At 32.3% G+C, this 128,122-nt stretch overlaps 1 protein-coding gene across 6 annotated transcripts; it reads left to right on the forward strand.

Annotated features, from left to right (window-relative positions):
- The first annotated feature begins 12,777 nt into the window (after nt 1-12,777).
- LOC139487640 (protein Wnt-7b-like) lies at nt 12,778-94,039 on the forward strand. 6 transcript variants are annotated; one of them, XM_071272577.1, is made up of 5 exons: nt 61,469-61,812; nt 62,926-62,955; nt 64,896-65,149; nt 74,071-74,342; nt 92,718-94,039. In XM_071272577.1, exons 1-5 carry the CDS (start codon nt 61,739-61,741, stop codon nt 93,198-93,200), a joined length of 1,113 nt encoding a protein of 370 aa, XP_071128678.1. In that variant the 5' UTR covers nt 61,469-61,738; the 3' UTR covers nt 93,201-94,039. The 6 variants fall into 6 exon arrangements, with proteins under 6 accessions (XP_071128711.1, XP_071128697.1, XP_071128704.1 ...); XM_071272588.1 differs by having other exon boundaries at nt 61,478-61,812; nt 64,896-65,125; XM_071272610.1 differs by lacking the exons at nt 61,469-61,812; nt 62,926-62,955 and adding an exon at nt 12,778-13,018 and having other exon boundaries at nt 64,896-65,125.
- The last annotated feature ends 34,083 nt before the right edge of the window (nt 94,040-128,122 follow it).

Raw genomic sequence — 128,122 nt, forward strand, 5'->3', positions numbered from 1 at the left:
TTGACTACCAAAAAGTAAAGAACGCAGACGATTCTAGAAGAAATACCTAACAATTAAAAGTGTTTTAAACATGAAACCAAGATATTCTACTTAAAAGAGAAAAGGGAACATTACTTCGTTGAATTATTGCCTTGCTATTAATCCGGTACATGTATAAATGTTTCTATGAAAACCTCTAGTTTCACCATCGCTGTGACAGAGGGTTACTTTGTTGTTATTGTTTTTCTGTTATACCATTGTATCCACAAAGGTTTTACGGAATAAACTTGTACTTGATACCCTCGGGGACTAACAGTCAACCAGCAGAGGCATCGACCCAGTGGTAGTAACAACATTAACGGTGCCAATTTTCCTGCAACAGATGCGCATTTCGACAATACATGTCTCTTCAGTGATGCTCGTGGCCAATTCGTGGTAATCTGACACAATTCAACTTTCAAAATACGTGCAATGTATTGAAAATACAACAGGTTTAAACATTAGAATATATTTTCTTAGTGAACCAATACAGTTCTTCCCATAAATAGAATAGGTTTATAAATTAAACTATAGTTTGAACTATGCACAAAAAATGTATATATATTGCCTTGCTTTTTCTGGCTGTAGTGATTTCAAAAAACACCCTAATGTCCTTTTTGGTCAAACGTTGTACTCACCCGACAGTGAGAATACTGTTCACTAAGTTTTGATTTTAAAAGTAAATTAGTACAAAACAGGAACTCGTTTTAACCCAAATTAGTATCGATTGTTTGAAAAAAGAAAACAACATACTGAAAATATCAATGAAATTACAACCGTTTCATTTCCTTTAATATTCTCGAAGTACAAGTACATAGAAGTTCATTTGCCAACTGGAATTTTCATATTTTCTTAGCTCATTGCATCCCATTATTTTGAAGAAAAAAATATACTTTTTTCATATCGATCCATATTCACGTGAACGAAAGTTACATGAACATGTTTACTTAGAAACACAATAGTTTATATTCATTGTTTTTGTTACATGTATCTAGTTAAAAGACTAGTAATAGAATTATTATACTTCCTTTTAACATGAAATGGGGGATGATAACGTATTTAAAAGTTTTGAAATACCTTACATTGTATATTAACTTTCAAAGTGTAATTTTAATTTGTTTGCTGTCACTAGTGTTTAGGCTGCTGATATAATATCATTAACCAAGGGTAGCTGAAATATCATCCTCCAAGGGTATCTTCAGCTTAGTAGTCAGAGCTTCGGTATTGGCACTATTTACCTGACTAATTATAACTTTTTTTCTTTTTTTTTCGCTGTCTAATTTAAGGATTTTGGCGTTCTTTGTACTGAAACAATTGTTATATACATTGTTCTAAATCCAAAAATCAAGTTTTAAAATTGATATTTTAATTGACCAGTGGTTTTATAACTTCATATTGAACGATATGGTCATCCTTATTGTGCAACACAATTTTGAAACACACAACAATTGCTTTTACATAAAAAAAAAAAAAAAAAAAAAAAAAAAATTATCTTTGTGCTTAAGGAGGTAGACCTAGATTAAGGGAAATAACTCTTAAAATCCTCAGTACGTTTGTGTCAACCATTTTCAAAAATATATTCTAAGCTTCTAGGTTACATAGATTATTTTCAATCTGTTTCAAGTAAATGCTTCAAATACATTGATGAACTTGACTTTTACAAACGCTTAACTAATTTAAAGAGTTATCTCCCTGAATCAATGAAATACTGAATTTTGAACTCGTGGTTTTAGCCTCGGTTATACCTTACCGGATAGCACGAACGGACGCCTAACGGATGAAAATAAAAGTTGTCCGTTGACAAAATTGTTATCCGTTGGGAGTCCGTTGATGTACTGACCGAATAAAACGGACGTGTAACGGATGCATAACGGACACACACCGGATATGCAACGTACGAGAAACGGACACGTACCGGACAGAACGGATGTCGAACGTACGTCCAACGGACGAGTACCGCATAAAACGAATACCTAACGGAAGCGTACCGGATAAAACGGATGAACAAGATATACGAAAAAATCAAAAGCGACAATAATAATACATGTAAATCGCATAAATATTCAAAATGTTTCTGTGTAACCGGTTTTGGTTTGTTCTTCAAAATTCCGCCAAAGGGCAGTGTCTGGCCTGAATAAGAACTGCTTGATTGTGAAGACGTGCCTATACTCTAAGATCGATTATGAATAATAAGAATTCATGAACCTTAAGAAATCTGACATACCAATAATTGGCATCTCTGACGCGAAATTTTCAATTGGCATTTATCCGTTTCAGATCCGTTCATAATCCGTTATACGTCCGGTAGAAGTCCGTTTCTCATCCGTTCAACATCCGTTTTATCCGTTAAACGTCCGATGGAAGTCCGTTGGAGAATTTATCTTCCAGACCTCAAACGGATGTATAACGGACACGTAACGGATAAAAAACGGAAACGAAACGGACGACTTCCGTACAAAACGGACGCCTAACGGACGTTCAACGGACATTTTATGCGTTGGACGTCCGTTCAAAGTTTTGAACATGCTCAAAATTTTCCAACGGACAGAACGGACGTCGACAGATAAAACGTACGCTTAACGGACATGCAACGGATATGGACGGACGTCTTACGGATAAGAACGGACGTCTAACGGACATGAACGGATTGAAAAAAAGTTATCCGTTAGGCGTCCGTTCGAGCTATCCGGTAAGGTGTGACCGAGGCTAGAAACAGATGTGTACTATATTATATAATGAAACTGAGTAATGATTGATTGATTGATTAATTGTCTTTATTGTTTTAAAAAAAAAGATTGACATATGCATGTAGTTAATACATACACCTGGATACTAACATCACGTATATGATAAACACAATACGACAACAAAGCCATTGGTAAACATACTGATTATAATGTCCAATACTTATATATCTTTTTAAATACAGAAAAGAGAGAACTAAACATTTACAGCCTTGTCTGTTTAGTAACCAACATTGAAAATAATCTACATATAAAGCACTTTTGAAGTGGTTGCATAAACTCAACATAAAACGATATCAATGGTTTCCATACATCAGAGTTCTGTTGTTTTATATAACCATTGTCTCCACGTGCATATCATATTACAGTGTAACCTGGTGTAATCCGACACACTGGTGAGGAACCAGAAAAATATGTACGATTAAGAAGCAGGGTGTCAGAATACTCAGGTTTTTACTTTCAGGATAAGCATATTTTGGGACCGTGAAAATGTGTCGGTTAATGCAGGATGTTGAAATACTCAGGTGTCGGGTTAAGCAGGTTACATTGTTGTTCTGCGGAATATATGGCAACGCCAATAAGTATAACAATCACAATGTAGAATCAAGTGTTTTTCGATATCATCATATAATGACTACATAGAGCAATTTGTCAATTATTAATGACAACGGATCCTAAACGAATTAGAAGTACAATGTACTACTGTGTAGCTGAAAGTATGACAAGAATGTACTTAAAAGAACAGTTTCGTTCTGATAGACGTTGAACATACAGTAACTAGTATTTATTTTCTTCAAATTTTGGATCAAACCCGTGTTTCTGCAATATATATATACATGTACATCCTCGATATAACTTTCAAGGAATAAAATCATATCATATTTTGGAAATTTTTGTATAAGATCATGATAACGTATTAATGATTTTACAAAGTATTAAGAGTATTTATCCAAATTGTAAAATAAACAGTTTTTTTATGTTGCTTATGAGTACATGTAACCAGGGTTTCCGCTGGCGAAAAAATAATAAATGTGGCGATAAAAAATCGTCATTTGCGAAAGAATTTGGCGAAAGGAATATTTATAACAATTTATTTCCTCCATCTTGTTTATTTACTTTTTTTCTCGAGTTTCTCGGACTTTACCCAATCAGACAATACTCGGAATTCACCTTGACCTCATTAAGATTTGGACAGAAAAATCAATAATCAGCTGATTGCATTTTATAGCTATCGACAACAAAGGACTAATTAATAAAGGTGATGATTGTATTGTTTGAAAAAATGGTATGGTTAAATGGCTTCCGCTAAATGTCACATACATAATTTATTTACCACTTTGCGACGCACGTGTTTGAAGCTAACTTTTGACGTCTCCTCTCCTTTTAAAGATAGTTTAGAAAAGAAAGCTGTTGTTGTGACGAAAAATGTTCAAAAGCAAGAAAAATCTCCGATTTAAAACTTTAATTATCCTTTGACTTTAATATAGGTAATTGCTTAGGAGTCTACTGTAAAGTCGTTTGAGTGACACGTGTTTCAAGCATAAAATTACGTCTCTCAACTTTTTCATTTACGATGGTCTAGACAATCCCTCGAATGAGAGTAACCCTTCAATGTAATGACTACACATGAAATGAGGGATCAATTGCATGTGATAAAAGCTTTTGTTTTGTTGTAAAAACCACTTCTTCTGCTAGTACAAAAGGGCACATCAGTATTTTTCTTTTAAAGAAACTTTCCCAACGAACTATACTGGTATTATATGATCAAAACATGTTCATGAATTTTGTTATATTCCAGAACTTATATCTTCTTTAGTATTAAAAGTATAGTGGCCCCTTCATTTAGAAAAGTTGTTTAAAATACAATGAATATTTTTCCCTTTTAAGTTAAAAAAAAATCTGTTGTTTTAAAGTAAATCATGTTTAGTGTTTATTCATTAAAATGCAGACTCTAAAATAAGTTTGAGAGAATAACCATAGACACAATGGCGCGAAATCATCTTATTTAAGGGAAGAAAAGGGGGGGTTAGAAAAAAGGGTAAATTTTAAACGAAAAATAGATTCATGTTACTTGGCGAAAAAAATAATCAAGTGGCGAAAAATATATTGTTTTGGCGAGAGAGGTGGCGAAAAAAATAATTGACCCAGGGGAAACCCTGCATGTAACATTTACATACATAATTTTATAAGATATAAAACCATCTTAAATTTGTCAATGAGACCATCTACCGTCCAAATTAAAGACCTTCCGTATACTTAAACAACAGCCAATTGGTGATCTTTCATTAGAAAACAGGATTAAACGCGCGAAGTATCTCAAAGATTGCACAAGTTTACATTTCAACCTTTGAATTTAAATATTTCCAATAGTCCCATGCAAAAAACTGAACAAGGAAGGATAACTCTTTTCATTTACTTGACGGTATTTGTGATATATGACATGCCATATTAAATCACATTACATTATACGGCGAATGTTCATTTCACTTTAATTTCTTGCAATATACATGTATGTAAGTTATTATTCAACAGTTTAGTCGAGTTGCAGTATAAGTAAAGGTATCATTCATCAAGAGGGTAGCATCACCTCATAAAATCACGTGATCAGTATGGGTATTTTTTCATATTTCTGTTGGGACTAAACAGTCGAAACTTTCCTGGTAAAGAATTATATTCAAGTTTTCACTGTTGTGCATATACATAAAAATAACTTGTGTTATCTACTTAATTAGGTTGTGTTATCTGCAAAAGGGACATATGAAATGTGAAAATGTTCAATGATCAATCCACACTTAACTGGTACTGAATAAAATCGGTAATAAAAAGTGGGGGGGAAAATAAAGCTAAGCAGACATTATTCGACGTTCACGATACATTTATAATTCTCTTATTTTTTCATTCGGCTCTAATTTTCAAAAGGTCTACGATATTCGATCAAAAGCTTTTTCATTATCTAAAAATAACTCAAATACCGATGAATTGTGACTGTTCTTTTTTCTTTTAAATAAATCAATGCCATCAAAGTAGAAATGGCGGGAATGGAACCATGTTCTTTGAAAAATATGAACTTAGGAGGATGAGGCATAACTGTTTTCATTGTTAAAAAAAAGCATGAATAAAACACAAAATAATACAGTTTTAAAAAAACGAAGTTAATGTTACTGCACGATATTTGTTCACAAAGATTTATCCTTATTATTGGCTTTATGTAAAGTAATAATAACTCGAAATAATGACGAAAACATACCCGTTACAGTAAATATTCGGTATTTAGAATCATATCAATGTGTTAAGGAAAGATAAGAATAATCCGGACCTGGTGCTTTACCACATTTTAGACTACGTAATTGTTCCCTAACTTCATCGATCGTATCTTTCGTTTAAGATATGGTATCCCAGAGTTATCATTAGTATCAAAATGTTATGTTTGATGTTTTATTTTCTAATGAAATTTATATCAAAAAGGTTATCCAAGTCCAAGCAATCGGAAAAGATAAATCTTGAAAGTAGTCACTCGTCATCTCGCCTACATTTACATCTGTTTGAACTAAATGAACTAAAATTTGCAGTTTATATGAAAACTTGAGTTTTGATTTTTAAATATGTTAGCTCGAACATCAGCGATGAGACCTTAATTGCCGACCTGTGCAGCTGGAACAGAAAACATATACCGTTAGTGTTATAAAACAAGAAAATTGGTGGCCAGTGGCCGAAAGATCTAAGTATCAACAGCCTGTCAAACTGAGACGTTTAAATCCCTCTCCATCAAAGTGCGTTCGACTACAATCTTAGTTGACTGCCAATATCAGTCCGACGGTCGGTAGTTCTTTCCGGGTACTGCTGCTACCTCTACAGGGATAAACTGTCTATCACAATATTCTCAAGTGTACTGAACGTGGAATTACACTTAAAATCAATCAACCAATCACAAGTCATACATAGTGTCAATGACAATTGAGTATTGAATTTCATTTGTCAGGAAAAACGTGTTAGTATTAGATACTTTTCTTTCTTTTTTTAATCAAGTGTAAATTCGATTTATCTCCCTTTGTATTATGCACCAATAGCTTACCGATGTTTAAATCTCGGATGAAGATAACTGTTGGAATCGCATGAATTTCATACGTGTGACTAAAGACTATGTTAATACACTTACATAGTTAGTACCACAGACCTTTTTTTCAAGATAAATGCAACAGCAGAAGAAGAAGAAGAAGAAGAAGAAGATTTCTGTCTCACACACAGAAACTTTCTCTTTCTCCTCTCTCTAAAACACACCCACACACACTATGTATGTCCTCTCTCACACACCCTCTCCTCCCCTTCACACGCACATACTATCTCCGCTCGCACACTCTGTCCTCTCACCTCTCACACACCTACCTCTCGCCCCTTCATTTCACACACTCTCCTCTCATACACCTCTCTATTTCACACACTCTCGAAAAAAACACTCTTCTCTCCTCTCTTTTTCACATTCTCTCTCATACAGCTCCCTATTTCACACACTCTCCTCTCACACACCTCTCTCCCTTTCAAACACTCTCCTCTCACACACCTCTCTCCTCACTACACACTCTCCTCTCACACACCTCCCTCTCAAACACTCTCCTCTCACACACCTCTCTCCCTCTCAAACACTCTCCTCTCACACACCTCTCTCCTCCTCTCACACACCTCTCTTCTCACTACACACTCTCCTTTCAAGCGCAACGGTCCACTTGTTCATCCTTAACTGTTTTGAACCTTACCCAACTTCACCATCGTACCCTTAACCCTCTTAACCCTTCGCGTACCTACCTATAAATATCCCTTCCTATGCTTACCCCTTACTATGCTTACCTCTAACTAAACTTATCCCCAACTAACCTTACCCATAACTATAACTACCCGTACTACCAAAAAACATCCCGTCATTTCCCCAACCTACACGGCACTTAACCCTTACTCCTATACATGACCCCAACTACTTTTCCAGTGAAAGCTCTGTATACGACTGTTTCCCATCCACATGAGAAATATCAATATGACAGTGTTTCAAAATGGCTATGACCATATAGAGTTCTACTCCTTCAGGGCTGTGGATACCACAGTCCATCGGGGAGAACGCCAAGGTCTACCATTGTCTGGGAAAGGTTGGTACTCGCCCCTTCAGTTAACCTTCATTAGGTAAGAGTACAACACTATGAAAGAAAATATATGCTATTTATTGCAATGAAAATGTCATACTTCACCGGTCTTTTAACATTTTACAATTTGCAATATATACCTGTACGAAGAACCACCTTTTTTTGTTTTCGTTTGCATATCACTTTTTTTTTAATATTCTTGCCCTTTTAATGTTCAGTTAGCTTTAAAATTTCTTACATTTTGTATGCGCAAAAAATATTAAATGAGATGAAATAAAGGGTGCTAACTGTGACAATCCTTAAGTCGTTGTTAAAATATATAACGTAACAAATAAACGGCTAATTAACAGATTGCACAATGTATGTCAAAATCAGTTCACTTGTAATCATAGTAATCACCGAACTGTAGAAATATCAAAGATTCAGATTTAGATCTAATAGTTTATTAAAGTCTCACCACATACAACATTATTAAAACAAGATACAATTATATAATTAAATATACAGTAAACATATTTAAAACAATTAAATATATGTATGTGCCATTCTTAAAAGAATTATGAGAGACTATTAAAATACATATGTATACTAGTTAATGTATATTATATATATATTTTAATTTAAAAATAGTTAATGATATAAAATACTGTTTCTCCTTGTTAAAAAGTTATTGCAGGTTTTGGCAACAAATAATGTACTTGTCCCGTACCTTTTTGTTCAATTCATAAAAGAAAAAGATACGACATTTTTTAGCATGCACATTCAGATTTGTTTCCGCTTTTTGTTTCGTAATTTTTTATTTTTTAGAAAAATTAAATATCTTCTAAATAATTTAAACCCCCGACCTACCTTAACCGTTTTGCATCATCTGGGGATGTGAACATAAATTGTTGTATTTCTGCACACCAAACCAACTTTAATACTAATGTATAGCAACTGTTATTTTGAAAGATTTGGAAAACTATCAGCATGCACATGCTCTCCTGGATTTCAGTAAGAAATCCATTAGATACGCTGGACTTTCTAATAATAGCTGTGTCTCGCCGTTCATTTTTTGCACTGGTAATTTGTTTGATTTTGGCTTCAGTCTGTACGTTTGCTGCGATTACATGATATTTCTTCGCTTAGAATTAACATATGGGTATGCGCCTTTTATATACATCATTAATTGATTTTCGGTTATGACATGGTTCTATTCTCTGGAAATTATATTTGAAAATACAACATAGCAACAATTTATGGTGTCTTGTACTGAAAAAAATCAACATAACTTTAATGGCATATTAGAAAGAACTCGTTTACTGTTTGAAAATCCCAACATACATGTAAACATATAGCTGAATTTATTAACAATTGTTTATGTTATCGATGTACACAACATATTTTGTTTGAATTTCAATATTGAATATAAACTTGAACATTGTTCTTTTCTCTCCAAACAGCCCCGATGATTTCGTGGTAGTGCGCTCGCCTCTAATGCGAGAGTTTGTAGTGGACTCCCTGCTTGTGTCAAAGAAATCTTTTAAGAATTTATATCACTATTGTCTGCTTTTCCTCCAAAGCACGCAGCATCTTTATATAAAAGCAAAGACTGGTTAGCTCAGTCAAAATTATATGTCTAAGCAGGGTAGCATAACTTTTTTGTAAGCTAGTCGTAACTTTAATGTCAGACTCGGCCTATCGATCATGTACAAAGCATGGTATTTCATGCCTTATAAACATGACATATGACCGTCCTGATTAACTGTTTGCTAAATGTCTAATGGCAAATTTATGCATATTTAAGACTAACACAAATAACAATAAATTATCAAAGTAAGTCCTGCCAAGAAGATACTAGACCGGGATTAAAGAAAGGATAATATTTGGACTGTATCAAAAAAGGTCATGATGAAAAGAAACAGAAACAATTCTAGCAACAGGTCACCTTTGGTACAATCAAAGAGTCGTTCCAATGTTTCCTCAATAGGAAATCGGCGTACTCCTCTACATAAATGTATACGAGGCATCATAATTTACATTCCTATTCCCTTTCCGACGAATGGGCATTATCTTTTATACATCATGCAAAGTAAAACGGACAAATGAAATTTCGCATGGACATTACAGCTAGTGTGAGAAGTCTAACTTTCATATCCAAGGCATCCATTAAAGAGAGTTATCGTCCAATTACCACCCGGCGATAAGCGGCATCAAATCAATTGATTCTTTCATAAATAAATCTAAAAACAGCTGCACGCAAAGGAATTTATGATGATTTTTATATATTTATGGGGTTCCTTTTTTGAATCATCTCATTCGGGAAGTATGTTTGCGTTTTATTTTCTTATAACTACAGCTTGTATATATTTGATTTTTGGGCATCTACTGCCATATATGAAAAGTCTTCAGTATCTTGGAGAAATTCATGAGTGTTTAGCAACATGAAGTCCATATGACAGTTATGTTAAGAGAAATTGTCTTGCATAATTGATTTTTCATTGACGTATGTAATTTGGGCAAGACTCTTTTCTGAAGTTGGCGCATACCTAGTGTCATCAGCAACTGGTTCTATCTTCCATGTTTTTCATGTGTTTTAATACTTACAGCTCGGTCAGAATCCTTATACCTGTGGAGTTGTAGACAAAAACAGATTGACGATATTTACATTTCAAACCATTGATTGACAACTCGTGTTAATTTAAATTGAAATCTAAAATAAATACGCGAAAGATTAAATATCATGTCAAACAAATGTAAAATACCCAAGAAACAGTTGGGTTTGAAAATATGTTCTGAAGTCGTTAAAATATCTTAATATTACACCTTGTTACACGTTAATATCTTTATAAATTGCACTCCACAGTACGTAACTGTTACAAGGGCACTGTCAATCAATTAACAAAAATGTATGTGATTTCTATTTTCTCTTTGTCTCTATAAATTTATGTAATGGACAAAAGTTTTTGAAAGTGATACAGTTATTATTTATCCTGGAATTTGCTTTGACATAAAGTTGAGAAAGGAAATTGGGAATGTGTCAAAGCGACAACAACCCGGCCATAGAGCAGACAACAGTCGAAGGCCACCAAATTGCAATGGGTCTTTAATGTAACGAGAAACTCCAGCACCTGTAGGAGTCCTTAAAAAATATGTATACTAGTACAGTATTAATGGACGTCTTACTTAACTCCGAATTATACACAAGAAACTAAAATTAAAAATCATACAAGACTAAAAAAAGACCAGAGGCTCCTGACTTGGGACAGGCGCAAAATTGCGGCTTTTTTATCTGTACCGTAATGAGACGTCACTGATATTGTAAAAGGGGGCGAAAGATAACAGAGGAACAGTTAAACTCAAGATTGAAAATAAACTGACAACGCCATGGCTAAAAATAAAAAGGCAAACAGAGAAATATTAGTACAGATGACACAACATAGAAAACTAAAGACTAAGCAAGACGAACACAACCAAAAACTGGAGGTAATCTCAGATGCTCTGGAAGGGTTAGTCGTGAAGCTATAAGCACTCAAAAAATTATGAAAGATTGAACTTACAAGTTCACAATATTCACTGAATTTAAATAATCAAATAAACATCTTTCTGAACCATAATACAAAGATTAAAAATAAACGCCAGACGCGCGTTTCGTCTACAAAAGAAGTTCGAATCAATAATTTTGAAAAGGAAAAATAAAGTATGAAGTTGAAGAACATCGAGGACCACAATTTCGCTCTTTATACTGATAGTTATAATTTACTTCCCTTTCTTCGCACTTAGCAGAAAGATAAAATTATTATCACCAATGTATTCCTTTTATCGATTTAAATGTTGTGACATGACAATAAATAATAATATAGTTGTTCAGATACTTGACATTCATTTGCTGGAAGGGCGAAAGAAAATGAAAAAAGGTCGCCCTGTTTGTTAAATTTTTACCTAATCAGATTAACGTAATTTATTTTTATTGTATTCAAAAGAGTAAGAATTCTACTAAAATTTATTAAATAGTTGCGCACAAAAGAGAAAAAACAAAAAGATAAATGATTTAATTTGGGAATGTCCGGAAATACTTTCCATGATGAAATAAAAATATAAATAATGAAAAGGGTAGACTACATGTATGATTATGTGTAAGAGTGCATGTATGATTATATTGGTTGCTAAAAACCACTTCGTCAATTTTCCAAAAAATGTTTTATCATTTATAGAATCCCACTTGTTGAGCAGTACTGCTTACCCTTCTGGTGAACCTGAGATCAACAGGAGTTTTGATAGTGTTACTAAATCTTTAGATTTCTATGTAATTTTCTATGAAGTAGCTAGATCTTGTTCGTCTTTCTGGGGTGATATATATCCTTCGGTATACCAGTAATTGAAGGAGAAAAAAAAATAATGCTTGGCTTCGGGTGATTAAAAGTGATAACTTGACTTTGGTCAAGTGAATCGATGAAATTTAGTTAAAGGGTTGTCATAAGAATGCTAGTATAATAAAATTTATACAAAATTTGGAAATTAGCAACAACAAAAATATGTATGAAAAAAAAATGATTTTAACTCAAATATCTACAAAAAGATGGAATAAAGAGCAGTGTTTATTTTTGTACGTATATCTTATACCTATATTTGATTATTGAATGAACTATTCGTACATTATATCATCGAAAGCAATGATTATTGAAGTAAACCGCGTTGCAAGATTTATCTGAATACCAATACACCCATATCATTCCCAATACTGTCCTAGGCTTGAATATAGACAGCGGGACTTAACTATACTTAACACAAACTAAACACTATAAATCACCCTATTATTAATCAAGTTCTTCATACTATTTATATTGTTCTTAAGTTATATCAAAATGAAACGTTCTGACGTGTAATCAGCTGACAAGAGATGAGGTACTTAACCAATAAAATTTGATGGAGGTGGTAGTCCCCAAAGAGCACTTTCTCTAACGATTAATATATGGATTACTATAATCACAGATTCCTTATGAAGGGCGTAAGATTTTTAAAGTTAATTATATTCTTCTGGAATGGACACGATAATTCTGTCAGCTAAAGAATGCGGACTTCTATTTTAGTAATCATCTATTTATGGATTTCGAGCAATTTTGGACGAAGACGAATTCATCACCGACCGTAAGTACCTACTTTTAATATATAATTTACTACTACTTCTGTGTTATCTTTTCAAACTTTACCGATAAGTATTTTTAGCTTAAGGTCGTTACACAATCAGATAAGAGCTCTTATTAAATACTTAATTTTGTCCCCCAAAAAAGAAGTGATTTAATACGGAAGCCGTAAGGGGACACACAAAACATTAGAAAATATTTTTTTTTAATTCGAGATCACGATAAAACATTGCCGTTTTATCGATAAAAAATATATCGTTATCTCGATAAAACGAAATTGTTATATCGAGATCTCGATAAAAAATATATCGTTATCTCGATAAAACGAAACTGTTATATCGATATCTCGGATTATTAAATCGTTATCTCGGTTTAATATATCGAGATCTCGATATAAGATATATCGTAATCTCGAGAAAACGAAACTGTTATATCGAGATCTCGGATTATTATATCGTTATCTCGAGAAAACGAAACTTTAATATATCGTTATCTCGAGAAAACGAAACTGTTATATCGAGATCTCGATAAAAAATATATCGTTATCTCGATAAAACGAAACTGTTATATCGAGATCTCGGATTATTAAATCGTTATCTCGGTTTAATATATCGAGATCTCGATAAAAAATATATCGTTATCTCGAGAAAACGAAACTGTTATATCGAGATCTTGGATTATTATATCGTTATCTCGATAAAACGAAACTTTAATATATCGTTATCTCGAGAAAACGAAACTGTTATATCGAGATCTCGGATTATTATATCGTTATCTCGAGAAAATGAAACTTTAATATATCGTTATCTCGAGAAAACGAAACTGTTATGTCGAGATCTCGGATTATTATATCGTTATCTCGAGAAAACGAAACTTTAATATATCGTTATCTCGAGAAAACGAAACTGTTATATCGAGATCTCGGATTATTATATCGTTATCTCGAGAAGACGAAACTTTAATATATCGTTATCTCGAGAAAACGAAACTGTTATATCGAGATCTCGGATTATTATATCGTTATCTCGAGAAAATGAAACTTTAATATATCGTTATCTCGAGAAAACGAAACTGTTATATCGAGATCTCGGATTATTATATCGTTATCTCGAGAAGACGAAACTTTAATATATCGTTATCTCGAGAAAACGAAACTGTTATATCGAGATCTCGGATTATTATATCGTTATCTCGAGAAAATGAAACTTTAATATATCGTTATCTCGAGAAAACGAAACTGTTATATTGAGATCTCGGATTATTATATCGTTATCTCGGATTATTTAATCGAGATCTCGGATTGTTAGTTATCACGTGTTAACTGATTACAAAATGGCGGATCAAGAGGTGGCAGGCAACCCGGCGGAAGGAGTAAGTATGATAAGTTGACACGTGACATGAAGCAATTAAATAATCCGAGATAACGATATAACAATCCGAGATCTCGATTTAACATTTTCGTTTTCTCGAGATTACGATATAATAATCCGAGATCTCGATATAACAGTTTCGTTTTCTCGAGATAACGATATATTAAAGTTTCGTCTTCTCGAGATAACGATATAATAATCCGAGATCTCGATATAACAGTTTCGTTTTCTCGAGATAACGATATATTAAAGTTTCGTTTTCTCGAGATAACGATATATTTTTTATCGAGATCTCGATATAACAATTTCGTTTTATCGAGATAACGATATATTTTTTTTATCGAGATCTCGATATAACAATTTCGTTTTATCGAGATAACGATATATTTTTTATCGAGATCTCGATATATTAAACCGAGATAACGATTTAATAATCCGAGATCTCGATATAACAGTTTCGTTTTATCGAGATAACGATATATTTTTTATCGAGATCTCGATATAACAATTTCGTTTTATCGAGATAACGATATATTTTTTATCGAGATCTCGGTAAAACGGTAATGTTTTATCGTGATCTCGAATTAAAAAAAATATTTTCTAATGTTTTGTGTGTCCCCTTACGGCTTCCGTAATTTAAGACTTCAACCAAAAGTGGAAAATGTTTAAAAAGAAAAAAAAAAAAATTTCTAATTATTACATTTTATAAAAAATAAAAAATAAAAAATGCTGACAATTTAAAATTTGAACGCAAGTTCAATATATAAAACTTGTTACCGTTTTGATCTGTATATAGTATTGATGGTAGGTCTTTGATAGTCCTGTCTAGACAACGGACGATTTATTGCTTAACATATGGTGTACAGTTTTTCCAATGTTGAAGAACACTTTTGTCCTTTCTATCGTATTGTTGTGATGCTAACTCGTTAGCTAAAGTCCTGTATGTCCTTTTATTCTTATCTATATTGACATCTAGCCAAGTAAGATAATATCAAAACAAAATTTGTGCAACAATGTACATGCACGATTTACTATTCGAATTCAAAGACGAATCAGTAGGAGGAAACTCGAAAGCAACAGCTGTTTTGAAAACAAATCAGGAAAGACGCTTACAACAGGAAAAAAAGTCGAAGGCTCTATTTTTTTCACGACGTTTCCAAAGAGAGACACCACGTCCGGAATGACTACAAGCGGTTTACATTAATGTTCATAAGACACACCTGTAGGTGTTCAATCGGATTTGTTTTGCAGTCTTGATAATAACTATAATTGCCTCATAAAATAACATCATATTATACTCGTGGTGAGTTTTCTGTGCCATCTTATATGTTTATGGAAAATAGAATATCGCGTTTGGTGATAATAAGGTGTTTAGTAGCTATTCAAATATTGAAAATTAGATATCGTTCAACAATATTAGACAGAAGCATGGCCAATTTCTGCTGAATTTGTTTAAGATAGGACTATACTTATAATATGAACCACCTATAGAACCGTTATTACCACACTCAGCTTCCTTTGTCTAGGTTGAGCTTTTAACAACACACTGTGTCATCATCTTGCCAAATCATATAATGGATTGAGATCACTGAATACTTTTTTTTTAATTGTTACGGATATTTTTGAAGTATCTATCAAAAAAAAATATGGACAGATCAAATCAAAACAAATATTCCTTAGGCATTAAAGCTTTTCGTTTCCTATTAAATACCTCAAATTAAAAGAGAGGCAGAAGATACAACAAATATTGAAGTTGTTTAATATTGTTTAATAATTTTCGTACAAATGTATGTTCTCATTGACTTTTCTCGACTTTGCATCTCTCTACTTTTATGTTTGTTCTTAGAATACTATTAAATTCCTGGGAACTGTTCTGTTTACTTGCGTACTATACAATCATCAGTGTGCATCTCCGATGTCGTCATTTCCGCTAGGAACAGGAAGTCATTTATTGCAACACTAGTCAAGTTTCAAAATACGCTACGCTATTCATTTGTTTTCCAATCATATAAGTACATTATTAATGAATTTCAAAAGTACAACAGATAAAACAGTATTTCGTGCCTGTTACTGATGCAAAAGGGAATTGGATTGAATTATCTTAATACACGTTGACTTGTTTGTGAGTTGCTATGTTCAGTCAGTGTTTATTTTGATGCAAATAAGTGCCAAATTTCCGAATAATTATATAACAAATTATAAATCACAAGGAAGCATGTAATATTGGCCACGTGGTACACAAAATGTGTCTATAACCCTAGGTAGCCAATTTTAATGGCCTTCAAAATGCATTTCTCGTATATAAACTTGGTGTTACGTTAAAACAAAGTTCAGCACTCTTATTAACTTATTGAGAATTAAAACAAATATAAAAATTCTCATGCTGAGTAAAAAAATATTACTCAAAAGAGTTTCTGGCGCCGGGGCCTGATCCACAAGATCGAACGCCATCTTGATTTCCTTACTTAAAGATCGAATGTCACGACTGCTATTGACATTTTAGCATATTTTAGAATAACAGCAAAGTCCAGTATCGGTTGTTGAGTGATATGAGGAAACTAAATTAATTGGTGGCTTTAATTTTGACGATGCTTTTTAAAGCCATCGTAAATATTGTTTTCAAAGTGAATAAACGTCGGTAGAGTTATTTGAAACAGTTACCATAAAAACAGTTTTCAAACTGATTGTAAGTGTGTTTTTTTTACTATTATTATTTTGGTTTAGTTAACAATTATGTTGCTGTGTAAATTAATTTTATGGTATTTCTTCGCTCGGCATCATTACAATAAGCCAAATAGACATATGGAGTGGAGGCAATGGTCTTCAAACATATACAATCTGAATAACATATGACCGAAAGATATGTTGCTTTATTTTGTATTCATTTGGTAGGTTTTATATCAGCAAATGACCATTTTTTTTCGCTATTTTTTTTGTATTCCATATGCAGTGAAATAATGATCATGTGTAAACTCCTGTATAATCTCATACATGACTTCAGTAGCCAACAGTTACTTACATTAGTTACATGTTTGTCACTTTTTTTAGCTCGTTAGTTTCACAGGTTAAAACAAAGTCATGCTCGTCTATAGACACCGTAAAATAAATATATGACTTTTAGAGTTACTTTATTTACATAGTTTAAACAGAATTACATAGTTCAAATGTGTCGACTCCAATAAATGTCAATGTTGATGATATTGTATGTTTTGCTAATCATTAACAATGTTAAGTTTGTTCTTTTTTCTGTTAACGACTATTAGTAACATCATTTCATATTCGGTAATACGTAAAATGAAAATAGTAATGAGGTAGTGCGTTCTAGCTACTGATATAATTATTCTTAACGTAACCAATTTGAGTAAGATCTTTGAATATTGTCTTTATCGGTCTTGAAATTGATTTATATTTTTTATGAAGTAAACCATGACTATATAAGTAGGCATGTATGAACACTTATGGTCCCACATCCTGCCGATACTTATATTTTACCATTTGCTTTCTCTCGTGCTCTTTTTGAAGTTTTTACTAGCACGTTAAAAATTCGCCTCTCGATTTAGTCCAAAGCAGATTTGATATTCTTATTACATTTACATGTTCTGTAATATGAATTTAATTTGCCCCTGGACATTAAACAGCTATCCATCATCATCATTAAAGAACTCAACACACAGTAGGTCTAGTTAAACGCTGAATCTCTTATAAGCTCTGTGCACAATTGAAAGCGTACATTACCTCTGCTCTTCTCACGGTAGGTCTAGTGTCTAGTTCTTTGAACAAAAGCGAAGTGCAAAATTCCAAACAACAGATCAATGAATTATAATTAATGCTTCCATTAATGAATTAATTTGAACATTAAACGATTACGTAAATCCCAGCAACTGTATTCCAGGTAGGATTCGGTGAAAGGTTAAGACACTCAATCAGACAATTTATAGCAGAAATAAATGATCATTGTTACATGTTATTTGAGTTATAAACTACAAACTAAATGATAGAATTAACAAACAGTACAATCTGTTTCCAATTATGTTTATATTAATTTGCCCTTGGAAATAAATGGAATGGTTTCAGTGGGAAAATAAGTTGAACTTTGTTAAATCTAAATGATGTAATAATGACATCCGAATGGAAAGATATTAGAATGTTTGTTCCGAAGATCGATAAGTCTGGAAGCCTTGGAAGCAGTTTTCTTTGATTATAAACTATGATGAATCACAGTGATTCATTCATTTTATGGGTTTTAATTCAATTGAGTGTTTGTTTGGTATATTATGTAAACTGACATTGCTATTATATATCAATTCATAATTGTATTTTATTTGTTTCTTCTTCTTGATGAACAATGGCTTTGATTTCGTTAAGTGATGAATCAGACTTTGGTCAATTCTTTCATTTATACTTTCGATGTAACGAAATTTGGTAATTAATTATATTGTAGAGTTCAACTTCCGTAATGTTCTTTTTTATTTATTTATTTAATACTCTTTTAATAATTTATACATCATGTATGTCTGTCTTATTTGTTTCCCTTATTTATATTATATAAATTTGTCTTTTATTTTTCTCATATGAATTGTTTCAGACGTTAAATGTCTGGACCTTTTATAGCTGTTTCGGTTTTATCTTTGTAATTTGAACTTAACTCTGGTTGATAGTTGTCTTGTTGGCATTCTTACCGTGTGGGTGTTTGTCAATTGCACAGCAACTCGTAGAGCAATATAATCAGATGACATCTACTTGAACTTTACTCTGGTGGATAGTTGTCTTGCTGGAAATCATACCGCGTTGGTGTACGTCAATGGCACAGCAACTCATATAGCATTATAATCAGAAGACATCTACAGAGATAGCTGGCTAAAACATATATATGCTCTAAATCATCTAAAGTCTAAAAGGGCAGCACGTAAATTCGAAAGACACTATCATAGATCTGTCATTGACATCAAATCCCCCCTCCCCCCCCCCAAAAAAAAAAAGAATCAAAGAAAAATATTTTTAGATATGTTATAAAAGACAATCACTTTCGATGTTATTGACTTGAGACTGGCATTTGAAACGTATTCTAATGTTTATTAATGAAATTAACCCTTTTTTACTGTCGTGCGTCGAAAGCTCTTTTTTAGGTAAACATAAGCTCAAACCGAACATTTGAAAGCCAGTGATGTATAAATACCAATACACGTAAGGAGCTACATATGACAAAAGATGCCTAAAATTAATAGACAAATTCTGCTAAGATCAACTGTACATGAGAGATTTGGAACCTTATAGTTATTTGATAAAGTCCTATTTAGAAGGAATAAGGATGGATACAAGTACGAGGTCAACGTAATTCAAAGGCAACACTTTTCATCAAGCGACATTTCAATGCTGCTACAATGCAATTTTTTTTAAAAACACATCATTTGTTTATTAAGTTAGCACACTTGAATAGTAGAACTTTTCGTTCGAACCGATTTGATCCATCACTGTTGAAAGATAAACATAATCAGCTTTCTGTTCTATATTATATTTTTTTTCTTTCATGCATTTTTGGTTAAATAATGCATGTGCAGTACGTCATGGCTATTGAAACTGTCATATAACGTCTTTTAACTGACAGAGGTGTCAAATTATAACAATGTAAAACACATTTCGAGACTCTAAATATTCCATGCGGAATCTCCTGTAGTTTTTCAAGTACATTTAACAAGAATGATAAACAACCCCCCACTTCGGTCCGTCCGTTGTTTGTTTACCCGGGATGTTTCTGCGAACGCACCAACGTTGCAATAAATAATAGTTATAAATGGGCAGCGTTAAACCTCCTAAGTAGTCCCTCTCTCCACACAATGATATGTAAACATGATTGTATACTTGAGGCCTGTTTAATGTGATTGATCTTTATACATAGGATTATGATGTGTTGTCATTACAAAGACTTTGATTTAATTTAAAGACTTTTGACAACTGATAAAACAACACCCGATCTATGTTAAATGTATCATCTGTATTTAAGTGATTTCTGAAGAGATCTTATAGGATATCTATTAAAGACACTTGTCTCAATCCTTTGATCATTATATTTTGATTTAAAATTCTCAAAATTGTAAAAGGGGTTATTTTATTAGTAGGTATGATAGGACATTTGAATGAGAGTATGTATATAGATACAGAAACCTGTCATGCACTCTGGGTACATATATTAAACGATAATTATGATGATCATTTTACGTCTGTAAATGTATTCATAAAAGTTGTGATAACTATATGGTACACTTTTCTTAACAAAATCGTCGTTAAAAAATGTATGAAATTAAAAATCTGTTTCAGTTTTGGTTTTTTTCAAATCTTAATTATGTCTCTGTGCTAAAGTTAGTATTTATTGTACAATTTGTTGAAAATTTCCTTTAAAAGTTTTTTAATTTTTCTTCAGTTTTTTTTTTATCTGAGATAAAGGTCTGTCAATATTTTATTCTAGGCTATGCACACTACCGTGTCTTGCAACGGTATCAAAGTGTTTGATAGCACAGTTTTGTCTCTTAAGATTAAAAGCTAGATTCCAGTAATATGCGAAATTTTTATATGGTTCAATGTTGTTAATTATATATTTTTTTAATCTATTTTACAGTCTTTAAGAGTAGCGGCATTTAGTTGTTGAAGAATGCGTTTTCCTCTGTATATTTTGTCATTGGGCATAAAAATATTGTCATTCGAACGTGTCCCGCCTAGCACTCAAGCCATGTTAAAGACGGGCACACATGTAGCTGTGAGGTGGTGTATAAAGACATGTAGCTATAGGAAGCACGTCAAATTAGATTATATTCGGAATTTTAAACCTTTGTCTAACACTGGGTATGAATAAAATTAAAATATTTAAGTAGATCCCTGTCTAAACCGAATACACGTTAATTAGTACTTAATGAAATATGGGGCCTGTACTCAGCGGCTCTCGTTATATATGTCTTGCAAAATGGTTTTCACAGTTTCATTCTTTCACATTTCGTCATGCCTTTTATTGTTTTCTTTACCATATGTACAAAAGTGGTGTTTGTCATTGTTGAAGTACTAGTCGAACGGTGACTTATGGTTGTTTACCCCTCGTAAGTTGGTAACATTTTGTAATTGGTCTCGTGTGGATACATTTGTAGTTGTTTCATCGGCAATCAGAAAACATCGCCTAATCCCAATAATCAAATCATTTGTATATTTCGTATTTATGTCTTTATACCCTTGTAGTTATATATGTATATTATTAGTTACATAGTGTCCTAGTGACCTAATACGGTATATATATGGGGTCAGTAAATCGTTAGTATTGAGAAACTAGCTACTTCCATTGATCCTACCATAGATGTAATACCAAAAACAGATGCCAACAATAACAACTTGTTAGGTTTAACTGCGTTTTATGAATTTATTTCCATCTTAATCATCAATTTCTTCGTCTGTTGAAACCTTTAAGACTTTTTTCCTCAGTACCGTTTTGTTTTTATAAAGGGAGGTAACATCACTACTGCAAACCGTGTATGAATTAAGCCCCGCCTCCCTTTTACCTAATATGGAATATAAAGGGACGTAACACCACTACTAACCGTGTATGATATAAGCCCCGCCTCCCTACTAACCTAATATCAAATATACACGGTCGCCACGAGGTCGCTATTAACCAATCATATTATAGAAATGTATAGCAGGTCAGATAAATAACGATATCTTTAGTAAAAATATGTTTACACTGAACTCGAGGAGACATTATAATAGAAAACAAATAGTTAAATAATCTATTTGAGCAAGCTAATTTCTATAAAAAAAAATACTAATATAATTGAGAATTGAAAAGGAGAATGTGTTAAAGAGACAACAACTCGACCAAAGAGCTGAAAACAGCCAAAGGCCATCAATGGGTCTACATCACAGCGAGAAAATTTCGCTTCAGCTAGTTCATAAACAAAAATGTGTACTAGTTTAGTTTTATATTCAAATTGCGAAGGGGTTCTATTAGCAAACGAAAGCACATGTTATCAAGGTAATATGTTTTAGGCCTCACTTCATGTATTACAAATACTGATTAAATCCCCAAGTCATTATAAGCTATTTATAAAATACATGACATTGGTAAAATCTCTTTGTTCTTACTGTGCTATAATGTGAATATTGCACAGCAAAGGTGTGCATTAACTACCTCAGATATACTGCACAGTTCAAATCTATTTTTACCTTTAGGGGCGGTTCCTGGATTTTGAACGGGGCGTTATTCTATCATGAAAATTAAAATAAGATATAACCGAGTGCATGTAGCGAGACTAAAACAATATTGACGATTTTATGCTAAAACACGATACTTTGTCCAATCCAAGGGTGAACGACCTATTCGCCCCAAACACCGAATCCGCCATCTGCTTTAAAATAACGACAAAGTTGAATTTTGTACGAACATCGTAGTTTCAAAATAGGAAAAAAGAGAGGTTTCTCATTCCTTTTTTTTTTTTTTTTTTTATCTAAGCTGGGACATAACATATTTCATCATATTTTGTGTACAATGTAAATCTTAAATCAGTGTTTTAAAGTAAGAAAGAAAGTTAAAACAATTTTTGGTAATTTCTGCCAAAAAAGAAATGTATCTAAAAATATCCGAATAACATGAATCTGATTTTGATTAGTTTTAAACTCAATGGAATTTATAACGACTTTTTAAATATCTATTCCTATATCTTTTATAGAGAATTTAATGAGGATCATGTTTAAGTTTGTTTCAAAACAGGGTTTGGTGGGGGGGGGGGGGGGGGGGTAGCTGGAGATCAACCAGACTTCATTTAGATGGACGTGTCTTAAAAATTAATACAGTAGATAAAATGAAACTTGTTGGGTTGGGGGAGTAAAAGATTGGAAAGAGAAACGTATTTTCTGTTTATTAAACATTTTCAATTTAGGTAATATAACATCTTCCTCGGTTCATCTTTCTCTAAGCATATCATTGAGGGAAAGAAATTCAAAAGCAATCAATCCAAACTCAATAACCCTTTCAGTTATGATATTTTTTTTTCATACACCGATTTGAAAGTACACAATTTGTCAAAGCCTTAATCGTCACTAATTAAATAAAAAATGGGAATGAATTTAACAGAAACGATAAAAGAAAACTACCATTAAACCGCAATTTTAGAATAAGTCTAGACATAAAAAAAGTTATTAATTTAAAACTTACCAAAGTCGTAATTCCCCGGGCCCTTTCTTAACCCTACAAGAATCTTTCCTCGGTTCCCTGGATTGCGGAATATCGTCCACATTTCTTAAAACGTTCACGTAAATTGATGGCGTCATGTGTTAAAACAGTTATCAGCCAATCAAATCGGTATATAGGATTTAATCTGCACGCTCGTGTGACCCTTTAACCCGAACTCCTACGTCGTTCGGGTTAATTAGGGTCACACGAGCGTGCAGATTAAATCCTATATACCGACTTGCTTGACGGTCAATAACTATAACATATAAAAATCATCAAACATGTAATTGAGGCTGTCATTCAGCCTGTACAAAATATCAAATGCAGTCAACGTTAGCAGTTAAAATGTATACAATAAGTACTGTACTGAAGATTTGGAAGGGGTTGCTGCATCATTTTTACAACTACACATGTCGATTTATCAACAACAATTAAAATCAAATCATGTTAAATCAATACTGAAACATGTTGCACATGGTTGAATCACATGGTTGATGTCATTAGAATCTGGGATCCCATTATCGATGACGTATTATGACAATGGTAAATCGAAAAACTAGTTTGAAGCAATGCAAAATAAGGGCTTCAGAAACATGATTTTATAAAATGATAATATTGTGTTTATTTGAAGGAAAATCATTGAAGGAAGCTTATTATTTTACTTTCACCGGTATTAACATGATTTTCATCCATATCTACATAATTATTTGACCATTGAATAACATGCGCTCAATCTATAAACTCAGCACAACAACACATACAAAGACAAAATACATTAGTGCCGACTATGCTTTTTAATGATGTGTCTTTAATGCTGACTTAGATATCGATTCCGTGTACCCCTTTCGGGTCCACCATCAAATCATAAGAAGTTGAACCTTCTGACAATAATCTGCAAAGACAACGAGAAGGATTGTTAGCGACACCAGTATCTCATTTCATCAGCGGAAAAATTACATAGCAATAATAAAAATGACGTGAGCATTAGAATTTGCGTGAAATGTACATTCGGTAGTCTTCAATTACTGTAAGAATATTATAAGCGAGAGAGAGAAAGATTTATCACTTAGCAGTAAACTGTGTTATTACATTTATTGGTTTTATATAAACTATGGTTGACATTACTGCACAGGATGGGTATAGATAAATTGCATTTACGGTTAAAATTCAACCTCGCGACAATAGAAACGAAGTTATTTGACATAAATATAAGAATAAATTATATAAATGCAAAATAACATACACATAAGAGTCACTAAAAGCAGTAGGTCATTGATAACATGGACAGACATACAGTTCTGGCACTAGTATGTGAAAAGTTATAACGTATAATTTATTTGAAAGGTTATTTTATATTAAAGACACGATAACTTTGTTAGCCCAAGATATATAGGCGTAACAGTATTTCATTTAAAGGATAATGTTGAATTAGGGCCTTCTTTGGCTGCTTAAATGAAATTTTTTGAATTCTTTTAAAATTTGAATTTTCTTACTATATATGAAATATAAAAGAAGAAGATGTGGTATGATTGCCAATGAGACAACTATCCACGCGATACCAAAATGACACAGACATTAACAACTATAGGTCACCGAACGGCCTTCAACAATGAGCAAATCCCATACCGTATAGTCAGCTATAAAAGGTCACGATAAGACAATGTAAAACAATTCAAACGAGAAAACTAACGGCCTTATTTGTATAAAAAAAAATGAACGAAAAACAAATATGTAACACGTAAACAAACGAAAACCACTGAATTACAGGCTCCTGACTTGGGACAGGCACATTCTTAAATACTGTGGCGGGGTTAAACATGTTAGCGAGAGCCCAACCCCCCCCCCCCTCCCCCCCTAACATGGGACAGTGGTATAACAGTACAACATAAGAACGAACTATAAAAATCAGTTGAAAAAGGCTTTAACTCATCAGATGGACAAAAATATAAGTGGACGTGACCGGGTATCTGCTTTATCAATATGAATGGTCTGGATTTTATTGATGCTGTTGCAAAATTACATGGTTGACTCTAAAGCTAAAAATTGAGCAAGACGACGAGTGTGACTAGTGAAACAGAAACAGCATATCCTTATCAGACAGTTGCATTTGTCCAATGTTTTTTGTGGGTTTGTGTTCATGGCTCAATTTTGTTTTTCTTTCTGCGTAGTGTTATCTGGTCATTTGCATGGTCCTCAATCTGTTTTTCTTCAAGTTGAGGTGTGTGGTAATGTATTTGCCCAGTTGAAATCCTTTCCCTCTTTTGTAAATCATTTAAGAACTTCAATTTTGTACAGGCGCAAGGCGACTTGATCGTTTAAATCTCTTTTCAAAATAGTCATCATTTATATCTTGCAATGAAAAAAATATATTACATATACAAAGTATATGAAATAAAAGGATACGTGGGATACACTTCAACTAGACCGCATCAGAACGGAACGACAAAAAAAATAGAGGTCAAATAACAAATAACTTAGAGGTCAATTGATATTTGCACCGCTTATAACATCAATTGAATAAAAATACTAAATGCATGCCTACTACAATTATTTTGAAATAAATTATCAAATTTACAAAACCTAGACCACCAAAGTATATGTCATTTAAAAAAAGTGCAAAGAGGACCATTTATATACATCAGAATTGACTTTCACACGATTGTACAAGGGTGCAACATAAAAAATATTAGTATTGGTGATTAACAAGTCCAAAGTATATCTTTAGTTCAAATTCATAGATTATTCAAGTTCTTTTTATTGATGATGACACTTAATGGGTAATGGGGTTGTTGATACACAATTCTTACAATTGTCAATATCATGTTCAATTATTCTATATCTACGAGGGTTTTGCAATTCAAATGAAAATTTATGGATACCATAAAATTTACCAATTATGTCCGTCATGCTGAATCAAATATAAAATCTTGACAATTTTAAGCCAATAAAGATTATACAAATACGCATGCATAAAAATTAAAAGTAGTGTAAATTATCTAAGTGCCAAACAAAAATTGATGTTCCGAATAGAGTTGATGTTCCGAATAAAATGTATTAACGTCATAAATAGGTGGAACTCAAGTGAAACTATAAATATTTTAAACCTAATATTTATCAGTTTTTGCATTTAAAATATTAGAAAGGTAATTATCAAAGTAGTAAAACGTTCATACTTTTAATTTATGATGAGAAAATGACTATATTAACACAGGTGTGTACATTTTCTCCAAGGTAGCTTTATGGTATTTTGCAAGTTACTTGTAATAATAATTTAGACTTTTTCACTAGAGTAGAGGAAATGTCGTTTATAAAGTATTCCGCAAAAATGCATAAAATTTGTGAAAAAACAAACAAACTTAATAGGTTGTCCCTCATTAAACTTTCAAAATCTTCACTCTGAAATTCCTTGGCTAATGAATGCAAACTCGACAACTAACTTTGAGCTTTGTGCGTTCCCTCTGAAGGTAAATCAAGAAATTTATAAAGTATTGTTTTCATTTGTTAAAGCACTGGGTCGATACCGATGCGGGTGGAACTATCAGTCCTCGATGGTATCATCAGCTTAGTATCAATACTTCGTAACTGACTCAATTTTAAACAAACGTTTCTTAAATGTTCCATTTATTAGTTACGAAATTTTAATTCTCCTCAAGCAAAGTTTTCCAAAGATGGATTTGCAAATTGGGTATGTCCTTTATGGTAATATATCTCTTTTACTGGTTCTTGTACATCAGTAGCTTTCAAATATTTAGCTATTAGATGATCAGAAGATATGTACAGAAAGGCGCTTCGTACGCATGAAATTTACACATTTGTTTTAATTTAAGCCTTAGAATGTTAACTGTCTTTCTGATAGCAAAAAGAAAGACAGTCTTCATGATATAAAAAAAGGCATAGCAAACAGTAACAATACGAGAGCCGTGGTGTGGTGATTTAGGCATCGGACTACTGCCAAATAGGCTCCTGGTTTGATCCCCGTTCCGGGAGGAAAATTTCAGGGACTGAATTTTAGGCTCTCCAATGACACCATTTGCGAGTATTGTCTTAAGAAACGATGATATTTCGTCGGAAGGGGGCGATAAATTACTGACCCGTGTTAAGAGAGAGCCATATCTCTTGCACGTAAAAGATACCTTTGTTGATTTCGATAAAAGGGTGGGCTAATACCGCTACAAGGCTGCACTAGCTGGCATACGCAAAATTGAAAGGGATTAATATAAGTTTCAATAACTTATTCCCAATCCACTAAAAAATAAACATGTTTAAACTAAACAGTAATAAAAACAATAGATTAAAAACTTGTTTCTTTTCCCTTTCAGAAGTATAACCGCAACTCTTTGACCTTGCAATTGTCCTGGTTTTTTAGTGTGACTGTTAATTAAAACACAAATTTACCATTCTATGCAAATCTTTTGCAAAAAATTCAACTCACGCAACAACAAATGCATATCTTTTGAGCAAAAAGTAAAGAAATATTATCGAAAACTATCAAATATCTTTCTCTTAGGTTCTGACTTTTTCAATTGTTCTTATGCCAGCAATGCGGTTTTGTTTACATAATGTGTCTAGTTTTCCATCATCTCTCAAACATCTTAGGTCTATAATTATGAGTTCGATTGTGGTAAACATTCTATTAAATACGTTTCTCAAATCGTTTCATAATATATACTGAATAGTCACAAACTAGAAATTCGAACTAAGGGCTATGGGAACAGTGCCCATTCTTGATAATAATTATTAATACACATTTACTACCCGAAAAAAGAATTTGAATATTGAGTTTGGTGAATTCATAAGGATTGCTTTTCGTATTACATAGAAAATGTTGTGAAAATCAGTTATATACATGTATGTGTACTCTGACTACGCCAAATGCTTAAATACTTTGAAAGTCAAAGCAAAGGTCATAATTTGTTTATCTTTAATTAATATGCTATGTTAATGCTTGTGTTTTGCTTGAAGTTTCTGTTTAAATAATGCTCATTTTTAACAGTGTTCCTCTAGTCTTTAGATTAAGAAAATCCAAACTTTACACATTTTTATCAATGTCTTTTGGCTTTTGAATGTTTCCTAATATTCCCTGTAGATTTTCGTCGAGTTTTTACACCAAAAGAATCAAACTTAACACACATTTTTATTCGTGTCTTTGGGCTTTTGACTGTTATGTTTTGTTTTGATTTTGTGTTTTCTGGATACTAATCTGCTCTTTTTGTGAACTGTCATATTAATGGTCTGTTTTTAATCCTGTCAATTTAAATAAATAAACATTAGTATATACTGGAAAGGTATACAGTTTAATTTACAAAAAACTTGACAGTGTTGTAAAAGTTAAGTCATTTTGTTTGCACAAAATACATCGTCTGACGTAAAATGGATTTAAGTCATTTATATGATCAAATTACTTTGCACTAAACGTACGATCTGACGTAACAATAGTTTGCAATTTATTTCAATACATCTTTTTATACAACTCTTAAATTGATTTTTGTATTGTTTAAGCTATAACATAATTATAAGGTACTTTTTACGTCAAATATTATGAAAGATTGACATTTTTGCAAATTATAGTTCCTGTTTAGTATATTGTTTTCAGACATATTAAACCACGTTCTTTGAAACAATCATGCTAAAGGCACGTGTTATGCGATCATAAATCAAAATTAAACGATTTGAGTTTTCTCCACTTCTACATAGGGACAGTTGTATATTCGAGGTTATCAGTAGCTCAGAAGCACCAGATTTCCAAGTTTGAAGGAGCCTAGGTGGCCAAGTTGTGTTGGAGTTAAATATACAGTTATCACTAGGTTGTCAACACTGAGTTTGGGGTATCAGTCGCCCAGAATCAAGCGCTTTCAAAGTTGGAAGGGGGTCTAGGTGGCAAAGTTGTTTTATAGTTTAATATACAGTTATCACTAGAACTTAGGTTGTCAACACAGAGTGTGTGAGGTCGTGGCAGATGCGTCTGACTCCTACATTTATTGATAGGAATGCCAATCGTCCTTCTGAAAGCTTGTGCCCGGCTTCCTCCACCAGTGAAAACTGACAAATATAGCCAAGCATTCTTAAAGTAATGTTAAAACCCTAAAATCAATGAATTGAAATTGAATGACTTTATGTTGGAATTTTCAAGTTATCAATAATGAAGTATGTTCTGGAATACAACACAGTTTGAATCTCCCTCAGACTATTTTGACCTTATAATTAGGTAATGGTTGTATTTTAAGGTCAATTTAGTTTTCATATACTCAAACGTTGTATATTTTGTATTTCCAAACATTAATTTGGTCTCGAGCGAACCTTCGAAAAACATGCCATGCCGACGGAAATTTGTTTTATTGGTTCTTCAGGTGAATCTCTATTCACCGTTACTGTGATATTCAAATGTATATTTATTTTAAGGTACTTTAAATGGATAATATCATTCAAGGTGACGATAGAAACAAACTTAAACATAAATTTTGAATCTCAAGAACGTCTACAAGGATATAATATAACTTGTATGTGACACGTTACAAACCTGTTATGTAAGACTATTTATTACTCTTTACTTAGCTTGATTGACTGATTATCTCGTTGTTTGGTGCATGTCCATTGGCAAATAGTCCTTTAATATTCAGGATTAAGACATATTTAAACATGGTATTTATGAGGCGAGTTGTGGAATTTAAATAAAATGAAAAGCGAACCATGGAATTGTAATGCTACGATAAAACAAGGTGCGTTGTAAAAAGAAGAAATTTAGACTTGTTAATTTGTAACAATGACCACATACATTGTACATACACATTTTCAAACTTTTTTAATTTGCTAAGAGCATGGCCCTCTCTTAAGACGATAATAAAAATTACCATCCCAAATGACCACACATGCACATTTATGATTTTTACCACTTTCAATCAAACGAATTGAGTTCTCCTTGAAAGATAATACGCATAATTACTTTCCTACAATAATCAACGAAAACTTGAAGTATGCCAATTTAATTTTTAAAAGTTTAAAAAATAGTGATAAGTGATCTTTTTGTAAAGATCAAATTCGTAGTTGTTACTTACAAATTCATTTCAAGTCAGACTGTAAACGTTGCGGAAACGAATGTGTGGCATATGTGTATGAATCGTTACAAATGGGCTTGCCATTGATGGCTGGTTGTCCTCTGTTGGATGTAAAAAAGCAAAGACAAAGTATGATTGGGGACGTTTGATTTAATATATTAGAATTCTGAAGTTTGCTAGGCTCAGAAGCTGTACAAGAGACGTTGCAATACATCGTGCTGCGGTTTACAACTTAATATATCTGTAACGAAAGTGTCCCGATTATCCCGCATGTGATCTGGCAGAGATGACACAGTGACCCAATGCGTTTTCCTCGCAATCGGAATTAAATCGTCAAGAAACATTAATGTCAAATTTCTCCAAATCATGCCAGTTCCAAAGGACACCGTCCATAATCACAGGTTGCCTGATAGTCAAAATCTGTCTCGCATAGTTACGATTTATTCCGAATTGACAAAATCGACCGAGTTTTGCGGATATTAGCTCTTCTTGCTTGGTCGACCTCTCAGAACCAACTTTTTTACTAATCTTGTCGAAGCGCTTTTGATCTTATAAATGAGCCATAATCGGCTATGTGTAATGCCGCTTTAGTCGCTATATTAGTTGCAATCAATCGCTATTTGGGTGATATAAGACAAAGTTGAAACTAAAATAAAGAAACTTAGTTTACTTAAAAAATCCTTTTAGTACCTCAAAGTATTTGTTAAAATGACTTTCACAATTTAGAAAAGTGTTGATTGTGCTGAGTAAATATTAGCTACATTTGTATGAGAAGATGCTTAGTTTTAATCCCTTTGGTTTATTCAACACGGAAGGCGTGATGACAACTTTAGGCTCACGTTAAAGATAGAGCTATTTTCTTTGTCCGGGATAACTGTGTCTCCCTGAGACTTTATTTCACCTGTCAACACATCAAGCATTCTGACACCTGATGTAACTGATATATATTTATGAGGCCCTGTATTGGGCGTTTGATTACATGTTATTAGGACTATTAATTAAACATTAAACGTTTAGATATAAAATTATTGAACGGTTTTTAGATTATACGTCTCCTTACTAGGCACCTTAAGATTGTGGAGATTAATACCAAAATTTATGTGTAAAAACATAATGGGATTTCTAATTTCATGATTTTTTAGTCAAATGGGATTAAAAGATTACCAATTACCCCCTAAATGAACCTCAATTTTTAAAGAAAATTTAAAACACATATCTGTACATCCATTGAAGATAAAAATCTAAACATTGACAAATTGTTTTTATTGATTATACTTGAGTTACTTACGTGGTGTACATTCCGCCATACTAAACACTCACCTCTAAAGACTAGGATACCAAATGCCTCGTTCTGATAATGGTTACTTCGGAATAGGCGATAAATCTGTATTAAAATACCTTAATGATCATGTATGTTTTGTTTAGTGAACTAATCTTCTTTATCTCATATCTAAATATGAACATTAAAATTTAACTACAATTTTAAATTACTGTCCTTTATCTTCATACTTAGACAAATTTAGATTTTATTTTGTGTTCCGTTGTTTCTTGATACCCGATTGTTTATGTTCGATATCTAAATATGAATTTTAAAAAATTCAACTACGATTAATTTGAAATTACTGTTCTATATCTTTATCGATGTATACCTTTTATAACATTTTATTTTCGTTTCTTTTGTTTCTTGATTCTTGATTTTCTATGTTCCATGTTTCAGGACTGAAGTAGACTGTATTTGTATGTGTTTCTATTTCAACACGGTTTTGATTCAAATGTGGAAAAGATCTTCAACCAACCAATTAAAGATGATCATAAATTGAAATATTAAACCTGTCAGTATTATACTTTTGTTTAAGATTGAAAATAATGACAAAATATTTTCATAATAAAATTAGTTACATATATACGAATAAAAGTAGAGGTTGGTTACAAGTCAGTGATGCAATATCAAATGACAAAACCAACCAAAAAACATCTGGATGTTTTTAATTAATGAACTTTTGTGGTTGAATAAATGCATTTGTCAAGTTGTGGTTGTCTTTTCTCTCTTTGTATACACGAGTGGGTTCCCTTTGAACACATGCTTTGATATACAAAATGTATTTGTCGTTTGTTTTTTTTTTATATATATATAAAGCGAAATGACGCAAATGCAATAAAGTCCTAACAAAGTTCACGGAAAGACCTTTTATATTTATAATTTTACAAAAGATCATCGAATATTTTTACAATTCAAAAAGAATTGTTGCAGTTATGTATGGTAATATGCAGATATTGCTGTTATAAACGAAGTATTTGCAAAACGTAACCACAGTCTACTACATTGTATAAATGCATTATTGCAACATATTTTGTTCAACAATCATAACATTTTTACTCATTTTTGTGATTTCAGATCATTGTCATACAATTAAATATACAAAATGTTTGCATTCATTAAATTGCAATTGTTAGATGATGTGTGAATATATAAGCATTTTCCTTAAAGCAATAACTAATTTTCACAAGGAAATTGAGAATTTATTTAGTAACATTCGTAAAATATGAAGGAAAAAAAAAGAGAATTGTAATCGCTGACCATGCTTTGGATGAAGACCAATTGCTTTTTCCCGCAATCAATGAAGCAGCTTGTATAAAGTTAATCGTAAAAACTGATAAACGCAACCAAAGCTCATTTCATTTCTTGTTGCTGTCCCCATTTCAAACGTGCCACGTGTTCCACCTAAAACTAGTTTTGCTTATTAATATACAATGTCTATTTGCCAATTTACGTTTCATAGTCATTGAATACATTATCATTAAAAAAAACGTATGTACCAGTACTTTTAACGCTGATTTATCCTTTATGAAGTAGACACATTTGTGTCCAAGTTATCATTATTATCTATAAAATAATCAACATATTCAATTCTTTCATGTAAGAACGATAAAAGTACCGCTGTGTAACAAGGAAATTCACAACCTAACAATATTAGACAGCGATAGCCCGAACAATTGAGATTAACTCACAACTGATTCCAAAAAACAACACTTGCAAAAATGAGTCGGAAGAGGCCGTTGAGATATTTGAAATTCTTACATGGAAAATACACTGACAACGCCATGGCAACAAAAAAAATAAAAGACGACTAAAATACAAACAAAACCACACATTAAAACACTTAATAGAAAACTAAAGACTGAGTAACACATCTTAGGTGCACCTTAAGGATAAGCAGGTCATAAAGCAACATACAGATTGGGCAATTTGAGTCCATTTGCGATTTCTTAGAAAAGCAAGTAGGTAAAACCCTGAACGTTTGGCTGGGTCAAAATAGCCATATACTTTTTTGAATTAGTTGCTGTATTGTTTCACATCCAGTAGCAAGTATTTCGCGCATATTCTATTACTTAGTCCAATTGATATTTTCTGAAAATGCGTTCACGTGGACGATGGGCGGGAATTTCTGTAAAATGGGGATATGTTTAAAAAGGTAACATTTAGCCTTGCACACAGAACACGCAAAGCTCCATAAGAGAGTTGCTGTCGAACGTGCATAGAACGTGATACTCTCCCTCCACGAGACATTTAACGTCTCAATTTTGACCAGCCGTGACTTGTGTACTTACACATTCATTTCATCCAAATAAAAGCATTTTTTGCTTGGTTTATTCGGCCAGTTTTAAGATTTTAAGTGAATACCATATATATCTTCACCCTCATATCAACCCTTTCTTCTGAGTCTTCAAGCTGATTAATTTGTTTAGTTTTTTAAATGTAGTTAAATGTTATTCCATGAAAGGGTATTATATATGCAACTAAGAAGCAAAACAAAATTAAAACAATTATTATACTTTTATCAGGAATCCTACAAAGACTCACAGCAGACCTACGTGCTTTTGTTGTCCCATAATTTAGTTTTCTTGACTAGATTTTATCATTAAACAATGTTGAAGTAACCTTGTTTTAAAGGAAAAAATGCTGTTTAAAGATGCTGTAACCAGTTTAATGATTTATCGCCTCCTTGAATATATATGGTGTCAAAATGTTCATAAATCTTTTCATAACAAAATAGTCACGAATTTGATATAAACGTTTTATTACTATTTCATGTAAAATTACAAATTATTTAACATTGTATATTACCATAAATTTCCATGTTTACAACTTATATTATAGTTTACTTACGAATTAAAGTTTGAAAATGCACTTTAGAAATACATTTCATCAAGTTTGTATATTAGTGCATACAACAAGTGTGCAAATGATGACTTGCCTTTTAAACATCCAGCATTTTGTAGATACAGTTTGCTATGACTCGGAACAACAACAATTTACTCCTTTTATTTGCCTGCTTGTCTTATCCTTTTCTAGCCAAGACGTTGTCAGTTTAATTTTGATCTATGAATTTGAATGCCCTTCTGGTATCTTTTGCCCCTCTTTCTTTAGCTGTCTCGTCTTTTTTTTTTTTTTTTTTTGAATAATTTGTATTTTTGAATACGTAGACATTTGCATAAGTTCTTTTTGATCGTTCAGTTTTTGTCCCTATTTTCTATATTATTAACATGTTGCTTAATACATTGTACGTTGATATTTACTGCTCATTGAATACAAAACATTATACCGAATAAAACTAAGTGTACCACATATGCAGTTCATATATTGACTTTTCGACAGCAGTGTTTGAGAAAGATAAAAGCATAAAACTTTAAAACTCATATATCAAATATTCAAATACCAAACCAAGCAAAGGGTACTGTTATAGTTAATCAGAGTGGTAGGTTCAAGCCACCATTTTCTTCCAGTACCAAGTATAGGAAGTATAAGGAATATCGCAACTGTTTTTTTTCACTTGTTCTTTAGTTTGATAGCGTTGGATTTGTTTTTGTTTTTTCTAATTTTTGAATTTGCCTTGTAGTTTGGTATTTTTGTTATAGTTGGTTAAAGCTAGGTTCACACTGCCGATCAGATCAACTCGATCAATATCAATGAAGACAAATAAAGCGATCGGGAGACTGGTCTGTCTCAATCGACAAGAGTGTTCGGTCTACCTTGGTCGTCATCGATCTGATTTTCTACTCGAGAGTTTTTGACATGTCGAATTGATCTGGAAAGAATCGTTTAGAGATCGAGTTTGGTCGGAATACAAATAGTTTACCGATCAGTACTCGATCATTTCGATCTTTTCTCGACTAATATCCGATCATTTCCCGATCAATGACAACCTGTACGATATGTGGTCAAGATTAACTCGACCAATGCCCGATCGCTTCATGATCACTGCAACTTCTATATTTTTTTCATCTCAGACCAACTCGACCAATACCCGATCTCTACGCGAACACATTCGACCACTCTTCGATCTCTACTCGGCCATACACGAGTATACATGACTGCTACATGATTCTCTAAAAATGTGTGCAGCTCTGATTAACTCTCTGATTAGCTTCTGCAAAATATATATTGTCACTATTTATTTTTAACTGTACACAAATTCCTCCATGTACAGTACGCGTCTGTACTTTTGCAAGGAGGTGAATATTTTATAGAGAGAACACAGATACCAAAGGAACAATCAAACCCAAAGATGAAACCCACACAGCCATAGCAAAAAACGAAAGGCAACGAGAATACAAACAGAAGTGAGGATAACATGAAATAAAAATACTAAAAATATAGCAACACGAAACCCAAAAAAAAACTGGGATGATTTCAGGTGTTTCGGAAGGGAAGTTGATTCTGCATTTTGGCCCCAGAGGATTTTTCAAAATATGAATGTACTTGTGCATTAAAATTCATTATTAGACAGCTGGTGACTTAATCTAACCTTCAAAGTTGGTTTTTAAGAAAATCAATATTATATCTTAGCTGTTAAATGGGCTATTTTTGTTTGATTTTCCGTATGTCCAGAAATTTTTATAGTATAAAAATAAGAAGATGTGGTATAATTACCAATGAGACAACTCTCCACAGGACACAAAATGACACAGAAATTAACATATATATGTCACCGTACGGTCGAAAGTTTACTAACACTTTTTTCATACGCTTTATGATACAATTTTATTTTTAAAAAATGAGATGAAAGACAAATGATTTTAATTTGAATTCGTGATAGATATATGTAAACAGTTTCAGAAAAGGTGTCCTCAAGGGGATTGTAAATTCTATCTTTGGCCACATTTTGGGAAAATATGTGACATCTTTGACCCCTTTTTGCAATATTATTAGTAAAATAAGGCAGAATTTTGCCATGGATACACCAAAAAGAAATATCTTGAACCATTCAACTACCGGCGTACCGGTATCAGATCTATGGGAAATACTGATCAAATACATATGCACATATACGACACAAACAGTAGGCTTTATTTGTAAGAAAGCAAGGAAAGGGGATTTTTATATTTATGTATATTGCTATTTAACATCAGTATAAATCTCATTTTGAAGAAAAGAGCAGTAAAACACATGTAGATGTAATACCATCATTGATTTTCCCCTATTTGTCGTTGTTAAATTTGCACTTTTCAAAAAAATGTGTAAAATTTATCTTTGTTTCAAATAAAGAATTACTTGGCATGAGTAAAGTTTTATCCTGTCCAGTACTATAGACAATTCACATAACATTTCATTGCATATAAGAAAATATCCATCACTGGAAATTAACCAATCAAATTTCTTCCCTTATTTTATTTGTGTACAAGGTTTAGTCATCATGTAACCTCAAGATTACAAAATATTCTATAGAAATCCCAAATAAAAAAATAATGGTGCTTTGAAATACCCAAGACATATGTTTATGACATAGAAATTTTTTACTGCAATAAAATGTAGGATTAATAACCTACAACTGTCAAATTCAAGGGAATATTTTTTTCGACCTATTATCGTACTATACAACCAGATACAACCGGATGTGACGTACCATGATTTGGTGGTATTACACCTATACCAATTTAGCGTGCCACTCTATTTTCAGGATTTTTTTATAACCATTGGAGTCCTCTTTGTTGAGCTCCTGCAAGTCTCTCATACTTTTGATTTTGCCATTTGATTAGGGACTTTCCGTTTTAAATTTTCCTCGGAGTTCAGTATTTTTGTGATTACTATTTATACTGCCCACACAGTGGTCGCCTTGTCAGCCACTGCATCATCTAGATTTTTCGGTACCCTTTGCTGTCTACCCCTTTTTGTAGTTTTTTACGCTCGATTCAAGCTCCGTCACAGCTATTAACATGTCTATCTGAGCCCTAACCACAAAGCCAAACAATCCAACTGCTTTATTTCCATGTATATATTTTATATGTAATATTACTCAGACCTTTTGTGAACTACTGAATCTAACCAAAATAAACGGGGAACGTGTTTATTGGACACAGATAATGCACCAGCTTGCATATAACGTTATAAAGAGTCAATACTCAAGAATGGTAAAAGTGACACTACCCATGCAAATTCGCACTTGATCTTGTTTTATGGTATTGCGTTTCAAAAAAATTGGTTGAGGCAAAATAGAATTCGAGAACGGAAACTAATTGTTGGGATGTACGTTTACGTACTCACAGACGGACAATGGTAACACTTAATGCCTCATCCGCTGCAGTGGGTGATATAAAATAAAAACATGTTTTTATACTGAAATTTATAATAACTGACCAATGCCCGATTATCCCCACGACCCTTATACGATCAAGTCGATCTAGTCTGACCGAGATCAGGCTGAGATCGAGTATAGTTGATTTAGTCTAGGTATTCGAGTAAAGATCGTGTAGAGATGGTGAATTGGTCGGAATTATCGAATTTGAATTCAATTAGTGGTCGGGTTTGAGTCGTGATGGAGTCGTGAATAGATGGGTTACGGTCGTGTACAGTCGGATAGCAGTGGGGGAAAAGTCGTAAACAGGACCGTTCAAGAATTTGGTCACACTTGGTCGTGGAAATTTTGACAATCGGTATCATCGAGTTGATCTGATCGGCATTGTGAACCTAGCTTAAGATCAACTCGATGATTCCAATTGTCCAAATTTCCACGACCAAGCTCAACCAAATTCTTGATCGGGCCTGTTTAGGACTTCTACCCGACCGCCATCCGACTGTACACGACATTAACTCGACCATTCACGACTCCTTAATGACTCCATCACGACTCCCGACAACAAAATAAATTCTTATTCGATAATTCCGATCAATTCACGATCTTTAATCGACTAGCTAGACCAAATCAACTATTCACGATCTCAGCCTGATCTCGATCAGACCAGATCGACCTGATCGTATATGGGTCGTAGGGATAATCTGGAATTGGTTGGGTATGCACAGTTTTAGTATAAAAACGTCCGAATATTTTATTCCCTGCCGCTTCGGAGTGGGCATTAAGTGTTAACCTTGTCCGTCCGTACTCACGTACGTCCCAACATGACTCTCTATAATGTTATATATGCCAGCTGGGGCATTATTGGTGTCCCATGGACACATTCTTCGTGTATTTGGTTATATTCAGCAGAAGGTCCGAGTAAAATCATACATTTAAAATATCTACATAGAAATAAAGCAGTTGGATTTGTGGGCAAGGTGGTAAGAGCTCAGCGAGACAGGTTAATAGCTGTGACAGAGCTTGTAGAGAGCATAGAAGACGGAGAAGATGGTGTAGACATAAAAAAAAAGGTGAGGCAGTGGCTGACACGACGACCACCGTGTGGGCAGTTTGAGGGACTTGCACTAACTCAATAAAGAGGAACCCAATGCTTATACAAACTTCCTCATAGTGGACACTGATATGTAATGGTAGTTTTATTGCTCTTTTTTGGAAATGACACCACAAAATGAGATTTGTCACTGGATTAGTACTTATGTTAGATAGCAATATACATAAACCATCCCCATTCTGGCTTTCTTACAAATAAAGGCGTTCTGTTTGTCAAATATATGTGCATAAGTATGTAATCAGTATTTTTCATAGATTTTATATCCAGTAGTTGAATGGTTGAAGATATTTATTTTCTTTTTGCTGTATGACAACAACATGTATGTATTTCCTAAAAAATATAGCAAAAAGAGGGCAAAGATGTCACATATTTCCCCAAAATTTGACCCAAAGTAGAATTTCAATCCCCTGGAGTGATACCTTTTCTGAAACAGTTTACAACTATACATATATCTATGAAGAGATCAAGAGTGCATTTCTTTCTAACCAAAGTTTGGTAAACGTTGTGTGCCGTTTGTTATAGTTTGTTCAGCGTAACAGAAGTAGAAACAAATGCATCGTTTGGTTAGAGGGGATTGAAATGTTGAGTAATTTTAGACAATGTTTTGAGTTATGACAAGCAAGAACACGTTTAGATAATTGATGTAAATAAATGTTAAAGTTAGAAAGAAATGCATCGTTTGAATTAACAAACGACGAACGACAAACGCATTTGCAGCGAGTGTATAGTTTGTCAAAGTTTATGCAAACTTGCAAAAGTATGATAGAAAAAAATGATCAAAACTTGTGCCCGCTGAACAGTTTGTATGTTTACTGTTAGGAAGAAATTCGCACCAAATTAAAAAAAAATATTTGTCTTTCGTCTCATTTTTGTGTGAAATGACGTCAAAAAGTTCGAATGAAAATAAAATTGACTGTAAGGTGACCTATAGTTGTTATTGATAATTTCTGTGTCATTTAGTGTTCTGTGAGTAGCTGTCTCATTGGCAATTGTACCACATCTTCTTTTTTATGCTACAGACATTTCTGGACAAACGGAACATACGGACAGACAAAACAGAAAATAGCCCATAAAACAGGTAAACTATAATATTGATGTTATTATAAACCAACTTTGAAAGATAACTTAGTCATCAGCAGTCTAACAATGAATATTATTGCACAATTACTTTAATATTTGAAAAATTCGCCAGTGCCAAAATTGCAGGATTTTCTTCCCTTCCGAAATATCAGAGATCATCCCAGGTTTGGTTGGGTTACGTTTTGCTAGGTTTTTAGTTTTCTATGTTGTGTGGACTGTTGCTTGTCTTCTCGTCGGTTACCGTTTTTCGCTATGGCTGTGTCGGTTTGTTTTCGGCCTCTGAGTTTGATCGTTCCTTTTGTGTCTTTTGTCTCTCTTTTAAAATGTTACCTCTCCTTGCAAAAGTAAAGACACGTACTGTACATGGAGGAATTTTTTTTTGTAAAATAATGTTGCCAATATATTTTTGCGGAAGTAGAGTTATGAGAATTAATCAGATCTGCACACACTTTTAGAGAATCGTGAAGCAGTCATGTGTTCTCGTGTATGGCCGAGAAGAGATCGAAGAGTGGTCGAATGTAGTCGCGAATGTATCTGGTGTTGGTAGAGTTGTTCTGGGATTATATAAATATACAAGTCGCAGGGATCTGGTAGCGATCGGGCATTGGTCGAGTTTATCTGGAAATGATCGGACATTTGTCGAGCAAAGGTCGAAATGATCGAGTACTGATTGGTATTTTTTTTGTATTCCGACCACCCGATCCCTTCACGATCCTTTTCCAATCAATTCGACCACTACTCGACGAATTCTCGACCTCTTCGAGAGACTTGCTTCTCGATCCTTACTCGAATGTTTTTGGCATGTCAAAAACTCTCGGGTAGAAAGTCAGATCGATTACGAGCAAGGTAGACTATCCCGAACATTCTTGTCGATTGAGTCAGACCAGTCTCCGGATCACGTAATTTTTCTTGATCGGGCTTGATCGAGTTGATCTGATCGGCAGTGTGAACCTAGCTTTACATCCACGTCATCTCTTTTGTTGCCAGTTTTTGTATAAGATGTATAAAATAGTTTATCGTGTGATTCTGAAATATCCAAATCTAGCAAAGGACAGAGTTAATTTAATTTTAGTCGTCTTTTATCGTTACAGTTATTGAGATATATGAATTCCTTTGTTAATGCTATGTGCGTTCTGAGCACTAACTCAAACATATTTCGTCAAAAAAAGGACAAGGGACATTTTACAATTCAATAATGATAAGTTTACTATACGAAAAAAAATGTCTGTTGAAATAATCACCTAACAAACACTAATCCTAACTCCATGACAAATATGCTGTTGTCCCTGCAGATAAATCCCCAAACAATTTATTTGTGTGTGTCATTCTTATGACATAAAATGCTTGATAAATGAATTAGGTATTGACAATTCACTTGAAAACTCCACATATACCCTCACGACACTTACCAAAGAGGAAATCCAGGATAACCATAGGTCTGTTCTATGTTCCTGTAGAATTAAAACCAAAGATGAAGAACTGAATCTTCCTTCACTGTATTTGATACCTAAATTGCACACGTGTCCTTACAATCAATGGTATATTGCTGAGTCTTCCAAGTGCTCCACGAAGCCTCTTTTTAAATTGTCTATTTTATCAGCAATCAAATCCGGGCTTCTAAGTTATTGTGAGACTGCCTATTCTAGAGGTGGCATGAATCGGATGTGGATACTAAAAAATTTCAAAGATCTTATAGAGTACATACAATATAAGACTCCTTCATCTTGCTATAGTATTGAAACAGTGGACTTTTTTACACCTTGCACAAGTATTTCCCATTCTAAACTACAAAACAAGTTGAAAGAGTTGGTATTGATTTGTTTCATAAAATAGAATGGCCAACTTAAGTATCCTGTATTAGGGAGTGATAAATCCTACTTTGTAAAGAATCACTCTGATTCAAACAAAACAATATCTGAAACTGACATTATCAAGATGCTTGATTTCTTGATTGACAACATACTGTAAATTCAGAAATTATTGCGTTCATTTATTATTGCGATTTTGTCATTTTAGACTTAAATGCGATTTTAATTTTAACGATTTTGAGAAAAATCCTGTTAAATTCATATAAAATATTTCAAAATGCGAGTTTTAATTATTGCGTTTACAACTCAGTCGCATTTTTCGCAATAATAAAAACCTTGCATTAATTTCTGAATTTACAGTATTTGTTACGTTTGGAGGACGTGTTTTTCAACAGACTGTCAACATTCCAATGCAAACCAATTGTGCTCTTCTTCTTGTCGACTTGTTTCTTTGTGATTATGAGGCTGACTTTGTATAGGAACTTCTTGGAAAGAAACATAAGAAGTTATCAATATCCTTTAACTTTACTTTCCCCTATATACTACCAGATGATGTTCTCTCACTAAATGATTCAAAATTTTATGACAAAAGAGATGATTTCAGCTTCCCAATTATGAACTTTCCACTTGTAACATCATTCCAGCAGCGCCTGTATACGTAGTACACATCTCCCGATATTCCCGGGCTTGTATTTCCTATCATGCCTTCCTTGATAGAGAGTTGCTGCTCACAAGAAAGATCTTTAACCAAGAGTTCCAAATAGTAAAGTTGAAATCATCCCTTCGTAAATATTACGGACGCCATCGCGAGTTGGTTGACCGTTATGTAATAACCGTAACACAGATGATATCGGATATGTTCCTTATGTCGTTACTACAATCCCCTTTCCTTTCCACGAATGTGACCTACTGAATCAGACTATTTACCGGGTTTATAATAACATGCGTAACACGACTGGTGCCTCATGTGAAGTATCAACCCCAGGTTTTGGTGGAGTTCGTGTTGCTTAGTCTTTAGTTTGTAAACTTAAATATGTGTCCTGTTTAATAGAATGTAGCAAGTTCAACTTTTAAAATTGTTAGCAATTTACTGTTGGGGTTTTTAAACATAACCGTATATCTATCCTTAATTAAAAGCTAATGTACATTTGCTAGTACATGTACCATTGTTCATCCTACAAAATAATCTATCTAAATGATTTTATGAACAAAACAAGGTTTAATTAATTTCCTGTGTTGCGTTTAATGATGCCCATTAAAGAACATCAAACTAATTAAAGCATAATTTAAGATGATATCCGACTGATTGTCTCAAGCTCTTTGACAGACATCTTTTTTTCCTGAAAGGAACAACTTCCGGTTTACCGTTTTATGTCTATTATAGTGTCTTGTTACGCGAATGTTTGATTAAAAACGTTTCATTTACCAGCAATGGACTACAAGACGTCGACTTAGAATTTTATATCCGACATATCTGATATCTTAAAACTACAGGAAGCTTAAAATAAGATGACGACTACAATTATCCTTATGGGTCAAATTCACTTTCACAAAGTTCTATAAAAATAAATATTACAGTAAAATTAACTCTGATTATAAGTTAATACGTGTATATATGTATATTAAAAAAGTATTTAAATGATGGTCTTTCATTCAGACCTATGATATAAGATACAATGAGTGTAATATAATTTGTTACGCGTTCAATGAAAGAATGTTCAATTTCAAACCCGCAAAACAATTCCCATTTCAAACCCGGTGACATTGTATTGCAAGCTATAATTCTCAATTCAGCTGGACCTTTGTTATATTATTAAATAGATTATCCAATTGATCAGTCTCCGATAATGATTTCGGAAGACAGAAAGATTTAGGAAGACAGAAAGGAGGAATACTTAATGAAGTTAATTAAAGCTATTTCAATGGTCTCAATTATAAGAATATTTATTTACTTTAATGTCACTCCTTTTTATCTTGGCTTTATTTCTTGGGTGTTAATTTACAGTTTTAAATTACTACCAACAATTGCTTGCACTTTTCTCAAGTTCCTTTTTCATTAGTATCGTTAGATAGACATTGTATAACATGTTTATCTACCTTTTCGATGAATGAAAATTACGTCTTTGTATTCTTATGCTATACGCATGACCGTTCCGACATTTTTTGTCAATTTTCTAACAATGTCATTTGTAGATATCTATGGAATTTATGAAATTTAATAGGAATGTTTTAGCTGATTGTATCAAACAATTGGCCTATGCTTTTTGAATGTCATTCATATTTCGATGTGAATATCTGATACATTTATAATAAGTTTGTCAGTCTATGATTTGTCTGTTATAATAAATGTTAATTGATGAAATCAATTTCATTTTTGCACAAAGGTGTAATGAAAATTATCGAACTTAAGCTGTTAAAATAGCTATGTCATTTCTTGTGCTGATTAAGCGATATACTATCGTTGGTATTCCTTTGACATTTGTATTACGTAATTTTACATTGTAAAGGAGTGTGATCATTTTTTATGTTCATAATACTAACGTTTCTACGTATTTGTAAATCCCTGGTTTTTTTAAATGTTGAGGGTTTGAGTGTTTCCGCTGAAGGCTAATACAGAAAAACGCTTCGGACGCACGAAATGTGTTTTAGTCTTATTTTCGTTTGCTGGCAAAACAGAGTGAACAAATAAATTTCAGCAGCAAATAACTCTTTCTTATCTCAAAAGTATAACTGATTCCTATACGCTTTAAAGGCATCACTTTTGAAAGCTAGTTGACAATCATGGTTCATTATCTGATCCTTTTTTTATTGTTAAATCATATATACCAAAAGCAGAATTAAAATATTTGAGTTATGTGTCTATTTCATATTTTCTTGTGGTAGTAGTCGTAGTAGTAGTAGTAATAGTAGTATTCAATCCAATGCACAGAGACTAGGCGCACCAACATCTTCTGTTATGTATTCTTCGTTCGTAGAATGCATAAAATAATAAGAACATTGCTTATGTTTATATTTGCTATTTTTGATTCGTTCATTCAACATTTCTTCTTCCCAAAGATTTCACTGATTGCGTATGGGTCTATATTGAACTTTTAGGCTTATAACTTCATAATGTACTTATTTTACCTTTTTTATGGCCAGTTTTACTGTTCATGAAATAAAACTTATTATATTACTAATGTTCCTTTTAAATATTTCACACTTCTTATCGGTGCATTCTTTTAAAAAAGTGAGAAGAAAAATTTTAAGATGATATCTCATTAGTTGATGTTAACACCTGTGGTATTCCAAAAATAGAATATCAAAATATATCCTGATTGTCGAAAGAAATACAACATCATAGAAAAGATAAAATGAAGAATTTGGTCCTGCTTTTTTTCTCTCCCATAAAAAATAAAAGCAAAGGTGGAACAAATATCTTGTCCTAGGGAGGAATAGATCTAACTTTAGTTTGTAAAAAAAAACATTCGGATTAAAACAAAAAATTATCTGAAACTGACATTATCAAGATGATGTATTTCTTAATTGACAACATATTCGTTATGTTTAAAGAACTTATTTTTTCAATAAGAAATAGGCATTCCCTTGAAAACCAACTGTGCTTCTCAACTTATCTATTTGCTCGTTTATTCTTATGAGACTGACTTCATACAGGAGATTCTTTCTATAAGGTATAAAAAGATGTTAGCATTGTCAATTAACTTCATGCTCCTCTATAAAGATGATGTCCGCTCACTTAGTTATTCAATGTTGACTATCTCGAACGCATCAATCCCATCGAACTTGAAATAAAGGACACGACAGATAAAGTTTAAGTATAACTCATATCTTGCTTACATCTAGAAATTGACAATGGTTGTCGGTTAAGAACAACATTGTGCGTATTAGAGATGATTTCAGCGTTCAAATTGTAAACTGTCCATTTCTATATAGCAACATACCAGCAGCGCCTGTATGTGGATTACATATCTCCAAATTGATATGTTATTCATGAGTTTACATTTGCTATAATAATTTCCTTGATAGAAGGTTTCTATTTACATTTGTGTACAAGGTAGCTATCAAACCAAGAGTTCTAAGTTTTGAAATGTCACTTAACCTGTACGAATTGGTTGATCAGTTAGAAAAACTGTTTCAAAGATAACGACGGATGTGTTCCAAATATTGTAACCATAATCACTTCCTCTTTTCCCCGAATGGGATTTACCGAAAAAGACTTCTATCCAGGTGTATACTCATATTAACACACGATGAACGCAATATGTAGAGTACGGTCTGCTTAAACTTCCGAAGCACCTAAGATCACCTCCAGTTTAAGGTGAAGCTAATGTTGCATGTCCTTAGAAATGTTTATATGTTGTGTTTTGTATACCATTAGTGTTTTGGTCGGGTTTTTTTCTACAATTTTTGCAATTTCATTTAGTAGATAACTGTATTGTATTTTAAGCTCCGATGGCATCAATTGGGGATTTGATGGTCGCAAATTAAGTTAACTGGCGACGCGTTAGCGGAGACAGTAAACGGGTATTTCCGGCCATCAAATCCCAAATTGATGCCGTGGGAGCTTAAAATACAATACTGTTATCTCCATTCTAATGAAACTGACAGAAAACAACGTTAAAACATGTATTTAAAATCTGTCATATGTCATCTGTGTTTGCGCGTACACCCCATAGCATCAAATGTCAATTGATGCCATGTAAGAAAGTGACGTTATCCAATCAAAATGAACGTAACAATCGTTGTTGAATTAGATTAGAATGTTAGTTTGTTTTCGATCTGTGAGTTTGAATATCCCTTTTAGAATCTCTGATGCATTTTCTTTTCACCGTTCATTATATACTATAACGTATGATAAAGCAACATATCATGTGAATAACATAAACCTGTTTCGTTCATTTTAAATCAACCTGAAATAAAGAGTAAGTTTTGTTACTATTTATAACTTATATACTTTTTTGTAAATAACATAAAGAATCAATATTATATAGTCTTGCGAACTCCAATAACAACGATGTACCTCATACTCAATACCACACTTTCCTCTCTTACAGTTTTATGCAGAAGAAAGACTGAAGTTGAAATGTTATGAATTTCGATGTAGTTGTGTTTCAACTCGCAAAGATACACGGTGTTGCAGTATACGTTCTTATGATACAAATATAGTCCTCTGTCCTGTATTGCTTGTATCCTTATATCCTCACTTAATATTACATTTTTAAATCAGCTTGATTTGTATGGTGGTTGATTCAATCACGACATATGGACGAACCATGTATCGGTTCGTTTGTAGTTCTATTTTCTCTTACTTAGAAGTAAAATAACAAAAATACCGAACTCAGTGGAAAATATTCAAAACATATTTACTAATCGGTTCACTATTGAGTTCACTTGTCACCAAATATCGGCCTTAAACAGCTGTTGACCTGTATTTTTACACTTCTGTTTTTACTCTGTTTCTTTGTTATCTTCTTTTTTTGTTTGTTTTTACAAATCATTTATAAATTGAACAATACATTACGTAGTGGATTCTCAAATATACTGGCCTTGAGCATCGATGAAAATATCTTTTTTTTTGGGTGGGGGGGGGGGGACAGGCGGGAGTCAGAATATGAGTGCACAGCAATTTGAAAACTTGTTTGTTATATATATACTACAACAATAAATATACAAGTAATAAATCTTGTAAAAAGATCCGATTCATTTTTTACTCAGAGCTCTGATTGTACACCACAATCTTACATTGCATGTACGATGACTACATGGTTGTTACTTTGTTGTTTCTCAGTATACGTATTGAACAGACGTAACCTTTTTTAAATGTGGTATTCGGGCCAGAAATTCTAACATTTCAAATGGCGGATACGTTAATGGTACATCATACCAAAATCACTTAACTGTCTTTAAAATCAAATGAATTAATGTTTCTGTATCAGTATCCTATAGAAAACAATATATGCACATTAAGGCAACCCACATCTTATTACTCACATTGTGTCACCTTTTTATAAAAAAGGAAGTAGTCCTTGGTGCAAAATTTTAGAAATACACTTTTCCATAGTCTAATAAAACAAAATATGCATTTGTTACATCTGTTACCATTGAATTTAAAATTACTGCGACATCAGGTTTCATAACTTTATTTTCTTGTTTATGGCAAATCATTAATTATAGTATGAGTACACATTCAGTTCATAAGTAAATTGCACAATATGGTGTATTGCACTGAAACTAATGATATAATAACATAATTAAAATTAAGGTATGAAACCACTAAAACATTTTCACAAAATTAGTAACAATTACTCTAACATATAATCAACAATGTTAAAATCAAGTTAACATCTTTAATACTTGTCTTTAACATCCCTGTCCAATTGACTTTTTGAAGAACCCCAAAAACTGAAGTGGTAAATACCAATGAACATAGACAACATTCGTTTTGGACATTTCTGCTTAGACAATAGTTGATTCAAATCAATCCATTTTATTATCCTAGCCATTTTGTTCAACCCGTATCGGTAATATGATAACTAACGTAAATATTCAGCCATCAGAATTTTAACGGATGTGTTTTGGGTTAGTTTAATTTGTGTGTGGTATTTATTTTACCGGAGGGGTTTTCTGCTTTCATAATTGTTTGTTTCGGGTTTTGGTTTTTTAGGGAGTGAGTACTGTTTTGTGAATTCGGTTGGATTTATAGGTTTTACGAATAGCTTTGTGGAGGTTAAACGTATGATATTTTCGCTAATATAAACAAACACGTCTGTTCCGCCATAACTTTTAATAACAACTCAAAAAGTCCACGACGACGCCACTGAAGTCGCCAACGTCGCCAATGGTAATGTACAAACTAAGGAACGTCGTTATCCCGCGATAATCTCGACATACTGGGGGCCGCAAAAAGTGCAAATTATCTCAAATTTCACATTAACTGTCCATATTTGTAAATAAATAAAATTAAAAAAATCTCTATCTCGATGAATGAACTAAATTGAATTACGTTAAATTAAGTTCTTGTTCACATAAATGAAAAAAATGAATTCACTTCGAAAGTCCTTTTTAAAAATTTTAAAGTTCTAGTCTTCTTCATCATTTTCGTCTACATTGGTTATCCGTACGCTTCCGTATCTTCTTCCGGACCTTGGCACTTGCTTATCGTCTAGATTGAGTACTTCTGTATGTTGTGTTTAGAGAGGTGTTTACATCGTGTTCCTCTGGTTTGTGCGAAACAAGAATGCTAAATATGTTGGTACCTATCAATGCGTGTTCGTTTTTGTCCCTTATTGGACCGGAAAGTAAGAAACCTAAATTTGACTTTACGGCGGTTGGACCATTTCCTCTTACGACTTCATCCTCGACTAAGTCCCAGTAGTAGTCAGCTCCGATCAATAACGATATTTCGAAAGACTCTTCCTGTGTTACCGGATGTGCTAACTTTAGTTCCCGTAAAAATTTCAGTCCTCTATTAATGTGGCGAATATTGCTCTGCAAAGGTACGGCAATCATTGGTACAATTAGAACGTGTATTGGTATTTTCTGTCATGCATCGGTTTCTACGAACACTGTTGATTTATCAAAGTGTCGTACGTTTTTGTTTCTATCTCCAAATGACGATATTTGTAGAATTTCAGTTCCCTCTGTATGTAAATTAAGTTTTCTTGCTATATCTTCGGTCACAAATGATCGCTGTCAAAAAGTATAGGGGTATCTATACATAAGTTGTCTGACCATACTTGTGCGTACGTCCGTTGACGATGAGTGTAGAATTGTAGTGTCCTCTTCTTTCTTATTCATATGATTTACAATACTTAAAGATGCCTGATTCAAAGTTGGTGAGTTCTGTAAATGTCCAATGCTAATAAGAAAATACGTATTCTGAGGGCTGTCATTTGCATTTTGCTGGGTATGTCTGTTAGTGTCATTATCAAGGATAATGCTGTTGTTAATTGGGTTATCAGTACATATACTTGTGTGGTATCTTTTGTTGTTAATTCGGCAAAACTATTTTGAATAACATTTGTGTATACGGTGTGTACCTTGGCAGTTGAAACATAGTTGTTCGCGTTTTACAATATCCATGCGTGTTTCTAGATCAGATACATTCAAGCAATGCGCTTGTACGTGTAAATCGTGACAGAATGCACAAGGTTTATATTGCAAATTCTGGTGTGTATGTCTCGTATCTAGAGTTTGGTTTGGTTGTTTTATCAATTTTGTCTCGGTAAAGAAAGATGACGTACCCGGTATATTTTGAGAATTTTTAATGTCTTGACCTTCGTCGATTATGTTTATTTCATTAAAGATGCTCTTTCGGAGGTCACGTAATAACCAGTTTTCTGTTCCATATTCACGGTCAAGGTTTTTTTTTATTTCTCCCGGTAATTTATTCAAAATAATTGGTACAAGTAATGTTCTATACAAATCTTGTGATTGGCCTAAAGATTCTAGCCCTCTTACATAAGGTTCCATTTGATCATAAAATTGTCTCAAACTGACAAGATGGTTTCGTGGTAATGGAATTTCTTATAATGCTTGTATGTACGCTTGCGTATTTTTGTGTGTTTGTCCGAATCTTTCCTTCAATAAAATAATGGCGTCTGCATAATTTGCGTTAGTAAGTGCAAAACCAGCTATGGTGCGTAATGCTTCATTGTGTAATTGTGCTTTGAGGTAATTATATTTCTGGACATCGGTCAATGAGGGTTTAAATGTATGGCGCATTCATACGAATCCGAGAAAGTTTGCCACTCTAATAGTTCCCTGTGAATATCGGAAGTGTGAGTTTGGGTAATAGTGATTCTGACTGCTTGCGGATGTATACGAATTTTTATTAGTACTCACTGTGTTGCTAGCTTGAGAGAACGGATTTTGGACAACTGCGTGCATGAGTTTTCTGTGAGGTTTGCTGTGACGTACGGTTGATGTTCAACATTTAGTATTTGTGATGAAGTTTCGCCCTTACGTGACTGTATTGTGGTATGAGTATCTTGAATAAAATTTCGTATGTGTCTGATTTTTGTTTCTAAATTTATACAATACTCATCTGAGTCTAGGGTTTCATCTTCTATATCTTCTGCTTCCATTAGGTTAAGTATCTGTTCGTTCAAGTTGTTCAATAACTTTTGCTTCTGGATAAGGTTGTCAAATGTTGTGGTTAATTCTTCTGGATCGAAATCTATATCATGCTTTGCTGCATCTATCTTTCGAATGAGTTTGGTAACAGCACTTCTGTTTCCAGATCGTATCGACTTGAGCTTCTTTAAATCCATTGGTCACAGTACCATAAATGTGGAGGTTAAAAGTATGATATTTTTGCTAATATAAACAAACACGTCTGTTCAGCCATAACTTTTAATAACCACTCAAAAAGTCCACGACGACGTCACTGAAGTCGCCAACGTCGCCAATGGTAATGTGCAAACTAAGGAACGTCGTTATCCCGCGATAATCTCGACAAGCTTAACGATTTGGGGTTTACCATAAAAGGTGCAATGCTGATTCAAATTTATACCACGTTTGAATTTTGAGACACTGAAACACCTTACATTATCAGTGTTAATGTTATGTATTACATTTTTATTTTCATATCATGGATCTTCACACGAGATATTTAGTAGATGTACTTATAATTTGTCTGCAAAAGAGGGATCTACCTTTAAGTATATCCATACGTTTTAAATACTTGCCCAGTGTTAAAGACGGTATATTGATCTAAAGGTATTTGTATATTATTTGGTTAACTTGTTCTGAAGGAATGCTACATTCTTTATGTTCTCCCCACAAATTCCTTTTTTCACATACTTATTCTTTTTCGTAGTACATGTGAACAGGCGATTGATTTACCCTAATTTAAAAATGACATTCATTGCCATTGTTTTCGCATTTGGTGTTACTTTGAAATTTAAGATAAATCATACTTAATAACGTATTCTTTAAACGGAGCATGATATATATTTGGTAGCGATATAAGACTTTCTGATTCATACAAGAATAATGATGGTGACTTGCATTTTAATGAATTATAGCTCTTCATCTTTTATATAAGCTTTGGATTTTAAAAAAATTTGGCCACGAGCATCACTGAAGAGACATGTATTGTTGAAATGCGCATCTGGTGCAAGGAAAATGGTACCGTTTATTTTATTAATGAAAGTATTATGTAAAAAAGAAACGCATTTTTAAAAGTCAGTACAATCATCCATGATGAATACAAACGACACTCTTTTTTTAATTCTTATTTCTTTTCCATGGAGACGTCGTAATGGCCCATGCCACTATGTTATCCACTGTTCTAGTTTTTATTCTATTATTTGATTTATTAACTCCATTTGATAAATAAGAGGCAACATCAGTTTACCGATATTCGAAATTCCCAATCCATTTTGAGTATACAAATCAAGTAAACACAACTGGGGAATTGTATGAACTACAAAAGGAGATTGTAAAATTGAAGTCATAGTTTTAAAGGTTTAATTATTAGGTTGACGATTTAGTTCTATCATTATCAATAACATTGTAGTTTGTTTTGTTTTTAAATTCTTCAAAATAAATTTAGAAAGTATTTAGAAACTAAAGTTCCAACTTCCTAATTTTATGTGTCTTTTAGTCATATGGCCCCTCGAATATATCATTCATCATCTATTTAGTCAGTGCTTCGGTACTGACAATTTTTTTAACATCATTTCTTCAATTTTCCGTTGAACAATCAAGAAACATATAGAATATACACAATAAAACTTTAATCAAGAGAACGCTTCGAACGCATTGAATTTGTAAAACTTCTTTTTATCGAATATTTGTGTTACAGATGACAACAGATATTTTCTTCTTGTCATAGCCATAATGTAATCCTCTTTTTCTAGACATCACCAAATGCGACTTGTCATCGAAAGTTTACGTCGTGTAGAGTAATATGACGGCTGCCAGAAGCGTATGAGTTCAAACCCGGTTTTTGATGCGGTTCGTCTAGCTCAATCTTATGTTTTTTGTGTATGAAATAGTATATTTTAGCTGATGTCTTTTCTCTAATTTCATAAGATGTGTTTGCAATGAGTAATACGAAGTTACGATGCCTCATGTTGATTAATAAAAAAGCTTACCCTTCTGTAGCGCATGGGCTCATCCCAGGTGTTTGTTTGGGTTCGAGGTGCTCAATCTTTGGTTTTCTATGAAGTTTTTTGAGTGCTTTGTCATTGCGTTGTAAATAAACTCATCATAGATACCAGGACTAAATTAGGTATATACGCCAAACGCGCGTTTCGTCTACAAAAGACTCATCAGTGACGCTCGAATCCAAAAAAGTTGAAAAGGCCAAATAATGCGATGGCAGTTTTTTCTTCTTCTTTTGTGTTTTGAACGACCCAATAGTATGTTCTGCCTTTTTTAAGGAAGTCTAGATTTATCTTTACTTGGTTTGTGCTGTTGGTTTCAATTTTGATTCAGCTGATATATCTTGTCAGAAAGGATTGATTTGCTAAATTTTAACATCGAGATTTCCAAAAATTATTAACAACTCTTCCATCAATGGCTACAAAATAAAACTTTTTCCTTGAAAGACGTAGCAACTTTTCTGATTTTGCATATACAATTAACTATTTATGATTAAATTTGAATTATCTAGATTATTTCTCAAATGAAGAACTCTGAAGTTTAAAGATATAAATTATTTTGGTTAAAAATCAGAAAAATAATTATTATTAGAAAAACTTTCTTTTCAGATTTTCATCATTTACTACACATAAAACACCATTATTGAAACAAATAAATACAAAACAAATGTTGGCGGAACCTGAAAAAAACTAATCTTTTATTAAAGAATTTTTATTTTTTAAAGGTTAATGAAGTATGTTTTTGTATGTTATAAAGTTCAAATAGTTTGATTTTGATGCACTACATTTTGGTCAATTTTTGATCTACGTACATTAGTATTTGGCTCTGTTGATTTGATTTTTTGTTTTAATGTGTTCAAGTTATACCTCCCTCCATTAAGGTTTAATGTAGATGGTTACAAATATTTCAAATATGGTTCGTATATCAAAATGGAAATAACTTTAATTTACGCGGTTGGTTGAACACCCATAATTTAGTACTTTGTTATTTTCGCCATTTTTTGCCATTGTGTTGTCAGTTTCTTTTTACTTTAGATTTTCGAATGCTCTTTGGTTCCTTCTACCTCTTTTTAATAAATAACAATGTTTTTGGTTTTAGATTTTTTTTATTTAGAAAAAAAAGAAACAATGCATTTCACCTTGGAATTTCCAAAAAACAGTAAGGTTATTCTTTGAGATCGTGTCGTTCTTGTAAGCATGATTCAATACCTTACCCTAAATGATGTGTTATTATAATATGTCTTTTTCAAAGAATTGATTGTAGGTTAAATATTTTTGGTACGGCATTGGCTCATAGCTCATATGTCAAGAATATATGTTAAATGGCCATTTAAGGTCAACTATGTCAATTTCAACATGTTATTGACGTACAATATGACATATTTTGCAGTAATGTGTCCATCATATTCATTCATCGTTAAAAAATAATACAAGTTTGAAAGGCTGACTCTTATAGAATCCGGATGAAGGTTAGTCAAGAAAAGCGCTTCGGACACATGAAATATATATATATATATATAACGTTTCTTTATTATTTTATCGAACCTCTCGCTTTCTCAAACGGGGAGTTTAGCAAGATGTATCAATTTCAAACACATAATGTTTTGTCTAAGTTTTTGAAGGTCAAACGTTGGACTCATTTTAAGATATTTTAGATGCAAGTAAACTAAGAATTAAGATCTATGGTATAACATGTTTTATGTTTGTTCATTATGATACAAACATCATTCATTTATTTAAAGTATGAATTGAACATTTTCATAATTTTAATGAGAAGTTTAACTGATTAAAACAAGATTGATGATAATGACTTGCATTTGGACGATAAATAGAACATTGGCCTTTTTTCATGTTTCTATTTCATTGTATCTGACAAAGTTTTACGTTTACTTAATACATGCATTGAGTAGTAATTTCGAAGTCTAGTTTGGAAAAGAGTAGTTTTATCGATCATCTGTCTTTATACATTGTACATTCTCACATTACATTATACAATTAACAGTTAACATTTGTCTTGAATGAAATACATTAGTTTCATTACGAGACGAATGCGGACTTCCTTATTATTTCCAAATACATAATGAAATAAGTAGCTCACATCAAGCGTTAAACGAACAATAATGGTCAAGTAAAACAAATTAGGTTTGCAGAAATTTAGAACTCCCAAAATGGCTTAAACAACTATATAGAACTGTTATACAAAAGGGGGTTTTTGATAGCTATTAACCAAGTTTAAACCACCATTTTATTTGGTAAATGCCTTTGCCAAGTCCGGAATACGACAGTTGCGTTGGTTGATAAAGTCAAACGATTGATTTTGTTAGTTTTTATGGACATTACATTTGGGGTTCGTGTTGTTTATTCTTTAGTTTTCTATGTTGTGTCATGTGTACTATTGTTTTTCTGTTTGTCTTTTTCATTTTTAGCCATGGCGTTGTCAGTTTGTTTTAGATTTATGAGTTTGACTGTCCCTTTGGTATCTTTCGTCCCTCTTTTATGAATTTGCCTTGGAGTTCGGTATTTTTATATATCCTTTTTGTAAAATCGTTATAAAAGTGGGACGAAAGATACCAAAGGGACAGTCAAACTCATAAATCTAAAACAAATTGACAACGCCATGGCTAAAAATGAAAAAGACAAACAAACAACAGCACACACGACACAATATAGAAAACTAAAGAATAAACAACACGAACCCCACCAAAAAACTAGGGGTGATCTCAGGTGCTCCGAAAGGGTAAGCAGATCCTGCTCCACATGCGGCACCCGTCGTGTTGCTTATGTGATAACAAATCCGGTAAATAGTCTAATTCGGAAGGTCACATTCAGGAAAGGGAAGGGGATTGTAGTTACAACGAAAGGAACATATCCGATATCATTTGTGATACGGTTATTCCATAACGGTCAACCAACTCGTGATGGCGTCCGTAAAATTTACGAAGGGATGATTTCAACTTCACCATTTGGAACTCTTGATTTAATAGCTTCCTTGTGAGCAGCATCCCTCTATCAAGTGTTATTACTAATGCGGACTTCCTTCTCATTTTCAAATACATGATAAACATAAGTGGCTCACATTAAGCGTTAAACAAACATTCAGTGGTCAAATTAAACAAATCTGATATGCAGAAATTCAGAACTCCCCCAAAATGTCATAACTACAGGACTTTTAAAGGTGACATTGATTTTAAAGATCATCTAAATATTTTATGTGATCACGACATAATATTTTTTTGTAGATTTCAAACAGTGAATCTTTTGACCGATCCAAGATGTGATCTTTTAAATATGTTAAAAAAGGCGACGAATATCATCATTTTATGGCCTGATGAAGAAAAAAAACAAAAGGAAATATGTCAATCTATCATTTTTTAAGAACAATATCGAATACCGCTTACTGCAAAAAGAATGTCAACGGTAAAGAAGAATGTAATAGAAATATAAATAAAAAGTCAGTCCTCCTGCCAAATGAAATGTTTTGTGTATATCTTTTCATTTTTATGGCACCCTAAACGGAGTTGGGGTGACATATTGATATTGTTCGTTTCTTTTTTTTTATATTTATTCTTCCACACTTTTTTGTCCATGCTATTTCTCAGAATTGGCTAGAACAATATTGATGGAACTAAACCATATTGAGGACCACTATATGAAATTGTGCAATCGGGGTATGGCATCATTAAGATGGCTGACGTTGCCATGGAAACTGATAAAATGTTTTAAAAAAATCTAAAATCTAAAACTTTCGTTATAAGAGCCAACCTAATGAAACTTTATGTAAATGTTGGCAGTGGTGCTCTGAGGTACCAACAGTACTTAGCTTCTGCAAAATGGCTGCCATTGCCATGGAAACTGGAGAAAGTTTAACATTGACCCTATGGGAAAAAACATCAAACCAGCATTTTCTTAAGGAATATAGACCAAACTCAAAGAAACATCATGAACATGTAACATGGCATAAGTCAATGTTGCAACTGTTGTTGGAATTTTCGAAATAGACAACGTTACCATGGAAACAGCAAAAATATCCAAAAATTTCAAAATGGTCTTAACTTAATGAAACTTATAATAGATGGTAAATGACAATTGGAGATAAGACTTTGGACTTCAGAATTTTCAAAATGGCTGTCGTTGCCATGGAAACGGCAAAAATGTGAAAAATTGATAAATGGTCCAAATTTGGTGAAAATTTACAGAGACATATATTCTTATGTCTTTGTGTGCATTAACTGTTTACTTTTTCAAAATGGATGCAGTTTAGAGGCAATGTTGGAAGGGTGCCATCCGCTATTGCTTGCAATGGCAAATCTAGTTATAGTTGTTATTAAAAAAATTTTGTGCATTGTCTAGTTTGTACGAATTTACTCAATTTATGAACCACCAAAACTCAGTGCTTGTACGTTTAATGATTTATGTGTATATTTAAGAGATTTTAAAATTATCTTTTTAACGAGCTTGGACGGTTTATTTGGCTTCCAAAGGAAGACGGTTAAATGCAATGATTTCGTAAACAGAATTTTAATCTTCTTTTGCTAAGCATGCGGTTTTTTTTACTCAGAGAATCTCAAAAACTTGAATAACCGACCAATTTTCTGTCACAGATATGTCATTGTGGCAAAGCACAGTTCCATTTATGCAAAATGTATAGAATAGAATGAAAATGGATTCATTGTCCTGTATACTTCATTTAGTATGTATGTTTTATTTGTGTGTTTCTCTGTCCTGTATGTTTTCCCTTTTATTTGTATTGTAGTCCTGGCATGTAATGTTGTCATTTTAATGATATTTTTTTTAATTGCCATAAAAGCGGGAGGTTTGGCTAGCCAAAAAAAATGTTCGACCAACCGTTTTTTTTTTTCTTTTCTTAAAATGTTCTGTACCAAGTCAGGATATTGGTTATATTGTAGTTCGTTTCTCTGTGTGTGTTGCGTTTTAGTGTTTTTGTTGTGTCGTTGTTCACCTCTTATATTTGATGTGTTTCCCTCGAAGTTTTAGTTTGTAACCCGGATTTGTTTTTTTCTCAATCGATTTATGAATTTCGAACAGCGGTATATTACTGTTGCATTTATGTTAAAAGGTAGAAACAAATGAAATTTATCACAAGATCTCCAATTATTACATTAATTTGAATCCAAATTAAACAGCCTTTGATCTTTCTCTTGAATAGACTCACAAAACCAAGTACTAGTACATGATTTTACCAAGTGCAATCTATACATTCACTCATTATTGCTATGAATGTATTTATCATGAAATATACAAGTTAAATGCGAATTGGTTTTGATATTTATATGCTTGATACGGTGCACAAAATCTAAAAGGTTTCATTTACAATTAACCTACAACAACTCATCGTAAAGGAATCAAACATACATTGATTGTATTTATAGATTTTCCCATTACACTGAAGCGCAGTCTAATGTCTTTGAAATTTAGTCACCATTCAATGAATTTGATTCAAATATATTCAACACTATCTTAATGAGCTTGTTTAGTTTGTCTTTTTACTCAATTTCACTATGAATTTCATTCAGTTTAACTGATTTATTGAACGTTTTCTCACAGGGCAAGGATAGTTTCGTATACTTACCACATAATAAAATCTATTATATTGCATGGAAGGTTCCACATATGACTTTCATCATCCTATATATGAATATGATTCATTTTTTCAAATTTTATTGTAAAAACAAACATATAAATATAATATGGTAAATTAAAATTTTGTGGCTTATTTTCCTGTCGTTTTATACTAGGAAAGAATGACTTTATCAACGTTTTAAGCAATGAACTGAGATGTATACTATCTAAGGCGTTAAAATTCTTTGATCTAACTCAATAAATCTGACGACATCTTATCATCTTTGTTGTGAGTTTTTGGACCAGAAGAAACAGCCATTTTTGGTGTGTTGCTTTTGTTAAAAGCTTCTATAGATATTTCTCAAGAAATGTGTGATCATTATAAATATCCCCGGTTGTACAATGTTAAATGGCGTTTAAATCCCTTTCAAAGCTCATTTAATGAATACTTTTAATGTTGTTAGTTTCTGATTGAACGGTTTATCTAAAAAGTTCAATTATAAATAGAGGATAATGAAATTCTCACCCCCGAAACATGTTTCTCAATTTAAGATTTTTTCTGTGTGTAATATATTTTACTAGATACGTTTTGGTTTAAATATTCAGTTTATAAACTATGTACTTAACCTAAAGTGTTAACTTTCTCAGACAAAATAAAAATAAGGAGATCAAGTGTTATGATTTCCAACGATACAACTAACAATCAGAGACCAAATATAGGTTTAGTGTTATTAGCAACTATAGGACACCAGTTCACCTCAGACATTTTTACGGATTTTTTTTGTTTTTTTTTTTTAATTTTTGTTAGATTCTTTTTGTTCTGTTGCTAGTTATATTTACAGAGAAGTGAAATATACCAAAGAAACTTTCAAACGCATTAGTCGAAAACAAACTGGCAACGCTATGGCAAAATGAATTTCATTTATTTACTAGACTGCACCTTACATTTAAGATTCGATTCCCTACTGCAACGTTAACGTTGCCCATTTCTAGACTTTTTGTTGGCTTTTCATATGTTCTTAGACTTTCAAAACTATCGGTTATGGTCAAAGTTAATGAAGGTTCTGTTAGTATCTTGTGCATTGTGGACAGTACTTAAATGCGTATATCATTACCAGTAAGGTGTACGTACTGACGGTGGACTGTTAGTATCCACGCATACAATTCACCCAGCAGTCAGAAGTTCAATACTGAGAAATTCCATGTTTATTAGTATATCTTTACCTCATGTTACAAGTATGTGTCTAGGCGTTGTTGTATGATCATATCTTGACAATCTTGAAATCTTCTTGATAATTTAAGTGATACATTTTCATTCATAAATTCAATTCGTTTAAATTACTTTATCGTGTACTTGTACTACAACAGTATCTGCGGTTGCAACTACTTAATGCAATATTGACTTTAATGTGTTATTGGTTTTTTTTTCATTTGTATGTACATGTACAAATATATTTTGCTTTCAATTTAGTATAAATGGTATCTAATGTCCGTTATTTCAGTGTTATTATCGTCCAAATCGGTGTCTTGCATTTATATAGAGAATCAAAATACATGTAGTACTTGTATGTACTGGCTCTTGTTAATGTATACAGCAATTTTCGTATTCAAATTCAACTCCCATTTTGATAGTTACTGTTTTAAATAAAAATTATTTTATATCTTGCAAAAGGAATTTAAGAAAAGTTTGTAATAGTACGTTGTATTACATATTATTCAGTGTAATTCCTGATTTTTGAAATTGAAAAAAAAATATTAATTGTGTTTTCATTACTAGTTCATTTGTTGAAAATATTAAATTGTTATTTGAATTTTCTATGAACCGTTAAAGAATATCAATTTAAAATAAATGAACAGATAGAATAACGAAGAAATATGAGTTTGTGTTGCTGGTATGGTCCAATGTACTGTCCAAATTTGTACCAATACCTGCTACCCTTTTCTTATATTATTAGAACTGTTATAGTCCCTGTCTAAAAGCAATATCTATAAGACTTTTTGTATTAGTAGAACTGACTGCAGTCCCTGTCGGTAATCAAAGACTTACAATTCAGTTATATATAGAAGTACTACATTTTAAAGACAACATGACAATCTGACGTACGATAGTGCGTATAATCACTTTAATCTAGTTTTAAAATAAGTCTTAAATTCTTTAAAGAATTGGATTTTTACTATTTAGATTATACTATATAAACAGAAATAATTTACTTAACACTAAGTACTGATATGCTCCTCAAGGGCCGATATGTCAAGTGCCGTGCCAATCGACGTGAAAAATAAGAAAACAAAACCATAATTGATATTTGACAATTATTATGAATGGTATGTATAAAAGCTTGACTTGTTTTAAAATCGTATTGTTAAGTATGATATTATATATATATACAATTTGACGTTGTGAGGCTGTTCCTAAGTGGTGATACGCTCGAATAGTTACACTAACTTACTATCATATACGGTAAGTACATACAATATATACATAGTATATTCTTACAAGGAGATGAGATGATATACCTTTTCTCCCGATAATATTGTCAATAAGTTTATGCTGTTTAGAAAAAGGGGTGGAGCGATTTGAGAACTGAAGCGTTTAGACCAATGACAATTAATCATAGACGAGAAATTTGACAAAGACTTCAGCTGTCGAAAAAAAAATTCGAACCAATCAAACAAATGCTGCAATGAAGCACAATACATAGGCTATTGAAACAAATTGGCATAGAATTATTTGCTAAGTATTGGATTAACTGTTATGAAGTGTTGCAATTTATTGTGGTACAAGATGGTATAGAGAAACTCACTAATGACATGAGAATGTCTACTGAGAATGGGAGCTAGGCGTCATACGAAATTTCTACTGGGACTTCTCTATTTCACTTACTGTGTTTATGGGAACTTTCTGTGAGTAGTAAAAACCATCACTTTCACAAGTTTATAAATATTTCACATACAAGTTGTAAAATCTTAGACTGAATGGATGAAATCAGATTGTAATTTTTTCCATTTTATGCAATTCTTATGTTCATATTTCTTACTGGTTCGTCAAAGAATCTATTTTATTGAAGGTGGTCTGTATCATCTTTGCGTATTTCGTAGACCTGTGGAAACTTTATTTTGGGGTTATCAGTTAAATTTCTAATATTTGATTATTATAGATCGTTTAAGGTATTATTAATGATCATGAATATTTTAAAATTTGACATTAATTTTACAAACCATTTTTTATAAGAACACTACGTGTATCCAAATGATATAAATTATCAATTTCAATGGTACACATTATTACGAAATTTATACGGTAATGTTTGTAAATTTTTAATTTCACAGTTTATTATTAATGTAAAACGGACAATATGATACTTATTTGTTAATGTATTAAAGCACGTGTTTCTTACAGATTTAATTTTCTCCTGTGGTGATCTGTTATGGGTTTGTTTACTTAAATGTTTAAAATATTTTATTTTGTCTTTGATAATAATTATTATTTTAGACTCGAGGGTGGTCAAGTAATAATCAGTTTTCATCACACACATACAAACGTAAAGTTACCCATTAAACACAAACAAATCTTCAAAAACCTAATCTTTTTTTGGTAAATTACACTTTTAAAGAGCAAAAATAAAGGACTGACATATTTGCTTTGGTTGTTGAAATAAACACCATTCAAGTGAAGAATCATTACACAGTTATAACTATGCAGTTTGTACGTCCTTTTGTTCAAGAGATAGTTTACTACTAAAACTGCCCTTCTACTATTACTTGCTCTAGCCGTGAACAACAATACAAAAATGAAATATAAGAAAAATTGTCAGACCTGTTTCATACATATATCAATTTAAAATACTTGTCTCATTTATCTAATTATGTTTAAAAAAAATAAAAAAAAATGTTCGAATAGTCAACACTTGGCGACGTTTTTACTATTACAATTATGAAATATCTTAAAAAGTATGATAAATGAATACTTAAGTTATTATTTTTAATAATAGTTTATATATTTAACTTTGTGTTCAGTTACATGTCCTCAGTCTTCCGAACCTCAAGGTAACTGTCTATAAGGTGTTAACCAAAGCATCAAATATACTTACCTCGCTTATGCAAGATTGCACCGACATTAAAACTCAATTATTTGTTCTACATTTATATCAGTAGTCTGTAACATTATATTTTCTATTTTACCCCAGAATTTAATGAAGCTTTTCATATACATCTACTCGGTTGTATGTAACCAGATTACTTACTTACTTATATATATATAGATATACATGTGCCTGTTATTTTAATGTAGATTGCATAACTTGAAATATTAATATTGTATTTATGTTGATATATTTTATCATTTTAACAAATCTTGTGAAAATTATTAGAAAATGTAATAATGACAAAAATGAATATTTGGGTACATCTAAGTACCAACCCTTACGTTGTTTTAATGCGTTTTGTCTATTCAGAGTTTTTTTTTTAGCAGAAACATCACTTTTGAAATTTTCTTTCAAAAACATTTTCACCCTCAATTTACTTTTATGTTCAAAATTATTCAAAACGTACAAATTTATACATTATGCATTTTAAATTGATGTTTTTAATTTGTGTCGTTTTGTAATTTCAAGCATTAATGATGCGGTTAAAAATTTCTACAACTTAATTTTGAATATTGCCTTATACAACATGGTATATGTACACCTTTAAGATGTTTTAAGATGGAAATGAGATAAAATGATACGAGTCTTGTGAACAGAGTTATTTGTAAGATAAAGATCTACAAACATTTATAGGGGTCTAATAAACTATGATATATAAATTAAAAATGGAATACACAGCATAATATAACACATAAATCATTGCAAATATTATTGTAATGTAAAGGAATCGTTCACACAAGAATGATTTCATATTTTGTCAAGCATTCCTCACGTCTCCTTACTTAACCGAAATTTGTTGGTTTATTTTTTTTAATATTTAATGCAATGCTTCTTTTCATAATATAATCTGAAAAGGTTTGGTAAACTATTTGAATTTTTAATCATGAATTTTGTATGATGTGAAAAATAGAAAGAAAAGAGCAGAAAGCATTTATAATTTACTACTGCAATGACTTTGCCCTTTTTACTTAAGGAAGCACCTTTCAAGGGAACAAAATATAACCCATTCTACTTCTGTAAATGTTTTTTTATTTTATTGCAGCCTTACAATGCATTTTAAATGTCTAGAAATGCTGTATTATTTTGAAGAATGAAATTAACAAGCATGATATTCATAATGTATGAATATTAGTTATAAATGTTTACATCTTGCATTTTTTAATTCTAAATTAATACAAGAGTATTAAAAGTTTGTAGAGCGGAGTAATTTCACAAGCAGATATGAAAAAAACATATTTTAGACATTTTAAGTTAAGCCATTCGTGATAACATTTAGCAATTTTACATTTTTGGAGAAGCCGCATCGTCGACAATGTGTTTGTATAGCCCTGCATCAGTGTTCAACAATGCACACATGAAGCGTTTTACACAAAGTAAAATATCCGCTACAGCTTGTACTAGGTGTCAGTCTGCAATTCAAAGTGAAATGGGAATTCTTGCTCCGCGTATTGCGACTTTAGAGATGAAGCACATGCAGATAAAAAAAAACTTTAATCCTTTGCTTTGGGTATCGTCGAAAGAACCTGAATTAATACACCAACACTATATATCTTTAAAGTACATGAACAAGAAAGGTAAAGAGTTTGTTCATCGTTGTAGGTTGTACGGAGACCTTAAGCTGTTAATTTCTTTGTCCTTTGGGCTTTTTCGAAGAGCTGTCTCATTGGAAATTATACCACATCTTCTTTTTTATGTTTTATATTAAAAAACAATATTCGTATTCAAGACGAATGTTGAAAAACATTCTTCTGAATGGACCCTTTTTTCCAAGTACGCTTATGTTGAAACACTTGTAGGGATCTTTTATAATCACTCATTATATGACGTTTATAACTTTTACAGGTCAGTTTCATCAGTAGTAGCACTACCATCGAACATTATTTGTAATAAAATTCCTGGATTAACTCCTAGACAAAGATCAATTTGTAGAAAACGTCCCGACGCCATAGTAACAATCGGAGACGGAGTTAAACTCGGATTGAGAGAGTGTCATTATCAGTTCAGAAATAGGAGGTGGAACTGTACAAATATAGACCAACAAAATACAATGTTTGGGATATCACATTCCGTTGGTGAGTTACACTTAAATTTTAGTGGTGAGTTGATTTTTAGAACATACTGGAAAGTTTGTGCTCTCGTCAAAAAGTTATTCTCCTCACTATCCGTAAGAAAAACGCCACAGGAATAAGATGTAGCTTGTATCAATATATACATGTATGAGTCAATACGAACGTGACACAAGCCCTTCTTAACTCTATACACTATATGCATATTTGGTTACCAGCTTTTATAAAACAATGATTGTTTTTAAGAATTATGCCGAGTAAATGAAAGGCGAGAACTTCTTTTCGACGAGAGCTGCTGACTTGCAAGTATTAACTTTTAAAACTTCGTTAAAGATCGAATAACTTTCTAATGTTTATTCATTACAAAACTCTAATCGATGATATCCGGGTACCAATTGCATCAGCATAGACTAACTATAGTATTGGTTTTTACTATCTCCATATGTGCAAGCTATAAATTTCATTATATATATTTGATATTTTACATACAAGTGTGGTTAAAATGTATCATTCCATCAATTTAATTGTAACGATAATGTGTTATGTTTTTATACCATTGATATATATAAATATGTATAATCAAAACTAGACTCAAGAAATAATTAGGGGAGACTTCCTAAGACGGAGGGAAGTAACCTCCTATGATTTTGTCTTTTAATCACATGTCATGGTCAATTAGTGAAATAAATAAGACAAAAAACATAATATGACATTCTATCATTATAATTCCTTAATATTATATCAATTATATTGAAGATGATGAACTTATCGTATGGATATACGAAAAACATTCCTTAACCCTGCATTAAAATAACATTATTTGTTCAGAATTTACTGAACCAGATGCGCATTTCGACAATACATGGACATGTCTCTTCAGAGGCGTTTATGACAAAATACACGAAGAACCAAAACTTGAGGAATTTATAACATAGAATAGGAAAAAGTATTGCCAAAGCAAATTAAGAAAGACTGCAGATACAGCTATTCTGTCAAAGTTTTTCTGTATACTTACCAGTGACATAATTTATATTTCATTGCAAAAAAGATCCTTAAGCCATATCTTGCCTGAGCATGCGTTACATTAGAAATATGCATGCAATATATAAAACATATATAAGATAAGAAGATTCCAAATTGCCGTAAAAGTTAACTGTAGGATTCTGTAATGCCTCCAGTAATGAGCAAAACTCTTACCTCAAAACAAACTATAAAAGTTCACAAAAATGACAAATATAAAAAAAAGAAGATGTGGTATGATTGCCAATGATACAATTGTCCACAAGAGACCAAAATGACACCGACATTAACAACTATAGGTCAATAATTCAAACGAGAAAATCAACAGCCTTATTAATGCACAAAACAAACAAAATATGTTACTAGGCAACACAAGAAAGTGTGTTCAGAACACAACCGCCACTTCCCCAACTTATTACGTTTTATATCCTTTTGATACAACTGTTAGTAGAATAATAGTCAACAATGGCTTACCATCAACATAGTAGTTATTGTTTAAAGGATAAAAGCAGGCGTTGCAAATTGGACAGCAACCGAACGACACTTATAGCTAAACGACATACAGTAAAAGACATGTGTTTATATAAAAGTCAAGTTCCAATTTATTCCTAGTCTAAAGAAGCTGGGAATAAGTTCAAACTCAAACGTTAAGAATAAGGCAACCACGGACGGCGTTCCTGACTGGGGACAGACAGACACATGAATATTTTGCGGGGATAAAATGAGATATTAACCCCTCCGTCTTTTTCTCTCGACAAGTTGACTAACAAAAAGTACATATAAGACTATTCAATTTATATTTAAGTAAATATGATTTTAAACATTATTTCTAAAAGTTTGACAACAATTGAATTTCAATTTCCCTCTGGCAAAGGTTAATCTTGTGAAGTACTTTAAAAATCAGGACTGATCCTGGATTTATGTTAATACCAAAAAGAATAAATAAAGTTATTAGGTACAATTTAAAATAGCATATTTAAAAAAAAAATGATCTTCATATTGATATGTTGTTCTCAAGCTCCGTTCTTGCCTTTCTGAATTGGCGTCTGCAATCATACTAAGTTTGGTATATTCGATTTCGATTTATTATAATATGTTGAAATTTTCAATTGATAAATTATGTAATATTACTAAAAGTTAGATGTATCACCCTGAGTCATATCTGACCTTAGACTGTTTCCGGGTGTTCAATGTAAGATGTTTCGTTGTCATTTTTCCACATATAATATAAATATTGACCTGAAGCATGATTCCTTAACAATAAAATATGCATCATATCAAAAATATTTAACATCATTTTTTTCCTGAAATGTACTTTTAACAAGAATCCCGTCATAAATGGTTATTCACTGTGTTATTAAAAGTGTCTGATAATCCTTATCGAAAATTACGCTCCAGGATTTCCATTGTAAAACCCAGTTAAACCCAATATTTATTCCTTAAAAAATTCCTTTAAAAATTAGGAATGTCGCGGTCATTTTGTGCTATTCTTTTGTAACACTGATCATTGTTGATTTTTTTCTCTATTTTTTTTTTTTTATTAAATGTTACCTAAGTTTCTTACCAGTCTTCTAACATTTAGTTTGACATTTGTCAATAAACCTCTTTTCTAGTTCAGTAACTAAATAGGCTCCTGTTCACAACAAAATATCTCTTTTTGCTTACTATTCCCATATATGCCCTCAAGCTTTGTTTTATTTCCAAATAAGAATGATTATATCCGAAATAAAGAGATTTGTTTACTTTTGCGCCTGACAAATTTATGATTCACATAATACCAATTATTTAACGTGTCATTCATAAATTGTAGATAAGCAAGTCATCATCGTAAACGTTTCACCTCCGTTCCGAACCCGTGTAATTTGTCAGTACTTAGTTTTCTGTGCAATACTTGTTCTAGAAAGACTCATAAAGATCAAAACTGCATTGCAGGGCAACACCAGGATTGAAAATCCATTTGCACGGTCGTCCTTAATTATTGTCAAGTTTTTAACAAACTAAAACGCAAATCCGTTTTCATTGACAATTCGAAGCAGCTAAAATTTCTCAAAACAGAAAACTGATTCGAATATAGTCTGCAAACTTTCGAAAATGCAACTCGGAATAATGATAAATAAGGATAAAGAATAGATAAACTTAAGTTCCAAGTTTAAAAAAATAGCCACTTATGTCTGTCTCATCCCCAAAAAGTGACGATAGGTATATCATTGTGAAGAATATACAATTACCAAAACTATCATACACACGTGTGAGAAATGTACATAATAACCGTTAATGACAAATCATCTCATCTCATCTTACCGCATATAAAAGATGAATTGAAAATACAGAGATGTGATCATATTGATGTCGATTTCATATTTCATTTTTGACATTGGAAGGATCATGTTTTAACATATATTTAGATTATCTTTTAAGTAGCAATCTTGATGAATGAACAGTGAGTTCTCAACACATGATGACGTTATCGAAAATGGCACTTATTATTCTAAATTGGACGAAGAGTTTCGAGATATATATGCTAATTTTCGTTTTTATTCTTATAAATATGTATTATGAAATTAAAACCAAATAGTTGATGGTTGTTATTATGATTGATTATACTGTAGATATTACAGTGAATAATACCTATATTTTGCATACGATGTTTCGTGTGCTTTTGGACAAATAAACATTTAATATGACGAAGGGAGAGGGAGGGAAAAATTGAAAGACAATTACTCTGAGATTGAAAATGAGAATGTGTTAAAGAGACAATGAAATGACCAAACTGCAGAAAACAGCCGAAGGCAACCAATGGGTCTTCAACACAGCGAGAGAAAAAACTGCACCGGAGGCGGACTTCAGCTGGCTCCTTATACATTTTATTGAAATCAAAAATATCAGCTCAAATTATACAGTTAGATCGTGTTATTCTTTTCACAAATCTTGACCATAAAAAGTTACACCTACATGTGTTGTTCTCTTCATAAGGCCTGACCATAAAGCTTACGCTTTAGGTCGTGTAGGTTTTTTTTCACAAGGCTTGACCATGAGGCGTACACCTATATCGTGTTGTTCATTTCACAAAACTTGTCCATACAGCTTCTCTTTTAATTTTCCCTAACCGTTACTTGATAGTTAGCATACAATGTATGACCACACTTTCTCAAAATTATTATCAATGCTTCAACTGTTAATTGTGGGGACTATTGCGAACCGTCCTTTTACACGAAAGGGGGTGATACCAAATTGTCTTAAAAAGACGAGGAAAGGCGGACAACGCCATGGCCGAAAAAAAGAATGTCTTACATAAAAGATTGGAAAATTAAAGCTTGAGAAACATGAAAAGAAAAACATGAAAACTAACGTGCTTCGAAACGCTAAGTAAACCCTGAGTAATTCTAGACAAAAGTTGTGAAGCTAATTTGAAGTAAAAATTCCGGTGATAAATCGCATTTGGTGATGTCATAAATGAGATTCCTTCGGTATCTTACATCGAGATAGAAAGACTTAAGCTGTAACAATTCTGTGTATTGCACTTTATCTTATAACTATTATTATCACATATTTGTTACGAATACGTTGGGTTTTGCATATGCAATAACCTCAAAATTGCCCGGGGCAAAAAAGAGCATATTGATATTGTGCCCTGATTCCAAATGACGTCACGTCATTGCGTCCTTAACGACACTTTTGTGATACAAAATTTCGGATTTTACCTGTTATGTTTCATTAAATTGTAATAATTGAACTTTCTGTCTCAATTCTGCAGAATTTAAATATGTGATAAATAGATTATAACATGTCTTTTCCATATTGGCCCTGGTATCATCCCTCGACCCATATCGACCCTCGGCTAAAGCTCCGAGGCCGATATGGGAGTCTCGGGATGATACCAGGGCCAATATGGAAAAGGCCATGTTATAATCTATACTTATTATATTGCGCATATTGATTATGATTTGGAACATTAGAGGAAACAATCGAGCAAATATTGCGAACGAACAGGGTTTTGAATTTTACCCGTGAAATCAAATAATATGCCGATATCATACTTTTCCATTTTGTCACAGCCCAATAAGTTTATTCAAGTTGTAAACGATGTGGTTTTTAAGTATCATTTAACACTTAAACCAGACTTATAATTATTGCTCCTTATTTATGAAATTGACTTGAGCCTAAGGCCAGCTGAACTAACCATTGTGGAACTGCAACAAACAAAATAAAATTTAAATACTACTGAAGATATAACTGTTGATAGTTTGACAAAGACTAGTACAAACGACCTACAACTGACTTCATACTAATAAATCTAAAACCATAATTGAAGGGATGTGTTGCTAATAAGCTTTCCTACGGTGTATCGGCCATGTTTGTCCAGACCAGTGATGCTCCAGGGTTTGAAAAATTTGACACTGCTAATTCAGCACCTTTTGAACGCTTGATTAAGTGTCGACAATAATGATTTGTTTGAGGTTCAATACGAAGCAGATGTTAGTGTCAAATTAAAATTTAGATTCATATAGCATATCGTTAAACAAACCTGGACACGATAATGAACAACTTCCGCGTTTTTCTTAACAATTTATCAGTTTTCTGCGGTATTGTAACACACGACCAGAATATCAATTTCCATGATGGACACAAATCATTCTTTTCACTTAGATTTGATTGGTTGTCACCGATCTTAACTTTCTTGTTTCCTCCATTCGTAACCTTAATAAGGCAGATGCCACAGTTCACTAGTTGTACATGGATGGAATTAAGAATCGACACCTATTATTTAGTACTATAGGAAACGCCTACGTATTGACTAAACAGTGCATTATTAGTATATTCACCTGAATCTATTGTGATTCACTGAAATGACACCAACTAGGTCCCATTGTCCAGTCTCGTTAGGTCAGGTCAGGTCAGGAGGTCAATTAAGGGTATGTGTCGATGCAAGCTACATGATTCTAGAGTAGGTTGTTGAAAAAGATAGAGAATTTTAATTGGATGGGACACAGTTGAAATTGAAAAAAAACTTTATAAATTTAATAAACTACCCAAATCAACATTCACTTAACCATGTACATGCTGAATAGGGACAGAAGTTTTGCCCTGTAATATGCAATCTACAGACCTTTTCAAGAGTTGTGTCAAGGTTCCATTGACATGTAGAAAGCGTGGTACTCTCCGTATGTGATGCATATGATATCACGATCCGATTCCGTCCTGAGGTGGATGTGTATTTATATATGCACCTCAGCCAGTATATCTTTCTTATTACAAGCACACGGACCTATCATGCGCCTGTATCTGAAATAAAACAGCACATGCCATGCTGTGCACGTATGCATGATTCTAACTTTTGAAATAAACACTACTAGTAATAATTATCTTTATCATTTGAAAATATACTGAGAGGTAGACTGTCAACAAGCTATCCCATCCATAGGCGGATCCATGGGCCCTTTAGGGTGGGGGAAAATGGTTGTTTATACAGTGAATCACTGAAGCATGACTGGAGCCCCCCCCCCCCCCACCCCCTTTAGGTCAGTCACCGGCTCCCTTATGAAAAGTTGTGGATCCGCCACAGCCATCTTATCTGATGTCTGTTTTGCTTATCATATGGCTGCTGTGCGCGTGCTTGGCGTTTAGACATGATCGATATTATATGTAACAATAAATGTATGCGATTGCAATTGTACATAATTTCTACATGTAACAATAAGGCCCTACAAAACAAACATATCCGTTATTTCTCAAATAAATCTACACAGTTTGCATTATTTAAGGATTTAATCGCTGTGAAATATGCATAGTATTAATCTTTCAATTAGTGTCATCGTTGTCAATAACTGGATAATTAACAGAATATAATTAATTATTTCTACATTAAATAACAAGAACAATCGAGATATAATACAATTCAGGACAAAAAACTACTCAACCTTACCACATGGTGTGGTCCCAGATCATGCACGTAAAAAGGTGTCGTTGCAGGTCAACTTCCTGTATGGAACACGGGGGATAACTGCCAATTAGAACTGTATTTAACTTATCGGTTGTTACCATTGTAAAATTATCTACTGTAGTCAACATATTATCTATGAAGTTCAATTGTACTGTTGTATAATATGTATGCTCAATCTATTACATAATGGATTCTGAATAAAGTACAAAAACTAATGTTTTATCTCATGACAGTGAGAAATGTCTTTAATGTTTACTTAAAAGGGCAAATATACACATAGATATAGTTTATTCCTCTGCTTCGTGATGAGAATTCAAAAAATATAGACACATTGTAATATTGTAATAAAGAATGATTTAAATCTGTTTATTGACGTGTCAAAAATGCATATAATAATAAACTTAAAAAACTAAATATTTTTACCTTTACTGTCCACCTTACTGTCAAATTCCGGGCATACGTAGGTAATTTTAGCTCCTTTTGATATTTTTCGAACCTTGAATTTACTAAAAAGTCGCAGAGCTTTCCTTCCATGTGGGAAATACACGTTCGCAGTAGTGCTTTGTGAGCTTAAGCGATAAGAAAGAAAAAGGAAGCAACCGTCCAATGTCTAAGATGGTTTCCAATAGAAGGACAAGCAAACAGCCGAAAATACAAAAATACAATACAGAAAATTAAAGATTAAGACCCATCAAAATACCCAATTGTCAATGCTTATTGGTTTGATGACTCGATTGATTTGCATTTGTTATTTGTTATATTTGCACATAAAACATCAACATCGTAATCCAGTTCGAGTATGAAGTGTATTCATGATCGAATCCTGAGGCAAAAACAAATAGATATCGGTAACCTCATTTTTCTTTGTGATTGTAGGTTTATTTAAAATGTCCTTTTTGAATCAGAACAATAAGTTCTTTATATAGATGTAGACATATGAAAAATTATTAGAATAATATTGCAGCTATTTAACTAATAATTTATTTTAAAGTACATGTATGGTAAAATTATGAATAATTTTAGATAGCATCTGCAAAGTGATAAACTTTGCGTACCTCAGTCTTGTGTTGTAATTGTTGATAACCAAACTCTCCATATCATCACCTTAATGAAAGGAAGTGGAAGGATACACAATATATTGTTAACGTATTTACAGGATGCAATTAAATATATTTGTAAAATGAAGTTTTGTATACATCTCAAGATGTTGTGATTGAGTAACATGGAAATCTTTTACCCGGAAAAGATAACCGCGATGTTCCTGAATAGTAGAAATAATAAAAAGTAGGAAAAAAACATTTACATGGAAAGGAACAGTTTCTGAACGAATTACAAAATAATAACCAAAATGATTTACATGTTAAAATAAACGTTCATAAATAAGGCCGTTAGTTTTCTCGTTTGAATTGTTTTACGTTGTCTTATCGGGGCCTATTATAGCTGACTATGCGGTATGGGCTTTGCTCATTGTTGAAGGCCGTATGGTGACCTATAGTTGTTAATGTCTGTGTCAGTTTGGTCTTTTGTGGATAGTTGTCTCATTGGCAATCATACCACATCTTCTTTTTTATATTAGTTGGTTTATCCCAATTATTGTCACATTAACCTATTATGTCTGTTTTGGGTTGCTCAGACACCCAATTTTAACAATATAACGGAATTATTAACAACTCTTATACAAGGGTGAGGTTAATCTAGCTATACATCCAGGTTTAACCCACCATTTTCGTCAGAAAGTCCCTTTATGAAGTTTAGGAATATGACAGTTGTTTTTGTACCGTTGGTTGATGACGTTTGACAGTTTCTGTGGACTTTCCCTTTTTTGAATTACCCTTTGGGTTCGTTATTTTTGTTATGCTTTTTTTATAGTTTTTTATTTTTATTTTAGTCACTATTAAAGACGTTAACGAGATACACAACAGCCCGTATATATTGTCGAAAATAAGTAACAGTTCCAGTATATAATGAAAACATATTTTTATCTTTACAGGAAGCAAAGAAGCTGCTTTTTCCTATGCTATAAACTCCGCAGGAGTAACATATGAAGTGACACAAGCGTGTAGTTTAGGACGATTAAAACGTTGTAGTTGTGATCGATCTAAAAAGACTGGACATTATGATGCAAACGGTTGGAAGTGGGGAGGGTGTAGTGCAGATATCAAACATGGACTAAAATTCTCTAGGAAATTTTTAGATGCAAGAGAAATAAAGGAAAACGAACGGTCGTTAATGAACAAACACAACAATCGAGCGGGTAGAAAGGTGAGTGATGCATTTAAATTGTTGTTATAAATAGCATTGCAGAGATAACGTTTCGTTACACTGTCAACATAAATCCATGAAAACTTGAGGACATAACACAAGTTAACAAATTTTGAAATGAAATTGTCATTTTGATCTGATAAAAATTTAAAAACCATTGTCAGATTTCAGACAATTTTCAGACTTGTGTACTGTGGTATATTCAGTACTGTTCAGACAATTTGCAGACGTATGTACTGCGGTAAATTCGGTACTTTTTAGACAATAAGTTCGCTCTCAATTAAGATCTGTTCAAATTTTTTTAAGACTGTCTTGTAGTTGCTATTAACCTGTACGCATCGATATTATACTGAATTGTCTGAACATAAGTGAATTGACTGCAGGCGATGTATACATCTGTGAAAGTAAATAAAAAAACTAATTGCTTCTTTTCTATCTGGAAACTATATTTGTAACAGTTTCTTCTATGTTTCATGGCTACATGTCAATTGTTTGCAATTAGAATTGTACGTTTCTCTAATTATTGCACTAAATGTACATACTGTATTTGCGGAAATCAGTAATATGTTTGATTTCCTCAGACTTTTTGTTTTGTTCTTTAGTAATATATATGTTGATCTGTTGTCTGTTGTATTTTCTGAAATAATTGTATCCAGAAATTGAGGTGATTTGTCAAGGTTGGTGTTGATGATAAAACAACAAATAAAGGATTTTTCTTTAACATATCTGTATATGAATCATAAATCATTTTGAATTGTTGAAATCATTATCTGCCAATTTACAAAAGAATATTTCCCCTTTACCGGCTTTACTTTTTCATTTTAATGTGTATTGCTTTTCATACATTCTTGTGCTTTATCATTGTTATTATTTTTTATTGATTTCAAACGAATAATTACTCATAAACTACTATATAAGATTTTGATAAATAGTATGATCTTGATTGTGCCTTCTGTTATGGATGATTTCTAAATTCTCAAGATTGAAATTTGGTTATATGTAAAATTTTTGCTTGGAAATTTAGTTTCATTGCAAGTTAGCGATATATGCACTAGATTAAATATAAGTAAGAACGATGTAAGTTGACTTGGTGACTTTTATGACAGGTTTGACCTACTTCTAATTCTGTATAAAATGGATATCAATCTAACCTATTCAAACATTTTTTATCGCCTATAGTATCGCCTGACCACACTTGTCTTATTCTTTATACTACATATATCATTTATTGATTATAAGGTTGTTATCAAAAACTCTTTTGCATTGCAAGTGTATTGATAAATGTCCCAATTATGTTTAGAACAAGACAATAACTGTTTTTTGGACATCTAAAGTATACCTTTATCTAAGTAGTTTTTGTCGTTCTTAAGATATATTTACAGGACGCAAAATGTTTAAATTACGAGATAATTTAACTCTGCCCAAGCACTACAACATAATTTCGGTTGATCGTTATATTTACGATATCATATGACTGAAATAGAAAGATTATCATCAAAGATATAGAGTGATGACAAATCAAATATGTTCAGCTATCTTATTGTGAACTTTTCATTCCTATGTACTAACATATCACCAACGCCGGCATGATGGACTATATATTTCATAGTTGATTTGATATAACAAAACGTAAAATCACAGAAATACTAAACTCCGAGGAAGATTCAAAACGGAACTTCCCTAAATAAATGGCAAAATTAAATTTATGAATTTATGAATTCATTGATAAACATTTGCTGTTAACAAGGGAGCTATCGAATTAGTCCAGTCTTCAACGTCGTGTGGAATACCCTCAATAATCTTTCACAGCAAGTATTGAAAGAATGTGTGTAAAAATGTTTAAAAAAATAACACTAGTTCAAAATTATCTATTAAACAAAGATCTGCTAAAACTATTAAAATAGTAAAGAAACATTGTAATTTTTCCGTGAAAGAAAACTTTAAGGTCAAGCATTGACCATAAAAAACAATATCTTTATCAGGCCATACAAAAACAATTGGATTTAATGAGAAAAAAAAACTATGAATTCGAGATTCAGACTAATTCGAAAACATCAACAAGATGAATTTGACTATAAAAACATTTTTGAAAGAAAGAAAAAAACACGAACAGGAAAAATAATTGATGAAAGCTTCTATTTATTTTGTTTAAATTGTATATGACTTGCAAAATGTTTAGTATTATTAAAAGTAAATACAAATGTTAGTAATTGTTGAATTGGTGGGTGTTATAAAGATAAATTGAGATGTATCTGGCAATATACGTTTATAAACTACGGAAATTCATGGGTTTTATTACTTAATCAGTTATAGAAATACGTTTTTACATATGGAGATTCATTTTAGCTTGAGCTAATATCATAACGTAAGACCTTGTACATATGATATATTAAAGCAGTATATCAGTTTAGGCTGCTTTATGTTAGTAATTGGTGAATGCATTATTTAATTGATATGTTAATTACATACTAGTAATGAAACAAACGAGTTTTCATCACGTAATTTTTTTTTCTTTTTATTTCTAAAACTCTACTTGTATGAAAAAGTAGAGTCAAAAAATACTGAACTCCGAGAAAAATTCTAAACGGAAAGACCTTAATCAAATTTCAAAATCAAAATCTCAAACAAATCAAACGAATAGATAACTACCATCATATTACTAACTTTGTGCAGGCATGTTCTTAGATAGTGGATTAAACCTGGTTTTTAAGCTAGTTAAACCTCTCATTTGTATAACAGTCGCATCAAATGAACGATGATGCTTATATTTTAGTGTTCCTGATTTTGATTCATAAAATTTTTAAAGTGTTACTTCCATGAGATTATCTTATACATCTCGAGGCACTATATATATGAAAATCTCAATATTGATTTTTATTATTTGCATTTAACTTGATAAGCATGTATGTTTTAATTGTATCATAAGAGATCAATACTATACGTTTTTCTTTTCTCTATTTAATAATTCATTGTTTTCATAGCTAATAACATAATTTAGTCAGACCAAACTACTCGATACCCCATTTTCTGTATTGGATAACGGTAAATGTTCTTTTATTTTTCAATTTTATTTTTTCATTTATTGTTTTCAATGTCTGTAGCTTTGGGATATGTGAAAATCCAAATTAAATATACCTGAGAAGATTTAACCATTTAGTTAAAGAATGGACATAACCAACAACATTCCTTTAGACTATTTGACAGATTAACTGACATTTTATGATAAATAATTAGTATATTTGTCAAGTAATTATGTTTGATTGTCATTATATACTGTTTTAAGCATATACAATGACACAGACTTTTGATCAGGTTGGCTTATTCGGATCTTATACATGATTTCTCCGTAATTGTATTAGGCTTTATATTTCAGCAATCATCTTTATACAAAGTGGCATGTCAAAGTATTAAGAAAATAACATTATACTTATTATTATATCCGCTTTATCTGACGGATTGATAATTAGATTTAATCGAATCTGTAATGTATTGTATTTTTTTACCAATATAATCTTCATATTCAAGCATCAACTAAATTGAAATGCCATAAGGAAAGTTGAAATAATAAAAAATCACTGCACATGATTAAATTGTTACAAGTATCAATTGTAGGGTTAAACTTATTAAAAACTCACATTTTGAAAAAGTGAAATACAATATTCATTTTCGTATTTTGTACACGTATCTGCAGTTTGTAGCAAACTGTCACTTTTGATATACTTGAAAGCTAGTTTGTAACACATCCATGTATAGATTTAAAATAACTATTCCACTACACTAAATTATTGTTAAGTTGAATAAAGTCATTGAAACAAATACCCTACGAAACAGAAGTGATATGTAAATTTTTATCCAAAAAAAATACTAGCAGCATTTGTCTTCAGTATTTATATGTAACCGACAAAACATCTGATACGTTAATAAACATACGCAATTACTTACGATGTAATACAAGTAGTTTCAAATGAAAAACCATAATGAAAGTTATATTATTGATCAAAGATATGTGACCAGGACAGCTTTGACTGAGGTTAGAATATGACTGAAATTTAGATAATAGAAAAACAATGTCTGATACAGTACTAGTGTCTCAGTTTCTTGATTTACTAGTGACAATTGAACTCGATCTCACATGCCATCTGTATACCCATTTAACATTATAATCGAGGTTGGCTTGTCACAAACTTAAGATTTACCACTATACTGTAAACCAACTTATTTTCGCGGATACTTTATTTCGCGTTTAGCCCTTTCTAGTTCTTTTCGAGGCAATTTAATTTCCCGATCTCTAATTTGCTTGGTGTAGTAGAATATAGAAAGATCTAAGTAATACATATTCGCGACTCGTAAGTCGCGAAAATAAATAGCCCGCAAAAATTAGTTGGTTTACAGTATTTGCCTTTGCAATCGTATAAAAGGTGATACACAAAGAGCAGGAGATGCTTATAACATCAATGCATCTATTCCCATCCAACTTGGAGTTTAAGCAATTGAGATTTTTTATACTGCTTAATTTTTCTACCTGGAATAATGGCTACATCAAACATCACATTTTTGTTAAAATGTGGCTCTAAACTTAACTCAGAATTCCTACCAAAAAAACCGTTCATCTAAAGAGTTGATAGGTTAACTTCAAGATGAAGTAGTTGAAAATTATAATATAAATATAAAAAGGAAATCCCTTCGTTATTGCTATGCAAAAATATAGAATTCAGTATCGCGCTTTAAAATGACACGATGTACAAAACGTTTGAAAACGAAGGAGACATTCATGGTCAGACAAATAAGTATTTCATGGTCATACAATTAAGTAATTCATGTTCATACAATTAAGTATTTCATTACAATTAAGTATTTCATGGTCATACAATTAAGTATTTCATTACAATTATGTATTTCATGGTCATACAATTAAGTATTTCATGGTAATACAATTAATTATTTCTGGTCATACAATTTAGTATTTCATGGTCATACAATTAAGTATTTCTGATCATACAATTTAGTATTTCATGGTCATACAATTAAGTATTTCTGGTCATACAATTAAGTATTTCTGGTCATTTAATTTAGTATTTCCTGGTCATACAATTAAGTATTTCATGGTCATACAATTAAGTATTTCATTGTTATACGATGATTTCCTATTAAGCATTAACAAAGACTATTACTAGTAAATCAAAACTGAGATAGGTGAAGCGTAATCCTAAGGTCAATGTCAATCCACTTGGCTGTGATTTCTCGTACAATAATGACTGTCTTGTTAGTAATCCTCTCGACTTTTATGTTACAAACCATCAAATAAAATTATAAATGTTCACTCTCTCTGTAGTCGCTTAGACAGTTACGTTTTAAAATTCAACAACTTCATTTGAAACTTGAAAACTTTAATTGGCAATATTGAAGGTTTATAAAAGTTGGAATGTTAAGTTTAGTTCATTTTATATGACATTAACTTTATGTTGGTTGTTCGGATATATACTCTGGTATTTGGCAGGTTTTACTACTTAATATTTTTGCACTGTCTGTCTTAAAATTAACATGATAATAGGACAAAACATACCAATAAAGAGGATACAGCACTTATATGATATACAATAGATTTATATACATGTATTTCGACAAAATAAAAGACAGGTAATAAATATAGTAGTTTATGTAAGGTGATTTCTAATAGATAAATTGTCCTCAAATGACCTATTTCAATTCTTATTAAATCCTGGGAAAGGAAACATAAATTATATATTTCTGCACAAGGTTTATTATTACTGCGACTGAGGCCACACGAGTTAGTTTTATAGTTTGACAGTGAAAGGGTTGTGAGATTTTTATCCTTTAAATTTTAGCTAGAATCTAAGAGGAGACGATACAAAAGGGACAGAAGGTCGAATTTAGAAAGACACTACTCTGGTCAGAACAAAATAAAATGAACAAACAAACAGACTACGAAATACGTCTTAAACCTGTTGCATTTGATTGCACCTTGCCTAAGTCAGGAACCTGATGTTTAAATGTTGTATTTTGTTGATAAGTTCATAAGTGATTCTCGTTTCTCGTTTTTTATATAAATTAAACCGGTGTTTTTTTTCCTGTTTGAATAGTTTTACACCAGTCATTTTGGGGCCTTTTATAGCTTGTTGTTCATTGTTAGCCAATGCGTATTGATGGAGGTCATTACTTTTACAAATTGTGACTTGGATGGAGAGTTGTCTCATTGACACTCATACCAAATCTTTATATATCTATATATATACAAAATACTACGCATATAACTAAAAATTGACCTCACCTAGACCGGGGACGACATGTTCTTTAATGTCACGCAGTTCCACCAATAGTTGGCGTTTTTATACTAGTTTAATATAACTCCTAAAAATACCCTCCTTGTTACTTTGAAAGTTTACTAAACTGACAAAATCATTTTGGCAATCAGTTAATCATGCAAAAGACGGTTATGCCGACCACAGAAATATTCCTCTCTTCGTGCATTTGTGCTTGCTTTTAAATTCAAGCAGTGTATAATATAAGTAAAAATGAGAAGGTCTTTCATAAGTTTTTAGTTATTTCTTTTTTCTTTACAGTTTTAGTAAATGGGAATGTAAACATGCATTACCCAAATGTGTTTGGCCTTCAGATCATAGTTACATTGTTGGTGCATTTTTAAATGAATCTATGAACATAAATTACACAGGTTTGAAGTTACAACACACAAAATACATCTCTAGCTATATAGTTTTACTTGGGATCATGTTTAAAGATGATCATAGTGATCATATATTAATGGCAGTAACATAAAATATAAGCGTGGTTAACTCTTTTCATATGTCATTGAACAAGGAAGACAAATGATATAAAATTTTATTTCTTTTCATTTGAAGTTATTTAGATGTTAATAATGAATATTTCTAAAGTGAAAATCATCGACAATTTATAGTTATAATTCATTCATTGTAACCCATGCATGCAAACAGTTAAATTTGGAAAAAAAGATAACAAAAAAAATACATCCTGGAATATTATTTTGTTAATGATAGAAATGGTTGCAACTATTTAACATCGTATTTTGCGTATTTGTATTTGTATTTGATTACATTATATTATGTGATGCCTTTTTGGCAGATGTTTACGTATAGTCCGTTTCTATGTGTTTGTTTTTGCAGCAGTTCAGTGTTTCTGCTTTTTCGTTGTTTTCCTCTTATAGATGATGTGTTTCACTCGATTTTGGTTTGTGACTTGAATTTTTTAAATGCTTAACTGCTTTATGACTATTGAACAGCGGTACACCACTGTTGTCTTCATACTAAATAAACCGATACACACACATCTTCTCATTCCTTTCAAACTTAACTCTTTTCAATGGTTTTTCATTACCGTCTTTGCTTGTAACATATCTTGCCTTTTGAGATTCCAGCTGAACATCGATAAACTACCTAACGCAATCTCTTTAACTGATTCTTTTTTTTTAACCATGCTGTTGTCTATTTGTCGTTCACTCCTGTTATTTGAAGTCCCCCCCGGGCCCCAATGGGTAGCATCTTTTTACATGAAAGTTAAAAAATCATTCTGACGGAGAGTTCAGCATGTAGACTGTTTCTTTCTTTTATTTTTCAACATAAATCATGTATATTGTTCTTCTTTTTAAGTATGTCTGCTTACTTTCGATATACTTATGATTAATTTTTTGGGGAAATTCATCAAAGATATGAGACTTAAAATTCAACGCATTTCATCTGCATGAGTATTTCTTCTTTGCATTTCCCGTACTAGAGTTCATTTCTCATATCATGCATTGTTTGACCTGATACATATACCACTTGTCTATTTATTTTTTTCTTTTTTTTTTTCTATTTGATAAAGGTAACGTAACGTATCATTCATGTAACCATTGCAAAGTTATGCATTTAATATCTTTTAAAGTACACTTTAGTTATAGGATACAACGTAAACAATATCCATCTTTTATTACTATAAACTTCTCTTACATTTTTTTCTTACATCTATTTTGCTATAAAATAATTCAAATCACAGACGATACATTGTTTAACAGTACATAAACACATAATATGTCATGTATTAATTTGCTAACGGACTATATATTTGTTGCAAGCTCAATTTTATTTTAACATGTAATTGTTACGCTTCAATACATTTAATTATTGAAGTTTAACTATTTTGAGAGAGAGAATATAAATGAGGAAAAAACTAAAAACAAGGTATATGAGGGATGCTTGTCCATCGCATGCAATGTCACTTTATTTTGAATTAAGTAAGTACTGACGAGGAATGATCCTAATACAAAATGGATGTTACAGGGTGTTTGTGGGCACGTACCCTTGAATAGTTACGTGTGGTTAATGTGTTTTCACACACAATGAAATATTTCCATATTGTCTATTTGTAAAATGATTTATAATCTTTGTATGCAGTTTTACATTACGTTTTAAAATGTTTTTCGTCATTTGTGTGAGGATCACTTGCAAGAAATTGATATGCATCAATTTGTTATTGTAAATTGGTCAGAAAATAATTAAAACTAGTAAAACTATAGGCATATTACTTTTGTCTCTATTTGACAAATTTTAGGGTTCATTAAATAACCATGCATTTAACTTAACGGGAGGCGTCCATTAATTGTATATTTGATTTCATATTAAGACAATGCTTACGTCGCAGTAACCTTAGATTGATATTTGATAATTTAATTAATCTACTCTTCCCTTTCATTTATAAAGCTTTTGAGTTGTATTACTTAAAATTTGTAATTTTTGTGAATTAAACCAATATTCTATGTTACGCAGTCTAAGTTCTTTTACAATCATTACACCATGTTTAAAATGCTAAATTGCAATTTTTTAGATCAGTCCTTACTCAGCTTATTTCTATCTGTGTTTACTCTTAAGATACTACAAACGAAATTAAAATTAACATTTTTAAAACAAGATCTTTGAAAGTTATTGTCTTTCGCATACTGCCAAAACACTGTTGTATGGACTACGTCTATCAGAAAATAATTAGGGTTTTTTTTCAATGGACAAGTATTATGTAAGACGATACTCTAACGTTGGTATATACAACTATGTAAAATGTAACGACTTCAAAAAGTATCAAAGTAGTTAGCATTTCCGAAATAATAAATCTGTTAAAACTCCTCTTTAAGTTAAAGTGCTTTCCTTGCTTTTAGTTAGTTACCCGAATTCATTTTTCTTACTCGAATTATGACTGTTGAACAGTGGTATACAACCGTTGCCTTTCTTTAAAGCACACTATATGATCAACTGATTCAAATTCGACCTATCAATGCATCGATAACGAAAGCCTTTTTTTTATCAAAACTGAGGTTATCTCATGAAACAGATATTGTGCATCTTCGCTGTTATACCCTTAGTGAAACCCATTTTGGTTGTTGTTAACAGCTTTAAAACATATCTAATATAATTTGGAATTCGCATGATTTAAATTCAAATTGTTTTTCCATTTTCAGTTTAAAACGTAATTTAGTTGTGCTTATGTTTTTACTTCTCCAGGCAAAGGTAGACTAATTTGGATACTTTTACACGTTTGACTTTTGACACTTTCTGACAATGGAATAACTAATTATGATAATTCCATTAGCAATAATTGTTCGCCCAGAGATAATCTGGTGCTTTTTCAAATTAGAAAAAAAAAAGTTATGATATAAAGTAAATCCATCTAACTTGGTTGCACTGCACTAGTAGTCACAATTAAAAGCTATCGATTTCAGTGCATCATTAACGAATTTCAACAACTAATTTACTATAGTGATCACCTTACAAAGATAAACTGCATCCTCGCATTATACCTATTGTGTAAACGTCGGCCAACACAGACCACTTTGCCGAAGATATCCGGTTGATTTAAAGGATCACTTGACATAAAGAAGTATATATATCCTTACCAAAAGGTCTATCATAAACATTATGTAATGTAAATTATACAACTGAATCGAACGAAAAACGATATTCCGTCAGCTCATATAGTAGATTTTCAAATTTTAAACGCGAGCCCAACCCATTTAAAACGTACGCGAACAAAGATGAGAATTTTCAAATTTTTGTCTCTGTTTTTATAATCCTGGTACCTTTGATACCTATTTTATAATATGAAGATAAACTTTGTTGTCCTTAGAGAAATAAGTGGGTTTTTTTTCGTTATAAAGCGGTATTTTCATGTGATGACCTCATAGCATAAAACTGATAATGGATGGCAAGCATTTTATTAATTATAATTAACAAATGAATTTTAACTATGAATAACGAATAACAAGGATATCAAATGTTGATTGTAAAGTAAAAAAAAAAATAACAAGTTAAAATATTGAATCGGTTAAGAACTTGAGAATTATGTAAACTGAAATCCAAACTACAACCTTAACTCAATATTATATAAAACGTTTCGTTTTGCATTCCAATTAAAGGATTAATGGTCTATTTCTAACAAAATTTTATTATGCATTTTACTAAAAAAAAGTTAAAGTTTGTTATGTTTGTCGAAGAAAATTCTTTGAAGTAATGAAAGAATCCTAATTGTAGTAGATCTATTGATATTTGTAAATTTTGTCACATTATAAAAATGAATGTCACCTACATGTTAGCTTAATCTCGCCATGTCATACTTAACCAACATCAAATATTCACATTCCAATTCACATCGACTTCAAAGGGGACAATATATAATAAAAGAGTACGGAACAAAATGTAGAAACATTGAGTAATTCTCTGTAAGGGACTTATCAAATACGTGTGTGACGATTCTTAATTGATTTTATTTTCCGATTGTTAAATATTTTCTTGAGTATCATCTCTTTACGAAAATATTAAACAAAGATTGGGTCAACATTTTTGACTATCAATCTTCTATTTGATTACGTTGTCATTAAATTGACGATATACATTTAATTTTAAATTACAGGTATTCTGGTACTCTGTAAATATTGTTTCTATTTAAACTCAAGGTGGTCTTTGGACTCTTTAAAGGAATTATTACAATTCCATTTTTGTTAATCGTTGTCTGTGTTACCATATGATGTAATTAAATGTATTATGAACGATATTCAATCATTACTGTGATACAGTATTTAGAATTTATCATATTGTTAATAGTAGTGCGTGGTATATAATCCAATAATTTCTGTTTAATTGTAAATTAATTTATATTTGAACATGAATGGTATATTTTTAGTTACACGAAGGTTTTCAAATTTTTTAATAAGTGTTGAGACCATTTAGTGCTTAAGTTATGAAGTTTAGTTAATCCACCTTCGATTAATAAAATGCGAATGCAAAGCATGTTTAAGAAGCAATTTTGAAAAGGTTATCATTTACAAATAAATGTTATCGATAGTTTAAAATATGAGAAATATTGATAAATAGTTTATTGAATTATAGAAATATTTTAAAAGATCTTTCATTCAATGATTGTTCAACCAAACATGTAGGGGTGAAATCCAAACAGAATAGTCACAGTAGATCTCAAACAAATTGATGACAAGTAGATGTTGAAACTCCTGCGGGTGATAAAATATTCATGATTAATTATATAGACCTACTCGATAGAAAATAGTATATCTTGTTAACGATCCTAGTATTTCAATCAGAAAGTTTTCGAAAAAACAAAACAACTATCAAAGATACATGGCTTTTAATTTTGTACAAAATTTAGAACGAAATATTAAACTTATGTAATAGACATTACACTTTTTTAATAACTTTTTCTGTTACGTATACAAAATACATTGAACATTTATCAGAATGAATGTAATCTTAAAATAGCGACCTTCATATGCACTCCATATTCTTCACTCTATAAAGATAGGTAGACATTTTCATTTAAAAAAAGAAGCACGTACTGAAACAGAAATACACGTTAAAGGGAAATAAGTCTTTTACGCTATTAACATGGAATAAAACAATCATTAAATTTCGTGTTCTGTAAGCCAGTCATTTATTATTCAATGAGAACTTAAGACAATTATTTTCAATTTCTTTAGTGTTATTTATATCTGTTATTCATTGGTAGTAAAGTGTTTCTATGTTTTATTGAATTAAACGTGTGCTTTATATAAATGGTAATTCACCATTCAGTATAAAAAAGAAGATGTGGTATGATTTCTAATGAGACAGCTCCCCACAGGAGACCAAAATAACACCGAAATTTTAAAACAACTGTACGTCACCGTACGGACTTCAACAATAAACAAACCCCATACCGCATAGACAAAACTGCTTTCGCTCCATCCTGTTTAAGGCCATTTACCCTTTGGAGATTGTCCGATAACTCTAGCATCAATGATTATACATATATTGTCAAAATTCCAATCTGCTTCAGGGAAATTGGTACCGTAAATTTTATTTTCATCATTGTTCAAGTTAGTGACCATCTTATTCTAGCAATCTATAAACGTGTTAAAGTTCGGACAAATGGTCTAGTACTACCAACGTTGGGGTAAATTTGTTAAACCCCGCCAGAATGGTACTTTTTGGGGCTGTCCTGACCATCATGTGTTATCCGTTGTAAGGTAGTTATTTTTTTTTCGGAGGAGTTACTTTTTCTTTTTGTCAGATAGTTTTTTATAATTCCTATCGTCTTCTTTATGTATTATTTTATATTTAGCTTTGTTCAGTTTCTAAGTGAAATGTGTAACTATCGACCTTGTAGCTTTATTTAACTGAGTTTTTTCTCGATTTGTCCAACTTTATATTGAAACTATCATGAGTATTTGTAGATATGTCAAATAATCCTTCTATTTCTTCTGCCAAACATGAAAGTAGTTATTCACTTTAAATTAAACACTTTATATAGTGCGAGATAACTGCAAAATGTCATTCATAAATAATTCTGATTTTTCAGAGATAATATACATGGCAGAACTTATTAAAACATGGCACTATATAATTTTTATAAAGTTTTGGTGCAGATAATATGACAGTTAAAGAATTATACAAAACATACAAGATAGATAAAATAAGTATCAAATAACTATAGATGTTAGGAATTAAAATTAAATAACACGTAAAGTATTTGTTGCACACTAGTTTTTGACGGAACGACACCAATTTACGATAATTTTGAATTGTTTAAAAAATATCTTCCTAGGTGTCAGAATTATTCAATGGCAAAAATAGAGAATAAATTGTACTATCGCATGACAATATGACCTGTTTATAACAGATGACTTTATGCGAGTTGAAAAGAACGTTCTATTATAAGTATTTTTGTCTTGAACCGACCTCATCTAAGTTCAGATTAGTAATATCTCTACCTTGTACATTAATATTGTTGCATACTACATATTATTTTATTTCAATTCCTGTCAGAATTGATGTATAAGTGAATTATCAGTTTTATTAATGTACTGTCATAAGAGTTTAAGTTGCATAATGATTTGATTAAGATATCGTATTGTAAGAATTTTAATTCTTGGTGTTCTTTTACAATTTCTGCCTGTAGTGTTTACAAAGAGTAGTTGACTCTCTTCAACTTAATACCGCACACTTTGGAAACGCTATCCTTTCTTTGGAGAAAGAGAAAACATAATGGATGATATTTCTTCTCAATGTTATTTAAAGGTCATTTCATCCAAAATGTGTAACAATGACAGATTCTAATACGATTTTAAATTGAATTTAAAGATATTTCATTTTACAAAATCAAAGTCGTTTATAGCAGGTTTAAAATCAACTATACACACAAACAGTGTTGGTTTGTAATTTAAAAAAAAACATACGCCGTCTAAAAGGTGAAAATGACCGCTTTGTATTCTTACGCAAGTTTGCGTATACATAACCCATATTTGGACTGTAATCATCTTTTAGAAACACACATTAATACCGTAACATCAAGCATGTTCTCTTTATGTTGAGGTGAGTGCAATGCAAATTTTTTTTTTTTTTATAAATGGTACTTACTTTTCAAACTAAATATTGGAAATATTTTCAAATATACCCTGTCAAATCTTTTGAAAACACATAAATTTCTACTAGAATCTTGTTTAAATGACAGTACGTGAATTTAATTAGGCCTAACACTATCTTATGTGACATTTTATCTTGATAAATCAAATCTTGTTTAAATGGTGTGTTTTTAACTATTAAAAAAATGTCCATTAGTATTTCGTCTGAATTATTAAATAGAAAATATCATTGCTGAGAAAATTGGAACGTATATTTGAATTGACTTCACGCTATGTTTTTGCACATTTTGTGATTTACATCTTCGAATAGACTAATTATATGGAAATGACGACGCAATTCCATTAAAAAAGATGCAACAATCAAAGGCAAGAAAACGATTAATATTACACTCAATAAACTATCAGTTCAAGTAGAATTACATTTGAAGTTTGTTTATAGATTTTCTACTTTTTCTTCTAATGTAATAAGATATGAGATAGATAGGTTAAAGCGTTTTACTTTACGCTTTCTGGTGGTTTAAGCGCATATCGACATTCATGTTATTTTTATCTGAGTCCACAATATGTTTGAATTGGTTCAAAAAGCTGTATTCTTAATATAATTCTTTACGTTTTGAGGGCTTTTATTACTCTTTTTTGTTTGATCAATTTGGCGCATGTATGTTTTCCTTTCATTTTTAAGACCAAACACGTTTCTATATTTAAGAATTTGACCGAAAACAAAAAACTATTTTGATTCAAAATCATAAACAATAAAAAATTCTTCCATTTCATTATGTATACAGCTGCTTTATTCTCATTTAATGAAGCAAAATATAAATAGTAGTGTGAAATTTGATTAAAACTACGATGCTTTCAATTTAATACGCGAGACGCGCGTTTATCTATATAAGACTCGTAGGCGCTCAAGTCCAACAGGTGTAAAACATTGCAGATGCCATGTTTGTTTGAGGTAATAAACTGTCAATTACCCCAAAATGGCCGCATCTATGTTATGATTTCAATGTTGACTCTATATTCTGCCTCAATCAGCAGTTTTATATATTCAATAGCTGTAAATGGTCATCAAAAGATTCCATGATTATACCATATCGTCTCACTCGGTCTGGATCCCTCAGTAATTCATTTGATTCCTTTAGGTTTTGTTTGTTACCTTAAACTGCCTATTAATCGATTTGAAACGAAATTTTAATAACGTTATACTACTGTTGACTATATTTAAAGAATTTTGAAATTCCACAAAAAACAAATGATTGTCAAAAATGTATTCTAGTACATAATGCCTTCTAATTTCAAAACGTAGCTGCAGACTGCTTGTTAATAACAGAAAATGTTAAAACCGTATTAATCCTCGTTTGCATTGTGGGGATTATTGTGGGAATGCCATTTGTCATATATACTTGAGGGTTGATACATTTTTAAGTATGCGGTATACTTTAATGTATGTGGAATCCCTTGCGTTGGGAGTTAACTTCATTTACATAGTAATTTTTATGGCTTTTGATAAACTGTTACGAAGCTAATACAAATCACCTACGTCATTCATTTCTCTTTAACGTTTTATATGTATTTAAAACTAATGAACTGCAGATATCAATATGCAAAGAATTTTGCATGTCTTGGATAGATATGTGTTCAACCCTTGTCAAGTTTGACACTTGCTGCTAATAACTGTCAGAAGTTAAAACTTGAGAGCTCAAAGTGAACCTTCCCTTCACGCGTTGTGTCTATCTTATAAGTCAGATGAGATATATCTGGCAATTGTCAATCAATATGTTGTTAAATCAATCTACGTATGTCTGATTTATGAAACATGCGACATAAAGAACAAAAACGTTGTGTGTATTTAATGATAATAATTTGAACAGTAGAAACATAGAAGATACGAAAAGAAACTAAAACTTTTATTTCAATCGTTTTCAGATAACACAAATTAAAAAAACTGTGTTGCTTTGCAATATTAAATTATTTTTCGGACGAAAATTTAAACTGTTTTATATTGAAATCGTACACTTGGAGAACCCTATGATACCTATAAAAACAATTTCAGATCTTTTGTTAATCTCTGACACGTGATCTTTGACCTTACAAATCAGTGTTTAATTAGCACATATTTAATTTCTTGTCGTTTTAGTAATTAAACAAAGCGTTAATTCGTGATTGTTTCTTAGCTTTCAAAAAAGTTTTAAATCTTTTTATCTTGACGGCGTAAACCAGTATAGATAGTTTCAATAAGAGTGTCCATCAAGGTTCTTAAAAGACTTATGATATTAAGTATATTTACCTAGGTGTAAAAATCCTCTTCAAATTTGAAATCTCTAAGTAGAACTAAAAAACTTTTTTATGTCTTGCAAAACACATTATTTTTAATTATCTTTTTGGAAAAAAATGTCATTTTATTTTTTTCTTTCCCAAGCAAGTCCTATTGCCATAGATATAATTATTGAGGAGACCTAAATTATGACAAAATTGTCATTGAATTCTTTAATCAAATTTATGACACCTGTCCTTTGACAAGATACAATTATACTTTAGAAAATAATCACTGAAAATCTACTGAACATAAATAAGCATACGTAATATCTTGTCCAACCAAGTAATGATACTATCTCCTAAAACAATTATCTTCATTTTACAACTGATTTAAACTTGCTTTACAAATAAAAACCACAATGATTCAAATGTTCTGACCTTAGAATAGTGGGTGTAGTTTGTGTGTTTGAAATATTCCAATATTAGAGCAACTACCATCAAGACATACCCATCCATTGAGTATGTTAATTGTATTACCTTTTAACATAATGAACAGACAATCAAGTTGAAATGTTATTGAATTTGTATCAAAACAATGTGTCTTGTGTTGTCTTGTTTATTTATAAAAGGATATGTGGGGTATGTGTCAATCAGATTGCAATCCGACGACACCCATAACCAAGAGACAGCCACAGTTCAACATATATCAAGCTCCCAATCGCGTCGAGTATACAATTTGTCAATGAATAATTCAGAGCATCAAAGTGTTTTTGTTTTGTTTTTTCCTCTTGACACATACCAATCTAAGTTATATTTTATGACTAGTTTATACTTTAGTTATATGACATAATGTGGTACAAGAAATGAAAACAAATAAGACACTGGAAATGCGAAGATTCAAACTTTTATTAATACAATATTCAAAAGTTACACTGTAAATTTAACCCTCTGTCACCAACTGTGCCTGAAGGAAATTGAGGCAAACTAAAACATATAAAACTATTTGTATCGAAAAATATGTGCCAACGTGCTTAATATGAGGTATATGAATATAAAGCGTTTCTGGCTTCAAAGATACGTTCATAGATATATTGATAGTTACACATATTTAATCCGAGTTATTAGAGATTTGTAAATTATACATCCTTGTTCGTTATTGGTCCAAATTGAAGTCTACAATAATGACCTAAAGAAAGAAGGAAAGGGAGTATTTTAATAGAAAAGTCTGATGATTTTGTTTGGTTTAGTTTTCGTTTTTTGTGGAGACTTTAGAGCCATAAATATGCATCTATTGAAGTATGAACAATGGCTTAATAAAATACATAACAATGATAGGTATACAGTTCCGTTTAGCATTATCTTTAAAAGTTTAATAACCCTGAAGGTTTAACTATCCTTGCATCATAAAGCATCTTCAAGTGAATATATACAAATATTTAAATAGTAATGGACAAAATGAATAAGATGGTCCCTTTAATCACAGGGCTTGTATAGTTAACGACGACAGCATGCTATCCAATAGCAGGCTGTCTCGTTTGATGTTAAATGATATGAGGTTATCTCAACCAAGATATTTATCTCATCCGGATATCTCTATCAGGGTATTGTGTACTGGTTTATCATAAGTTCAAAGTTGAATTTATTTAATTTTTCGTTAAAATGGTATCTTATCAATTAAGTAATTAATTATGGTTATTTTAACATAATGAAAAACTATTTTCAAAAGATAAGTGGACCATTCAATACTAAGCAGACGTGGTTGCGTATGTTTACATCCCAATACTTAAGTAGACGTTGACGGGTATCTTTGACATCCCAATACTGGCCCAAAATCGTTTGTTCCTCAATGTTTTATCACATTTTGAAAAGGGACTGGCACTAATGACGCCATTTGTTGAGCCAAAATATCTCTCAATACGATTTTATTTCATCTTATCCTGATATCAATAATCTTTAATCAGTATCTTTTTACAGATCTTAGAACTTCTTTAATTATGTTTGTTTGTTGTTGTTGTACAACCGTTAGATATGTATCCTATATGTATTAGAATTGCTGGCTGGTTGTTTTCTATCAACTCATTTATTTATAGAATGGTAACATATAGTTAAGAAGTTCGCGCATTCAGAATTTTTTATTTCTTAAATCAAAGTATCATATATGTCGTTACCAAAATTATCTTTTATTATTTCAGGCAGTAAAAGAAAATATGGAAACAGGGTGCAAGTGCCATGGTGTTTCTGGATCCTGTACAACGAAAACATGCTGGACAACACTACCAACGTTTAGAAAAATAGGAAACTATATAATGAAAAAATATGGAAGAGCTAAATTAGTGACTACACTAAAAGCAAAACGTAATAAAGTTGCATCACATCTAATAATAAAAAGATTAAAAAATAAACATACAAAGCCTAGGAGATCAGACGTTTGTTATTTAGAAAAATCTCCTAACTATTGTGATCATGATCCACTAAAAGGATCATTGGGAACAGTCGGGAGAACATGCAATCGGACTTCTACCGAAACTGACGGTTGTGACTTAATGTGTTGTGGGCGTGGTTACAATACACACCAATACACAAAAACATGGACGTGCAATTGTAAATTTCATTGGTGTTGTTATGTCAATTGTAATAAGTGCAGCGAACGAACGGAAGAATACACTTGCAAATAATCAACGTCGTTAAATGACTTCTAGCTGAGGTTTCGAAGTACGCCAAATATGGCATGATATTTTGACAATTCCCACGTGGCACTGAAAATATATGGTTACTTACGTTACGTATTTGCTTATAGAGATCTAGCATATCATTTTTGCATTGTGTCCCATTTTAAAGTTTCTGATGACAAGAATGAGATGTTGCTGAAAATGACTAATCGACGGCGTACGCACTTCACGTACAACTGGATACAGAAAACGACACACGTGAGCGTATGAAACTGACATTCAGCCTCGTGACTTAAGTTTGTTGATAACAATTATGAACCATAATTATGATATTTGGTGTTGAAATGTGATATAAATCATATCACTGTTGTTATTGTCTGTGATACATGTATATATAAATATATATATTAGATTATTCCGCGTATGTGTTTCATCATATGCACATTTAAACGTATATTACGTTTTTCATTACTAAGAATTCATTACACATCATTTGTCGAGGTATATGTACATAACTGATGGTGCTTGAACAGTGAAAAGCCAAAATGATTCAAGTAAAATTGTTTGTATGACCACGCGACGGTCATTTCATTTCATTGCATCTCAATTCTATTGTTCTTTATATTTCGAAAAAAAATAAGTTCTTTTAATAATTTAGTTTAAAATTATATTAGTCTTTTTACAAGACAAAAGATTGCACCTTGTTTTCTTTTATATGTAGTGGATGGACATATCCAATTCATTTGATATTTTCTTATCTTGCCAAACATTTCACACTACAAAAGCTATTTTTATCTACATATTGTACATACCATGTAAATTAAAATTAAATATTTATGTTTTCATATTTGTATTTTCTCAATGAAAATATAATAGTTTTACTGTGTTTGATTTGAATTCCGGGTTTTACCTTTATCAGAAGCGTTCAGTACCAGAATTGTGAAAGCAGTATAACACTTCATTGTTGTGTTGGGCTATTATCTCATTAACATGTATACCCCACATATCTTATTTATATTAAAATTTGCAGCTTGATTTAATTCAAAGGTTAATTTTTTTCTGAGTAATATGCAAAAAATATTTAAGATAATACGTCTGAAGCGATTTTCCAAATTAACATTGATCAAGAACATTCAAAGTGTTAATTATTAATGGTCTAGTAATGCATGGTCTAATTTGGATCTAAAATGTACACGTGAAGAGATATTTCAGTCTCTACATACTTTACCAAAGGAATACAAAAACTGTTCCATGATATTTGTGATGATTACTGCAGTATAAGTCATAAATTGGAACTAAAATGGCTTGCATACACAACGAGAATTGGTTTACCAATAGTTGTATCCATTTCTTTCGTCCAACAATTCTTGTATTATAGTCCTTGACTAGCCACGTTATTACTGGTGACTTAAACATTGGCAATAACATAGATCAGCGTAATGTTTTATCAAAAGCCCCGAAATATCGTGAGCTTAATCCATCAATTGTTAACAAAATTTACAAAAACTGATGGAGTCAGTCGAGAATTAAATATGCAAGGCAATGGGTTTAACGCGAAAATGAAGTCGTTGAGACTCTTTTCGAATGTACAGAACTGTGAGGTTATAAATACAAATCAGAATTGAAAAGAACTGAGTTAATCTATGAATACCCGAGCTACATCAATCTTTAAAGACCAAAAAACATCTTAACATCAATGACAACTCTGTTTTCGCAGATAAATGCCCAAAAATTGTTTCCGTATTGAAATCACATAACATTAATTGCTTGATAATAGAATTAGGAACTGACAATCCTCTACATTTACCCATAACGACACTTACCATGGAAGGAATCCAACATAATCATATGACTTCTCTGTGTTTCCTTAAAAGCGATTAACATTGTTTGGTCTTTCAAAGAAAAATTCCAAAGAACTTTTCAAGTACATCAAATATAAGACTCTTTCATCTTGCAATAGTTTTTTAAAACACATTTGACATGTCTTTACTTTACACAAGTATTCGCCATTCCAAACTAAAATACAAATTGAAAGAGTTTTTCGTAAAAAAGGATGTTCAACGTAGATATAATTATCTTGTTTTAGAAAGGGATAAATCGTACTTTGCAAAGAAATATCCCTCTGCCTCAAACCTGAGATTGACATTATCAAGATGCTTTATTTCTTGGTTGTCAACATATTTTTGACGTTTGGAGAACGTTTATTTGAACAATCAATCGACATTTCCAGGGCAAACCAACTGCGCCACTCAATTGTCGACTTGTTTCTTTTCTTTCTATAAGGCTGACTTTAAACAGGAAATTTATAGGAAGAAGCAAAATAAGTTAACAGTATCCTTTAATTTCACTTTCCGCTATATATATGATGTTCCCTCACTAAATAATTCAAAATTTGGTGACTATCTTGAACGCATCTATCACATCGAAGTTGACATAAACGATTCAATACATACGGTTAATATCCTCATAGCATCACATTCAACTAGAAATTGACAATGATGATCGTTTGAAACAAGTTTATGAAAAAAAAGTAGCAACATTCCACGAGCGCCTGCAAACTGTGTATATATCCCAGTTGATACAATTTTCCTAAGCTTGTGTTTCATATTTTGATTTTTCATTGAAAAAGAGTTACTGTTTTAACACTGAAACTTTTAAACCAAAGAGTTCCAAGTAGTGAAGTTAAAAGCATTCCTTCGACAATTTTACGGACGCCATCACGAGTTCGTTGACCGTTATGAAATATCTGTTTTATATATGACGACCAATTTGTTCCAAATAACGTAGACACAATCCTTTCCCCTTTAAAAGGCAACAGCAGTATACCCGTGTTTATAAGACATAAATCGATTGAGGAAAGAAACAAATCGGGGTTACAAACCACATCCGAAGGTTACAAATGAACATTCATAACAGGGAAACAAACAGACAAATAATATGATAGTCTACACAACCTTCGAACCGCAGAACAACAATAAACATGTTGCATTTACGCTTATCAACGGTTTTGTACATGAGTAACACGACGGCTGCCACATGTGGAGCAGGATCTGCTTGTCCTTCTTGAGCACCTCATATCCGACAGTTTTTAGTTTCCAATGCTTAGTTTGTTTTGTGTACTTTAGTTTTTCTGTTGATCTTAATCTTTTTTATCATGGCGTTGTTAGTTTATTTTTAACTTATAATATAGTATCTTATCTCCTCTCTTTTATTCATAAAATCTATCATTGTTTTATTCCGTACTTTTATATTCTTAAAATTATTTTTCCGTATAGACACTGTTGTAAGAATACTGGGCGGTGAACATGTTTAAAAGTATTGTGCTTTATTTGTGTTTCCTTGACGTTATGTGGAAAATTAACAATGCAAGTTTATGACTATCAAAGAGTATCACAATCATTTGATGTTGAAGAGTGAAAAGATGAAGAATAAGATGAGAAAAAATGAATTCAACATCAATTGAAAACACGAAAAACAAATTAAAGCTCTACTATTGTTAAAAAAACAAAGAGATGAATTGCATCTATGTCTTTGTTGTACGTTATCTTTGTCAGTTATTTTCTTTTTTGATAAAATCAGACATGCAATCTTATACATCTCTATATTCAAATAACAATTAATTCCATTTCTTGCTAAAGCATACAACAATATTTCGCAAAATGACGTATAATGCTTGTGATTTAATTGCTACATGACTACGTAAGAATTACTGAAATCTCACTTTCTATTTTAACAATATGTTAATAATTCACACATTTTTGTGTCGATGACTCATTTAAATCTTATTATAATACAGATTGTTGATTTGAAGATCTCCAAATATAAATTGTTTAAGATCTTTTGGATTACAATGTCAGAAATTAAAAGAAATAAAAATCTTATCGTCATTTCTTTGACAAATTTTTTTACATCTAATTACAAAGTTGACACATAATTAAACCAACTTCAAAGGTATCAAGAAAGAATTATTAGAACTTCTATCATGCAAATTACACAACAAACTGGTAATCAAAATATTTGTCAACAGACGAAAGGGCAAATGACACGTATATCTTAATTCTACCGCCCTTTTGTGTTGGTGATGTAATAGGTATATTAACCAAAAAGACAATTAAATCTGTAGCAATAATTGATTTTCATTTTACTTTGGAATCTTTTGATGTTCTACGTTAATTGGATGATTCAGCTACAATGTAAGGGTGGATAAAAGATACTTTTCGTGTCATTATTTGGTCAGGTATACAAATTCTTCAAGCAGGCGTAGTCAAAATCAGTGCAAGAGTGCATTAAGACCCGGTGATTTGGTAAAAAAAAATTGCAAGCGTCGTACCTTCATTACTATAAACAGCTCTCTTTGACGTGTAGCAGAAACAGGGTAAACTTAAAGCTGCTGAATCGTGGAATATTCCAATCATTGCAAATGAGACAATTCTCCATCCAAGTCACAATTAATAAAAGGTAAAGCATTATAGGTCAAAGTACGGTATCCAACACGGAGCATTGGCTCACATCGAGCACAAGGCTTCAAAAATTATCAGTGTAAAACCATTCAAACAGGAAAACAAAAGGTCTAGTCTATGTTAAAAAAAACGAATAACATAGAATGTATTTAATTCTAAAATAATTGTTGTTCATGATATAAAAGAACTGAGCAAATTATCGTATAGTAGCGTATGCGTGGTACTTAAATGACCAAGAGCTGTTTTATTTAAGCCCTTGCTATTCTGTTTTGGTGTTAATTTGGTAGTTTTAAAACTTTATGTACATATATGTTTATGTTTTCAATGGTACCCAGAATGTATTTTAGACTTTACAGGTAAATTTTTATCCATGATACTTAAGATCTGGCAAAATTATCGCTAGAAGTGCATTGTGCTTTATGGCTAAGAATTATCTTGCATGAATTCATCTGTTTGTTGGATATTCATTCGTTAATTTCAATTTATCTACACCTCTTATATATATATATATAGTTTGCGCGCGCTAACAATAACAGCCGCAATGACCTCTTACAGTACAAACGGAAGAGGCGTAGCAAAATAGTCCCGTTTGTTCTAACATACAATCCAGCCTTTACTAACCTTTCACGTTTGATCCGTGCCAATTGGCAAATTATTGCCAAACACCTTAAATTATCCAAGATCTTTCCCAATCCTCCTGTCTTAGCTTTTCGGAGATCAGCAAGTATGAAAGACTTATTTGTAAGAGTTGACGTCTCCTCAAATAAAAGCTGTTCAATTGCAGGATGGTGCAAGTCATGTGGTAACAGACGTTGTCTGACTTGTCAACAAATACTAAATACTCAAACATTTACTTACCATTCGACTGGGTCTGTGTACACTATATTTTGCAATGTAACTTGCAAAACCCAGAATGTTGTATACCTCCTTCAGTGTCGATGTGGCATGCAGTATGTTGGCGAGACAAAGCAGCCATTCAACAAACGCATGAATGGTCATCGAAGTGACTACACTTGCAAGCCCGACCTACCCGTGAGTCGTCATTTGAGATCACCTGGGCACGCCCAAGCTGATCTCAAAAATCTTACTATCACAATCATAGACCACAACGAGGGTCGGTCGAAGGTCGACAGAGTCGCTCGGGAAAGTTTTTGGATAAGAAAGTTAAGGAAAGTTTCCCCAGAGGGCATGATGAAAAAACATAGAACGAGTCACTCATTTTCCTGTCATCACTTGTTTCCAGTAACTCCGGCTTCCGTACTGGCTTTACAGTTTGAAGATTTAAATCACAGGGCTTCATTCATTTGGATGAATGTATAAGTACGTAGCCACGTTCAATTATTTTACCTTATTAAATAAAACTTATTTTTCTAATCATTGTTAAACTGCTATTCGTTTGGGAGGCTTAAATATGTAGTTTCTGTTGCAATTGCCCTACCGTTGTCAAATTTGAAATATTATACCAACTTGGATCGGTTAGGGCATTTTTGATTTGTTTGTTTGAGGACTGCCCTCCATGCAGATATCACATCTAAATTGTCACAACCTTTGGAAATTTAGAGTTGTGCAAGTTCACATCGCAAATAACTATTTTTATTTGGTATATCTTTGTAATTTTTGCGCCGTGTTTGGAAATTTTAAAATTGTACCAGCGTCCGTGGTGTCCACTTACATTGTATAAACGTTCAAGATTTTGATAGTGTCTCAATTTGAATATATTGACATGATTCATTTGACATCGTGCTATTACCGAAGAAGGGTATCTGTTATCCGAAATATCTAATATTTGTTCATTTTATAGTTATTTAATGGTGATGTTGTACCCTTTTTGACTTGTTATATATTATATTTTGTAGTGTACAGAATCATATTACATGATCCATCGCCCTATAAGAGTAATCGTTGACTATTTATTCAGTCATTTTATATATATATATTATATTTTATATATATATAAAACATTTTACCAATTTAGTATGTCTAAACTGCTTTCCTTTCGTTGTCTTTTTATTATGGTCATCAACATTTCTTAAATTTTGTTGTCTTGAAAACAAAAAGTACTAAAAAGAGAATTAAAAAAAAACAATCCAATGATATCAAGGACATTTCGTTTACATTTGAATAACTTTTTGAACGTTTGTCGATGTTTGTTAGTGTTTGCTTAAAGAAGTGGTACAGTGTTTTCATAAAGAAAGAATAGTTTTGAAGAATTGCGTGTTAAAAGTAATAAAACCGTATCAACTTGCGTTAAGATGATTATGGGCCTTCTAGGGAGATATTCGATCGAGGTATAAACAGCATTATTTCAACACTTTGAAATGTTCAATCTTATAACGGGTGTAATTTGGTATACATAAAGACTTCAGGGTATTGTATTTGAACAATGATGTAGTCTAAAGATTAATTCATAATAAATGCGTTAAAAATATTTCTTTTCTTGATCAGAATGCATCAGTGTATTCAGTTTCATTTTAATTAATAATACTTGACTGGGTCAACTAAATAGTCGTAGACAGATAATATACACGACTTTAGCTTCTAAATTTATAGCCCTTTAAAAAGTTCGAAAATTGAATGATCTAAAATAGAAATGGCACGATTCACAATATGGCCCACACAACAACTTGTGACTGAAACCGATTATGCATATGACAGATTACAATTTCTCATGCAGTTTTTTTTTTATCTTTGAATTGTTGAAAATACTTGAATGCAGTATTGCCAGTGCAAACAATTTATTTTTGTATAGTTTACAAATGCAAGGTTATGGTATATATTTATTTGTGTTTGTCAGGAGAATAGATAACCATTTCTTTTTGTCACAATGCATGAAACATTTTTTATGACTGCAAAATAGAAAATTTGCAATAAATCATTTGCTCATTTCATACTGTCCCCACCCTGACCATTATTTCAGAAACTGCAAATCAATTAGAAGCATTTTACAAGAACAAAAATCGAAAAGAATGCAACATGATCTATGAGTAAGATGACATTTGTGACCAATTCATAACAAAATTTGCATTGCTTTATAAAACCAATTGTCTCTTGGTTCACAAGTATGTTCTTTGTTGTAAAATATTTTGAAATTACGTCTCAAAAGTCTTAGACAACCAGCAATCAATCCATCAAAAGCTTTGTCCTTTTATAATCTTACTCTCATGTAATATTTAATATTTTACCAAGTCAGGAATATGACAGTTGTTGTCCATTGGTTTGATGTGTTTTATGATTTGATTTTTCCGTTAGATAATGGACTTTCCGTTTTGAATTTTCCTCGGAGTTCAGTATTTTTGTGATTTTACTTTTTAGTTCATTCATTGTATGGTGTGCTGTCAATTAGATGGACTTTAATTGTAACAAAAATGTTGACCTGTAAAAAGAATACCATTTTTCATAACTAGAATGTATCCAATGGTGGTGATGTTCAAGAGATGAACTAATATTATGGAAAATTGTACTCTTTACATATGTAAAACGTATGTTTTGCATAATTTACTAATAATCTTTTCTTTTAGAAACACCAATTATAATTATTTACATGTGTAACAAGAGGCAAAATACATAATCCTTACAATGTATAACCGGATACGAATGATAGTTACAAATATAGAACAGTACAGTACAATATCATATGACAGTGAATTAACAACATTTTAAAAATGTTATTCGTTACTTTCAAATGAAAAAAATATATTTCCTATATTTTTCAACCTTCGGATATCTTCGGGAAAATGCAAAACTATAAAGTTTTAATTAAACATTTTGACACTTAAAAAATAATGAAAATAGTTTCCAATAATGTGAATCAGAGATGTCCTGAATCTCTGAATACTAGAAAGCAAAAAAGCAAAAACACCGAACTCCACGGAAAATGCAAAACCGTAACGGTAAATCCTTTAGCAAATGCCAAAATCAAAAGCTCAAACACATCAAAGAATGAAAAACAATTAACGTTTTTCTGACCTAGAACATGCATTTCCATTCGTAGAAAATTTTGGATTTAACCTGGTTTTTTAGCTTGCTAAATCTCTCACTTGTATGACCGTTACATAGAATTCCATTATATTAGTCCGGCCGATCGGTGAAAAAATTGCTCAAATAATGAGGAAAGCACCAAATTTTGTATGATGGTACTATTGTGTGTACTGAGCCATATAAGCTATGGACCCACCCTCAGAATTAAATATGGCGGCTTATTTCAAGATGGCCGCCACACATTCTAAAATATTTCCCAGTATTGCACAAACCACAGTGGATTTGATGCTGGAAGCACAAAATTCAGCATATTTGAATGACTTGGTGTACTTATCAAGATTTTGTTTTGATCTATCCTTGAAATTCAAAATGGCCGCCTTGAAAAACAAGCAAATATTTATCATTGACAATTGCCCTGAATTTAAGCATTTTTATTAAAGTATTATCTATAGTGTCATTTAGTCTCTGTTTCAGTTCTGTTGTTTTTTATTTTGCCTGGCTTGTCGTTTCATATACAAAGTAGTAGCTTTTATAAAACGCTGCAGTAGCTTTAATTAAAATCTGCAATCTTTTTTGTCTTGGGTTACATATAAAAGCTGTGATTGGAGATTTATCTGCCCTGAGATATTATTCATTGCCCATCTTATTTCTTGAGTCGCAATATTTTGCAATTTGAGATATTATACTGTGATTTGAGAATTGTATCAGTGAAATGGAAGGAATTGAGGACAACAAGAACAAGAACATTGAAATGGCAGAAACTGAATTATTTGGGGAAATGGAGAAACCCACAGCTGAAGACACTTTAAAAGAGGACAACTCAGAAATTTCTTTTCAACAATTGTACAAAGAATTTTTAGCAGATACAAGTAGGAAATCTAATGCTCTTTGAAGCTGAGATGTACCGCTATATAAAACAGAGCGAAGCACAAATTGATGAAATATGTGTTGGTCTCATAACGATGCAAACTGATCAGAACGAGGCAATGCATATTGATAATGTACAAATGAGAGCAATATCTCAGTAACTTCAACAATCTGTAGATAGGATAGACCCCATGGTTCGTTGTAAGCGCTTGGCGGAATTTACGGTCAGACCAATGAGAAATTCAATGTTGTGGTGAGACAGGTGGACAATCTGACAAAAATGAGGAAGGAGACACAGTTCAATTTAAAAGTTCATTTGGACTGAAGGAAACTTTCCAACAAATGGCATCTATTGTGAGTAAATGAGTGGACAAGCGAAATAAAGAAGTTAAAATTCCTACAATGAACATATCATCAAAGCCAACATTTGACCTTAGCCAGTACAATGCAAGAACACCAAAGGTACACAATAAACTCTCTGATTTGGGTCTTTCCCAAATTAATTCGTACGAACCATCAACCACACTAACTCTGATGAAGGCATATTTGGTGTCTTCACCTAAAGTCGGAAGTCCTATGTCAGGGCCAGTTCAAATTATTCAACAACAACCTCCATTTAAGGACATACTAGACCTCTAGTACTGATCAAGAATGTCATCAAATGGCCTAGGTGTCTTCTTACGTACACTTACCACCTACTATGAGTCAATCATATTTGGTTCAGAACAGCGCACCATTACAGAAACAATTAGCTGCATCTGGATCCTATCAAGTTTCTCAAATGCTGACTGCCGTGCATACTAACAGTACCATCCCTGTCGAGTCAATAGCATATACTCCTCCTTCCACATGTATGACTCCAATTATGACAACCTCGTCAGCTTCTAAAGCTCCAACAGACACAACAGCAAGCCGACTCCACTGACCGATCCAGGAAAAAGGCAGGGGAAACCAAAAGAGCGTAGCAACAGCTTTTTTCAGACTCCTCTCTGGAGAGAGAATATACCCGATGGCAAGAATATTCTTGTGTCAGGGACCGGAGCCCAAAACATGCAAATATTCAATGGAAGAAGATCCGTGACTTGAGAGGCGTTCATTTACCAAATTGAACGGACTGCCAAAAGACGACAATGGGAAAAAAAGAAAAAAAAGATTTGTAGGCCCCTACAATGCCTGGCCGATGTTGCCTTGGAGTACGCTTACAAGGTACGCACAGATGATGATTCCAAGTCCTTAAGAAAAGCATTGAAGCAACGCTTCAGAAAGAAAGACGGAGACCAGATTTGAACCCAAGCATTCCTCCGAGGAAGTAAAGACAAAGATTCTGCAAGACATGTAATAGAGAGTAACCCAGACACGATCAACAAGGCGTTGAAACAAATGAAAACATCAAAAGCCAACCAGATGGCGATATATGGATCAAAAAGTGCCCATAGGCAAGTCTTCTTTGATGATGGCACAGTATCACCCAGCGATAAAGGGAATATGAGCAGTCCTTTGGAAAATGAGATGCGTTACCTCACTCAAATTGTCACAAAACTAGCTGGTTTTATGGTTTCAACTAATCTGCGTTACCATTGATTGGCCGATCAATATAACGTTGGGCCTTCTGACCAATATAATCGTGGAAGATCACTTGATCAATATACACGTGGAAGATCCTCTGAGCAATAGATCTCCAGATAGAAATACAGGAAGTTTAATGCCTATACACCAGCAACACCCCCACCAAGCCAGAATTCATATAGTCCCTAAGAACAACGATCAGCATCTCCACGGACTCCAGAAATCCCGGTTATTTTGGACAAAGGTCACTTTCACCAGGAAACAGAGCAAATCAAACTGTTACTCCAACAACGGGGGTCTTTAAACAGCAACGGGTCGGGCTAGTATGCTAACGCTCGACTACAAAGTATATTATTCATGAAACATCACCTCATGATAAAACACAGGCCCACGATATTGTCATCAGTTGGAAAAAGTCTAGCAGTACGAAGTACTATATACGACAAGAATGTGAGCATGATTAAGGACACTGCTTCAATGATAACATTTAGTAAATGAGAAATTAATTCCAGCAGATAATGAAGATTCGGAGACCGTAACGCTACGTAGTTTGGGTGAGCAGCTGGTTACTGGGAAGATTACAAAGAACACCTCTCTCGACTTTGATAGAGTAAATATACGATAGGATGTGTGCAAAGCGCAGTTATAATAGACAATGTTATACTTGGGCTAGATATTTTGGCCACACTGGGCGCAGTGATAAATCAGAATATTCCCACACTTATCATCATCAACAAAGTGATAATTGCGGCATTTTTTTTAATAGTGGAGACGAGATTTCAACTCAGCAAGTTTACATAAAACGAACCATCACAGCTCCGCCTAACTCTAGAAAGACTGTTACCATTAAAATTATTGAAAATGCTGACCAGGAGTTCATATTAGAACCATGATCGATGACTTATTGCGTATTGGTTTCGCACGTAGTTGGAAAAGAAAATAGTTGTCCCTTAACCATTTCTAACGATGGCAATCATCACATCCGCCTGAAGAAAGGTACACCTATTGGTTACATAGAATAAATTTGCGATATAGTCTTAATAAGAGATGAAAACGCAATAAGTGACTTTAGACCTGGCATTAAAGAGACATATCCAAGGTTCTGATAAGTTACCTAATATGCCACCAGATTCCACCGACCTATGTCAACGTTCAATCGATTTCATTCCAACCATTAAAACAGACAGCGATTTAAGAACAATTAAAATAACATGTAACATATTAATTAACATTTTAATTTTCACTATTTGTTTTTATGTATTTGCAGCCATATTTGAAAATGTATGCGTTCTGAAAATAACCTAACTATTTTATTTTATATTTCAAATTTAATTGATAACAAATTCAAGAACATGAAGACCATTTTTAAAGAATCATTACTATAATTTCCAAAATTATTTAGAATATCTTGAGGATAATCTTGATATTTATAACGTTTTTCCGCCATCTTCAAAATGGCAGCCATATTGGATTTTTCTAAGTGGGTCCATAGCTGAAATCAAAGGGAATACAACCAAGAACTACTGTGCAAAGTTTCATGCTTTCCTCATCAAGTGAGCAATTCTGCTCTATTTCTGCACCAATCAGCCGGACTATATTGTCAACAGTGTGTGACCAAAACAAACAGACATAACAGGTAAATTTGTCAAAGTTTGGGTTACAGCAGTCAACCTTGTGTTATAATCCTAATCACTATAAAAACAAGTACCTATTTTAACAAACAAAAAAAGACTACAAAAAACACCAAAAGAAAAAAAAATAACAAATAGACACGGTACATAAGCAAAACTGAAAGACAATAGTACAAAAAATAACACTAGCACAATAACACTATGTCGGGGTTGATAAATAACTTAATTTTAAAATACTAAGGCTTTTCTACTTCATGAATAGATTACCTTAGCTGCATTTGACAAAACTTTTTCTTTATCAATGCTCTTCAATTTCGTACTCTATTTGTCCTTTTAAATATTTTTTTTTTTTATTCAAGCGTCACTGACGAGTCTTTTGTAGACAAAACGCGCGTCTGGCGTAAATATTTTTTTTTTAAAGAATGAGAAGTTGACATAACCCTGGTTCATCAACCTTCTGCTCCAACACATTTGAACCACCTCTCCGTTTCTTAAAGAATATTAAGGATCCACTACCAGAGTACAGATATATTTTTTCGGGATTGTTGTAAAGTATTCTCTTGGCAATATTCAGGTTATATTATAATTCATCCTCGATTTTTGTTTTAATTGGGGAATTTTTCTAGCAATCTTTACTTTATAAACGTTTTAAATCGATTCAAAACATATCTTCAGTGTTATGAAAATGGATTTTACTATTTCAGTATATTTGAAATTGCGTTATCCTGATCTGTTCGTTTCGAATTTTAAGTTTCATAATTACGGCGGTGGTCGGCAAAGCTGATCATAACTCATCCAAAGTAGAATGGGTATAAATGTAAAGTACCTAACCCATGGAATCTACTACCTGGTCAAACATTAATGAAATATCAAGTCCAAAAATGTGAAACTTTTTTTTATAAGTCTTTTAAAATATTTAACTAAATATGTGAAACATTTCAAAGAAGAAAACTTATTGTTAGATACGATTTTTAACAGTAAACAAAAATCAAGTATCAAAATCAAATGTCAGACGGCAATAAACACTAGAGTCATACTATTAGGGTGATATCAAAACTAATCCAACTATTTCACTGGAAAACACAACATGCAGCGATGGTGGTGTCGTATACGTGCAATTGACCAAAGAGCGAGAGCCCGAGTACTAGTATTGTATACCTGACTGTCCAGGTTAATTCAGTCTTAAAGTTTTATATTGGCTGCTTCTCTGCTAAGCACGTGCGGTTTAGTAGTAAATACAAAGACTGGTCTACTCGGTTGGCATGTATTCCTGCGAACTGTGAACTAGCTTGCTATAAATCCAACTCAGCGTATCGGCAAAGTACAACACAGGATTCATTACATAAACATGTTCTTCTATCCGATATGCGTATACTGTTTACCACTGAACGTTGATCGTCAATCCATCATTACTGGAGAACATATATTAAAGAGGGGCATTCAAACTCATAAGTCGAAAATAAACTGACAATATCATGACTTAAAAGGATAAAGACAAACAACATACACAAAACACAACATAAAAAACTGTAGACTGAGCAAAGATAGAGGTCATCAACAGAAATTATAATAAAGCTATAAATATAATTATGTAAGAAAGCAGACATCAAGTATAGCATTGATACTGTTATTTATTCAATCGTTTCACATGCGCAGTTTTACTGTTTTGCATACAATAAAAAGTCCGTCACATTGACAAAATGATTAAGATGAGTAACTCTTGCAGTGACGTGGATATGAATTATTCTGTTTTGCCAGGCGTTGTCTGACAGCTTGACATTAGATTCTTATTGAGATTGCCACCGATATCATTTATAAATCAGTATTGACCTTACACATCCGCTTCCAAGGTATTTTTAACTTCCATATTAAGATTTAAAATGATCTATGTACCATTGTTTTCATTGAAATATGCTTTAAGCATGCTAAAATTTCCACATCTGATTCACGCCATCTCTAGAATAGGCAGTTTCACAGCAACGTTGAAGCTCGGATTTGATTGCTGATTAATTTGATGTTGATAATTTAGAAAGGCGTTTCATAAAGCACTTGGAAGACCCAGCAATATACCGTTTTTCGTAAGGACACTTATGTAGTTTAGGTATATAATACAGTTCTTAATTTTCGGTTGAAATTCCAAAGGAAAATAGTTCATAAGATGTGGTGTGCTTGATAAATTGTTATGTGAATAGAACGGATAAACCCTTTGAACAATCAAAAACCATGCATTGGTCCAAATATGACGGACAACACATTCATAAAAACACGAGAGAACAAACTGTCTTAAAAAATATTTTTCGGAACTCAACAGATTGAAAAGCGTAAACAAAATTTGTGTTGTTATATACCCTAAGAATTGTAGTCGACTGCAGGTTGGAGAATATTAGTAAACGCCCCCAGTTTTTGGTGGAGTTCGTGTTGCTCAGTCTTTAGTTTTCTATGTTGTTTCTTGTGTACTATTATTGTCTGTTTGTCTTTTTCATTTTTAGCCATGACGTTGTCAGTTTGTTTTCGATTGATGAGTTTAACTGTTCCTCTGGTATCTTTCGCCCCTCTTTTATATACAGTAACAGTTACTACTAAAATGTCCATGCTATCTAGTTGCATGTCCATGTGTATTATACATTTGTTTTTATTCGTTTAATATAATGAAATGAAGATCTTGTTCACCCAAAATTTAATAATCAGAGGGAAATATGGTGTCACGTGAAATATTATTCACCAATCAATTGTCTATTTAGAAGTCAACATTTACACAATAATTCAAAAGGCCTTTTCATATTCTCCATATAAAACTCATCAAATTTTATATTTAAATGTATAATAAAACTGCCATGAAACTTATTGTTTTTTTTATAAAGATATAATAAAAATGATAACAAGTCGTTTATACAACGCAAAGCATCAAATGACGAAGAAGACAAAAAAATATGTGTTCTTTTTTCAAAAAAAAGAAAAAGACAAACTGGAAACTTTTTTCGCGAAAAGAATCTCCACATTAAAATCATCTGAAATTGAAAAAAAAAAAAATTTAAAATATTTTATATTTCATATGAATTAAGTGAACATAAATGATTGCTTGCTAAGCCTCATAAAACATTTGTTGCAATAATAAGAATCCAAATGTTTGATTTAAGACGTTCCGCTATATACATGATGTCCTTTAAAAATAATTCAAAATTTGGTTACTGTGTGAATTCATCGAACCTAAAATAAAACATACCACCGATACAGTAAAAATCAGCATTATACATGTATCTTGAATAACATATAAATAGTGACATGAACGTCGATTGAAAAGAAACTTTACGACAAAAGAGAGGATTTTAGCTTTCCTATAGTGAACTTTCCATTTCTTATCATATCAATACAGTTCAGAGCCTACATATATCTATTTACCTTTTTCTTTGTGTTACAAAAAAAACATGCATCTATAGTGAATCTGAGAAAAGAGACTCTTTCAGAATTACAAAATAAAACAAGAAATGTTAAAACAAAAATAAATGAAATGAGTACTGATACTAGTTAAATATCATTGATAATATTCATTTCTGAATGTTTTGTTGTTGGTTTTTAGAAACTATGGTTTTGTTGGTGTTTTTTTTTCTTTTTAGAATGTCTTTTTTTCATGTGCATGACGTTTGTTCTATATTTCAGTTGAAAATTAAAACAATCACAATGAGAGTTCATTTCGTGAAAAATAAATCAATTTCAATCAAAATTATGTTAGGAAAAGCTGAAACATAATCACAACTCAAAATAGGAAAACACAAAATATTCGATCTATAGCATAATCAACAACGATATCGTTCAACTAAACATAATTACTTTTATAGCCTTCAGTTGTTTCTCAGGTGTTTGAACTAAAAATGTAATTTCATCAATAACTAAAAAGGAGATGTCTTGTTACAAGTTATACAATTTTCGGTTATTGAACTACCATGAAAAAAGGTTAAAACATATGTATGTGTATCCGACTAGCATAAATATTTCCCTATATCAATTGAAAAAGATATAGACACTGAAAGATGTAATTGAAAGTAATATGTACAAACAGTAAACAAAATCAGTTTTTTGCTACTTCACCTCTCTCCGGACGTAAATTACAAAACCCTTAAGGGAAAGGTTATCACAATTGGACATATGTGCATACATTTTATGTTATTGTACTGTGTGTTTATCTGATCTGGGTTTTTTACAGTTTGTTCCTACCGTGGAGATTACTTCTAACCTTTCATCAGAACTGCCGGAATAATCTGTCATAGAACTGTTCTAAACCGTCCTAGAACTAATAGAACTAATTAGGATCAGTTTTAGGAAGGACTGTATAAATCCGTTCTAAGTAGAACTGACCAAATCAGTTCTAGGTTAGAACTGTCCTAGCAAGAGCTGTCTAAAAGGTGTCAGGAAGACAGTTCTACATACTGTCCGAGAACAGTTCTCCTGACAGATTCTGACAGATTTGCTGAGATGTTGGAAGTGATCTCCACTGTATGTTGTGTTGTTACATCAATCCCAGCTATGTTAGATGGTTGAGCGCTAAAAGACATGTTAAACCCAATCACATTTATAATGTGCCTGGTCTAAGTTTGGACCTTATTATACAGCGGTTGTTGTTGAATGCTTTGTGTCATATTGAATTTTTTCGTTTATTGTTTTTTACATTAATCAAATCGATATATATTGATCCGCCAAATATTCAATGCTCGACCTGGGCACTAAAACCAGGCAAACAACGTTGGCCCGGTTAAGCATTAGTCTAGGTATCGGCCTCTCGCATTCAAGGTGAGTACGCTTCTACGAGAACAACTGTGAGGCGGGTTCACGCATCATATGAGTGTTTTCACCTTGCATTAAGCTACTTTTGTTTTCTAAAATGCCCAATTGAGACAATATTTTCACAATACGCATATTCGACCGAACAGTCTTATAGAGAGACTCTTAGTGTGAAATACTGCACGTATTACTGAATATAAATATGGAGAAGTTTTAATTTGCATGATTTCGGGTGATTTCCCTGAGGTTAGATGATATCTTACTTAGCATTTTCGTGGTTTTATAAATGCAATATTTAGAATTTCCCAGAAAATATGCCAAGCTTTTCAAATATTTAAGTGATATACTCCCACTCCGTTAATTCTAATTCATTCATTAACAAATATCTGACACATTTTAATACCAATTTGAAATAATAATCATAAAATTTGAATTTATTAATTAATATGTTTGAAATATTGATCATGCCTTTATTGATTATAATTATTTTCTCACATGAATTAAGTGACAAAACATTTATTTCAATACTATAACATTTGGTAGGCCGCCTTACACCTGCCTATCATAATAAACGATGTCTTGTTGAAATGATTGATTGACAAAAAATCGACATGATTATGATCTATTTTTAACATCATTTCTGTCAATATTTTTTTTCTACAGTACAAAAATACAGGGCATTAATAGACATCGATGTCAGTTTTGAAAACAAGACATGTCAGTTAGTATTGACTTTCATTTAGATTTAAAGGGAGAATATATTTATGTCTGGCTCCGTCTAAATATGTGGTCCTCTCACAAAGATGGATATATAGATGGATGGATGGCTGTTTGACGTCCAGTGGCAAATTATACGAATATTTAGGAAGAGAACGTGTTGATACGATATGAATTAACCCTGCTGTGTACTAGACCGACATGCAATATTTTTGATCTGCAATCCGCAGGAATACATGTAACTTTACCCTGGACACATATTAATCCGACTCCGAGCCGATCAGTCTTTGCTTTTACTCCTTAATGGCACGTGCGCGCAGCGGTAAAGCAGGTCATGCTGATGTTAAAATATTTGTTTTGACCCGGCTCGCGTTCGAACAAACGACCCCGCACTCGAGGCGTGCACGAGAATACCCAGGTGGTAATTTGGATTCAAATTGGAAAATAACATGTCAGTTTGTATTGACTTTCATTTCGATTTAAATCGAGAAAATATTTTTTAAAGTCGGTTTTCCACTTACTATGTAATTCTCTTAACTAGAAAAGCACGTAATATTTCCCTTTTTGCCATAGTTTCATTTATACTGAAATGACATAAAATATATTGACGATGTTAAAATATGTTAAGTCAAGTGTTAGTTTACCTTATAAGTAATAGAACACAAATATCATGAATGCAAAACTGTTTCTCTCGATCATTTTTTACATTCATCTGTCGGATGTACGTTTCTGAAATAGGCATGCTTGCAAGAGGGGCGAACGATACCAGATGGACACTCAAACTCATACGTCGAAAATAAACTGACAACGCCATGGCTAAAACGAAACTAGAGGCTCTTAAGAGCCTGTGTCGCTCACCTTGATCTATGTGTATATTAAACAAAGGACACAGATGTATTCATGACAAAATTGTGTTTTGGTGATGGTGATGTGTTTGTAGATTTTACTTTACTGAACATTCTTGCTTCTTACAATTATCTCATTATCTCAATTTATAATGAACTTGGCCCATTAGTTACAGAGGAAAACATTTTGTTAAAATTTACAAAAAATTACAAAATTTACAAAATTATTTAAAATTTACTATAAAGGGCAATAACTCCTTAAGGGGTCAACTGACCTTTTTGGTCATGTTGACTTATTTTTGGATCTTACTTTGCTGAACATTATTGCTGTTTACAGTTTATCTCTATCTATAATAATATGTAATATTCAAGATAATAACCAAAAACAACAAAATTTCCGTAAAAATTTCCAATTCAGGGGCAGCAACCCAACAACCAGTTGTCAGAATCATCTGAAAATTTCAGGGTAGATAGATCTTGACTTGCAAAACAATCTAACCCCATGTCTGAATTGCTCTTAATTCTTTGGTTTCAGAGTTATAAGCCAAAATCAACATTTTACCACTATGTTCTATTTTTAGTCATGGCAACCATCTTGGTTGGTTGGCAGGGTCACCGCACAATTTTTTTTAAACTAGATACCTCAAAGATGATTATGGCCTAGTAGGGTTAAATTTGGACCAGTAGTTTTAGAGGAGAAGATTTTTGTAAAAGATTAGAAAAAAATACGAAAATTTGGTAAAAAATGACTATAAAGGGCAATTACTCCTTAAGGGGTCAACTGACCATTTTAGTCTATTTAACTTATTTGTAGATCTTACTTTGCTGAAAATTATTGCTGTTTACAGTTTATTTCTATCTATAATCATATTCAAGATAATAGCCAAAAAACGATATGATTTCCTTAAAATTGCCAATTCATGGGCAGCAACCCAACAACAGGTTGTCCGATTCACCTGAAAATTTCAGGGCAGATAGATCTTTACCTAATGAACAATTTTACCCCCATGTCAGATTTGCTCTAAATGCTTTGGTTTCAGAGTTATAAGCCAAAATCTACATTTTACCCCATTGTTCTATGTTAAGCCATGGCGGCCATCTTGGTTGGTTGGCCGGGTCACGCCACACATTTTTAAAACTAGATACCCCAATGATGATTGTGGCTAAGTTTGGTTTAATTTGGCATAGTAGTTTCAGAGAAGAAAATTTTTGTAAAAGCTAACAACGGACGACGACGACGACGGACGACAGACGCAAAGTGATGAGAAAAGCTCACTTGGCCCTTCGGGACAGGTGAGCTAAAACGATAAACAGACAAGCAGACAAACAATAGTGAACAAAACACAACATAGAAAAATAATCAATAAGCAAAACACAAACCACACCAAAAACTGGGGGCTATCTCATTTGCTCAGAAAGGGTAAGCAGATCATGCTCCACATGTGGCACCCGTCGTGTTGCTCATTTTAGTACAAATCCGGTAATAAGTCTTATTCGGTAGGTCGAATTCATGAAAAGGGAACGGGGTTGCAGTTACGACATAAGGAACATATCCCCTATTATCTGTTTAAGCAAATTTTGATACGGACCCGGAACAGTTTACTAATGTAACTGAACATGTTGATTTTGTTATCCATGTTGCATGGACGTTGCTGTGTAAACGCATATTTGTTCCACTTAACAGAAGTTCCAATGGAAACTTTGTTATAAACAATGTCATAATAACTATAATATTTATTCCAGTGGATTGGTGTTTCCATTTAGAACTAACATTATGAAGGAACTTCTATTCCATGAAAGCTGCACTGATTGCTAATGTATGTTTTTCATGTAAAAATGACCACCCTCCAACATTAAAGACTAGAATATAATTAATGAATAATTGTATCTCTTTTTTTCTGTTGAATGTCTTTTTGATCTTGTTTTATTGATATTCATCATCAACCGATAATTATTTATTACCTACTTAAAGCCAATAACTTTAATAAGGAGTAAACCAATTATTTCGGCCATGTTCACAAATTAGTTAATTTTGTCCAAATATTTTTTTATCTTTAAATTTTCTTTTTATTTATTAAAGTTTTCAATAATGAGTCCAAAAGCAAAAAAAAAATATATAAATGGTCACTTGGGTCTACGATTCCTTTAAAACTCAATCATCTATTTCGACCATGTTGATTTGTTTTGCTGATTAGTGTGTGTCTTTAATTTACAGTTCAGGCTTTCAAAAACTTTAAGATAATAGGCAAAAATAAAGCGTCGTCTATAAGGAAATAAACTCCTGTAAAGAGTCTTCTGACACTTTTGGTTCAAATAGACAGTAGTTAGGTCGATAAGCATTTTGAAAATATCTGTCAATTTTCGGGTCACAGACAGTTTAATAATCTATAACGGTTTCCACTTTATCAAGCTGTACATCGTCGAAAGTCTGCGAAAGTGGTGAATCAAATTAATAAACAATCAGATTCGCAAATTTCTTCATCAAATGACCAAAAAAAAACGATTGAATAAAAGTAAAAAGACTGACGATGCAGTTCCTAAATTGAGCAATAGCACTGAATAATTTCTCAACCAAATAAAATAAACCTTTTTAATATTTGAAAGAAGACTTCCGGCGTGAATCCTGGTTTGCGACAGTTACATTTATAAATGATAAAGAGATAAAGAGGCATTGTTAGTTTAAAAGTCAATATTTATATGTGGCGGGATTTGACTTTTTGAAAATATACAAATCCTTCAGTTCCATTTTAATAAAGAATTATACACTTTCATAAAAGGCTATCCAATATAATTAAGCAAAATTCTGAAATAAAGATAAACAAGAATGTGTCCAAAGTACACGGATGCCCCATCCGCACTATCATTTTCTATGTTCAATAGACCGTGAAAATGTGGAAAAATCTCTAATTTGGCATAAAAATTAGAAAGATCATATCATAGTTAACATGTGTACTAAGTTGCAAGTAGATTGGACTTCAACTTCATCAAAAATCACCTCTACCAAAAACTTTAACCTGAAGCGGGACAGACGGACGGTTTAACGAACGAACAGTACAACGGACGAACGAACGGACGAACGGACGAACGAACAGATGGACGCACAGACCAGAAAACATAATGCCCATAAATGGGACATAAAAATAAGAAAGTAACAAACAATATTTTGCCGTTTAAAAGCATGCTCACAATTACCGAAGCAAGCTTGAAATACTTTTAAATATGCTGATGAGAGATTGAGATGCCCTGCAGTCAAATATTAGTAACTGTGCTAAATATTTATTTTTACTCAGCACAAGAAGGAACGATCTCGTGTCATATCAAGAACAAATTATTTCCTTAGTTTTGCTAAAGGCCTTACTGAATTTCCTCTGATTGTTTTTCTTTTTTTTCGCCATTTTTTTTATTGAAAAATGGAAGCAGAATTCTTTGTACTTCTCATCAAACATGTAAAAAGTGAGAAATCAAAACGTTTTAATTATGCTTTTTTAAATATGGAGAGGATACTTATAAAAAAAATTAAATGCACTTGCAAACAAAATTGTGCTCTTTCTGCATAGATGGGTGAAATATTGCAAACAAAACGAACTTACGTAACCTGTCCCATTCACGTATACAACAACTTCATTGAATGATATCAAATGTCATGCATTTACGGAAATGATTCAACATCAAGCGTTGTGGAATTCGATTCTAAACCGGTATCAGTTTTCTTTTAGACATACATCTTCTTTTTTCTGTATGTCCTTTTTTATTAAAAATAAACATATTACCTGTTTCCAAAGATTAAAGTTTAAAGTGATTGTATATATGTATTAATCTAAATGTATAAATTAGTGTTGGCATCTTAAATACTGACAGTTGTTAAGTTGATAATAGGATGTCGGATCAGTTAAATGGTTTGTTCTCACCCAAGCTATCAACGTTTACCCCACAATTTAGCCTATGTTATTTGCGTCACCATATAATACCAATACACAAAAGATTTCAAGTTTCGATGACATGCCTTTAGGATAAACTCTATAATAAGGATGTTTGTATTGTGTGTAAATTTACAGCCGTTAGAGGGCGGTGCAAATGGCGCGTCTATGATCGGACTTCCTGCTGAGTCTGTCACAATTTTCTTGTCAAAAAATGTTTGAATTTTAACACGAGTAGTGACAAGTGAATGTTATGCATGTTTGAAGTCTTCAAAGGTAATTGAATAAAATGTAGAAATCCTTTTGGTAAGAAGATGACAAATTGCTTAAGACATATCATATAGTGTCTTCTTTAAGTGGGCTCCTGGTGTTGGTTATTGATACAAGGACTGTTTTGTTTGGAGGGTTCCCTGTACAGACAATTGATACAATAACTGTTTGTCGGCTACTCTATATTAAGAGAGTAACAAATTCAAGCATCTTAAATATGCGTTTGATCTATTAGAGAAATTGATGGAAGAGTCTTATTGGAGTAACTGCCAACAACATTTCGATAATATTTTTCAACATTAGTCTTTGCTTTTGTTACTTAAAACGTTTCATGTCTTCCTTGGGTAAAAAGGGCAAGGGTTTTAAAATTAATTTATTAGCATATGAATCTTTTATGGATAGTTTGTTTTAATAATTATGTTTAATAATTATTTGATTTAAACCAATTAAACTTTTTTTTAAAGATAAATGCTCTAGAATGATTCCACCCGATTTTTAAAATAGTCCAATCGATACATTTTGTACATACGAGAATACATCCACCAACGTGCAATAATGAGAAGACTCTTCATAAAACTAAAACAAAACAGAAACCATAGCATTATAAAATACAACCATAGTACCGTTAACTTTGACCTATATGCAATCATAGTTTACTTTTACAAACTGTGACTTGGATGATGAGTTGTTTCATTTGCATTCATAACACACATATTTATCTATTGACGGATGAAACGAATGATCACATGATATATTTCGCACGATATTTATAAAAAGATGTTCTTATTTTTTGACAGCACAGGGTCGATACCTTTGGCTTGCTGTCGACTGACTATCAGACCTAGTTAATTAGTCGGTACTTCTGTACTTACATGGTATATAGCCAACCTTTATAAATGTTGAAATTATTCAGAAAATGAAGATACTTTTCTCTGAGGCAAAGTTGACCTTAGATGAATTTTGGCTATTATTTTTTTGTTTCTTTGTGGTCATACTGTATAGTTCTTCAACTGCTTCGGTTCTTTTGGTTTCCAATAATCCCTTGCTGGTGAAGATTAATCCAATAACGAGCGTATAGAATGAATGTAAGTTATAAAGTGCTGGTTATATTTTTTTTGGAAGCAACAATACATTACATCATATCATGTCTTTTCCATTAAATATAGTCGAAATCATTTGTCAATTTATATTCATATTGTTTCAGAAAATGTTCAACTTACTGCACTGCATCTGAAATACATCAATAACAAATTTGAAGACAAATACATCATTTGATAACAACATGTACTTTTAATGATTCAACTGAGACTGGTGTACAAGAACACTAGTGGAAGATAATTACAGCACTGAATAAGGAAGTACAAAGGAATGTTGCCAAGATAAGTACTTTAGCGCTAAACACATTTGTTTACCCCGAAATATAAAAAAAAAAACAACATATTTATATTTATGTTTAATTACGTCAACACAAAATAAAATAAGAGATTCACTTCTACAATATTGAAAATACAATAAAAAAAAATTAAAAACGATACGATTATAACAGAACTCATAGGTCAGCATGATGTAAAATTGCTTGTTGTTTGTTTGATGTCCAGTTGCAAATATCTCATGCTTATTCAAGTTATATATAATTACTTTTTTATTTTCATTTTATTTGATTTTATATATTTTAATCAGACGTTACATGTAGTTACATGGAAAGTTTGATTAACTTCGTGTTAAATTGAAGGAATCCTATAACAGTTATTCTGACAAGTTTAAAACAGAAATAAAATTAAGAATGGAAATGAGGAATGTGTTAAAGAGACAACAACCCGACCAAAGAGCAAAAAACAAACCAGCCGAAGGCCACCAATCAGTCTTCAACACAGCGAGAAAAATCCCGCTTAGGAGGTGTGCTTTATCTGGCCCCTAAACAAAATATGAAATAGTTCAGTGCTAATAGACGTCATACAAAACTCCGAAATATGTAAGAAAAAAAAAGAAAAAAAAAAAAAAAGAAACTAAAATTAAAAATCACACAAGAATAACAATAGCCAGAGGCTCCTGACTTAGGACAGGCGCAGAAATGCAGCCGGGTTCAAAATGTTTTTTGATATCTCAACCCTCCACCTATACCTCTAGTCATGTTATTAAGATTCATTAAAAATCAAATCGTCACACATTATGCAAGGTGTGGGAGTGCAAGAATAAACTTTTCTCAGACAGTTCATAATTCTATTGAAAAATTGACGTATACAAAGCTTAAGTATGAACGGCAATTATCTTTAAAGTGTCATCGATACATTTAATTCCATTTCGTTTTAATGTGACAACTACACTGAATTATTATTTGTAAAGGTATCCAGAACCACCACGGAGTAAAGATTGTTACAAGAAGTAATCCAATTTTTCCATTAAACAAGATTTAGCCTAATTCTCTTTCTCTCTCTCGATAACTTCTGTTTCTTTTTACGACGTCTGTTTATTAAAGCCTATTACTAAAAACGAATTTTCTTGCTTTAGTGAATATGAAAACTAGTTTGTATAGATATTGTAGTTGCCACTTTTAAATAGTTTGACATTTATGGTTTTTAGAAGTATATTAGAACGCGGATCACGTCTAAGATTAGCTCGCTCAGTTGTACAGGGACAATGCCATCAACAACACCATTGAACAAGTGTATCAAATACATTTTTGAAATATTTCTTTATAAGGCCAAATAAATAATACACGTTTTTCCGCTAACGTGTTGAACAAATTAGTGTAGATATGCAGGCAGTATCATATTATTTTACAAACACTCCTTAGCTATTTACTACTAGGAAATCCGTCTGACTTTAAAAGTGCTTGTTCCAAATTGGCATAAAAAGTGTAAGGATAGGCACTAACAATTAAGGTATGTAGGGGTAGCGGAAACACATGTATATTCTTTGTTGGCCTAATCTAAGTGTTGACAGCTCTGCGAGTGACATTTCAATACTGTAAATGTACAGTTTAATTTTCTTCAATGAAATATCTCTATTACTGAATCTTATCAATTCCAATTGAATATGATAATTGTGAATGCATGTTAAGTGATGTTATTTAATCTTTTGTATAATTAATGAATTTTTTTATACGAATGTCATCGTTTTGATATCGAAATAAATTAAAAAGATATTGGCTCATCTACCATAATCTGATAATATCTATAACTTTCTTTATGATTAGTTTTGCGAAGGGGATTAATAATTAAAGAGAATTTGAAACTGTGAAATCACAATCTATACTAGTAGTTCTGACATGTTTATCCTATTCATTCGCAAAGAAGAATCTTGGTGGTAGGTCTGTTTGTCATTTTAAGTCATAAAAAGTTATTCCGTAACAAGAAAGTGTCAACAGACATGGTTTTAAGCATTCGTTGTTCCAAAAATTGAGTCATAAGAAGACTTTTGGAACCAAACTGACCTGTTGTTTTGTTTTGGTATGTTTCTCTGTTTGATTTGAATGTAAAATAAACTCGGAGCAACACTCATTGTTGAAGACCGTACAAATCCCTATAGTTGTTTATAGCCTCGTCTTTTGGTCTCGGGTGTATATTTTGTGCCAATCATATACCATATTGATAAACTTATGACTCATGCAAATGTGCTTTTTTTTCTTCTTTTAAAAATTCGTCTGTATTAAAAAAAAGGTTTTAACTACTATTTATTTCTAAGATTCGGATGAATATAAGTTAGAACACACATATGAAACTTAATATGGGTATAAAAAATTTAAAAGGATAAGCGTAAAAGTCGTATAAAAATGTCAGATCTGAATAACTTACAAGTGACTTAACACATATTGCTATGTATATTACAACCAAACTGCTAGAGACAGAAATTGGATAATATAATATGTAATTACAACATTAAAAATATAATATTTTGGTATAAATCTACTTTATGGTTAAATGATAACTGCCATAAAATGTTAACATGCCTTACTAGAACAGTAATACCCATTCTTTGCGTATTATATACATGGTGTGTGGCACTTATATAACTTTAAGAAACTTAACCATTTTTTGTGATTTAATGGTTGAAGATCATCACTAACTGTTTGTCACTACAGTGACAAAATCTGTACGATAAAATGCTTCTTGCCGCATTACTTCACCATGAAACACGAACGAAATATTTGGCAGACGTATAAATCTTTAAAAAACGTTTATTTTTACATTACAATTTAAAGAACATAAAGGTTAACTTCACACATTCAGCAATACATTTAGATGTCATATGCAAAACAGAAAGTTAGATATTTATATATATATATATAGTACATAGTTTCATTGAAAAGTTGTTTTAAGAGTTTACAGTTCGAAATTCTCAAGAGATCGGATTACCCTTTGCTGAAAGATTGACAAATGGGGCCAAAAAATGCAATTTTTATTAACTAATCTTACATGTAATAGACCGCTTCTCCCTGAATAAAAACATGACCAATTTAATTTTCATTTTATTAGGTTTTTTTTATTTCAAATTGTGTGCCCAAATAAAGTAGCTAAACCAAAACTGCATGCAGTATAGTTAAAACATTTAAAGTTAACTGGCTGAATTTTAGTATGTGTATTATAAGGAATTGGCGGTTGAAATAGCTATCAATAACTGCATGTTCACTGCGATGGTACCTTGTGTGTTTTGTTTTTGTTGTCCCTATTTATGAGATGTGTGTGTGTGTGTGTGTGTGTGTTTATGGTCGATTTGATGAGTCAAGCTATTTCCAACAAAAGTTTTATTGTTATTTTTTTTTATGTTATGCAGTTACACCGCTGTCCAAGGTTATATGTAGTGTTGAGCGCTAAAAATCAAGGGTATTGCGCTTTAAGTGCATGTCCAAGAGCGCATCCTATAATTCAGTTGATGTTTATCTTATTTGGTTTTCATTCGTTGTTTTTCATATTAAATCCGGTCGTATGAGTTCTCTTTTTAATTGTTTGACTTTTTGTCATGATGTGGCCTTTTATATATTATTTACTGTTTGGGTCTTGCTCATTGTTGAAGACTGTCCTTTTACATTTTCATCCTAATCTTTTGGTTTCTGGTGGACAGTTGTCTCATTGGCAATCGTAATTTGTAGTTACATCTCCTTATCTTTATATTGCTAAAAAATACGGTTTGCATTTTGATTTCCATTTGATCATTCCATATAAACATATAAATATGCGAATATGTACTTTTATCTATTTTGACTGTATTTGCAAAATAAAATTATCTGAGACAGCAAATTAAATTCTTTTATATGATAAAGAATAGAAAAACAGCGTCTCAAATGAAAAAGATAATTATCAAACTTGTACATCTTTTGTTGGCTTTTATTATGTCAAGTCATGCCTCTTTAACTTTCATATATAAATCAAACGTTTTAATTCTTAAATCCCATAACTATAAAGACATTATGGTCATACAAAGTATTTTTTTTATAAATTATGTTTATTATTCTATAGTGTAAAATCCTTGCAGTATCGTTTGAAATGTGTGTGGTATTTGTTTTTTGCAAATAAAGGTCATGTTACTATCTGTACAACACCTCCGTAAAATCTGTCTCTAGTTTCTGATCGAGGTGTCTTTTCCTTGTCACATAAATGTCAATGGATATCACACATGTTCTAATTATACTTGCCAAAGTCATCAAATATAGATGGATATATCCTACCATGAAAAGTGATATATTTAATCATATAATATCAAATATACTATTAAATGTATCTAAATGATGACTTTTAAAACTTCTACATTTATTAGAAAAGTGTTAAAACAGCGCGTTCCTCTTAACATATAAAAATGTTATTGCACTTTATAAAAGGATAAATATTTAACTAGAAAAAATGCATTTTCATGCTGGAAATGTTCAAACCATTGTTATTATAAAACTGCACATCTTTTTTTGTTTTAATTAGAAATAGCCAAACGAAGCTGATAGTATGACGAAAATCTTACTACTGATGTGTGAACTCCAATTTTTTTCAAATAGAGTTATCTTTCTTCACTTCTTTTCTGCAGCTGTAATGCGGGGTTCACACATTGCCGATTATTGCTCCCGTTTGAGATCAGACAGCGATACGACACTAAGAGTAATCAAGTCGGATTACTATCCTCAATTATCTGGAATGTCCTATCATTGTCTGAACGCAGTCGTTTAAGTTCGTAACAGATTCCTATGGGTTGGGAAGGGTCCGAATAGTTCGGCGAGGCACCCCGACAGTTAGGTGCGTCCCGTAACATTCGGGGAAACTCAGCCGATTTTGTCTAGTCGGATAACAATCGTGCCTATGTCGTGACAGATTCTGCTATATCGGATCAAAATCCTTACAATGTTCTGTGTATTCTGGACGGTGTCCTGTGGAACGGGAATGATCTGGAGAAATTTTTCATTGCTGTTCTTCTGTCGATTGAATCCAGATTGCATCCAGATCTTGTCGATTGCGAACCGTTTTTGTCGAAACCGTTCCGGAACAGTCCCGTTATTTATACGAAATTCGTCGTTGATACCCACGTCAAAGTCCCGACAATTACAGAATACAATACGACTGAGACCAGACAAAGCCGTTTGCAATGCGATAGAGCGGACCGTGATAGGTTAACGTTCCGACAGTACCTGATAATCCCGAAGTTGCCTACAGTTTTCGAACGGATAACTTCCGTCAGCGTCGGTTAACTGTCTGGTCACTGTCGGATATCTGTCGGATTACATTCGGTAGAATCGGGACGCAGTCGTGACAGACTCGGTCGGATTTTACCAGGCGAAATGTACAAATTGGATTAGAAGCGGATTGAGAACGGGATTATCGGGATAAATTCGTTTGGAAACGGTTGAATATCGACGCTTCCTGAACAATATCTGATTGTTGTCGTGATAAAATTATTTGTTTTACAAATTTTAATTAAAGTTTGAATTTCCATCCACGATTCACATGATCTTGATCAGACTTTTGACAAATTTTAATCGGGAATGGTCCTGTCAAGAACGGCAGTAAAAATCGTGAATGTGTGACCCCAGCTTTAGGTCCACATTTATTTCAAGGCACCAGACACATTTGAACATATCCTATTACTGATGTGTGAACTATATTTTTTTGAATTAGAGTTATCTTCCTTTTCTTCTTTCTCTGCAGCTGTTAGATCCATATTTTTTCAAGACACAAGACACATTTGCTTCAATTAACGTTTTATCAACATATCGTAATTTCAGTTGGGGAGGCAAACATTTGGTTTATATGCTATCCCATGAAGTCATATGTAAAGTTCGAGTGGAAGTAAAATTAATATGGATACATTTGCATGATAATGAAAGCAGTTGCTCTATTCAGCTTTGAATTTCGAGATGATTTCATTTACGGAAAATTATTCAAAGAATACGCTTGAATAAAATAACTGCTGCAGTATTTCTGCAGCTAAAATGGTATACCCTCACATCCATGCATATGGATGGTATTAATTGTCCATAAAATAAGGTATGTATCCCAAATTTTAAGTTACTCTGCGATTTTGGAATTCTTCTTGAATTTAAGATCGTTATCAGCGTATGTGACAAGAATCTAACATTTTCATTTAACTTGTCGTTCCGCAATATAGATGACATACTTTTATTGAATAATTCAAAGCTTGGTGACTATGATTAACTCATCGATACCATCGAACTTGAAATATAGTAGTTATTTTAAAGTCTGCCTCACATCTTGAAATTGACAATGATGGTCGGTTTCGATAAAAAAAAAAAAAAAAAAAACTGATTGCAGCTGCATTAACCTTCCAATACTATACAGCAATATTTCAGCGTCATACATTATTACAGAGCTTGTGTTGCTTATCATAATTTCCTTGATAGATGGTTGCTCCTAAAAATGAAGCAATATAACTGGGAGTTTTAAGAATTGGTGTTATGGGATTTCTGTTTCACAGATGACGAACTGATATATTCCAAATGTGAAAACGATCCCACCCTCTTTTCCTAAAGCGTTACCATCAAATCATATTATTTATTCGGATATGTACTTATATAAGCATTATGACGGGTGACACATGTGGAGCATTCCGAAACACCGTAGATCACTACTGGTATTTGATGGGGTTCGTGCTGCTCATTCTTTAGATTTTCTTTGTTGTGTGTCATAAAAGGATAATTTATACAAACCTGTGTCTGTACACTTTTTTATATATAAAATTGAGAATGGAAATGGAAATGGGGAATGCGTCAAAGAGCCAACAATCCGACCACAGAGTGAAAATATATTTATGTTTATTATGTGGCAGCAAATATTATACGTCACCAACATTTCGAAATGATGTTCTATGTTTATACTATAGGAATTAGTTGACTGTTTACATAATTATAGCACTGTTTATCAAATATTCTATTTCTAGAAACGGTTTTTAATGAAGTTTGATAGTAGATGTTGAATTCGTCAAGCATCAACGTTAGATGGGATAAAATGGTATTATTTACCCCCAAACTACATGCGTTTCCTTTTTAATTGAGTTCGAATATTTTGTTCATTATTGTTTATTTTTGATATCTTCGAATATCACTTTAACCTGGCAAAGTTGGTCATCAACTAAATAATATTTCACTCGGGGAATCAGAACAATATTTCAAATGTTAGTAAATTTTAACTTGAACTGTCACTTGATTTTTTGGAAGTTAAATATTTTTTCTTTCTAGATCTTAGACTATCTCCAGCTTGGAAAAAGGTAACAATTGAAATAATAAAAGATACATATTTTAAATGTGTTATGCTTTTAATCAACATACTCTTTTTTTAAATATCCTACAATTTGTTTATGACTTTTAAGTTCTAGTATAGTGACAATGGTAGCTAAGTTTGATGACCGTGTGAGATAACTAGCAATAACTCTTACTAAATGACGTCATTAATTCATCAATATATCATTAAACCCACATTAAGATGGTATTGTCGTGTAAAAAAATAGACATGCATAGATGCAGGGAAATAAGTATAAGACAAATGAAGAGATAACGCCATGGTAAAAAAAAAACCGGCAGAAGATACCAGATGACAGTCACAACTCACGAGTTGAAGGAAAAACTGACAACGTCATGCAATAAACGAACAAGAGTGCACACGCTGAAATGTCTCGCCTTCTATACTAATCATTGATATTATGTTGATAGTCCTAAGTATAAAGTTAAGCTTTATAACAACTGTCACATAAACTTAACATTAACCAAGATAACTAAACAAAGACCAATGAACCTTGAAAATGAGGTCAAGGTCAGATGAACCATGCCAGGCAGACATGTACAGCTAACAATGCTTCTATACAACATATATAGTTGACCTATTACTTATAGTTTAAGAAAAATAGACCAAAACACAAAAACTTAACACAGGGCAATGAACTGTGAAAATGAGATCACGGTCAAATAAAACCTGCGCGACTGACATAAAGATCATAAAATATTTCCATACACCAAATATAGTTCACCTATAGCTTATAGTATTAGATAAAAAGACCAAAACTCAAAAACTTAACATTGACCACTGAACCATGAAAATGAGGTCAAGGTCACATGACATCTGCCCGCTAGACATGTACACCTTACAATCATTCCATACAACAAATATAGTAGACCTATTGCATATAGTATGAGAAAAACAGACCAAAACACAAAAATTTAACTATACCCACTGAACCATGAAAATGAGGTCAAGGTCAGATGACACCTGCCAGTTGGACATGTACACCTTACAGTCCTTCCATACACCGAATATACTAGCCCTATTGCTTATAGTATCTGAGATATGGACTTGACCACCAAAACTTAACCTTGTTCACTGATCCATGAAATGAGGTAGAGGTCAAGTGAAAACTGTCTGACAGACATGAGGACCTTGCAAGGTACGCACATATGAAATATAGTTATCCTATTACTTATAATAAGAGAGAATTCAACATTACAAAAAATTTGAACTTTTTTTTCAAGTGGTCACTGAACCATGAAAATGAGATCAAGGACATTGGACATGTGACTGACGGAAACTTCGTAACATGAGGCATTTATATACAAAGTTTGAAGCATCCAGGTCTTCCACCTTCTAAAATATAAAGTTTTTAAGAAGTTAGCTAACACCGCCGCCGCCGTAGCCGCCGCCGGATCACTATCCCTATGTCGAGCTTTCTGCAACAAAAGTTGCAGGCTCGACAAAAATGACGAAAGAGGAACATATTCATAAAACAATACATAGAACATTTAAAATTGAGCAACACGAACCCACCATGAAAGCTGGAGTGAACTTAGGTGGTTTGGAAGAGTAAGCATTTCCTGCTGCAAATTTGGTACACGTCGTGCTGCTCAAAAACGAATCTTGTATTGTCTCATTCGGTAAGGTGTCAATCGAACAAAGGAGAAAGGAATCGTGTTTATGCCTATTGCAAACTCCGGAAAGTGATCGTTTCCTTTACGACTCCATAAATTAGTGAAGAGTAGTATGCGGATCGGAGCTGGAACTGCCAGGGGGTTTGGATAAATTGAACGCACCCGTTGTCATTTGTAACACAGATATTCAACAACGGTCAATGTAAACGTGTTAGTAAAACTTTCGAAGGTACAACTTAAATTTCGCAACTTGGAACTCTTCGTTCAATAGCTTCCCTCTAAGCACCTACACTCTAGTAGAGAAATATCGATAGTAAATGGAAGCTCTGGAATATTGCACCAACAGGCGCTGATGAAATGTTGCTACACAATGGATAGTCCTAAATTGGGATGCTGAATTAATTCCTTCGGCGTCAAGATTATTCTCAATCGAATTTCATTGTCAGTTTCTGTGTCTGTGGTATCCTTTATTTCAAGTGCGATGGGATAGATGCTTTCAGCAAAGTCACAAAATTTTAGATTATTTAGTGATAGGAAATTATTCATATTGCTGAACATGATGTTATCAATTAATACAGGCTTCTTTTCGTCCATCCTGAGAATCTCCTGTACGAATCATGATCCGCATGAATAAGGAAACCAATCAGCAAGAAGAGGGTTACTATCAGTTCCGATGAAACAGCGATTGTTTTTTGAAAACAAATCCTGTAACGTAACAAATTTTAATACAAAAATTTGTAAGAGTTCCGCGGAACCCAATGTCTCGCCTACATTTGCTGTTAATCACACACTTAACAAAAATAATGAAAAAAAATCAATAAAAATATTCCTCTCGATACTATCTTTTGTTTGTCAGAAGCTTCTGTCCAAGTTTGGTAAAAAACCAAGATAGTTTAAGAATCTTAAAAATGTTTTAAAAACTTTAACTGCAGACTGTATGTCATGTTAACTGGAAGATAAACTATGTCCATTTAAAAGTAAAATACGGGAAAATGTGTTTTTTTTAATTTACTTCTAGATACTATCTTATGATTAGAAACATGCTTCTGTTAAGTCTGGTCCAAATCCAGGATAGTTTAAGAAAGTTATCAAAATTTTAAAAACTTTAACCACAAAGTGAATGTTATGTTTCCTGGCAGAAAACCTATGTCCTTACTATGTTTCCTGTTAGAAAAACTAAGTCCAATTATAAATAAAATACGGAAAAAATGGAATTTTATTTTTTACAAAATTTACTTCTGGATACCTTCTGATGAACATAAACAAACTTCTGTCCAGGTTTGATAGAAATCCAGGATAGTTCAAGAAAGTTATTAAAATTTCAAAAACTTTAACCAGAGTGAATATTTGTGGACACCGCCGACGACACCGACTACGGAATGTAGGATCGCTATGTCTCGCTTTTTCGACTAAAGTCGAGGGCTCGACAAAAATTAAGCAGCTTTATGGTAGCAACTTTAGAAAATTTATTGTTTGAATCAGTGTTTTTACCAAGGTCGATTTACCCTTTCCTAAAACAAAATATTTGAATCTACGTTCAACTTGGTAAATTT

This window comes from Mytilus edulis, chromosome 1 (assembly GCF_963676685.1).
Source record: "Mytilus edulis chromosome 1, xbMytEdul2.2, whole genome shotgun sequence".
NCBI lineage: Eukaryota > Metazoa > Mollusca > Bivalvia > Mytilida > Mytilidae > Mytilus > Mytilus edulis.

Bases quoted from the DNA above. Each gene is read 5' to 3' on its own strand.
- LOC139487640 (XM_071272577.1), top strand. From the start codon at position 61,739: ATGGGAGCTAGGCGTCATACGAAATTTCTACTGGGACTTCTCTATTTC. The intron at 62,956-64,895 runs GTAACTGTCTAT...TAACTTTTACAG, and splicing joins TCAGTCTTCCGAACCTCAAG to GTCAGTTTCATCAGTAGTAG. The intron at 74,343-92,717 runs GTGAGTGATGCA...TTATTATTTCAG, and splicing joins ACAATCGAGCGGGTAGAAAG to GCAGTAAAAGAAAATATGGA.